At 39.8% G+C, this 144,179-nt stretch overlaps 1 protein-coding gene across 1 annotated transcript; it reads right to left on the bottom strand.

Annotated features, from left to right (window-relative positions):
• Positions 1-60,940: 60,940 nt before the first annotated feature.
• UBE3D (ubiquitin protein ligase E3D) lies at positions 60,941-142,206 on the bottom strand. The gene is made up of 10 exons (XM_033054454.1): positions 141,983-142,206; positions 141,444-141,646; positions 139,382-139,472; positions 134,856-135,084; positions 130,660-130,729; positions 127,507-127,576; positions 125,677-125,785; positions 120,481-120,650; positions 94,416-94,554; positions 60,941-61,897 (listed from the first exon to the last, which is right to left on the bottom strand). Exons 1-10 carry the CDS (start codon positions 142,204-142,206, stop codon positions 61,877-61,879), a joined length of 1,326 nt encoding a protein of 441 aa, XP_032910345.1. The 3' UTR covers positions 60,941-61,876.
• Positions 142,207-144,179: the final 1,973 nt, after the last annotated feature.

The raw sequence follows: 144,179 nt of genomic DNA, 5'->3' as shown, positions 1-144,179 counted from the left end.
TTCAATATTTTTATGTCCAGCCTACAAATACTTCCCTTGTATCACCTGAAGGGTGTTTTGATGCTTTTACTTGCATTTCTTGCCTGTTATGAGGGCATGCAGAAAAACAAAACAGCAAAATGGATGAGAAAAAGTTGACTGAATCTTCCTAAAACTCAAGACAGGCTTCAAACAAGAAGAGGGCAAGGTTTTCACTCTATTTTTATTTCAGCTGGAAACAGCTGCTCTCCCTTAATTGTGATTCTGATGAAAACAGACAAGCATGACCTGTTGAACACTATTGGCCCTATAGTATTTTCCAGGTTCTGCAATTATTAATATGTCAAACAATGGGATGTTTGTGCATGAAGAGGAGATGCAAAAAATAGTTCCCTACAGTAGGTGACTGCCTACAGGCTGATCTGATTTACTGAATTGAGAAAATGGCACTCCTCTAAACTTCTTCACAGTTAGAATATCTCCTATCCAGATAATCAAAAAAATGTCCTGCTCAACTCAAAGAATGCCCCCCAGGCACAGATATAAAAATAATGAAAAATAATGGATATTATCTACTAGCAAGCTGTCTTGGAGTTTGGAGTTGAGTTAGGGCTATCCCATCACTGAAGGTGTATGGTGTTTTCAGAGAGGCAACAGGGTGTTTTACATTCCTAACTGCATGGATGTGAGAAGATTGGAGACCTTCAGAGACTGTCTGAAATATTACATATCTCAGTGTTAAAAGGATGATGTGTATTGTCATTGCTCATCAGATTTTCTTGAAGAGAGCTAAGGTGAGCCATGCAGTAACTTTATGGTGTCAAATTTCCATCAGAAGTGGAAACATAAATTCTGGGTATAGTTAAGTGTTTACCAGTTGTTTTTCAAGTAAATGAAAATGCTGATATATATTTGGAAAATTTTCAAAGTAAAACTATTGATGAAAATAATCACTACAAAATAGATTTGGAAAGTAAAGACATATTTTTGTACCCAATGCAATGTGCCATTTTCCAATTCTTGATGCCCTCTGACATTGTGCAGCCTAAATCTATGTTGTCACCTCTGACCCAGATGTGTTCATCTAAACTTCCTTTTGGGAATGATACTTGGACCATGCAATGTGATCCTATATGTTGTATGTAAGAGAAAAATGTAATGTAAGAATCATCTGTATCAAAATACTTTTCTGATTTTTTAGATAGAATAAATATAATTATCGCCAAGAAAGTTAAACTAAATTAATTCCTCAGTGACAAATGACATATTTCTAATCTGAAATACTGCCCAATTCCTTTATTTATTCTCCCCACAGGTCTTCATCATCGTAAATCTCTTTTAAGCCAAACTGCTCCTTAGTTTTAGTACTAATAAATAGAAGTTCAGTAATTACATTCTCTATGGGATGATTCATATAAATCAAACATTTATAGATCCTACTCTTAATGCCCATATATATAAAAAGACCTTGCATATTTTACAGATGTGGGGTTATAGATGGGTGCATAGCTGTGATGGCAGAATTCACCATAAGACAGAGAACAGAAGTGTAATATTTCAGAGATCCAAGGGACCCATTAAATAATCTTGGCTTTTTTCTCAAACAGCTGTTGATAAGAAGTATTTAACTTCTTAATTAAAAATTTGCCACTGATTACAGCTGCAGCTTCCTACTCAGCATGATTGAAAGGGCAACTGATAATTATTTGAATGTGAGCACCACTGGCGTGGTCATTCAGGAACACAGAAGGGTGCAATGCCACTGCTGCTGACAGTGAAAGAGGTGAATGATTCTGAACTCCTTGGCAAATTCACCATTCCCTGCCTGAACAACTCAGGAAACTATTTCAAGTATGAACAGCACTATCCTCTTTTCTAAAAGAAGAAGCACAGCCCAAGATAATATTATTTTCTTGCTCAGTTTTATAAAAGATTACATATGGCAAAATCTTCTACTAGTTTATTGCCTATTGGAGCAAATGAGTACTCTTCAAACTCGGTCTCAGTGGTATGATTAGGAGAGGCCACTGGAAAAGAACTGATTGATGAGTAAGTACTGGGGAGAAATCAACATATCGCATGTATTTCACGTAAAATCACATCCGCATCCATGAAATCTGCCATATGCTGAGCTGGCTTTTATTAAAAAAAAAAACCCCTAACCAAATGAGAGAAGACTTTAAGTCCCAAACTGTCATTTTGGATATTATCAAAGATGGACAGAAGGTTCCTTTGGGGATAAGGGGAAACAGCTGAGATGCACAGAAACTTCTGTTATTTCTGTCAATTTTGAGAGGCTCTGTTTCTTTGAAGACAGAACAAGAGAAAAACACACCAGAAAACAACAACAACAACAACAACAAAACTAAAACAAACAAACAAACAAAAAACCAAAAAAGCAAAAAAAAATAAAAGCTAGAAAAATCAACAATAAAGAGAAAATTCATTTAATTTGTCTCCATGTTGAACAGTTTTTCTTATCAGAGAAAGACTTGCTCCTGGAGAAAGACAAGCCCAGGACTCAACCTGTGATCCCTCTTGAGTCCAGGCAAGCTCATGTCAGCTCCCTATCACACAAGAGGGTTTTATTTTTAGTGCCTGCCCTAAGTTGCAAGGTTCACTGCAGTTTTGTAAGACACCAAGGTGGTCAAAGACACCCTATGAAGCAGAAACCAAAAGCAGAGGAGATTTGGAGTTTGGAACACCCAAGGAATATGATAAACTCTCTTGAAGATTTTATCCCCAGCTGACAACTAGAACCACACCTTGCTCAGAGACATCCCTTAAACAGGTTTTCAGGAGGGAGTTCTCCCATGGGGTCACAAGCCCTGCCATGTGGGCTTCTCTCTCCGTAGGGCCACAGGTCCTGGCAGCACCCTGCTCCAGTGCAGGCTTCCCACAGGGTCACAGCCTCCTTCAGGCACCCACCTGCTCTGGTGTGGGTTCCTCCAGGGGCTGCAGGTGGATCTCTGCTCCAGCAGGGTCATCCACAGCTGTCTCACCCTGGTCTGCACCACAGGCTGCAGGGGAATCTCAGCTCTGGCACCTGGAACACTTCTTCTCATCCTTCTTCGCTGGCCTTGGTGTCTGCAGGGCTGTTCCTCTCACAGGTATTCATTCCTCTCTCCAGCTGCAGGGTGTGGGGCAGTTTTCTCTCCCTCCATTTCTTAAATACCTCACCCCAGAGGTACCACCACTGTCCCAGGTGGGCTCTGCCTTAACCAGTCTTGGAACCAGCTGGAATTGTCTCTGTCAGATACGGGGAAGCATCTGGCAGCTTCTCATAGCAGCCACCCCTGTAGCCCCCTTGTTACCAAACCCTGGCCACACAATCCCCATTTAGCACTTTGTTTATTAATTTCTGGCTTCTCATTCCTGTTTACCAGTCACAACTTTAGTTTCTAAGTTCAATAAAGATGAATTCTTTGAATTAATTCATTCTTATTTACTTGACTTTCACTGAAATTTATAAAACATTTTATGAGATAAGTAGAGTGGTTTTTAACAAGTTAGATAAGTGCTGGTCTCCATCCTGCCAATGACCCAAACGGAATATTCACAAAGAATATGTCCTAGAGAAACCTCCCTGCAGCTGGACAATTGCTTCTTACCAAAGAAACAGAAGACAAAAATCACACTTTTCCTTTTTTTTTTTCCAGGATCAATGGCTTTTATTTGTTCCTTGTGGGTGGCCATCTCCTTTCCTCCAGGACCTGACAAGGTATTTTTGGAAAGTAGAGGTCCCTTGGGACATAGGAAATTTACTGGGTAAAAGGAATGCTACAAAAGCTCAGTTGCTTTAAAAATCTTATTTTGCAGATAGGCTCACTAGACTTCAGTAAGGAGAGTAAATCATTAAGAGTAATTATAAGGCACCTCACACATTCTGAAATGGCAGATGTGAAGTATATTATTAAGTTGTAGAGCAGCATAATCAACCACATGGGAGCCCCCACAAAAACTCCAGCTTTCAAGAGGCAAGTAAAGGCACAGTCATAAGATGGACATGCATACAAAGTGGTCCCAAAAAATGTCTTTTGAGAAATGCCATTTGACCACTGAACGGCTATATTGCTTCTTACTATTCATTTTTATAGGTTGAAGCTATTACTGTAGTTATGGGAGTTTTATCTTAAAAAGGTGGTGATGAGTCACCTGGTCAATTTAGCACAAATGAGAATTCACTGGAGGCTTTCTGAATGGTAATGCCTTCCTAAACTCAGAGCTCAATTAAGCAACTGAAGACTGATTTCCTTAAGGAGAGCTTAGGCACAGGTGGAAGTAAGAAAAATGGTTTGGATAGGAAATTCCAGCCTGGAAATGGTGTTGCAGATCTAGAGTTTTAATCAGTTGGGAATAATACAACATTTTGTTGTTTTTCATTCAACAAAAATGAAGAAGTTTCATGTAAACTTCAGAGGCAATGCCTACCCAACAGGGCACAGGTTTGGGCAACCAGACTATCCACAAGTCTGGGCGTGCAGGGGGCTGCAGTAAGGTATTCAGGATTGTCTGAAAGTCCCACCAGGAAAACTCCTGCCCACTACCTGGTTATATTGTCATGCAGGGAGTCAGGAATTGAGGCACTCATCCTACCCAGTGTTGGTCCATTGCCCCAAGCCAGCCCACTGCCTCCCCTGCATAGACGAGTGGCCAGGAACACCCAGCAAGTTGTGCCAGGTTCCCCACCGTGCATGGCCACAGCTCTGCTGCGGTTTCAGCCATAGGACAGGCATCTTCCCACATGAGGCCAGAAAAAAGTGCTCCTGGGATTCCTTTCCCTCTTTTCAATCCTCTGGTGTTTCACCAGCAGCCAGCATAAGACAAAGCCAGTGCCATGCTGCATTGACTCTCCTTGCACCTGCAGCCACAGCCTCCCAGTGCTGCAGCATGGGTTTGCCAGCTCTCCTTGGAGCAGCCCTCTCTGAGCCCTCAATCCAGTCACTGGTGCCTTCCAACAACTCAGAGCAGGGGAGATCACACAAGAAGTTTCATGCCTTCCATGCTAACAAATGCAGAGGCATGGTTTTGGCAATCTTCAATAAAATCCTTCTTTAAAGATGTTTTGAATGATGGGGTTTTATCTTTTAAGTGGGCTGTGTTAAGGCTGTGGATGCCCATCTGAAATATTTTCGACACATTTTGAAAGAGATATTTATGCAATATTGTCTTACTAGTTTTTGGAAGCTTTATCAAACTTACTAGCTTTGAGGATTCCCATACAAAATTAATTGTATTTTCCTAATTTTCTTTGTTTGTGTTAGTTGGATGGAATCATACCATTTGTAAAATGTTCTCACTGCTGCTATTTCCAAGCAGGGCATAGAGAACTTATGGAAAAACTTGTTCTGGATGTGCAAGTAGAGAATTAGCAGTTGGTTTACCAGATTAGCAGAAAGGTACCTTTCAGCTGAGAGGCCAGCTTTTAAAAGGTGTCCTTGTTCTGCCAAAAAATAGGCTGGACATTACAAAAGAGACAAATCCCAAGACTGGAAAAGTAATTAGTACTTGACACATAACTTTCAGGAATAGCATATTTTGTGATGTCACTACCTCTGCATTTGGGTTGTTTTCTAAAAACATTCAGTATTCTTATCAAACATTATCACTCTTGGAAAATGCTAAAACATGGTCCCACAAGAGCTACAGAACATGTGCCTGGTTCCATTTTGAAGAAGACACCCTGGGCAGCCACACTATGAATCTGAGCCTGAGGGACAGCTTTGATGGCACTAACCTCAGGGAGAAGGAACTGCATTCCCACAGCATTCATTAGGTGTAATGGAAGTGGAAACATAGGTTAGAAAGAATGAAGAGACTAAAATAGCATATGAGAATAGGGGGGTTATTTTTACACTCCAGTGCACATGGAGTGCCCATTAATTTTAATAGGGGCTTTGCACTGCAATTATTAATAGGAGAACGTGCCCTGTTGTATTCTTTTATGGCACTCTGGCCATGCTCAGTGACATTGCAAAGGAAGGCTGAAGAACTGTCGACACAGGAGGAATGGAGAAAGCAAATGAAGCAGCTGCAGTAGATAACTTCCTATAATATAAATCAAGATTATTTAAGAAATAGGACTAGGGTTGAGGTCTGACAAGGCACCAACTCTAAGAAGAGGAGGGCAGGCAAAGGGATTGTCCTGCTGCAAGTTATTGTGGAGACCCCCATTTGCTTTTCTAGAAACAGCAGAGAAATACATCTGAAGAGATCATCCAGCTGTTAAAACACCTAAATGTTTCAGGCTGTCACCAACCTGAAAACTGCTGTGTTCATTTGTGCTTAAGGCTACCAGAAATACTTGGAGGGTCAATGGGTGCACCATTATCATGATGGATGCTGAGTGACACAAACCAGATCTCTATACAGGTCTGTTGGGATGGTCAGCAGAATGTAAGGGAAAATTCTGCCCTCCTCTTTCAAAGCTAGGAAATGGTCTCAGCTGACACATTGGGAATCTGTGTCACTCTGCCTTGCTACATGTCCTGTGTATTACTATTACAGCTAAATTTCTGGAATATCACAATGGCATCATCAGGGACTGTGAGTTAATAGAGCTACATACAAAAACCAACCCCAAAAAGCCAAAAATATTCATAGACTCCTAGAACGGTTTGGCCTGGAAGGGACCTTAATGACCTTTCCCTAGACCAGATTGCTCAGAGCCCCATCCAGCCTGGCCTTGAAACCTCCAGGGATGGACCATCCACAGCTTCTCTGGGCCACCTGTTCAGTGCCTCACCACCCTCACAGTAAAGAGTACAATAATGTATGAGTATAATATGGGTTTTGCATGCAGCAAACCTATAAATTCATAGGTAAGTATAGATAAGATGAGGTGAACACATCTGGCTGCGGTCATACCACACAGTTGCCTTTCCTACATGCTATGAAATGTCAACACTTACATAACATTAGAATCATGGCTTACTTTGTGGACCTATTTTTCATTAAATTAAATGCTTACAAGCATCAGTTTAATTTTCCTCCATTACAGACATTTTCCTTGGTATAACAAAGAGCTAAAGGAACATAAAAAGTAAATTATTTCGAAAATCCTGGCGCTTTTATGCCCATTAACATTGGCTTTTCTGATTCAGAGTAGAAGTTAAGATTTATTGAGTGACATCTGGTTAATTAAACGTCTATTTCCTATGGCGTGCTACAGGAATCATAAGGCAGAAAGTCAACATTGAGAGAGTAATTAAAGTGCACTTAAAGAGGAGAACTAACCTTGTAGTTCACTGTAATTAGAAACAAAATGGGAACAATATGTTTAGAGAATTACCTCCTTTATTAGGTTGCCATCAACAGAAACCTGTTTATATATTTGAATTCTCATTTTGCAAGCTTCCATTTTATTTCTACCCACGAGTGTAACTTAATATCCCAGCATGGATGTCTCTATCAGAAGTAGGCAGAGCTCAGTTCTCTTTTCAAGACATGCTGTCTCAAGGGCACTGAAGTTACTTTGGTGTGCAGCATCTCTCCTTAGGTTTTCATTTCATTTTCCTTCATTGCATCAGCTGCAATGAAATTTAGAAAGATTTAGAAGATTTAGAAATTACCAGTAGTATTGCAATCATTGGTAAATACCTTGTAGAAAGTGTAAAGATACCATATCACCAAAATAGACAGTGGTCCTTCCCTGGATTTCTATCAGGTTGTGCTTTCAAAGCCTCAGCTGCTTTTTGTGAACAGCAGATTTCCAAGAGAATGTGGCTGTGAGAGGGAAGGGAGCCTGGGGCAGTAGGGAAGAAATGTCAACCTGGTCAAGAAATTTTCTGTGTTGTGATAAAGTAATGGTACCTCTAAACTGAACGGACACAGGTGATCTGTGTGGCACGTTGTGCCTTGGCACCATTCAGTTTCAACAAATCCTGTTTCAAATCTTTTGTGTTTAGAATACTACTCTAAGTAAAGTTCAAAGTAAAAAGAAAATTAAGACATAAGTAAAAATCAGCTAAACCTAATATCCATGAAGTAGTCTCAAGGATTTTTGTTTTCATCAATGTAGATAAATTTATTTGAGCCTTCTGCCTAGACTACCTAGCACCATAAATCTCTTCAGCTTGTCAGGGTGGTTTCAAAACGAACTATTAAAATGTCTAGTATTATGACCTAAAGGAATGCAGAGCAGGATTTAGTAAACATTTATATAAACAAACTGCATTTTTATTCCAACGAATGAGAAAAATTCTCTCCTATTTATAAACCACACAAATGTAAGGGGTGAGGCAACACAAGGCAGAGCCTTATGTGTGAACATGGAGTATAGCAACCTGGAAAAGAGTGCTTGATCAGGGTTCTGTCAGAGATTGCTGGCAAGAGTTCCCATCTGATGTAACAGTCACAGGCACAAGGATGACTGCAGGGCTGAAATACCATCAATTTATGAGCTGTGAGCTGCATCTGGAAGATCAGAGATTAAGCAAATGAAAACTTCTCAACAGCCCAGCTCACTTAACTTTGGTACCTACCTGAACAATGAAAAAACCCTCAAGGTGAAGACTGACAAAGTGGAGGCACTTTACCACCACTGCCACCATGGCATGTGTTTGTTTACAAGAGCTCTGTTTTGCTTCAGAGCATCTAGGCCTTTATTTTAACCCTTTATCTAAAAATCTTGATGACAGTTCTTCCACTGCTCTCCCACTGGGTGTCCTGGGTCAACTTGTGTGGATGCCTCTGAACAAAAAGGTTTATTATGTGAACTAACACCATAAGATTAATTTTATATTACTAGCCTTAGCTCTGGTCTTGATTCTCACTGTGATATGTACCAGTTCCAGGTTTTCCATGGTCTGGCTTTCTCGATGGAAGTTTTGCTATATATGAAATATTCCTTATTTTTAAGAACTCTTATCTTGGAACGAAAAAAAAAAAAAAAAAGAAGAAGAAGAAAAAAAGATTAAAAAATGCAGCAATACAAAACCAAACTCAAACAAAAACCTAAAACCAAAACAAAAACAAAAATGAAAACCCACCACATACCACACAGTATTTTGCCCTAGAGCAGAAGGAATGCCATGAGTTTGCTTACACCTGACATCAGACTTTGGCCAGGTACATGGTCTCTTCCTCCATTCCCCAATTTAACATTGCAAAGCTCCTCTTTGGAGGCAATTGTCCTGGTTGTTCATCCTAAATCAAGCTCCACATCAGCCAACAGCACAAGCTTCGAAGAGCTCTTTTAAATAAATTAGTGTCACAATAACTTTCTTTGCAACTCGTTAGCATTCCCATTTCAGGTAGAAGATAATATATGCAACACATTAACACTCTCTACAGAACCTTTATGTTTCTTTTTAAACTGAACAGGCGTGAGAATACATCTAGTTTCTCCCCAACACTTGCAATCTAATAACTTACTTAGCACACTATTACCAAATTGTACATTACTTTTATATTGCCTTTTCTTGCAATTTTGTTTTCAAAATTGCCATTCTGTCCTTTTCTTTGCACTCTGTTAGGAATTTATTCAAATAAACACCCAGACTGATCTAAGCACCTGGATTTTTTTTTATTTTCTCTTTAGCAAGTATAGGGGAAAAAAAGTGCATGAAACCAATAAAGTTTATTCCCAGTGTTCCAAATATTTTCTGTGATGAATTTCACCACTTCATAGTCCATCACAAAACAAATAGCTTACAAGTTTCTTTGTCCTGATCTCCATCCTGTCTTAATGGTCCACTAGTACTGCTTCTTTACATCTCAAATTTTGCATCTTCCATGGAGTTATTTTGGTAATATACACAGGATATGGAAGACCTCATGAGGCTTATAGCAGCTCCTTCATATCTAATCTCTCTCAAAATATCATCAGCAGCACTATGTCTCTGTTCTTCTCCATATCAGACCACCATGAAGAAACCATGGAGGGAACAGCTTATCTATACACAGGTCTAAGAATGAGCTGTTGCCCTGAATATCATCTGGCTGATCATATATTGTATGTATTTGGGAAGGAACTCAAAGCCAAAGCAATAAAATTAAGTTATTAACTGCAATTTTACTCACTGCTAACCAAAACATCAGCGCCAGTGCTCACATCTGCCCTTTTGTGATTACATGACACAGTGAATTTGATCTGGAGCTCTTGGCTGATGTCTACCATGCACAGAGAGTTTCTCTCCACAGAGTGTAGTCCCAGTTTAAAGACTTGGATTGGGACAAAATCCATTGTATACTCAAGGGCATTTCACCATTTCTCTGAACTCCTGCATCTCATTTCTAGTCCCTGAAGTTCTCTGTGTGCTGCTTCTACCTATTCAATAGCTATGTTTGGAATCTTAAAGTTTTTTTTTTTCCGTGAGAAGTCTTTCCAGTGAATGAGGAGCCAAGTTGCACTGTGCTGGGTGACTTCCAGCTTGCAGTCACTCTTGCCTCCTCTGTTGTGGCTCTTCTTGGACAGCCAGCAGCACTTTGCCACGTGGGTACTGCTCAGTTTTTCTCTGCAGACAGCCGAGTGCAGCTTTATTAGACTCTGGAGTGAGCCCTTTGCCAGAAGATTGGTTCAGTCTGGTTTCTCAATCCACGCTGGGCAGGGAAACACGTTGCCACAGCTGTGATGTCAAATTTAAAGGAAAAAAAAAAAAAGAGGAAAATACTCATCTTAAAGCCAGATGTGCTTTGTCTGAGGCCCCAGAACCATTTCCTGGCTTTTAATTATGATCTAACATAAATGCATATACATTTTAGCTATAGGTGTGGGCCTGACCTTACCAAAGGCTAAGTTATGATTGCACACATCTGGTACTCCAAACCTGCCCCTCACCTACTGCATCCCACACATGTGATGCTGTAAATGCCAGCAGAGTATGGAAAAGTGCCTGTCCCAGGGCACATAGGGAGCATCTGGAGCAAGAGATAGGCTCAGTCCTCCCCAGAGGATAAGAGCTTCAGCTGCTTAGGTCTTTTGCAAAGGGCAGAAAGCACCTGCCACAATCATGTCTGCAAGTAACATGTGAATTCTAAGCAAACTCCCAAATCCCCTGATTTTGTCCCCTGATAATTTAGGTGCCTCTAGCTTTATTTTTATATTAATAAAGTTTTTTTATTAATAGAATTAAAACTAAACAAATATTTCCAATTTAACTCCACAGTGTTATTTTCATTCAATATTAGATGTTGAAACTGAAGATGAAGTTGGGGGTGATACGTTTTCTCTTCATGCTTTCCCTTTTCTGTCTCTATCACCTGTCATTTTCTAATCTCATTCTTTTTTTCTCACACTTTTTCTGGGCTTTTGAAAACTTTCTCAGGCTTGAGTATCAGTTTCAAGGGGGTTAAAATAGCAATTAATCACATTTTTAATTTTTCTCCTTCTTCCTGTGAGACTTTTTGAAAGAGAAAGAAATCTTGAAAAGTTAAGAAGTCAAAAAGAGAGTAAGGAAAAAAAAAAGAGAAAAGTCCCTCTGAATCTAATTCATTTTATTGCACTCAGTAGAAAAAATGTGCATGAAGATGGAAGTTGTGTAGGTTGAGATGGAGAGAAGTTAAAATAATATTGATTTCAAAAGATCTGGTGAAAATATCACTTGGAAACAAACAATAAAAACTAATCTAATAGTATTTGAAAAGTTGCTTTCCTCTTTCAACAACCTACCATTGCTCTATAAGAACAAGAACTACTATATCCCAGTAGAAGGCATAAGCAGAAAAAAAAATATAGATACTCTGAAGTCATCCTTGAATTGTTACTTTTATTTAGGGGTTTTGTAAAAAGACATTCCAAAGGGAACAAAAGAATCACAAAACATCTGTGAAAGAAAGAAAGAAAAGAGAAGAAAGGGAAGAAAGGGAAGGAAGAAAGGGAAGGAAGGGAAGGAAGAAAGGGAAGGAAGAAAGGGAAGGAAGAAAGGGAAGGAAGAAAGGGAAGGAAGAAAGGGAAGGAAGAAAGGGAAGGAAGAAAGGGAAGGAAGAAAGGGAAGGAAGAAAGGGAAGGAAGAAAGGGAAGGAAGAAAGGGAAGGAAGAAAGGGAAGGAAGAAAGGGAAGGAAGAAAGGGAAGGAAGAAAGGGAAGGAAGGGAAGGAAGGAAGGGAAGGAAGGAAGGGAAGGAAGGAAGGGAAGGAAGGGAGATTTCTGTGTACAGTCACCAAATCTCTATCTTGGAGCTGTTGTATTTCATATATCTCAAGGTTTACTTAGCTTCACACTTCACTTAAATTGTTAGATTTTAGAAGGGAGTCTACTTCTAAATGAACAATCTTGTATTCCAACCACCTGCTAAAGTGGTTTCCAGTTTACCAAAACACTCCAAATGAAAACTGTAGGTGTCTACACATAGTGAAGTGAGACTACTGCTATATTTGCATGTAACAGAACAGGAAAAAAGCCCAAGTACAAATCTAGGACATGAGGATCAGTAGCTGAAGCAGAATGGTATTTGTACTAGAAGGGAGGTACATCTTGAACAGGGTGCAAGTGCAGTAACCCCTGTGCCAGGACAGGAAACAACATTATATAAACAACATTATAGACCCTACAGCAATATTAGAATATTAGTTTAGTACAACTGACAGAGGCACAAGAAAGAAATTAATTGAATTTTGTTGATTTAAATCAATTTAGAGGAAAGAAACCATTACAATCTCATAAGTAAAGGTTATTCCAATTACAAATCCCAGTGTTTCATCTTTTTAGGAAGGGATTACATGAATCAAGAAGTATTATAGGAAAAATTACGATGGTGGGAGCATAACGAGTTAAATCTCATTAATGAGGAAGATAAGCAGACTGCATGATAAATTGTTACTCCAATATAAGAGAAAATGAGGAAGAAGCAAAGCAAATAAAACCAGGAGGAGCTTGGTGTGCTTTGTGTTTTAAATACTTACAAACTAAAAACCCACCTTCTATACTTCAAAAGTATTTTGTAACCTGTGAAACACTCTTATCCATATAATTTATCTGAAGGAGATGCATGCATGTATTCATTGCTCTTTGCCATAGTCACAGAGCTAGACTAAAGCCTTTCTTTTTGGCACCCTTTATATATAGATGGCATATGGTGATAGCATCTTGCGTTACTTATTTGCAATTCTGGGTACACAGGATTACACAGTCTAAATTCATGCCAGCAAAACTTCTACTGAATACTGCTGTGCTCATGAAAGCCTTCTGTGACTGCTCACCAGGACAGGAGAGCCCTCCAGGCTCAGGGGAACTCTTTCAGTTAACTTCAGCGGATGGCAAAGCCCAACAAAAATGATGCTATATTCACACCACTGTCAGTCAAGTGCAAAAGGAACCACCATAGCCCCAGCTTATAAATTACTGAGTCTCACTTGACCATAACACTCTCTCTCTCCTTCCCTCCCACTCATTGCATACAGAAGTATCTCCATAATTTATCTAAATCAAATTAAGTAAACCAGTAAAGCAATTGATTTATGTATTTTAAGAGCAGAAGGAATCTCCAGGATCATGTATTCAGGTCTTCATAATGAGGATGTGGAATGGATTCCAGTTACTGCTGGGTCACCATTATCAATGTCATATACCAGCACAAGTCTTCTAGAGGGACACACAGGCTTGGTCTGAGACTTCAGGCCATGGCACTCCAGAGCAGCTAAGGACACCATGTACCTCTGGTTGCCTAAAACCAGATGTTAAAATGTTAAATGTTAAAAAGAAGCATCTCATTTCCATTTGGGGTTTGTGCTGATTTGGCTCAAGGCACTCGCGAAAACTTCCAGTGCAAAAAGGATACCAAAGGGGTCCACTGAAAGGCACACCAAACCTCTTTCTGCCAGTGTACATAATTTCAGGCTATGATGAGGTGGCCTAAATGAAAACAAGCAAAGAACTGTGCATTTCCTGAAGACAAAAATGAATATCTGTCAGCCCTAAATTAGAGAGACGAATTAGTACAACCATTGTAATAGCTTGCATGAAGCCAAACTAACATTGGCTGCTATGTTTTAAGGGGAAAAAAATCATTTCTTCTTCTATTTTGTACACACCACTATTTGTTGAATATTAATATATTTAGATGTTAAATTCCTATTCCCCACACAAGGCATTATATAGTAATATATATGCAAAATATTAAAACAGAAAGAGATTTGCCTACACATCAGCATTTCAAACGCTCATTAACGCCAGGACAAACAAAACACTGTGTTCCAATCCTCTCTACATCATCTGTTATTTGGAAACACTAGGTATAATGAGGCAGAGCCTTAGTATTTGTTGGTGAAAAAAAAAGAAGTTCTTCGTCTTTCATTTCCAACAAACATGATACAATGCCTTTACAGAGGTTAGAAACCAGAAAGCCCCAGGTCTGGATTATGGAGGCACAGATCCACAGCACAGATGCCCCCAAGAAGGAGCTTTTTTCCCCATGTACTCACCAGCACCTATGGTGCCTCTGCCACTGCTCTTGGTCCATCTCCTTACTGTTTCCTCTTTGTTTCAAGCCAAGGGACTACAGAGCCTGTTTTTCATTAAGGACTAACCTGAACATATTGGTGTGGATGTTCCAGTGCCAGAAAAAATGTAATTTATTGCACAAGTCTTTTTCAATGCTACACAGTGAATTTATTAATCCACTGTGAGCAGTGCTAAGGCCAGTTGAGATCACCAGTCAGTGGCTGTATTTAGTGAGAGCGCAGCTTTGTGACATATGATGTTATTAGTGTTCTTAGATGTACCTGGGGAGCAGGCAGCAGAGGAAACAAGATGTGTTTCAAGGAGTAGAATTCTCCTCAGTAGCACGGACATTTTGTTTTCACACCTGTTCAGACACCATCTACTGTGATTGTGTAATGACAGGTGGGAAAAAACTAAAATGCAGTAACACAATGCATGCTGACATAATTTCAGGTTGCTGTCTGTGAGGAAGTTTCTGATGGGACAAGATGAAATTGGATGATAAAATATTCAGGAAGCCCTGATTCTAACCTAAACTATATATTTTGTGTGACCAGGCTTGTTGCCAAATCATCAATTCACTTCTGTCCTCATCTTTTCCAAAGTAATTCTCACAAGAGTTCTGTTATGACAAAGTACTCGGTTGGAAAGGTGTGACATTTTCCATTTATTTTTTGTTAGAATAAACTACATAGAGGGGGGAAAAAAAAGAGCTTAAAGCATCACCAAAAAAATGAGGTGCTATTTTTCTTAACAAAAAACGAACAATGCTGGAATACAAGTTTCCAACTTCAGCAGCAACCCACTAAAGAGAGCTGTTTGTGCAATGGTATTGCAAATCATGGCAAACTAGTTTTAAAATATTTAATTAAATTAACTTTTCTTGCTTTTCAGAGGTATTTAGATTATTTTATCTGAGGGGCTTTTTTTTAAACTGCTTCCTTCTATTGTAAGAATGACATTTTTAATACTACCCCTTGATATCAGAAAAAAAATCAGAACAGAATAATTAGCCCTATAAAAATTTAAGGTCAGTAGTAAATGCATTGAACAGTTTTACATTCTTTCTTGTCTTTCTCCACCAAGGTCTTGAGCAGCTTTCAAATCTTTTTGCAGTTTCCCTGTTTTTCCCCTTCTCATCTATTTGAGAGATGTAATCTGCTCTGAAATCTGAATGCTACCAGAAAGCTTTAGCAATATTTTTAGATATATGTGTGGCAGTGAGACATTTCAGCACACAAGATGCCAGGCAGATGTGTATAAAACTGAAATTTGAGGGTATGTAGCTATTGCTCTGATTTGTAACCTCTTTTCCATTCCTCAGTCCTGTAAATCTGCTAAACAAGATAGGTATACCTGTTAAAGAAGGTATAAGTCACCAGAAAAAATCACCTCCTTCTTCTCAGATGCTTGCCATTCTACAGGAGCCATCAGCAGATGCCATTTAACTCAAGAGAGAATCATTTTTAGCTTGCAGGAATGACAATATAGTAATACAGGCATAAAAAACAACCTCATAAACACCATACAAACTGGCAGTCTTTACTGACTAGTGTGCAGCTCCAGCAGTGGCCAAAGATGACTGTCCTATGGGTCAGAGAAGTGCCATGAGTGCAAAGGACAGTTGTCAACATGGACTGTAAAGAACAAATCCCCTGAACTCCCCATGAACCCATCTCATCCGTGGTGAGACTCTCTCCAGCCCCCAAAGCTACCTTGCAGCTCAAACCCAGCTTAGCAGCACTCACTGAAACAACTTTTCTTGCTGCTTTTCCCCCAGAACAAACCTTCTGAGTTCCATACTGCCCTCAGTAGCCTCCATAGGATTTTATTCCTCATATATCAGTGGCATCAGTCCTCCTCTCAAACCTGTGAAAAATCAAGGTGAGCCTCAAAGCAATGTGGGCTCACTTGTCCAAGGCAGGCAGCCAGTGTCACCACCAGGACCAGACTTTTGGAGATGGTAGCATGGGAAGTTGGTATCATTTGTAGTTGCCAGCAATTAAAGAATAGGGTATCACAACATTTAGGCAATGTGCCATCAAAAAGCAAGTTAAACACCTGTCCCTTCATATTCTAAAAAATTTCAAACATTTGTTGAAATAAGAAGTCTACTTTTCTCAAGGCATTATCTTTCCTCTGATGTCATTTCTGGCACACAAGGAGCAGTGAGTTTGGTGTGTGGCTGACACTTCTACTGCCTTCCTTGACCATGGCAGCAGGGATTTATCATCATGTCTCCTGGTGGCCAGAAAATGCTTAAACCTGATTGATGCTTTAAAAAAAATGTGGAAACGTATCTATTAGCACTGACCTTTCCCCAGGAAACCACTCAGCAAGGACAGTCCCACACTCCAGTTGATTTCTACCATAGTCTCCCTGGGTTAGGAGTGATTAAGGGAGTCCTTGTCCTCATTAGATCCTATTGCCAGGGAATAAATGAGGAAGGAGGGAGGCAGGTGGCTCATTGGTATTGCCAATGACAAGCACACGCCAAGAAAGTGAGGAAGTCTTTACAGTCACATGCACAGGTGACTCAGCTCACTCACCAAAGAATACTTATTGGCTAAATAGTTCCCAAATCGTTTTCTGTGCTGGAAAGGAGCTACAGGCAGAAGTCAGGGCAGCACAAGCTGGTTGTGCACATGCAGGTTCTGGAGATGTTCTCAGAAGAGGAAGTCATCTCTGGCAGTGCTCCTTGGGCAGCTTTCTTTAGAAAGGAATCTTTGCACTCTAAGGACCCTACTCACAGGACTCACAACAGCCAGAAACAGACTGTAGGTAGTTCAGGAAATAAAATACCAGCATCTGATCAGCAGAACAAGGCCACTGAAATTTTCACAGTGAATTAGTACAAATTCTTGATGGCAACAAGGCAACATTGTCAAATAGTAAGGAAAAGCATCACAGTTAACTTGTTTTTCCTTAACTCTGAAAGAGGAACAATACCATGTGAAGATTTTAACCGGTGCTTGTGCAAAAAATGGCTCTATCATGACACATCTTATTTCTCTGGAAATTTTTAATATCACTTATCAAAGTCCTGGGGCACAGCAATTACAGTAATTTCACGAATACAAGCCGCACCAATTTGACCAAAATTTTGGTGGAAACCCGGAAGTGCGGCCAATATTCCGGGGCAGCTAATACATTAACAAAATTCTAAAAGCTGCCAACACGGAAGTGAGAGCCCACGGCAGCCCCAAGCCAAGCTGGAGCCCGGCCGGCCCCGGCAGAGGTGGGAAAGCCTGGCAGAGGCGGGGCCAGCAGTGCGGGGGGCGGGCGGCTGAGCCTGAGCCAGCAGGGCTGGGCAGGGGGGCGGCAGAGCCTGGGCCAGCATGGCGGGGGAGTCGGCAGAAGCGAGGCTGGCAGTGCACGGGAGCCCGACTGCATAGGGGAAGATAGCAGAAGCAGGAAGCCCGGCGGCGCGGGGCTGCCCGGCGGCGGAGAAAAGCCCCCTAGAAGCAGGGCTGGCAGTGCACGGGAGCCACATTGCATAGGATAGGATAGTAGAAGCAGGAAGCCCGGCGGCACGGGGCTGCCCGGCGGCGGGGAAAAGCCCCGTAGAAGCAGGGCTGGCAGTGCACGGGAGCCCAGGGGAACCGGGGCTAGCAGCGTGGGGGAGCCCGGCGGTGCGGCGGCCAGCAGTGCCGGCCAGGGCGAGCCAACATGGCAGCGGCGGTGCAGACGGGAGCGGGGAGCCAGGGAGTCTGGCAGCGGTGGTGGCAGCAGCACCGCCCGCAGGGCAAGCAAACGCAGCAGTGGCAGTGCAGACGGGAGCAGGGAGCCTGGCGGCGGCGGCGGCAGCAACACCGCCCGGCCGGCCCAGCCAAGCCGTAGCGCCGAGCTGGGCCATCCACCCCTATCGGCAACCATGAGCGGGCCGAGCCTTCCTGGCCCCGCCCCGAGCCAGTAAAGCCCGCTATGCCGCGATCCTGTTACTAATTGGCCAATTTGTGAAAGCTGCGCACGGATTCTCGCTACGAACGAAAGTGCGGCTAATATTCGGGGTGTGGCTTATCTATTGACAAAGACAGCAACATTGTCGAGGCACCGGGGGTGCGGCTTATACTCCGTGCGGCTTGTATTGTGAAACTACTGTAATCATCCAGTGACTTTAATGAAGACACAGTTTTAGGTCAGAGACCTGATACAGCTTTAAATCTGAAAACCTCTTTGAATAGAGGAGGGCCCCTTATTCCAGCCATTTAAGGCCACATCCACAAAGACTTATAGCCTATAATTAGAATTTGTTGTCTAGGAACTGCAAACATAACAGATGGTCAAACAAAGGGCAAATCTGTGATCTGCTTGGGATAATGATGAACGTGAACTTGTGTATGTCAGGTTGCAGAATGAACGGAATACAACATGACAAAACAATTATGCTTTTCTCACATGGCAAGAACCAGACAATGAAGTTACTGCAGAGCTTGCAGTGGTGGAGTTGGCAGTATAGCTCATTTTAATAAACTGTATTACATTAGATGTTTAGTTTGTTTAGAACAAGTCAGGATTCCTTCAAGTGAGCTAATTCATGTCCTTTTAATGCCCAAGAATAGGCAGTAGAAAGCACTACTTACTTACACACATATATACATGCACACCTATGTATACATTTTTGCTTCATGGATGCAGCAGTCAGCAATAGCTGGGAAGCCACCTTTGTGTATAGAAGCTGTGCTTCCACTCCTCCTCATTGCTCAATATTCCAACCCGCTACTTTATCCAAGGCTCACCCCGCTCCCTAGTAACTGTAGCAGGGCAAGCCTGGGATTAATAGCATGAACTAGGGGTAAAAGATATAAAGAGGCTCTTTTCTCTCAGGGGTTTCTTTGGTTTATTTCCTTGGTTTTATTTCATGGCTTCCGGGGGGCAAAGAGAAAGTTTCCCAAGCACAGGGGTCTTTTCTATGTTCAGGAAAGAGGAGGAGAAACTTGGTTTCCTGCCAATAGGGTAGCAGAGGGGGTAAGGTCAGTCCATAGGTATTACAGGGTCCACAGGAATGAAGGGACATACCATTCTTAATACATCTTGGGTAGTGGATTACAACACCAACCTTCTGTCAAATGCTACTTCTATACAACTTCTTTAAGTATGTGAGCTGTGCTTTTAATACAAATATATTTAAATGCCACAACCCTTAGGATTTCATCTTTCTATCAGTTACTGTTTCCACTGCTCCATACACAGAAATTAATATTGTTCAGCACTATTGTTCTCTCATTACCACTAATATCAAATATTCTGACTATGTAAACGGCTTCTCGCTCTTACCAGTGCTTCTTAACATGTGACATATCAAATGTGTGTAATCTGACTAATACCATGCACTTCACATTCAAATTTAACCTTGTACATGCATTAAATTTGTTGACAGAGACCATGTCACTCATCACACAAGCTACTGAGTTTGGAGAAGCCATGAAATGGATGTAAAAGGGACCATGATGCACTAAATAGTTTGGCTAAGGTGGTAGAAATCCAGATCTCCCTATCCACCTGCATGAAACATTGAGAAACCCTCCAGTAGGAGGAGAGAAAGGTGTTAGCTCTAAAACAAAGGTGTCTTCTTGGGTGTGAGTAGGAGAAAGAATGGGAAATGGAGACAGAGTAACTACAATTTTCTGATAACTCACATAAATCTTGTCTGAAAAAACAGCTGGTTTTGATGCTTTTTCTCCTGGTATCTCATTTAGATATTAGGAGCAGAGACAAATCTTGACAGCAACACTGAAACTACTTGCTTTGATGCTTTGATTTCTCAGAGAAAAATTTGTGACATTGAATTTTAGAGGCAATTCCATAAAAAAAAAAAAAAAAGGAGGAGATACATTAATACAATGCATTTTAAAAGCCTCGTGTCATGTTGCATTTACTCTTGAAACATGACAGATGAGTTTCTGACAGCAGAAGATGATATGTACGCATTCATGTATTTCCTAAAAAAAATAAGTACCAAAAAAAAAAAAAAAAAAATCGCTCAAAGGGAGAAAAGCCTTGTAAAACACTTCAGCATCAAGAGAGAGGAAGGTATTCTGGGAGATAATCTTGTGACAGCAAACCAAAAAAATGCCATTGATCAGACTCAGTGACTTCTCTCAATCATGATAAATAAAATCTGGTTTAATAAAAAACAGGGCACAGAGGAATCCTCTTCGAGATTTGTCTGTTTGTTTGTTTTTTTGTTAGGCAATTACTTTTAAATTAGCTTTGAAATTTCTGATCCTCTAATACTTCTTGAGATTGCCTGTTTTCTTTGCCTATTTTTATATGTGTGATAACAACAAAGGCTGAGGGATCTGGGGCTTAGCACAGTAAGCTTAGACTGGAGATGCAAGATTCCTGCCCAAACAGCCTGAACTCTCCAGGACCTGGTGCCTTGGCCCAGCATGTGCCTGTGCAAGAGACACATGCTGCTAACAAGCCAGAAGACAGGGGCACATGAAAGTCTCATCCAAGGGACATCAGAGACCCCAAGAAAGCCCTGACCTCGCACCTGGCCAGCACAGCAGACAGGTCCTTGCATGGGAGGCAAGAGGAGGGAGTCATGCAGGAGGACACTGCTCCTCATCAGAGATTTGAGAGGTCATGAGAGCCTGCATCTGCCAAAAGGGCTTGGTAGGGCATCAGGGGTGCTGGTGGCTGGTGTGGATCCTCACACCTTGTTGGGAAGCCCTGTCATCCCCCAGAGCTCCAGCTGGATGGCACAGCAGGAGCAGAACTAATTACTGTTCTGGGAGAAACAAGATGGAAATGTCTGCACAACATAGTGCTTAACTTTCTTAATAGAGAGGCTATTGAAAAATATGTTTTTTTACCTCATTGAGAGTCCCAAATCAACATCTGAGTTTCAGCTCAGTTTTCCATTCAATTAGGGCTATTAAAGTGATCTGGACATTTGAGAAGTTAAAATGATTTACAGAATACATAAGCTTGAGCTCAGCAGATAAAAGAAGCTGGTTTTTCATTGTGAACCTTATGGATTTGATGCTAAAAAAGGCAGCATGTCCTACTCAAATACTCCCTGTTACAGTGCCAGATGGGAATCTGGCACTAGAAGCTGGAGCTGGCAATAGGCAGGAGTCCTGATTTGTGATGTGAAAGGCTAAATAATGCTCAGAAATAACTGTCAATCATTTATAGAGATGGAACCATTTTGGTAAAATGAAGTCTAAGTAGCCCATCTGAATAATTTATTGTTGCAGCATAATCTGCAGATTTCAGCTGTGATTACAATATAAGACTCTATTAAAGACTAAAAAGTACAGAGAGAATAAAGCTCAGAATAAATCAGGATTGTAAAGCCACTGTCAGCAAGAGGAGAGTAAATGTTCTCAGCTCTGTGTGCTGAAGGCATCACTTCGGAAGTTTCGGAGAATTTGTTGCATGAGTTCAGATGACAAGTTAGAAATCTCAGTAGCATTCTGGGGTTTTTTCCAGAAAGATGTTGAAGTTCCAAAAAGCATTTGAAGTTAATGCAAATTGTGGGCATCAACATTTCTGATAATTCAAGAGCTTATGAATAGAGTTTCCAATTTGGATTCCATAAAATTCAGTGCTTCGACAGTGCCATGAGAAAACTGGGCATTTTTGAGTAAAGTTCTGTCTATGTAGATTATTAGGTTTTTTGACACAGACACTTATACAGTAAGCCCTACTCTTCACTTCTGCCTCTAAATTCTATTACTAGTATTAAATTTTAGATAGATGAATAAATAAAGTACTGAAAATACTTCATAAATGGACCTTAAATCAGATAGTTGGACTTCACCCCTTTTCCTATAACAAGAGACTGTTGCATTTTCGCCTCAGTAACCACTCCAAGGGACAAGCCCTAACTTACCCTAAAATGCTTTTTATGACTTGGACAGCTGTATGTGACACACTGTTTTTATTCTTAGGGTTTTGAAGGCACGAGTGCTTTCAAGTCCAGCCCCAAAACAGCTTTGGAGATGGCAGCTGTCTCCTACCTCACACAATGGGGTCTCAGTCAATGACAGCAGCTTCTGGGCAGTTTATGATGAGCATAAATAAAGAAACCAGAGCTTGCTGCACAGCCTCTGAGAAGCACGGGAATGAAGGAAAAATGAAAAATGCAGTGGTCCAGATTAAAACCTGACGGATAGAAAGGCAGCAGTAATGTTTGCACAGATGTCTCCCAGTGGAACCTGTCTTCAGTCTCTCCCTGTTAAGGCTGTGATGAATGACACAGAAGGAGCAAAGACTGTGCTTTCAATTCAGCAAGGAGAGGATGTAAACTTACTTCAAAATTAAAGCAAAACCTAAAAATGCGCTTTTCTCAGCAAAAAGTGATAACTAGATTAAACCTCCCACTGAGAACAGGTCTAAGCAGAGGGAAGGAAGGTGTAAACAAAAGACTTCTTGCAATTATATTTGTGTCTTCTGGCCATTGTTGGATTCCCAAAGGCTTCTAAGATAGGAAAAAGAAAGAAACAGATCCTGATACAGAAGAAGGCAGCTGAAAGGTATTGCAGTCAAATTTGGACACCTAAGTTCAAACTGCTTCACTGGGTTTCTTCGTCAGCCATATTCCCTAAATGTATGAAGATATAGGCAAAATGAAAACAGCAACAACAAAAACTTAAAAAATACCTCTGTGCTGTAGAAACATACAAGTAAAAACAGTGCATACAGGTAAACAGCTGAATTTCAGAGTAATCCCCTACATTTTTTGGTAGTGGTCTTTTTCACCTTGTGTACTTTTAGACTTTTTTAAAAGGTCAATCCTAATGCTGGTTGTCCCATTCCCTCCACTCTCCATGGTAATATACCAAAGATTTCTATGCTGGCATCTGTGGCAGAAGCAGCACTTTTGTGTTTTCCAGTTTCTAAGGACAATAATGTGTTGCTGGGTTAGACCAACAGAGTCCCATCCAGTAGTGATCTCAGTGGTGACATTGAAAGAGGTTATTTATGGGATCACAGGAGCCTCAACACTTTCTCATACTTTACTTTTACTAGATTAACTGCATATTCCTGCCAGTTTCTGTTTATGTACTTGTTGGACATAGAAGTGTTTAATCCCTTTTTCGACCTGCTGTCATGTCCTCAGTCATGTCCAGTGGTGCCAAGCTCCAGAAGCTCACCACCTGTTTTCACAGCATTTGTTTTAAACCATTCTGCTTGTTTCAATCGGTGCCCCTTTTCAGGATATTTGATGACTGCTGATACCACAGGCAACATACCTGGGATCCCCACAGTTCTGGAAAGCCCACTGAAGTTCATTCCCCTTCATACTTCTTCCCTACCAAGGAGGTGACTTGTCAGGAGGCATGGTTGATTTAGAAATATTGTTTCCATTAATCAGATGTAATTTGTCAAAACTGGCAATGATTACACAGTAACGAGAGTCCTTGGAAAATGCAGTAGTCAGCAGTGTGAAATGGCATTTACCAACAGTAATTACTGCATTTCTATCCCTGTGCTTAGGTAAAGAAAATGGCTGTGACAACAGTTGGCAAACCAAGTCCCCATGATAAATTCCATTCCAGTAGCAACCCTGTGCTTATTTTGGTTAGTTCCCTCGCCCTTCACTGCACAACACAAGTAAAATCTGCTCTAGCGTGTGGCAGTTTGTAATTTATCTATCAAAGGTATTTATAGACCACTGCTCCCTGGAGAATTCATGCTCTAGACCCACTGATATGTTGGAAGAAAGGAAATAGAGCTTATTACAAGGGACTTCTTAAGCATTTTTCCTGGCAAAAGGCTTGATGAAGCTGTTTGTATAGACCTTTCTTCAAAAAGCTAACGGTTATTAAAGGAACTGTTGCTGTCTGAATGTAAAAATGGTGAAAAAAAGGAGATAGCCCAAGCTGTACAAAAACATCTGTTTGAAGAATGAATGTAAACAAAGTTCAGAAGTCAAGAATTTTTTTCTTGTAGTGAGAATATTATTTCAGTTCATTTATTTCAGGTAGTTCCATTCCTGCTCAAAGCACCAAGATTCTGAGCATCCAACTGAAATGAAAGGTCATCCTGGTCAACCAGAATCACGTTTTAATCAGGAACACTGATTGTATGGTGAGGTCTCCTTCCTGGTGAGACAACCATGGCATGGCAAAGGGTTATGGGGATTGAGGTCTAGTGAGGGACATGAGCTTTTAAGATTTTCCTCTTTGATATTGCCTGCCATCCCAACTTTCATCTCATCTGAAAGAGCTGGAAAAGAAACAAACCTGCCTAACCACACAGGAAAAACTCTGGGTTTAGACTTCTCATCTCCAGCCACAAGACAAACGAAGAAATTCGTGTCTCAGTGTCTTATGGTGTGATTTATGCCCTGCTCAACACCACCCTGAGTCCAAACTGACACTGGCACTTTGATGGGAGTCAAAGTTTAACCCAGACATGAGGTTTATGCTGTACATCAGCTCCATAAACACTTAGAAATACTGTGTGCAGGAAAGATGAGTGCAGGCTGTTGGCTGGACCATGGGGGACATGGCAGGTTTGAGCACTGTCTCAGCACGGCCTGCCAGCCCCACATCACTCCTCCTAGCACATCCAGCCCTCCCAAATATCACAGATGTTGCCAACAGCCTCGTTCCCTCTCCCCTCTCTCTCCAGAGGGCATTGTCAAGAAATCTTCCTGGCAGCATTTTAAAAACAGATGAGATCAAGCATGTATTTAAGAATAAATATATTTTAAACAACCAAGCCCTTAAAACCCATCTGTTGCTGCAGAACATAAATTCAAATACTACTCATACTCACTTTAACTCCGTGCTCATGAGAAAGAGAAAAAACAATGAAGTTATTTGCTGATTTCCTTGACAATATTCATATGGCATGGCCCTCCTTGGGACTAAAAATCTGGCTATTTTTTATGGCTTTGCAGCACAAAGCAGCTCATTTTAAGGCAGGTTCTCCTACAGCCACTGGGCAGAAAAAAGTGCAGGGTTTGAAGACAGGAGGTTGAGGGATATTAGGGGGTGATACCTAAACACCCTACAACTAACAGTGGGTGAAGAAGCAACAAAAATTGGAATGGGATGGAAAAAAGCAAACTTCCCACAGAGAGAATCTGGAGCTCCTTCAGTGAAAATAACATCCTTAAAATTAGGAGACCCTTTTCCAATGCCCAACAGTGGATTCATGTTATCCTTACTCAGCCTTGCTGGGAGAGACCAGCAGAGTCTTACCTCTCACAGATGAGAAGCGGGCAGTGGGCATGGCCAGCACAGGCACTCCATTAGAAGAACAGGAAAAGGGACTGGGAGGCACACAGCTGGCAGTTTGGCAATCCAAACTACTTCATTTCAGCAAAGGCTTTTTATCTGTCATCACCACGGGAGCCCGTGTTTTTTCCCTTTGTAAGGCAGCAGCCAGCCATCTGGGTAACCTTACCGTGGGTGAGAGGGGGTCTAGGAAGCTTCTCACAGCAAATCAGGCTGGCTTCTCTCTCCTTCACAGTCAGACAAGGAGGGAGGGCCTTGAGGGGGCTCCCAGGTTGGATGGACAGAAATCAGAGCTTTGCTTTTCCCTGCCCACCCCTTGGCTTCCCCCCTCCTGGGGATGCCAAAGGCAGCAGTGGCATTCTGATGCTGAAGGGCTGCCTGTTACCGATTTGATGTGATGCCAAGGCTTTCCAGCAGAGCACCAGTGAAAGAATTTTCAGCAATTTAACAGCCTGTACCTCAGCTAAGTATAAATGAATTGTCCTGGGCAGAAGTGGGGGGGGAAAAAGCATTATCTACCCCAAGCATCTGCCTTCAGCTGAAAATCTCAAAAGCCTGACACAATCAATGCTGTTAGATTTTCCTACAAAAAAAGCTTCAAGAATTCTTCTAATAGCACATAATGTCCTAAATATAGGGTTGCTACTGACTTTTCTAAAAAGAGACAACTATAACACAAGTGGTACTTGTATAAAAAAAATAAACTACATGTTCTAAAGAAATTTCCTCACCCAAGATATTTCTGTTTAGTTAATAGACAGAAAAACATGAATGGACGGTATGCTGGGCATTACTTTGGATCAAATCGATGGCTTCCTTTTCTTTCTTTCATGTGTTTTATAAGGGAAAAAAAAAAGTCCAAAAGGACAGCAGTAATCCTAAGACCAAAAAATATAAGTTACGAAAGCAAGTTAGAAAACTATGTTCATGAGTAGAGATTTAATAGAAGTGACCAAAATCATAAATGACTGAGATAACAGAAGCTTCTATTTTAGCTTTAGTGCAGAAGGCTGAATAAGGAGAATGGAATTGGAAGAAAAATAAACTCAAAGTAAACTTAAAAAAAATCACTTTACATCTCTCATAGCTGTCAGCAGGTTAAATGACCTACTGCTCAAAGCTGTGAGGTGATGACCTTGGGAATGCTCAGGAAGGGGACTGGACTAGAATGCGTTGTAAAATAAGGAAACTGCACCAAGTGAGATAGCTGCTATTTCCTGGTTCCCATGTGTTCTGCTTTTATAAATGTTTCTGCTTTAAATATCATCTACCCATGCTGGTAAATCTAACATTATGCACTGTGATTTTTCAAGCTTGTAAAAATATTAAGTATTTATTAGACCAAGAAAGTGATAAGTTTCTGTAAGAACCTGAGATTTAAGTAACTTGATGTTTAGGATCCAGCATATAACCCTCATCCTGCTGTTTTAGGTACATGACAGAACAAACACTGTTGATCTCTGAACACATAATAGGTGTAATCATGCTAATGACAGAAATCATAACCCAACACAGACGTGAGAAATAGACCTGTCATGTACATTCTACTACATTTGTGCTAAAAGGGAAGTTTTCTTTAAGATGAAAACACTGAATTGAGCTCTTATCTACCATCATTACAAGTCAGCCTGGAAAGATCATTGTGAATCAGCATCTCTTTGGTGCCCTGGTAACCACCCACAGGCTGTGGCAGGACTGCCTTTGGTTTGGTTTCCTGGAGAGTGGCTCTGCATGGCAGCTGTGAGGCACCAGAGGCAAGGCTGCTTGTATTTAGCACTTCCACTCCCTTGCCTGCCATATCAATTTAAGCATGGATTCAGACAGCTGCTCTGGCTCATGAATCCAACAAGGCATGCAGGAAAGCACGTTTGAAATCCTTCTGAAACAAGGTGTGAGTCACTGCTCCAGAGCCAATAAAATCAATGCCTTCCTGGGATTTTGGATCAAAGTAAAAGCTGGTGTGGTTGTGTTTTTTTCTCTCCACCTGCTGCATCATGATGCTCCCCATGCAGATTAGGCAAGTCACTCTCCCTTTTGAGCCATGTCCTGATGGTAAAGAAACTAAAGCAAGCATCCTTTGGCTGTGAGGGCTCTACGCACTAATGGATTAAAGCATGGCAAGGGTTTGATTACAGGCACCAACATGAGCCCCTCCTCCAAACACAAAGTGAGCAAACACCGGTAGTTGAAATCTGGCTGTTATGATGCAATTCTTCAAGTAGAATAATTTTAAATGTGGGTAGTTCATCAGATTTGCTAGTTGGTATCTCTTTTTGTTTTTGTTAGGGGTATCTTTTTGGGGCTTTTTGTGTGTTTTTTTCTTTTTCTTTGTTAGTTTGTTGGTGGGGGTTTTTGTTGTTGTTTTGTTTGGGTTATTGTTGTTGGGGTTTTTTTTGTGGTTTGCAGTTTTTCTGAGGGGATTTTTATATGTTCCATTATAGAGATGGTTCAATTGAATCTTGTTTCCTCTATCACACATTATTGCAATAGTAGATACATACAATACATATTGTGGACATTAGCAAACACAACCTAACTTTTAATTTTGCATTGGTTTCTTTCCCAAAAACCTTCAAAAACTTGAAATGCATTTAGTCAAAGTCATGACACTGACTGAGGATAAAGCAAGATTTTTAAAGCAAAATTTAATTAGCTGTCTCCTTAACACAAGACAGAACTTTACTTAGGTTTGGGGTAATTTTACATAGCTTTGTAACTACACATCCCAAAAAGTTTTCTCAACAAATGTCTGTTCACAGCCTTGATTTAATTTTGCAGATAATAAATGGTTGTGAAGTAGTTGTTCTGCTCTTCCTTTGATCCATTATTTGAAATGTCATTATTTACACGACTTTGATCACACATATGAGAGTAAATTTAGGACAAACAGCATTTAAAACAAAAAGACAAGTCCAAAGATAGCCCACTGTATTTTTTGAAAGAGTCGAGATATCATCTATTAGATTTTTCTGGTCTATGAAAAGTTCTCCAGACCCATTTACTGAAGGTGACTCAGTTTCTGCTGTGAATATCAAGGAGAGGGTAAGGTGATCAAGGTGCTGGCTCAGCACTTGCTCAGACTCTTTGAATGACTCCTCAGAGATGCCTTCATCTCTCCCCACGCTGTAATGCTGATGAGTTTACACTGCTGCTCTCTGCTCTCCTCGTTCTCTGGGAGCAATGTGTAAAGGAGGAAAAGCACTGGTCCATGGACACAGGGAGGATGGCAGGGCAGTGTCACCCTCACAAACTTATTCTACCAATTCTTTGTTTAAAGGGAGTTTTGCTGTAGAGGTATGCAGGGCTGTGGACTGCTCTTTTATGTGGCTCACTTGTATGTATCCCCTTCTCGAGTTTTATGAAAATCCTCCTTCTTTAAGAGCTGTCACTCCCCTATCTTATATAGGAAAATACTAGTCTAAGGAGTGACATGTGAGCAGTCCATGAAATTTCTCATTGTTTCAAGTGGTTTTTTATAATTTCTTAAGAAAGAATTACTGGTCCCTAATTACCAAGGCCATTGCTTTAGAGATCTTTTGTTTGGGTTTTCTTTTTCTATGAATAAGTGTTTGGCATTTCCCAGTCCTCTGGGGTGTAATATTAAATTCTGTACCAAATTGATAGAAAAACTCTTAGGGTTCAGATTAGCACAGTTTAGAAAATGGACAGAAAGTGTATGTCATGTACAATGGTTGGACAAACACATCTCTTCTTGATAACTTTAACTTCCAACAGTGAGTTAGTTCTCCTTTCCATAAGCAAAAAGACTGGCAAGCCTCTTTTTGGCATTTTCTGATGAAAATAGAAGGGAGGAAATGGCCTTGCTCCTGCGCTGTGTTCACATTACCTTTGGCTATCCCACTTGTCTCAGTGACTCCAACTAATCCCATCTTTGATTCAGCTTCCAATTTTCAGAAAAATCCTGTCCACTGAGGTAAAGAGGAGAGACTGTAGCAAACTCAACACAGCTGTTAAGAACTGCATGTTGCAGAACTGGAATGGATCCCTTTGGACATGCTCTTTGTTCCCCTCCCAAAGAGCCAGAGCATAGATTTGTTTCACAAACAACTCTTAGGTAAGGGAAAACAGTTCTCTTTCATTATTATCTGATTTTATTAAAACTTCTCCCCAAAGAGAAAGGGAGAAGGGCTGTTTGTCTTCAGAGTCATCCATGCCCTCAGTGCATTCAACATTTGCACTAAAATGGTGAAAAGAGTGAAAAGTGCATTACCTGTACCATTCATATTTTATTCATGCTTTAAATTACAAGTTTAAATGAGAAACATCAAATATAAATCTTGACAGATGCTTACTAATGTTTTCTTTATTCATCTGTATGAAAATGTAATAAACACTTCAGTCTGACAGCTTATTCCTTTTTTTTACCTGAAAAATTAACAGATCTCTTCCTGTTTGTTCACAGTAATAAAGAAATTATGTACATATACATAATTAGCTGCAATATAAAAATATGTTTAAATATAGAAACATATGGATACATGGAAGAAAATATTCCCAAATGTTCCTATTTCTGTATTTCAGTGGGTGTTTAGGTTATTCTAATAGAAATTACATTAGAATGAGAGCACATATATAGAATTTTGTTAATTCTAATGCAGTTACTTGACTTGTATAATGGTGCATAATTGTGTAATTCGGGTAAATACACTTAATACTTGCAATATGGAACTATCTGGGAAAATGCTTTTCAGAAATGCCAGCACCAAGTTGTGGTGGCATGTATGGGCTGGTTGAAATAAGGCAATCACAAAAGTTCCTCTCTGTCCCATTGCTCACAGGAATTCCCCTGTGCTCACTGCTCTGCACAGTCACCCTTGCCTTGCTGCCTTGCTTACATACATGTTAACATTTCTTTCATATCCACTGGCATCTTCACTGCTAATTATTTTTCTCTACTGGGAAGACATTGCTGGCACTTCTGATGTTATCTAACTATGCACCACTTCTTATCTAACCATGCACAGCAAGCCCTTCGTTTTTCCAAGGGTTTCCATTCATTTTCTGGGTGACCATCCAGCATGAGAAAAGTGACCAAAACCAGCAGTGACTGCTGACCTTGGTCTCAATTCAGTAAAGCACTGAAATTGCCCTTTCACTGCAAAGGCATCACACTGGGCACAGGTACACAGTGGGGGGCTGCAAGATGGAAGAGATGGCCATGGGCATCAGGCACAGACATTTCCAGGCAAAGGGAGCAGCAGCAGAGAGGAGCAAACCCTCATTCCCTGCCCCCCCTGCACTTCTTGGGGGATGAAAGATCAGGAGGGAAGCAGCAAAGCTGAGCATGAAAAACAGGGAAGGAAAGGTGCTGGTTTAATGTTTTTAATTTTGTTTGTCCCTACTCTAATCTATTTAATTGGCAATAAATTAAAAGTAATTTTCCCCTAGTCAAGTCCTATTTTCTGCCCCCATCCCACTGGAGGGGATGAGGTGAGCAGCTGGCTGGGTGTTTGGCTGTTAGCCATGGATAAACCTCAGTAAAAAGATTTTGTTTGGATGTTTGTGTTCTAAATCAGTCTGACCTAAGATAATTTCCATCATGCCCAAAATTTCAGAAACAAGACTCAAGCCCTACCTGAGCTCTGCTCTCCTCTTATTCCTGTTGCAATATTTCAACAATCAATTTAAATGCAACAGCCAAACAAAGCATTTGAGCAGAATTTAGGCATTAATGGCTAGAGAACTTCATTTTCAAGCTGAAATACTGGTTAAATTCTCTTTCTTCCAGCTCCTGGGAGGACTCCAGAAGTGTGCCACATTATTCTTACTTAGCTTGCTTTCTCAGAATACTAAACTGGCCTGTATTTCCAACTAATGCATGGTTCAACAGACCTTCTCTGGGTAACTCCAAAGAGAGGAGGAAGGTAGGCACCCACAGAAACAGCAGAAATGTACAGTGAGACATAATTAACCATTGAACAGCTTACAGGACCATTTGTTGGAGGATCTAACACTATCTTTTGTGAGTAAGAAATGTCACTGCTGCACTTCCAGGGACTGCTGCTGTTCTTGGAGGAAGGGGATCTGGGTTCCCAGATCTCCAGTTTGGGGCCCTCAGCTCTAAAAAAATCTAAGTTTTAGTGTGATACTGTGCTCTGCAATTAATTATGAATCTCGCTAAGGGAAAAAGAGGCTTTGCTATGTCATATCATTTTGAAGGGAATGTACAGTGTGACAGGCAGCGACCTCTTAAAGTGAACACAATCACCTTTGCTCTGAAACTCTTTAAATTGCAAGCATACAGGGAGAGATAGAATCTGTATTTTCTTATCTGCTTTTGCTGGGGACAGTTCTGCACCCACAGTTATTCCAATGTATTATATGAATTTGCTCAGTATTCTCCCAACTCAGAAGTCCCAGTGTCCTTTTAAAGTCTGCAGATATTCTTGGAAAGGATGTCATTACTCAATCTGACAAGTTTATCCAGCAAGCATGCACTGAGTACACTTTAATACAAACATTGTTAATTGAACTTTGTCAAATATCAGTCATCATTAGAAAGAAAGTAACTGCCATTTTAAATCAGCTTCATGCTTTAGTTATACGTTTCTAATATATCTTTAATTACAGTGATTAAAATCCTTTATAAATTATCAGCTCAGTTTTTGCCTTCATCTCCCTCTGCTTTAATTTATTGTTCCTAAAAAGAGGATAATTATCATTTGCAGCCAGCTGCTGCTTAAACACACTCAAGAAACAGAATTTGTTTCTGAAGCTCTTCCTCAGTTGTCTCTCCCTTTATACTTTTTGCACAAACACATTTCATGTGCTTTCTCTTTTTGGCCAACCGACAGACCAGTCCCTAGCTGGCCATCACAAGTTCCTGAGTATGGAAGGACTTTCAGTGGATGCCAGGAACATGCCCATGAGGATTCAGGTGGCCACCCATGGCCTAGCCTGCGTCTGTACAAGTGAGTCAAGGTCTGCCAAGGATGGCAGGTGCAGTGTGTCCCTGCTCCAGAATGTGTGAGAGCCTTGTACTCATCCAGTCAAGCAGAAGGGTCCCTGCAACTGCAAGAATTAAATGAAATGGCAACATGTCAGAGAGAGTAAGAAGGAGATGTTTACCTGTCTTTGTTTTTGGGGGTTATTTTGCCTGTCTTCTGGTCTGTTCTGTTGAAATACAACAGCCAGTAATAACATACACATGTATGTATGTGTGTGTGTGTGTGTGTGTGTGTGTGTGTGTGTGTGTGTTTCATCAGTTCTGTATTTAATCAAAAAGAAGAGGCTTAGGCCCAGGGTTCCAAAAGATGCAAAGCTTAACTGCAGGTAGCTCCTCTCCACAACTTTTGGTGACATGAGATTATTGTGCTCTCACATGGGCCAAGAGCTGACACAAACAAGCCTGAGCATGGTGACCCACAGATGACAGACATTGGCATGAGCCTTAGGTGGGCTGCGAACCAGCAGCTGCTGGGACAGCACAGCTGGAATAATCACAGAGGGGTAGAAGAATATCAGCATGGCCAGAGGGACTGGTGGCCAGTGCTGGCCCATGGCTGTAATGGCCCTCAGGGCTGGTGACAAGGGCAGCACTGTCAGATGGATGTCTGACACCATGTAGCTGAGCTGGCACCATTGTGGGCTGGAGACAGTGCCCAAAGCTCAGTGCTGGAACAGCTGGAAGGAGCAGCACAAAGTCATGGAATGCATGAGAGGGGCAGATCTCAGGTAAAGGGGGTACCTGAGTGTGTGAAAAGCTGATTTTCTCAGAGCCTGTCTCTAGATTGCTCTGCTAAATTAGGCTCAGCTTTGCACCATCACATCATCTGGTGATCCTTTTCCTCCCATTAGCATTAGGTAAATCATATCATAACGAATTGCAAATTTGGAATATTCATTAGAAAAAGACCCAGAAATATTTTATCCTTGTCCTAGTAACAAACCTAACAGAAAAAGCTAGTGGAAGATTCTTATTATGATTTTGAACTTATATCAGCACAAAGGAAACAAGAGAAAGGCATAACAGCTGTAGATAAAATCTTGTTTAGAAAAGCAGGGCAATGGTACAAGGAAAAGAGCCATCAGCCCCCTTCAGGGTAACAGGCAGTGCTTCTGATGAAGTTTTGTTGACACAAACAGGACTCCTGTGAGTGAACTAAGGAGAGTGGTAATGAATCAAGCTTAATGTAGCATTCTAAATTTCAGTGCTCTGTAAGAACTAGAGGTAGGTAACAGAGAGCAGGACTGTAGTACGTTTGACAGCTTTGGCAGAGGACAGGTAAAACAGCACTGTAAAATACTGCACTTTCAACAATGGATTAAAATCCCTGGTTGCTTTTGGGCAGAACACTTGCTGCCTGTGGTTTGCGGTTGACATTGGTCAGCAAACCCACGGACACTTGATTGAATTTATCCCTTTGTTAAATTCATAGGAAGTTTTTCGGATAACCTAGATGGCCTTTATTAGCAGAGTCTTAATGATTCATTTGTGTATCAAGGAGACAAGAGGAGGGTACAAGGCATGATTTTCTCACCAACATGCAAAGTAATCACACAAAAGAAAGCTGTGTTGACTCTTTCTCTTTGGTTTCTAATGCTCCCCCAGGCTTTTTCAAGTGGATAGCTGAAACAATAGGAGTAGAGCTAGCACTAAGGGAAATATTTAACTATTTCAAGATGGTTTTAAATCTCAGGCTCATACCTCTGAGATCAGTAGTGCTTATCAATGTGCTATCAGGTTACTCAGCAGTACAAAGAAGATCCAGAGCAGACACAGGCAGAAGGTCGTATTTCTATTGAATAACCTCCACAAACAGCAAGGGATTTATTCCAATTTTATGGAATCAGGAGCAGAGGCTGCAGAGGACAGCTGAAACCTGATTTTGTGTAAAGCTCCTCAGTACAAAGTTAGCCCATCCAACTTTTCTGGAACAAATCTGAGCCGACAGGGTGAGTTCATACCATGTCGACCCCCTGTAACATTTTGAGTCCAGTATTAGGAGCTCAGAGACAGACACGAGCCAAAGTCCAAGGAATTCTCTTCACAGTACCAGAAAGATTAATTCACTTCTGAATTCTGTTGACTCCAGGCGAGTTATACTAACACCAACCAAGGCTCAGTCAAAAGTTAAAGAAGTTTCTGGTATTTTAACGCTAAAAAAATAAGATTTCTGATGTGCACTATGCACTATGAGTGCTGCTGCAGCAGCAACTGCAAGGACTTCATAGCCTGGACAGAAATGTGAGCAGATAGTGTCCTCTGCATCCTCACACCGTGACTGCAGCTGGAAGCACTGAATTACACAGCTCAGGCTGGCATCTTGCACTGTGGTCCCTTTGCATGCTTGCTTGCGCATGCTGTTACATGTGGCACTGTGCTCAGGCAGGACAAAAAAGGAACATGTTGGAGTCACTCAGGCATAGAACATGACTTTCAATACTTAATTACAATGTTGTAGGTGAGCACCATTCTTGCTCTCAGTGGCCTTTCATGTACTTCTGCTTTTAGATTGGTAGTGTAAACCTTAAACCTTTTCATCACTGGATGATGCAAGTTTGCTCAAGGGATCTATTCCCTTAAACTTGTACACATTTAGGCAGAAATTCAGTTAGCACAGTGCCTCAGAATCTCTTGTTTCTCTATAATCCAAATTTGTTTATTTTAAGAGGAAAAAACCAAAGACATAGCTGTTGCATAACACCCATGCCAGTGTGATTTTCATCACCCCTGCAGATGATCTAAGCTGCACAGCAGCATTTTGCAGCGCTCTTTAACAGCAAACAAGTCAGTTCTTTAGGTTTTGCCTTACTTTTCTCATTACCTTCTTGCAGGAGGCTCTTTCCTGGCTCCAGGGAGAGCAGAGATCAATAACACAAATCTAATATTAGAAACATCTGCAGAAGAGCAGTGTTCCTGATCCACCTGTGTGACCCACGTCCCTCCCAGCAGCCGTGCCAGGATGTGACCCTAGACCACCCCCAGCCACACACCAGGGGATATGAGCACCCCAGCACCCACTCCCTGATTGCAATAACTGTGTCCCTTGCAAGTAATTGGAAGAAGGCAAGGTGTATAATAATGTTTACATGATTACTTCCAGCCAGTGGTATCTTAAGGGTAGATGAAACTTATTCTCAGAGTTGAGAATAATATTGTAGCAATGCCTAAGGAGCTACAGGAGTTTGAAAATAAGCTGGATATTACTTTTTCTTTAGTGATGGACTCATCTGGAAGACAGTCAGCAACTCTAGGAGACTGCAGTTTGAGCAGCACCATTATTAACACTCTCCTCCTACAGCACCTGGCCAGGTATGCTTAGAATTTCCACATCCACACAGATCTTCCAGAGGAGACTTGTGCTCCTGCCTACAGGCATTTTACTACTGCCAAGATCTAGAGAACTGCATTTTCAAGTAAGACCATTTGTTAATGAAATGCAAAAATAGCTGAAAATTTGCTTCTTTTAGCTCTTGTTTTCCAGTAGGAAAGACAGCATAGAGTTCTGTAATAGCTGTCTATTGCCATGAAAAAAAACAGTATCCAGATGTAGCAGGGTTATTTTTTAGTCTATCCAGTTTTCTGTAAGACATTATCTTCCATCAACACCCTTCTTAACTTTTTAGCAGCATGATATTCTCTTTCCAGCTTATTCAGCTCTCTTTCCAATGCTTAAATATGTTTTTAAAAATAACTCTTTCAGGAACCTCACAATAATATTTCAAGTCAGGTAATCAGAGTTTGACTTAAGGCAAAATGGGTAACAAAATTATATCCAGTATTGTACAGTAACCAAAAATAAATTGAGAAGAGAGTCCTCTTGTAGGCTGCAGCTCAGCACCAAATATTGCTGCTCCCAGAGGAGGCTGCAGGGAGGGAAAGCAAAACCTTTCCCTTGTCATACACCAATTTAATCCCAGAATGTTGGGGTTTTTCCACAGAGACCCCCTCAATACCTCGTACAGGAGGCTTCTGGGGAAGTGGTGACAGAAAGGATCTGACCTCAAGTGCCACTTTCAAGTTAAAATATATAAGTTACAGAAATAATTAGACCTGAGTTGCTTCTAAGAATAATACCTCCAATTAATGAAAACTTACTGACTGTAAAGAAATTTTCTAAAAAAACAGAAGCTAGGACTATCAGGGAGTCTGAAAGCAAGCTGTGTAATGACAGTAGGCAGTTCAGTGGAGAAAGGGAGGCCAGCTTCTCCTTTCCATACTCTTTTTAATTTGAAGTCAGGAATGACAGACAAGTTCAAAGGACTAAGGTGCAATTGAAACAATCTCAAGGAAGATTCTATAGCAAATAAACCTTCCATCCCATTATCAGCACCCAGCATGAGACTGGAAGAAAGAAGCTAAATAATATGTTTCAACCTTACATAAGGCAAGAGTAAAAACCTCTATGAGACTGAAACCTGCATCTCCCTTATATCCATCCACCTACACAAAGAATGGATATTTAATCTCAATTTACTGTATTTTTCCATCAGATACAGAGAGGGTAGGGCAAATATTGCTTTCTTTTCTTAAATCAGATATCACCCAGTAGCGTACAAAGAGCCTTGAAATATAGTGAAATGCATTTGATTTCCAAATCTCTATTACAGTAGCAATAAAATTACAGAAAGTAGAGGCAGAAGTGCCTGTATGCAAATAGATGCCTTGCAAAATTGGAAGTTTTAAAAATGTATTTGTAAAATGCAGAGCAATAAACCCATGCTCGCATTATCATCACCGCTCAGGCATTTAGAGATTTGCCAGACACATTCACCATGCCTGCATCCTGCTCCTTTTTCCCCAGTACAATCTCATTATAAGAACAGCAGGATAACCCTTCTGAAATGTTCACATAACAACACAGGCAAACAGGTTACTTTGGATTCTCAGGTTGTTTTTCTTAGTGTAAGTACTGTCCATCTTTGCTTTCTCGCCTGTATTTTTAAGAGCATGGATAAGAAGACAACATATACAATTGATCTCTTTCAGTTTTCAAAACTAAAATTGTAATCTAAGAAAGTCACAATAAAAACATATGTCAGTACTGGAGCACAGTACAGATGGAGGCTGAGGGATTCTTCCAGTCCAGGCAACACCTTTGGAGGAGGCTGCAGAGAAAACTGGGGAGAAAAAGCTGAGGAGAAAATGCTGAGGAGAAAGCTGTAAGAGGATGATGGCATTGTTAACAGCCCTTACCTCTGTTCCTACTTTACAAAGGCTGTGACCCTGCCAGGCTGAGGGAACTGGTGGATGCTGGCCCAGTCTTGAGGTGGGTTCTTGGATCTGGATGACCCACAAAGTGCTCCACAATTTATTGACCCTGAATATCTCGGAAGATGATTGCTAACTGACGCTTTGATACTGTCTTGTTGGGTTTCTGAGAGAATGGGGTGGGGGATGAGAGGCAGAGTAAGCTTTGTGCCTTGGCAGGGCTGGCAGGTGGGTGTAGGGGGAGAGCATCCCCTAATCCTGCCACAGAGCCAGGCAGTGTCCTTTTAACTGGACAGAGCACCTTTCTCAAAGGGTGGTCTGCCCACTAGGCTGCTCCTTTCTGGCCAGTGCACATGGGGACAGACACCTCTGCCAGCCAGCCAGCCAGACAGACTTGTTTAGGATATGTTTATGGACATAAACATGACCTCTGCTGCAGAATGGGGGCCACATTATTTTGCTTGGTGCTGTTGTTGCACCCTAGGAAAGGGATTCTCCCTCTGTCACCTTCTGAGTTGGGAGCCATGCCGGAGCACTCAGATGCTGTGAGCACCACGTTCCTGACATAGCAGCACGTTTCTAATGGATTCAGAAAGTTTCACAGGGGACAGACAGTGCTTTTGTTTTACAAACAGGATGCAGAGGCGTGGGCAAATGGCAGTCACACAGAAGACCCCAGTTCTCCTGATTTCTAATTTGCAGCTTTATCCAACTCACTGTCTTCAGGAAGCTGTTGCTTTTAGTCTGCACTGTGCCAGAGCCACCAAGCCTTAAGGTCTTGAATCCCCAGCAAAAAATAATCTGCAACCCAGAGATGCCCCAGAGCCTTAAGCCATACAAGCTGAGCTCCCAATTCACCTGCTGGGCAACCTGCCAGTAAATGGTCTGCAGCACTTCATCTTGCTGCAAGATAATATTCCTGTCAGCTTGGGATATTACTGAATTCTTAATGATATTAAAGAATTTATGTGATCAGCACTGTAATTTTAGAAATTTTTCTTTAAATTTCAGAAAAATCACTTCTGCTACAGAAAACTTCATCATAACTCCCACAGGAAGGGAAATGAAAATGAGGATTAGCCAGGAGATAGCATCTGCAGGTCATATCTGTGGACAAGGAAAGGAGAATTTAGAAGTAATTTGGTTGCTGAAGCTTGTCTCCATTTACATTTAAGTGGTTATTGCATCCTGCTTATGTGCTTATGTCCATTGTGTAAGTTCATTGACAACTTTTATGCTTTTTTAATCAGATACTTCTAGAACATTTTCTCTCTGTTCTCTGTCCTATAACTTAAGCTTCAGCACTGCACACCAGCTCAGGAGACCTATTTTCTGCTGACTAGATTTTTTTCAGGTCTTACTGCCACACCTTTTTTCCACCTCTTCAAGAAAATGGTCAGCTTTCTTTTCAAAGGATTCTGAAATCTTTCATGGGCATCCAAAAAAGAAGTAGTTTCTCTTTTCTAATTTTCCATGGACATCCAAAAAAGAAAGAGTTTCTCTCTTCTTTGCAGTACAAAAGCGTTAGAGGTTTTTTTTCAGTCTTCTACAGGTTGAAGGTCTCAAAACAAATATGAAGTTATTTTCCTTAACAGTCTTACAAGCTTAACATCAATGCTTTCTGTGTAACAGCTCTCCCTGGAACAGATTTATATAATCCCTGTACCTCAAAAAGATATCTTGCAATTACACCAAATCTTTTTGTGAGAAGCTCAGGAAGTTTTAGTACATTGCTGAGAAGTTAACACCTGTGATTTCCTACTGAGTTCTGAGATTTAAATCAATTAGCAGTAATTGGGACTGTTTACAGAGGCCTTCCAAGTGGAACAAGCATATGTTGGAATTTGAAACTAAATATTTAAGTCCCTGCACCAAGTGACTACCCTGCAAATTTTAAAAATATTTTGACTGAATGTGTTGGGTTTTTTTGTTGTTCTTAGCATAAACTATTTCTAGTCTTTTAAACAAAACTAAAATCGTAAGGTTTGGAGGGAAAAAAGTTCTTTTCATTTTATTTTTATGTTCTCCACTTGTCAACATGTAAATGATTGTGCTGCACTAAAATCACGTAACCTGAAAGAACATTAATTAATTAATTAATTGTAACAAAACTATGCATGGAGTAGTCTTGAACATTTTCTCCTGGGTATTAGTGTATGAACCTAGCACATCAAATTACATTCAGAAGTGCTGTGTGCAGTTTTCTTAAGGTACAAAAGGAGATCACTGACAGCAGTAGTTAATTGTGCAGAATTGTACAGTGCAGTTTTAAACAAACCTGCTGATTTTTCAGTATGGAGAAGGTGCTAAATCAGGAAGTTAACTGGGAGTTTGTGGTACTAATTCTCCTGAAGTGAATTCTCCAATTACTCCCAAGTTACTCACCACAACAAAAGAAGGAACAATACACTCCCAAGCTTTCCATGGTTTGGGAGCTTTCCAAACCTTCAATGAGAAAAGGTAGTGGATGGACTGGAGCCTGCAAATGTCTTTGAGTGGATTCACAAGTGGAATTCACTTCTGGAATCTGTCTTTACAGAGGAGGCCTAAAGCAGGTGCCAGCCTATTGCAGATGCCTCAGCACCTTCCCCCTCTATGGGACAAGGAGCTCTGGGAAGTTGTGACATGGAGAATCTGAGATGCACTAGTGATGCTGAGGAGCAGCTTCACCTCTGCACTGAAGAGAAGGCAAGACTGTGACTGCTGATGTAAAAATGACTATTGCATACTAGAACTGAAGCAGAAAGGATTAGTGTAAATGCTTATTTCTATACTGTTATGCTGTCAGGGAAATCCATAACAAACACAAGCATTATAGGAGCAAGCCAATTCAACAGAGAGATGTTTTAAAAAGTTGAAAGTCGATGTGAGACACAATTATATTTTATTCAGGTCAATAGGACACTTTCACTGAAGAGGACAATTATTGAATAGCAAACAAGAAGATGCAAAGCCATAATTACTCAGTAATGAACCAAGCCCGGAGCTGGCTTAGCCACTATAACCTGAGAACAACCTCATCAGCCATCTGCCAGTAACTTTTTAAAGCTAAATAAATGTTTACATGAAGAAAAGTGGGAGCAGGGGTGGGGGGAGGGTTGGGGTGTGTGTGGAAGTGCACAGCACACAACTTCTTTGTGGGTATACACCTCCATTTTCAAAGAGTGCTCTCTATCCCCACTGCTCCCTCTGCAAGTCTCCTTCCCAGGGGCTGGGGCATGGGGGCTGAGAAAGGCACTGATCCCCATAATGCCTTTGCAAAAGATGCAGGGGTGACCCTTGACAGGCTATAGCAGGGCCACCATCCAGGCCTTTCTCTTGCTGTTGCCACCCAAGACATTTTCCCATCTTCTTCTCACAGCTGGATGTTATGTGTCCTGTTTCTCCCCTCTTCCTCAGCCCTCTGTGTCCTTTGGCCATCCCAGCACCACCCTTGCCTCTCCACCCAGGACTTTGCACATCCTTGTGTTGAACCTCACAATGTTCCTGCCAGCCCATTTCTGCAGCCTGTCCAGATCCTTCCAAATGATGGCACCAACATCTGGTATATCACCCACTCCACCCAATTTTGTGTCATTGTCATCCCCCTGACCCACCTCGGCTGCAGGGGAAGCCAAAGCTGGGGTCCAGCCTGGAGTCCCACTCCCAGCCCTGCCATGGGGAGCAGCCAAGTTCTGTCTCTGTTACTTGGGCTCTCTCCAAGCAGCACCCCAAGTGCAGAGAAGGATGGAGGGGACTGTGCCCACCAGGGATCTGACAGCCACTATTTATTTTGCTTTGTGGAACTTGAGTTGTTTTAATCCTGCCTTGCCCTGTGCAGCATATGGATGAAGGCTGTTTGTGCAATTATCTTTCCATAACCTAATTCTGCAGAACGTGGTTCCCAGTCTTCATCTGTGTCACCTTTCCACAGCTCTGACATTGCAAAAAGGGACAGGCACTTAAATCCACTTTGAGAACCTTTGATCCAGAAAATATAGTAAAGCAAGTGACAATTACAGTAATTTCACGAATACAAGCCGCACCAATTTGACTAAGATTTTGCTCCTAAACCGGAAATGCGGCTAATAATCAGGAGCGGCTAATACAACCTCAGAAGTGCCTGCCAGAGTGCTGAGCCGAGCAGCTGCAAAGTCGGCATTTTGCGATTGTTACAAATCGCTACTCTGTTGCACCGCGGGTGGAGCCTGGCTCCGTGTAGGCAGAACGGGGGGCGGGGAGAGAGGCGGGAGAGCTCTCTTTCCTCCTCTGCCACAGCCCAGGGGACAGACGGGGGGGGGGCCCGGCGCCGCCATTGCCGCGGCCCGGGGAGGGTGGGGGGGACCCGGGCCGCCCCTACCGCGGCCCGGGGAGGAGAGGGGGGACCCGGGCCGCCCCTACCGCGGCCCGGGGAGGGGGGGGAAGCCGGCGCCGCCATTGCTGTGGCCCGGGGAGTGGGGGGGAAGCACGCGCCGCCATTGCTGCGGCTCGGGGAGCCGACGGGAGCCCCGCGCAGCCATTGCCGCGGCTCGGGGAGCCGACGGGGTGCTTTGTCCCCGCCCGCCGCCGCCGCGGCAGGAGCGGGGAAAACTCCGTCCCTGCCCGCCGCCGGCGCCACGGGCGCGGGAAAGCTCCGTCCCCGCCCGCCGCCGCTGCCGTAGGAGCGGGGGAAGCTCCGTCCCTGCCTGCCACCGCGGGGCAGCGCCGACCCGGGGTGACCGAGCCCAGGGGCAGCGGCGGCCGGCCCCGAGCTGCAGCACCGTGCTGGACCACCTGGCCCCGTCAGCGGCCCCTAGCGGGCCGAGCCTGCACAGCCTTAGCTCAGCCAGTAAACCCCGCCCTCCCGCCGTTCTGTTAATAATTGCACGCGGGTCCTCGCTGCGAACGACAGAGCGGCTTATATTCGTGTGCGGCTTATCTATGGACAAAAACCAAAATATTTGCCAACACCCAGAGATGCGGCTTATAGTCAGTGCGGCTTGTATTCGTGAATTTACTGTACTCTTACAGTCTTCCAGAAGTCTGTATTTCCTTTAATTGTAGTAGTTCCTTGTTCTCTCTTCTCACGCATTACTTTTGTAACTTATTTTCATCCTAGCTGATCTCATATCACTCTCCACAAGCTTTTCTGCATATAAGGCAGGTGATGAAAATTCCAAAATTTGTCACAGTCCAATTATTTCCCTATGTTTTCCATTTCAAGCCCAAAATGCCTCTAATTTGAGGAGCTGAGTCTATGATGATTATGGTGATGACAGACCAGAATAACTGATGCACTTTTTTGTCCTGACATCTCATTCAATTCTGATTTAAGAAAGGCATTCAAATTGTATTGAAATATATAGATATTCCAGCTTGTCTTTATATTAATATAGTAATACTGAAATGCTTTACAATAATTTCTAAGTCTTTATTTTCTATTGAACAACATGGGCCTCATATTAAACAGTTTCAAGTGTATTTGAGAGACGAAAGGTGACAGAACTGGTAATTACCTCATTTCTCATTAAAGATGACTTAGTACTCCAGGGACCTATATTAGAATAAATATTCTATCTCCTATTTATTAACCTTTGTTCTTGAAAATGGTGAACGAGTGCAGATAAAACTGTTGTTATTGTGACTGCCTCAGGAGCTGCCACTCAGTCTCTAATATGATTTGGAGTCACCTTACCAAGAACAAATTGAACTTGACTATATTATGCTCCAGACTATCTTTATTTCTGACAAGTCCTTTGAACCTAAATATACAGACAATATCACCTGATGTTCCACTATCTGAGTGGAATCTACTAACATTTGCATAGCTTTACACATGCTAAGATATCATATATAACATATAGCATATACAGCTTATATAGCATATACATATACATATACATATACATATATATATGGCATATATAAGATTTACAGCATATAAAAGATACATATGCTGTAGGGAATCAACTGCAGAAATACATGGAGTTCCTAAGGTACCTTGGATAATATTTATTTTGGAAGGTAAACTCTCTTTTGTTGAGGAACACAGGCTTTCCTACGCTGCATGACAACTGTCATCTGTCTTGTTTCCAACAGAAGCCAGAACATGTTGCTTCAAGAGAAAGTTCCTAAAATCCTTAATTTGGCTGCTACAGTGCAACTTATTTGCTCATATACAAGACATGTGTCCTGAAGCAGTTTGTACTGCTTCAGTAACTGATTATTTAAAATCTGGCTATTTCCCTTTAATACCAGCATTGATGAAGCACTATTATTTCAACTGCAAAATCTTTAAAGAAACAGAAGTAAACAAGGAGAAAATAAAATAAGCATTGGTTTAATAACAGACCAGGACTGTGCCTTGATGGACAACAGTCAGTTGTGGAGTATCTGAGTGTAACCATGTTATTTTGGGCAAGTTTGGAAGGACTAAGTTGAGTAAGTATAAGAAACAAGGTAGCTGAAATCAAGAGGACTAAGATTTAATGTGCTCAATTACCATTTCTAAAGCAAAGTAATTCAGCAGGGTTTATTACCCTTGTGCATATTAATATTTTCAGGCTCAGTGACTAGACAAGTTAGTCCTTTATATTTCTACCATATATTACTTTACATAAAACTTTATTTTTTTTTCCTACCAAAAGAGGTAACAAATTAGGTGTCCTGTAGGGATTTCAAAACCATCAAAAATATTTAGGACTGAATTCAGACATCCTGCTATGGATGCCTGTCATGGACACTGAAGTTATTTTAGTTACTGCCTGTCTAATACGCCATGACCATGGACACCAGACAGAGGGTGTTCTGAATCACTCAAGTTTCTAAATATTGCATGGAGGCAGGTATAGAATATGGTTCTCTAATGCTCAGCCTCTACCAAAACTAATGGATATGAAAAACAGCAAATTTTCACTGGCACTGAAAAATCTCCGGAGAAAAAAAAATCTGGCATTTATATAGCCTCTTTATTTTTTGCTATAAAGATCCCCAAGAATGATGACAACAATTTTTGATAAGATCTGGAAGACGTACTTAAAAATCAGCTACACTGATTGCTTTTTTACCTTTTAACTTCCCTGTCTGATGGTCACACTGACAAGTTTGACACTTTATTTAGTGGGGATTGGTATTAATGTCATCTTGGCTAGACATTTGACACCTACTTCACCTTATTATTTTCCTATGCATCTCCTCCAAGGGCTGATACATTTCCAATAACATTTGTTGCTAGTAGAAGCTACTGGAGCACAAAATGACAGATGAGAATATGAAGAGTTCTGGCTATCTGTTATCAAGCTCAGTACTCATGAGTGATGTGGGAAGCCAAGCCACAGGCAGGCAACCAGGACATTTGCTGAAGTCCCTCAAAATTATACATGTTATTGAGTTTGGAAGGGAGTGCTCAGCTGCCCTGGTTTACTTACCACTATCTGAAGATTAAACAGTGTGAATCAAAACACAATCAATCCTAAATTTCTCTGCTTGAGAGCCCTGGCCAGTTATTTAAGACTGCAGAATCTCAGTTTTACTGCATATGACAGGTGTGCAACTGAAATGTCCTCAGCATAATTTCAAGTGGAAAAAAAAACCAACACAGTGGAAAATACATGGTAAGAGAAGAAAGTTCATGTCTCACCTTTTATAGATGAACATTTCAACTATGGGCTAGAGAGTCTTATCAAGTTCAGGGTTACATTTTACAGTTCCCTGAGAAGTTGAGTGAACAGCTTTGATAGGTGAGGTCATAAATGGTGCAACTGGATCAGTCCAGTTGATACCCAAGGAACAAGGTCCTACTTTTCAGCACCTTTGTCTTCCTTTTTTCTCCCCTTCCAGGAGAAACTAAAGCAACAAAACCAAAGCTAATGTCTCCTGCTTTGTGAATTGCGGCAGTATGCTGTGTGGTCAGAAAGCCATCATAGCTGGCACAGAGAAGAGGGCAGAACTACGCAGCTGGCACTGAGTCTTTGGATGACACCACTAGGCAGAGTCTTGTCTTAGATATCCCATCCTGGTGAGGAGTCTATTCTTGACAGACTGATGGCCAAATCTCCTCAGGCAAAGGCAGGATCTGAATCTGTGCTTCCTGCAGCCCAAGTAAGTGCCTTGACCACTTGGGTCAGTATTTAAAACTGCAACTTTGATTTCTTCAATCCTCTTAAGAAGTAAGCCTAATGTTCACCACCACTTTTTTTTTTTTTTTTTTAAAAAAAAGCACCTAACTCTGGGAAAGGATTCCAAGTTGCTAAGACACAGGAGCCTGTCTCCTAAGCACCTCCTGCTCACCAGATTAGGTGGCTGCTTGCATTTTTCCCATCCCTCTGACCCCCAGGGATGTAGCCCAGTGTGGGCTTGATAATTCCACAGGGCTGCTCCACCAGCCCCACATGCCACAGCATTCCACTTTCATTTGTCAAACTTGCTTTCAGTGTGCCCTCAGCCTTAAAATGGTTGCTAGGGAATGCTGCTTTTTGCTTGGGAAAACAAAAAGAGGAATGTGGGAAAAAACTGGGTAAATACTTAGGTGCATGTGTTATTACATCTATGCCTTTGTTGCTTTGCTTTGGAGATGGCAGCAATAATCCCTTTGCTGTTTTACAATTTAGAAGTCAGAGTAAGATGCTAGCATAATTGCTGGCAAACTGTGTGTACCCACAGCAGACCAGGAGTTGCTCATGAATGAAGAAAGAAATGGAGAAAGATAAGCTCACTCTTATCATGGGTGTTCACTCTTTCAAAGAGGACTAAAAATACAGCATGACTCTAGTGCAGGGGTGACAAATTCCACTGAGATTCAGGTATGCTCACCAGCATGCGGCTAGCCCTCATTGTGGGAAGAGGTGACTCCACCTCTTCACCTCTAGGTAACCACATCCCCAGGTCCCTATTAGGGCTGTGGCAGAAGGAACAACTCGTTTTTAGCCAAGTACTTTAACTCCATCTGAGTTAAAGCAAAATCCAAGTGGGAACATTTATTTATAGCATCCAAAATAGACACAGCAGCAGTAGCAAGGGTTTTAAAGCATAATAAAGAAGGCTGTAATCAGACAACTTACAAGAGAAAATAAAAAAGGTCCTTTTTGCTCCATCTCCTTCTTATTTGCTGCAGGTAGCCTTCAGACATGTCAGAGACACTGTTCCCCTGCATGCCATGTGTCACAGGCTGCACTTTTTAGAGAAAAACCTTTCCTCCACACCACCATCTATAACTAATCTTCTTTACAGGGCTCTGAGCAAATTTATTTTTTCTTTAGAAACTTTCTGTCTTTCCATCTGAAACTTACTTCCTTTTAACTTACTCAGCAGATGATCTTGACACTTCTCCAGTTAAATTAAGAAGTCTCACTTCTCTGGAGATGCAAATGTCACTTTGTCAGAGCAGCTGTCATCCCCTGTACTTTACTAGCCAACAAGCACCTTCTTGACTGGGTGCCACTTTACCTGCTGAACCTTTCCTTCTTTGCTAGGGTGACTCAATTGCTTTTCATGCAAAAGTGTCTCCAGGCACTGAAGTTTGAATTTAAAATGAGCTAGAACATTCATAAATATCATTGGCACAAACAGCCAGCGCAACAAGTGAGCACAGTCATTATCATCTCTTGAATGAAATGGTAATGCTGGGCTTAAGGCAAATGAAGGAGACAGAGAGGAAAGCCTTTCTTCCAAACATGCCATGAAAATATCCCAAAGCATTGACAACAGAACAGCCTTTGGCACCTGCAACCGATATTTTCCTGGAAATGTCATATTTTCAATCTACATTGACTCTCTGTGGAACAAGAGGAAAATACAAATTGCAATCAAAGGGAAAAGCCCAAGCTTTTTGCATGTACATTTGAATAAGGGTCAGTTTTATTTCAAGAGTCAGTCTTGGGATGACCTGTTTCCTTTAAGGCATTCTCTATGTTTCTGGAGGGGATGACAATGAATGACAGCAGAGCTGACAGCTCTCTTAGCTGCAGAAATAGGACAGGCCAAAGCTGCTCTATCACCTCTGAATAATGAGCTGGATTTCAGTATGCAGCCCAGATTCTTGCAGGACAAACCATGATGTGACAGGTGGGTGGTAGATGAAGCAACACAACCTAGGGACTTCTTTTGTATCCAGGGCCTTTACTAACATACCTACTATAGATAGTGCAAAAAAGGCAGGACAAGTCCTGCATAAGAGCTGCAGGGTCAGGAGAAAGCAGATGTAGTTGCCCCAGTGTTTTCCCTGGCAGCACTCCAGTCTAATCTATAGTTGTTATTTCTCCCCCTTCCCTCTTGCAGCACAGCTATCAGGTCTGGAGTTAGTGGCTCTAAATGTGCAGGTAGAGATTTTGTCCCAGGTTCTGCTCCAGAATCCTTCCTTTGTCTCGTTGCAATCAAGCAAGACAAGAGAGGAGTCCTTGGGAGGAGCCAGGCTGTGTTCCTACAACTAGGCATGGATAGGGGCAAGCCCATTCACAAAGGCATTAAAGTGTGATCATCAAATGCAGTTATACCAGAGTCCAAGTCAAGGCTGGTGTTTGCCCACAGACAGGAAGCTCTCCTTGGGAATTAGTATTCAGTGCATTCAAACCAATGTGGTTTTACTCCTATTAAAACATGTACTTGAATTATAACAAGTAATCCAGACATGGGCTGCTGCTGGGCTTGGCTAAAACATTGGCAGTTGCTCTTTTTTGTTTCTTCTTGCTCATTTAGCTGTTGCAGAAATGGGCTTCTTCCAATTTCTTCCAGAGAAATGCTTAACTGAAGAAATTCCTTCTCTAACCTTCCCTTTTTTTTTTCGCCTGTGAAAAAAAAGTTGTCAATAAAGATTGAAGAGAAAGGATAAAAAAATTTAAAAGTAACAAAATACCAAACTATTTTGTTTCCATCCTGAGATGATAGATTTACTGCAAGCGAGGAAAAAAAGGAAAAAGGAAAAATCGCCAAGGGAATTAACATATTCCAATAGATACTTTGGCTACTAGTTATGTGGAAAAACAGGGAGGTTTCAGGGGAAAGGTCTTAAACCTCTTTTTGTTATGTATTTAATAGATGGCAAAAGTCAAGAAAGGATCAGAAAAAGGCCCCCTATTATGTGTAAGCACAGAGACAGAAACACAATAGACATGGGGACAATATTGTCTGCCATATTCCTAACTCAGATTCTTGTCAGTGCTGCAGGACAGTGAAAATCCTTGTAGGATTCTTTACATTCTTTCATGTAACATCTCTCAGCAGCTGTTCTCTCCCTGCATTAACACAATTCCCAACACATTAAATAATAATAAAGTTATTTCCATTGTTTAGCTTATAACTTAAATCCAAGAGATGCAGAAGAGTCTTCATTTGTGAAATGGTAAAAATAAATTTAATGGGGAGGCAGGAGGTGCTAATGGTTACCTTTCAACTATTCTCTTATTGGATGCACTATATATACTTCTCAAACTTACTTTCAGATGGAGAGTACTGGAATGTCTGCATCTCTGCAGAGAAAGAAGTGCAAAAAAAATTGCATGTCAGCCTGAGAAGAGCAGATATGGAAAATGTGCCATGGGACTAGAGTGACAAGAAATTCAGAAGCTGCAAGGCATTAATGAGGTGCATTGATTTAATTAGCCAGCGTAACATCATTTATCATGGCAGCCGCGAGAGACGTGCCCGTAACAGTGGCTGCCTGAAGGTCACACTCACATGTAACATTTCTCCTGCACCACACAAATGTCCAACTGTAAAAACCTGTTCTACCCAGGCTTGGAAAGAAGTCACTGAAAGACAGTTTTGAAAAGCTTCCACGTGAATAACAGAGTGATGCATGTTGTAATCAGGTCCAGTTGACGCCTTAATAGTGTGAAGTTTCTGGATTCCCAATGTTTATTGGACTGAAATGTGGGAAATAAGCAGTAAGGACTAATTTTGAGAGTGTTATCTGTTATAGAGTCAGAATCATCAAGTTTTGTGACATTTCATGGTTTTATATGAGCACATCCATGCCTGTCAGTCTTCTCTGCCTACTGTGTCTAGCCTGTTCATTATTCAGGAAAGAACTTAAATAATGATGAGTTTCTGAAAGAATTCTCAGTAGCAAAAAGCTTCATAAGGGCTCATTTATGGTCTCAGCTACATAGGGTAAGACTCAAGTACACTGATGAAGTGAAAAGAGTTCCTGGGGACACAAACTGGCATAAATGGATAAAGACTTATAAAAACAGGGCTTTGTTACCCTTGTAAAATCATGGCTCAGGACTGCTACTTCAGCTAAGCAGAAGTGGACTGTGGGAAAGAGAGTCAGCTGAATTAAAGGTAGAAAAATAAATTATATAACCCTTACAAATTAAATAACCTCACATCGTGGTGTACGGTGGTTGGTTGGATTATGTTTGTTATGATTTAAAACTATGTAACTGGTTAAAGAGGTCTGGTTTCTGCAATAAAGAGACTTTGCTGTGCACCTGCCTGGGGACTCTGTGTCACTTTGCTTCATACAAATGGGGGCTTAATTTGGCCCTAAATTAGAAACCATTTGTCAGCTGTGAGCTCAGATATCCAACAGCATTCAGCTCTGCCCCTCTGACGCTCAATCATTTTCCAATTGGAATTTCCTTACATTGGTAAGGAAATTCTTCTCTTTTTAAAATTAAGCTTTTCATGTAATTTTCATTTTCTGCGTTACAAATCCTTTCACAAACATTTACAAAGTGTTCTGCCAGTGTTTATATTTGTGTCTGTTTTTAAGCAATGCATGGTCTGTTAACCCTTCCTAAGCATGTGTTTCTTTAATCAAAACCCCATTATAAAAAGGCAGATTAGGATCCACCTTCCCACCAGAAAGAAACAGAAAGGCATCCCAGGAGCATATACTCGAAACTTTGCAGAGCAAAAGCCCTCCTGCATTTCGTGGGGTAGGAGAGTGTTCAGCACTGATTTCTACACAAGTCGCAATCTGTGGCTGCGGGGACTTGTTCTTGTACCTCTTTTGGATGCCTGAGTTGAACAAGGATGTTGGGAATTAGAACATCCTCACAACTTTGTTAGTTAGTCTACTTCTGCTGTATTTAAACTTTGCATTGGTTGCACAGGAGAGCCAGACAGGGATTTTTTTCTGTTGCAAAGATTAAGGGGTGTTATGTTGTTCTGGCTCTGTTGTGTGCAAAACATCCCCTGACATCTAGTTCTACTTCTTCTCCCTTCATCTCCTCCACCCCGTTACCTTTTAAAATTTCCTTCAGGGTAATTTAAAACATATTATTTTTAAATTTAGTGCAGTACTGAAGGACCATTTCTAGCACAAAATGGCCAAAGTAATTGCCCAGAGAAGCTGGTGTCACTTTCAGAGGTTAGAGGGCTATGTTCCTGCTGACAAAAGAGATACAGGTTGCACAGACATCAGAGTATTTGCATGGTGCATGAACAGCATGAAAGGAAATAATGCCTGGGGTTTAGTGAGAATGCAGGCAGTCATCAGGGCTCACTGGAAGAGTTCAGCTTTTAGCTTTCCACCTTGTTTCATGTAGTATTTGCTGTTGGACCCTGCCTTATTCTTCAGGTGCTATTTCTCTTGTGGGGTACCAAGCAGCAAGGCAACATCAGCAAACAAGTGAAATTTTGTCCAATACCATCTATTATGAGGGACAGGACATTTCTCTGCCTGCACCTCTGTTAAAGCTTCCTATATTACATACCCTTCCTAATGACCTGTAGGATGCTCTGCCCGACCAATATGATGAAACTCAGATTATACAAAAATAGCACATACTTGAGAAGTCACCTCTTTATGCTTCCGTTGGTGGCAACAAGGGCAGACAGTCATCCCTCCTAGGTCTTAGCAGCTGCCTGTAAAAGAAAGGACACTCCTGACTACTTGTCTGAGCATCTGAAGTGCAGTTTTTCCACTTTGGAAAAGGGGTCTCATAGAATACCTTGCAAAGACTGTCCCCACTTTTGCAAGGCAAATGTTAGATCTGAGTGTTAGACTGGAGTTACATCTAATCCATGCTCCTTTATATGAGGCAGGAAATTCCAAATCTGTAATCAAAGCAAACACACATACTGTGTAACTCTTTTAATTTTTGTTTTTCAAACAGATGGATTAGGACAAAACAAGCAGCACATGTTTTAAGAGAACTGGATATTACATTAATAAAAACTCTGCAATAAGCAGCACATGTTTTAAGAGAAGTGGATATTACATTCATAAAAACTCTGTTAGACTATAACTGTGCTGCTGCTGTTTAACAAAAAGCAGAATTCCCTTTTGCATGAACTATTGGCTCATTGGCTAACATAAACCTGCAGTCTGTTCGCTGGAGAATCCTACCTACTCTGCTGATGTCAATGAAAGAACAATTGTAACTACAGTAGACACCCTGGGATCTTGAAAAACATGGGAAGATATCAGCTGCTGTTAAACAGCATAGAAATAAACAGTAGTGAAACTAATAAATACATACAAACAGGTTTAAGGTGTCCTCTTTAGAAACACTATCTCATGAGTTAAAGACCTGAAAAATTAGCTTTTAACAGCTCTGTCATACAAGGAACCAATACAAGTACTTACCTATCTCCCCTGTGTAAGTGCTTCACTTCTTGTTCCTGGCTACATAAATCAAAGGCAGGGTAAACACATTAGGAGTTAAGAGGAGGAAATAATATGATCTCCTTGCAGACTCTGGGAGCAACAGCTTTCCACTTATGTGCCAAAATGCCACACAACTATTAGTCTGAAACAAGACATGCCTTCTTTCAGAAACAATCTGTAGCAAATCCGTATTTCATCTACTAAATCCTTAACTGCTTAGCCCAAAACTCATGGTCTTTCAACATGTTTCTCATAATATCTCTTTCAGGACTACACTGTGCTTTTCTCTCATTTTGTAGGCACAGATGAAAGACAGAGCTATAGACAGGTACAGATGCACAAAAAGGAACAAGGTGTCCAAATCCCAGAGCACCAGCCACAAAGCCCCAGGATATTCAGTTGCACCAGTCAAAAGCCACAGTGCCAAGAAATGAAAAAAAATCTCTATTCTGATATAATTTGATGAAGGGTGGACAGAGCCCATATAGATGCTCCTGATATGTAAAAACTACCTCAGAATAGTGGATATACCTGAAAGTGTGAGACAAATGGATAATACAGCATTGACCATGCTGTCCACATTTTGTGCTCACAAATCAGTTTTCTTTTGACAGGACTCATTTTTCACAGCAGTATCTTTGTCTCCAAGCCTTCGCCAAACAGTTATAATTTCATCAGTGCATTTGGGGATATATGTAACAAAATTGCCTTTTGCAGAAGTGAGATGGTACCAAAGCAATGTAATTCTGAAAAACAAAAACACAGAAGGAAGGAGAAAAGCTATCTTGAAAAACTAGTGAATGTGGCCCTCAATTTCCTAATAAAATGCCACAGTGCATTGTTGCTTTCCTATTATTCTCTTCATGAATTACACGAAAATAAAATTACCATAATTTTGCAATGTGTGCAACATAATTTCATTACAAAGAAAAGAAGCCAAATTTGTGCTTTATTATCAAGAAATTATGCCAGTATTAAGACTGCTCTAATGTGACCTTTGATCTTGAATTCTTATTGAAATCAGATGCACAAGGTACAGTTAGTGACATAGTGAGCCTGGTTGCTGAAGTTTTTTCAGAGGCTGTGTCTAAACACATGACAATCTCAGAATTCCTTAATGCTTTCCTCTAAATAATCAAAAACATTTTCATATACATCATCAAACACTTACACCCATGCTGAGATTATGTGACTAAAACTTCAAGGGAGAAAATACCAAATGCAAATGTGCAAGTGTCCCTTTGTCCATTACTGTATCATCTTTGATTAGAGGATCATGTTAAATTAATAATTAATAATAGCTTGGCTTGCCTTCTGCAGCTGTACGTATGGCATTCCTATGCACTTGTTTTGCCTGCATTAGGGTAATAAAGAATATGATATAATATATAAACCATATTACTAATTTGCTGCTCGTTCACCTGTCCTTCCCCTCCATAAAGCCAGGCCACTAGCCCTAGAAGGCTTCTGTTTGAACAAGGCTAACTTGACATGGGTTGCTACATGAAATGGGCTTAAGCAAAATAAACATTTCTAGCTGGGGATGGTAGACAGGGGAGTGCAGAACATCCTGAGGACAGACCAACCAGCATTTGGCTGAACAGTGTAGCCTGTATTTGAGAAAAAATGCTAGTGACAGGGCAAAAATTGTGTGGTGTATATTAAATGTTTTTAAACACAGTTTGCAGATTAAAAGGCTCCTTCCAGCTAGACTTTAATAAAACTTGTCAGTGACCTGCGAACACCTAACACCTGAAAACCTGGTCTCGGGATTGCTGTTGCACTTCCCACATGAGAAAAAACTTTTCAGTGGCTTCTTCCCTTATGGAGGGACCTCACACAGGAACTCTGGACCATGGCAAATCCAAACACCTCCTGCTGCTAGGCACGCTTCTGTCACTCACCACTTCTAACAGAGTTAAGAAGGTCATAAGTTTAAATGAAGCAAGCCACTGCTCTGTGCTCACCCCCACAAGATCAGGAAATCAGGCACTTTGCACCTCCTTTCTGCAGAGAGCAAGGCTGGGTCACACTTGAGAGGTGCTGCCGGTGTTACAGAAGGCACAAAGCTGCTCTGACATGGCAGTGCTGCCAAACTCCCACCACACAGAGCGACAGATCTGGAGAGTTAGCAGTTAAAAAAAGCTTACACAGGATGCAGTGCATTATTATTAGCCTGCGGTGTAAATAACGGCACATACGGAAAAGCCAAAGCACAGATCTGTCTAAGGTCTGTCAAACATCTCTTTGAAAGTTTTTACACTCAGGCAGGCAAAGTTTGAATTGCCTAGGCCCTGTCTATAGCCATGCTATAGACACAGCTATCAAAGTTGTAACATCAAGCATCCAAGCTCATTCCAGCAACACTTGCTATTAACAACACTAGAATATGACCTTTGTCTTGCTCCCACTGAATATGACCTTTGTCTTGCTCCCACTCCCATAACTTGGTCTGAGTTTATCATCAGGCTGTGTTTGGTACTCTCAGCAGAAGGATGGAGTGTTGCAATGTGTTTTCAAAGGAGTATGTTCTCATTAGAATCTCAATCTTTTTGTACCAAAATCTAAAATTAACAAACCACTCTGGAAGAAAATAAAATAAAACAAAACAACCCCGAATTGACCAGCCACCCAGAACTAAATAAGAATGAGATAATCTGCAATTTTTACCTAATAGCTCAAGTGTATAATGCTTCAACACCTCTCTACCACAACGAGGGGACTCCATTCACAAGAGCATTTGTCTTTCATGCATGATCAGGAACAAGTACTGCCCAGAGAGTGTCAATAACATCTGAAGGGCTGATTTCTGCTTAGTAGATCAGTCCTGGCACAGGGCTCAGGAGGACAGCATTAAGATCCTGACTCCTGCTGAGGTCTGAAATGAACTTCCAAGGTTCAGATGCTCAGCAGAAACCCAAAAGAGAAGTAAATGGCTTGAGGGGATAGTAGTTCTGCCTATAAGCTCATTTTATTAAACATTTTCACTAGTGACCATAGCACAGTGACATGATTCACTAGAAATGTTATAAGAACACTTGCTGATGTCACAGTCAGAAGCATCATAAATAAAGATGAGGATCAGAAAAACTAAGGAAAGGATCAACACACAAAGCATGAGATCACACACTTATGAAATAAATGGATTCTTCTGCCAAAGAATATTGGTATTCTTTAGGTCTCCACAGCTGGAAATGGAAGAGAAGAAGAGCTGGGGTAAGCCAGCCTCCAGCAGACTTGATAAAAAAGAGAAGCACTCACAAATACATGAAGTGAGGTATTCCCAAAAGAAGTAAGAAAGCATTAATGTCTCTTTGCTAACATGCACACCTCATGCACAATTTGTTCACTCCCACACAACAGAGATTAATTCAAGCGGGTAGAGACACAAAATTTGGTAGAATGCCAAGTTTATCTTTGGGAATGAAACCATTAATAAAATTAACATTGAGGAAATAGAATTGTTCCCTAAGCACAGAATAAAGTTTAAGAACCCAGGAAGAAATCTGCCTATATTAAAGAATGCTGTTGGCTAAACAACAAACAAGTGCACCACAGCTGGGGATACACTTACCTCAGAAATCAGAAGATTCCTATCAGAAGAATGAGATTCTGGGTCAGGTTTTCAGTTAGGATAGCAGGACAGAAAAAACCACAATCAAACCAACTGATTAGTTTTAGGGTGGATCAGGATATGAAAGTAGTTATAGGAGAGAGAACCACGTGGAAGAGTGTCATCTATAAGAGGAGATTGGGTTTAAGGGTTGGAAAAATCTCAAAGGTTCTGAATTCCAAGTCTTTCAAAAATGCTTTAAAATTATGTTCTATGGTCAAAATAAAAATTGTTAATGCTAATAATAATGGAACATCTGCCTAGTAGAGTAGGAGACAAAAATCCACTTTAAAATGGGAAATTATACACTAAAAACCAAATAGCCATATGAAGTCTTTCTTACTTACTAGTCTTCTGGTAACTGTAACAAAAAAATTGCAATTAGTTTCTACATAATATACTTTTGTGGAAATGCTGACTTTTGCTAAGCAAGTGTCAAAATTTAGAGCTGGAGGAAGGTATAGATTGTTAATGCATTCACTAATAAATCCACAGGTTACTAGAAATATTTGCAAAATAAATCAGCGTTACTGTATGACAAGATGTTCTTTTGCATTCATGTGATCATTGAAAAAAAACTAGCCTAGGAAACATGTTTTCATTTGCAAATTACGATGCCAATTCCAAACCCCCAGCTTACTGAGATGTTTCTTTATATGCCTGTTGCAATCTAAAAAGCACTTTTAAGGACAGAATAAATGTCTCTTTCAGGCAGGCTGTTAATATATTTTCCTCCTCAGCATCTCAGAGAGCCCTCTGCTGTGTGATGTCTCTGTGGGGCTCGCTCACGCCTTGTTTACCTGCACAGAGAACTGCCTGAGTGCCAGAGCTGTGCTTGCTGGATCGGAACAGACACTGCTCTTTGTGCTCCCGAGATAAGAGGTTGCAACAGTCAAGCTGGTTTTGTGCATCTCAACCACAAAATATGATCTTAATAATTACTGTGAATCAACTAAAACAGCAACTCGTATCTTCTTCCCAATAGCCATAAATTTAAAAGGCGCCTCTTGATTTACTGCATTTTCATCTTGCTTCACATGTTTGAGAATATTTATTCCAACAAACTCACAAAACCTCCTTTCAGCAACAAAGCACAAGCTGTAAATTGTCCCATACCTCGGTTTTCTTTCAAAGCTCAGACAAAGACTGCTCTTGCCCTTTTCATATTATGTCCACATAAATCAAAGCCCGGTAAAGGACAAGTCAAGTAATCTGAGCAAACAGCCTACAGTAACCATACAACTGGATTGTTGCATGTCATGCTTCCCATCAATCAGAGATAGAAACTAGAAACTTCTGAGGAGGTTGACAAAGAAGTTGAGAGTAGAGCTGTTGCATCATGGATATACTCAATAAGCCTGTTAACCTAGGACTTCATTATGCAGAGCTGATAGAGCACTGACTGAATTTCTTTCTTCCCTTTCTTGTTTTACAGTCAATGTCCTTTCTTGCAGGAACTACACTTGGGAGCTGTGCAGAGCCCTCTCATTATGATGGTTTCAGTGATGGAACTGAATCCATGTCTGTCCAGATATGTTCTCATGCTTTTCTCTATCTATGTGCCAACTCAGTTTTATATTCTGAAACAGGACTGACAGGGGAAGACAAGAGACTTCATCTCCCTCCTGTTACACTGAACATCGTTGGTTGATATAAATTGGCAACAACTCCATTAAAGTCAGGACAGCTGCATCAGCTTTATCATGTTTGATGGTCTGTCCTTCATCTGTGTAACTCAGCTGATGGCCACACAGGGACTTTTTTTCCCTGTTGAACTGCTGAGAAAATGACCTTGTTGCTGATAGGAAAGTCGTGAGTCTTATGACACAGTCAGAGATTTAGAAGTGAGGACACACACGTAGTAAAAGATAAGATGCTCAGCCCATTGGGGTTGTAATAATCTGGTGTCAGTAATGAAGGTGTAAAGTCTGTTTCACAAGCCCCTTGCTGGTGGTGCTGCCGCAAGTATGGTAGAGCCCATCTGCAGCTGTGCCAAACTACCTGCACTACAGAAAACTCAGTTATCACAAAAGAAGGTAAATAATTAAATGTTTGCAGTTTTGAGGAAGTGATTAAAAGTAAGATAGACTTAGAGATATTTATATTTTGAAATAAACAGTTTTCTACTTGTTACACTGACAAATTGATATATATATTTATATCATCATTGAATACAAAATGTAGAAGATCTATCACTAAGAACACAGAACTGGCCTGCACAATCCATGTGTAAGACAACTGGATGGGATGAAGCCTGTGGCAGTGAGACAATAGCAGCCAAACAAAGTGAACGCACAGAACTGTGAGACCTGGATGCAGCAATTGCTATCCACAGTAAGAAAAAGTCACGCTCAGGTATTAGAAGACACAGATGTTGCTACTTGAGCCACTTACATGCAGACCTGCAAAATTCCTGATACTCTGTGAGCATTCCCAACTGCTCCCTGGCATCTGCTACAAGGTAATTCAGCCTGCTCTTGAATGAATAAACTGAAGCTGTTTCCAAAAGACAAGAGTTGCTCAATGTCTCTACAATTTGTTCATCTGCAGATTTTTCAGTGCTTCTATAGTGATTCAACTGTAGTAAAACAACCCATGGAGGCAAACCAAAAGGAATGAGGTTGATGAGATAAAGCAGTACCTCAAACAAGTTACCTGTCATTTATAATGGAGTGTAGTCAGCTAGGAGAGGAAGAACAGGACACAAAGCCTAAAAACTGAAATCACAATGTGACGTTCTGGAGGAACAAAGATGAAGGCAGCAAAAACAAAAAGAAAATTACTGGAAAGCATTTGCATTTAAATCCAGATTGTTTGAGAGCAGAATCATCTGTTGTAAATTTTAATTAAAGTTGTTACTTTATATACAAAAGTTTATCTACACAGAAAAGTAACTTGCCCTCCAACTCACAGGTGTACGGCCAGTGCAGCTCTCTGATTAACCCATTAGTTACTCAGTTTATCCTACACTATTCTAGCAGGGATTTAAACAAAGCTAGAAAGTCACCCTAATTTTGGAATTAAAAAGAACCTCACCAGGACTTCACATCTGGTTGCCAATACTATTCCCAGTTAAATGGCCATCCTTTTTAAGAAGAAATAGCAAGCCCTACACAGATGTAATTGCCCTGTGGACCCACTAATGACAGCAAAGAATTATGGTTGTTTGTTGTTGCTAATGGCAAGTACAGTACTGGACTGACAGACAGACATGTTTTCTGCACCAGAGCAAAAGCCAGCTTTATAATGCAATAACATATCAGAACTAAAACTAACATTTTTGGTATCTTCTTGGTGCCATACAGTATTTGGTAACTGCATTAGGAAAGGATGCACATTTCAGTTAATGCAGGTTGGGATCATTGATTAATTATTACTTCAGGACTAACATTCGTGCTTGGCATTACAGAGAGCAAAAATTAGGGACAGCTTCTGCAGTGAGAAATGCAAACTTGAAAGAGACAAAAATGCTGGGAAGGGAGGAGCAAGTGATAAGAAGGACCAAAAGTTCTGTAAGGGCACAGCTTTCTAGGCCAGCCCCTATCTCAGTGCTTGCTTTTCTATCTTCATGGAGCTCCAAGTGTCTGCACACTTCAAAACTAAACAAATTTTCTGTTATGGTTGTATCCACACATGGTATTTAAGCTAGACTAAGATGTACCACTAACACTGGATGCAAAGTAAATAACACAGTAACTAATTGTACTTTGCAATTACACTACTTCTCAAATGCTGATGTTAATAAGCAAACAACAAAATAAAATACCATGCTATTCAACAGGAAGAGAAATGGAGGCAAGAGCAGTGGTAGGAAAAGGTCAAAGAAGAAGTTGTGAGGGGAACTCAACGACTTCCTGAACCTAAGTCCATTTTTTATAAGAGCCCATGGTTCACTGCAAAGGTAACAAAGGCCAAGTTTTGCTTTTACAAAGCAGAGAGATTTCAAGAAAGTGTCAAATGAAGCTGTCAAATCTGAAATCCATAACTGGCTTAGTAGGAAAGGTGACATAAGAAACTAGGAGGGGAGAAAAAAACCCAATGAAGTTGTCTTCAGAAGCAGGAGTCTGGAATAACATATTGCCTGGTACCTGGGAGAGCATATGATCATTTATTTTCTGAACATGGCCCAAAAAATCTACTTTCAAATGGAAAGACATCTGAGACAATTATATATTATCATATGTGGCCTGATATTTTCCAGTAATTCCAGTATTAAGATATCAGTAGAAATCTAAGAGCTAGAAGCAAGGAAAGGGGAAAATGCCACTAAATGTATCAAATTGCCCTACCACTGGTACAGACACAGACAGGCAACAGTGGCCATTGAGAACATGGGGAATGAAAATATCCCCAAATGGGAGGGCAGCCAGAACAGAGAGATTAATATCTTTATTTGGGATTTCACAACTTTACTTCCAATTGTGGTGGGTCAACCCTGGCCAGCAGGTAAGCACCCATCAGTAAGCATCAGTCCTTTACCAGCATGATGAGGCAGAGAGAACAGGAAGAAAAAAGCAAGAAAACCTGTGAGTTGAAAGACAGTTTAATAAATGAAGAAGGGAAAAAAAAGATCAAACGAAAATGGAACCAAGTGATGCAAAGGCAAACTCAGCACTTCCCACAGGCAGACCAATGCTCAGGTATTCTCCTGAGCAACCACAAACTTGGAATACATCGCTCTCCCTCTTCCTTCCTCTACCACCACTTTCACTGCTGTGTTTGATGCTGTATGGTACAAGACATCCCCTTCGGACAATTCAGATCAGCTGTCCCTGCTGTGTCCTCCCTCTAGCTTCTTGCCCCTCTTTACTGAGGAAAGTGGAGCAGAGTAGGAAATAAGAGAAAGTTCAGCTATAGTCAAAATATGATGTTGGAGTCACAAACCACAGCACCACAGTGGTTCTTATGATGAAAGTTGCTCCATACATGCAAAATAAGAACAGGGGTCATTCAAAGAGGCTGAAAAAGATTTTAAAGCTGGAATATTTTGGTGTGGTATGAATGATTTCCTTGTGCAAATTGTTCAGTCATACTCTGGGAAGCTGAAACTGTCACAGAAATTAGGCAAGAACAAATGGTAAACTAATTTAGAAAAATATTTTATTCATAAAATGACTCAGCTTTGGTGCATAGACAAAATACCTTGAGTTAGATAACTTAGTCCCTGAATACAAAAGTCAGAATAATTTTGTTCTTCCTTCAATACTGAAAAACTAAAATAACTGAAAAATTATGTCCAAAGTGGATGCTGTGAGGCCTCAGCTCCTTGTCTTTGGATGTGTAAAACCAAGGTGTCCAACACTTTGTAGGATCATTTCCTATGTTAGGATCATTTAATAAGTAAAGGGCATGTTAACTTTCCTTGAAATAATAATGATAATGATAATGATAATGATGATGATGATGATTATTATTATTATTATTATTCCAAATAACCATAAAATTTTGATTCCCCAAAAACCTTATCTTTTTTTTATCTACATATTGTGCAGGCATGTAGAATCACTCTCAAGCAGAGAGGTAAACCTTAATGCAGAAACAATTACATGACAACAATGTAATTTTTACAAAAAAAACGTATTTCATGTTTTAAAGTTGGACCTCTAACTTCACCAGAACAAAGAACTCACATTAGTATCCATGATATTTTAAAATATTTGCTACCAGTTGTGAACTTTCCTGAGGATATATACATTGCAATCAAACAAAGGTAGTACAAGACACATAGGGAATTTCATTTTGACAGTGAAGACATTGTAATAGTCATCCCAGCTGGGTGCCATAGGAATGACAGGAATGACATCTAAGAATGCACTGGATACAAAAGTCAACTCTGTCTTTGGTTTTGAAACACATTCAGATATGAAGAATACACCCACCCACCCACCCTATCCCATTTTCTTTTGTATTGCCAGGGGATTTTCTTCTAGAAGTTCCACCACTGGAAGTTGTCTGTACACATTTCTGCTGAAAATGAATCTAAGAATAGCTTTCAACACAGGTATCTTCATTCTTCACATCTTCAAAAAGGCAACCTACAAAAGGAAGCAAAAACAATACTGTCATTAGTTTCAACACTGCAAGTAAAACAAAGATGCTTCTTTGTATCCGTAGAAATTATATATTATAATAATCTCTTTACTTAATAACACACTAATGTAATGAGAAAACAGAGGCTGCATTTGTATTTTTCCACCTCTTCTCTACCTAACATGTCTCCCAAAAATTCCTAAACTTTCTTTTTTTTGCTCAAGCACTGCCTGTGTTGCAGAACTTTTTTCCCCCAGGATAACAAAGAATGTATATCTCATCTAAATTAAAAGGCTATTTGATAGTATTTTGAAACTAGCTTAGATTAAATCTTTGATACATTCCCTATCTTGTCTGAATATTAGTTTGTTTGAACAGTCCTGTCACTTTAAGTCAAGTCCTGATCCCAAAGTTATGATGAAAAGTCCAAAGTCATAAAGAAAAATGCCTTACATTTTGAAATAACCAGGAACCAAAATCTTATCTGAGGGGAGAAGACAAATGCTTCTAGAAAATGATGAGAAGATAGCAAATGATGTACCTCTTTAGTGCACTAAACTGTCTAACAGCTATTTAGAGAGAAGGTGATCTATCAAACACAAGAGACCTATAGGATTTCTGCTGTCCCAAACTCATTTGTTCTTGGTCACATGCATGCAGCAGCAGTTTCTCCTGTGTGGTTTTGCTTAGCCTTCTTCAGGATCTGCAGGATACTAATGCAGAAAGTTAAGTTAGCTGACTGGGAATGACACCTCCAGATTCTTATCTGCCAAGAAGATTGCTTCACATATTTTTTGCTGATTACAAAGACAGAAAAACAGATGTACCGATGTCTCCACAAAAACACAAGAAGAAAGAAAGAAAGAAAAATGACTACCAGGTTACACAACTGTCTTCTGAAAAGATAAAACCTGTTTCTCCTGTCCGATGAAAGACATGCAAGAAAAGAACTTCTGAGACAGATACTTCCTCATTGTTCTCTGCAAGAGTTTTCAACAGTCACTTAAGTCAAGATTAAAATTACCATCAATTACAACTTGGGATTTTCAGAGCTGACCCTCAATCACCACTCTACTTGATGCTGTGACTAAAAAACTCATGAAGCATGATCAACCAGAAGGTATTGAATGCAAACATAAAACTGCATAAAACTGAGTATTCAGAACAGAGGATTAAACAGTTAAAACATTCCTTTTGGATCCTGTGCCCAAAGCATATGTCTGCTATAAAGGATGAAAATAAATTTTAAAAAAAAGGCAGTTTTTAACATTTCTAGGATGGTTCTCAGAGAATCAGTCACACAAAGGATTCATGTCTAAATAACACATCTACAAGGCATAAATGGGACATGACAACAATTCTTGGTTAAGAATAGAAAAAAAATCATGCAAACTCACTTCCTGAACACTCTCACTCCAAGACTAACAACAATAACTCAGTAGAAAAATGCAGTCACTGCATGGAAGGGTTTGTACAGAGAACAAAACTGAGATCCCTGAAAGCTCCCACATTTCCAAATCATTCTTTTCTTCTTCCTGGAACTAAAATTCAGAAGCAAAAATTTGCATATCCTATATTAAGCATAAGGAAAAAATTCCTTGTAAGGATAGTGAGGCACTGGCACAGGTTGCCCAGAGAAGCTGTGGATGCTTCATCACTGGAAGTGTTCAAGGTCAGGATGGATGGAGCTTTGAGCAACCTCATCTAGTGGGAGGTGTCCCTGCCTGTGGTGGGAGGCTGGAACAAGATGATCTCTAAGGTCCTTTCCAGCCCAGGCCACACTATTCTATGATTCAATAATTAAAAGAACATAAATTTTGAGAAACATCTATAGGCAAACCTTGCCAGCAAACAGCTGGGTGGCCAGGGTGGGAGTTGGCCTGCTTTCCTGTGAAAATCTCATCACACTGACACATTCCCATAGAGTGGTTTTCATCAGTTCCATCAGTATTTTTCAGCAGTAAGCTGCTACCTCAAAATAATTTCTGTTAGCTCAACGAAGGAGAGTTGTAAAAGTCAGAGACTATTCATCGTGTAGGGAAATTTATCCTGCATGCCAAAGATTCCCACCCTCAAAGACAAAAATTGAAAGCAGAATCAATATGCTTGCTACCTTTATCACGATTTAACTGCTCAGATGAATAAAGACATATACATAATTATGAGCAAATGTAAAATCTTACCTCTGTGGAAGAGTCATAAGTTATACAGGCTAGGGATGAAGCCCTGGTACCAGTCAAATCAAAGACAAAACTCACATTGACTTTAACAGTGTGGGAGATCTGTCCTTGCATTGCAAGGAATAAATAAAAAAATCAAGAAAAGCAATAACCATCTCAATACACAAAACTCAAAATTTTAAGCAGATTTTTCTATTTGAGATTGCAGACTCCTTTGCTACACAGTTTTGAAGTGCCATTCGAGTGGATATATTTGTTTAATTTGACTGCTTGCTGTATTTTATAATGCATGAAATACACTTTTCTTCTCCTTTGAGAGAGTTATTTGCAACATAATGCTTCCCTAGACTAGGCTTTCCTACTGCCCAATAAACTGAAAAGCAACAAAAATAATAATTTATGGCTGTCTGTGTTTATATTTACTACCAATGTGAATGAAAAGAGCACATTAGATCATTCCTACAGCTGACATACCAGCAAAAAAAATGCAAATCAAACTGTTTAAAAAAACACCTGCAACCCATGAAAGTACTTCAGAACAAAATCAACTGAAACTAAACCACTTATGAAGTTTCACCTTATCCATCCAAAGTCCAATATGAAGCATATAAAATATTCCTTTATTACACTGTTAGTGTAGATGCAGTTGGATATCTAAACAGCAGTAAACAATATGTTCTACATAATAAATTAATTACTCTGTGTGGGAAAATGGGACTACATGGTTCTCCCCCAGTTTTTCCATCTGTTTCTATTAGACAGACAACTACTAGCTGCTTCCAGCTTCAGTAACAATGCTTTCAGCAAAGTCTGCACATCCAATATTTCCCTGCTATGAGTGCATTTTGAAAGAAAAATAATGTGCCAAGCAGTTATCTCATCTGCAATAGTTTATTACTAAATTCAGAATAAAAATCAGTTATCTAATCAGTTTTTTTTTACCTTACCTCCTGTCCCCTTCTTAAAGTGCTCAGGATAGCTCAGGATAGCCAGTATTAATCCACCCTTACAAACAATTTATCTACCCTACCATCCATGCTTCTATGACAGGAGACATTGTTTTTTTTCCTTTTCTCTCAATTATTTCTAAGATTTAATCTTACTCTGTCACAGAGTATCAAGTGCATCTCAGCCCTCTATCCCATTAGTTTCCACAGAGCCAGAAGCTGCCAAGACCTCTGGATAATGAACAAACATAAACTCCACATTTTGAAGCATTTTAAGAGATATCAATACAGAGGGAGCACCAGATCACCATAGTCATATGAGCAACAGATATATCTTACAAAATCACTCTTTCTATAAACAATAAAGCGGCATCAACTTTGTTAAAATCTCTTTTAATCAGGAAAGTTAAGAAATCCAGGTAGTGATATTCAATTTCAGAAGATGTACTCTCTTGGCTTTCTCAGGAAAATCATAGAATGGTTCAGGGTGGAAGAGATCACAAAGATTATCTAGTTCAAATCCCACTTGCCCTGGGCAACCTGATCAAGTGAAATATGTCCAAACACCAAGGAGTAAAAGGTGAAAGAAAACAGCTGCAACTTCTGAAAATATTTTTAAAACTATGGAGACCTAATGAATTTAGAGATAAAAGAGGGTGTTTCCAGATGGCTGAAGCTGGTGAAAAGAAATCTCTTCTACCAAGTGCTAACACTAGGTGAGCAGAGTTCACGACTGCTGTAGAAGCAGAAGCGTGATAGAAGCAGCTAAACAACATATTTTAAAGAAATGCAATTTGCAAATCAGCTAAGCAAGGAGAAAGCAGTTCAATCTTTGAATCAGCTGCAAGAACAGTAACAGGAGCCAGATCCTTACTTCCACAAAACAGTTGTAGTTCCCATGTTGTAACATAAGCTTTGAAACGTTATCTTCTTCTCTTTTAAGGTGTCCAGGTGAATGGTGCATAAAGATCCCTACGTATGTCTCTCAAAGCTGACAACGAAGGATTTTTAATACCTATGTCTCTCCTAAGAGCTAAACAAAAGTATGTAAAAGATACAGAATTTCTCTTCAGTTCTGGAGAGGGAATTGTAGTTCTGTTTATTCCTGCATAATTATAAAGGAAAATAGTGGGTTGAAAGTAGTTATGTATGCTTCAGTTTCAGCTGAAGAAATTAGATCTCTGAATGCTTCCTAAAATATGACTGCTGTGTTTTTTTCCACTGCACAACAAAGAATAAAACACCACCCAGATCAAACACAAAGCTTAAACATATAAAAGACATTTTACTGTTGTCTTCTTTGAACATTAGGCCAATTTTTAAAGACTTCCACGCACAGTTCATAATGTACATCGTGCTTTAGAAGAACACAACTTACATGGCTATCTTAAATCATATCTACTGCAACAGACAGTCTGTACATAGACAGATACCCACGCTTTAATCCTGCACATGTGCTAGTGTGAAATCAGGCGTGATGAAACGACTGCAGAGGAAACGTTGATTACACACCAGCAAGGCTACAGCCTACAATCAACATCAAATGCTGTATTTATTTCCACTCAAGGCTGACAGGTAATCAAGCAATGCCATGCTATCCATGTGCACAGGAAGAGAATAACCTTCCCAAAAAGACAAGGACAGCTGTGGGCAGACCTCTGCCCCTAGATCCAGCTGTGTGGATGATACTAATCTCACAGTGCCTCTCTGCTGCAAGTTACCATTCCTCTCTCCCCACAAAAGACCACTTCAGAGTTTCTCCTAGTGTCTGGTGAAATCAGAGTGACTAAATGGATGGGTTTATCCTAGAAACAAGAAAGGGAGGGCTCACACAAGCAATTCTGCTGGCAGATCACAGGGGAGAGACAAATCACTGGTGGAAATGAGAGTGAAAAGCTGAGAACAGTGGTTTTTTCCACATGTACAGCTGGATTTAAAAGATAACATACTGAAAGCCTCAGACCAGTCTAATTCACATCCAGATTTGTATTGCTACAAATGTACAACTAGTGCTAAATGTTATGGCTTAAGCCATAATAACTACAGCTAGTACAACTGCTTGTGTGGTTGCAATTCTATTGCAGTCAAGATGCCCTGTACATAGAATACACTTCTACCTTGGAAAAAGAATCAGAGAAAGTGATATAAACATGTTTGTGTGAATATAACTGAATCTACATATCCCTTATCCCCATATTTAATAATGCACTAATACCACTACCGGGACAATGTGCATAAACAGACAGAGAAGCCATAACCTGCCTGATACATTTCTCACTCCTGTAAAATAAAGACAGATCAATGAGTGGGAGGATTAAAGCATCTGCACCATGTCTAGGTCCCAGCTCTATAAATATTTGATTTCTGATAAACTCTGCAAGAAGTTTGTGTTGCCACAGGTGATGAAAAGGCAGAGCAGTCAAGGAATAAGGTCTTTCCCAGAGAGGAAACAGCGCTCCTTCCATTCCTGCACCACGACCAGAAGCAGTGACAACTTGTAACTGTTACCATTACCCTCTGGATTAGCAACTACAGGCAATGGCTGATTATAAATAGCCACATTAAATCTTAAGAGCTCACCTTCCTACCCACACCATACATTTTATATATTTGTTCTCACCTAACAATCTGGGATCAAGTCTGCTGATGCACAAATACTCTGTTCCAGAAATACATTTTGGCACCAGTGTGAATGAATGGACACAAAGCAGATGGCATTAGATGAGCAGAGACGTGAGAGAACATTAACTGCTATATTTACACTTGCTCCCACTGAATCCAGAGACCCATACAAAAGCAGATGTCTTTTCCAGACTTGAATGTTACCAAGCTGTTGCATATTACCCCTAGATCTCTGGAGTGGCTTTTGGGGAAAGCAAAGGCATTTTTAGAGGAAATTGGAGAGTAAAACAGCATGTTCACTACTAGAAGAATGAGAGGAGTCAGAGACACAATCATCATGGTTGGAAAAGACCTCTAAGATGATCAAAACCATCAATCATTGAGATGAGCCTATCTTGACAGTATAGGTTGAGGTAGATATATGACAATATATATATTGCCCCACAGGGCCTCCCAGTAGCCTGCAAACTCACTGGCTACACTCCAGCAGCAAAGGTGTGACCTCTGTTACGCTGGTTAGTTCTTTTTCTTCTGTACTGCAGGCTCTCATGATAATAGTTGAACCTTGGGTCACTTGGTGCCTGTTTCTCCGATGGTGTGGAGGTCATGTAAGCAGACTTGGTGCTCTAGTATCTCCTCCACAGCTCATCAATAGCAGCCACTTAACACAGCATGTCAACAATAATTGTCTCATGTTCTCTCACACAGGGAAAGTTTCCCAATATGCTTTAAATGTGAGAAGTCTGGTTTTGAGTATGCACCAGAACACAAAAAAGTGTTTTATTAAACTACCCTTCCTTTGCATTTTTGGTCTAAGAAAACTAAGGAAACATCACCTGTGCTCATAGCACCACAACTTCATACCACTAGGGTGGTAGGTCTTAAATATTTTACTATAGAAAAAAAAAGTGTTTCTAGAGGAATTTGAGTCTCTAGAAAAGGTCACTAAAACAATACTACAATACTACAGATTGACAGAACAGATACAGTTGCAGAAGCCAAGTTTAAAATATTTAATGAAGTAACAAAAATTTATAGGGTCAATCTAAAAGCATTCATGACTTATCACTATCATGCTCAAGTTGCAAAGGAGACAGAAACTAAAATACATTCAGAATACTCTCTCAGCCAAACACAGCAGCACTGTGCTGCACAGGACTAGGTCCTGAAGGCAATAATGAAGCCAGCAGAAGCACAGATTGTGGAACCATGCTACCCTGACAAACTAAAACGTTGCAAACTGGGTTGAAGAACAAAGGTATGTGGAATGGTGGCTTTGCAGTCTGATCCACTAATCCCTACAGGGCTCAGATTTGGGTATGGAGGAGGGGACATTCTTGAAGATCTCACCTCACTTACTCCATGGATGTCAAGGTCATTCTTTAGCAGATACATCTGCAGGGAATTCCACATCTCAATGAGTATGTGCTTCAAACAGCTTTAAGGTCTAACAGCAAATATAACTTTGTCCAGTGCTATGCTACCACAGAAGCAGAGGAAGAGAGGTGGCAATGAAAGCTGGGAAGAACCTGGCTTCAGCAGACCTATCAGCTGAAGAGTGAAATTCCCCAGAATCCTAGGAGAAGGCTGGGGAAAGGTAAGTCCTCTGCTGTACAACACGAAATGCACATCTGTGGACTTTCCAGTCTTCAAAGCAGGAACAAACTGATTAGAATGCCACTCTGATAAATCACTTCTTCTGTCCAAGCTGGAGAAAAAGTGAAATACAACCAAAACAACTGAGCAGAAAGAGAATTAGATTCCTTTCATTCAATTTCTAGTGGAATTAATTTCAACCAAAGCAAGCGTTTCCTCCTTTAAATATGATTTCTCAATCTGATAATGTACCTCCAGGATTTAAGAAATAAACTAATCTATAAATCAGCATGCATTCTTTCAACTGAATCCTTCCTAAAGCATTAATTTCTTATAATAATGAAGCTAGATGTGAAATGTGACAGAGATAAATGAGAAAAAGCAAGAGATTCCTCCAAAGTACCAGGTTGTGCATGTGTACTGCAAGCTATCACTTTGCAATTGTTAAACAGTTGCATGATGAAACTTGCTGAAGCTTTAGAGAGAAAACCACTGGCAGTTTCAAAACCAGTAGAAGATAAATCTCTGCATGTTTTTAGTTTATATGAAGACAAGCAATTCTTTAAAATTTTAGATCAAGTCGTTCTTCGTGTGAAAAAAGGAAAAGCTTTTTGGGTTTGTTTTCTTTCAGAATGAGATAGCTATTAATCTTTTTGTTTCTTTACATCTAGAAGTCCCAAAACTTTATGACTTTATTTTGTTTTCTGCCAAACCTTCCTCATTAGCCTGTGCTATTTTTATTTCCACAGCAGACATTACTTCTTGTGGTAGCCATCTTAAGACGGGCACAGAAATAGCAGCATTATTTACCTTTGCTAGTCTTACTTACACTTTCTTGAATGTAAACCATAATGGGGGGCATAACTGGGTACTAATGTTGCATTGCAATTATTATACAAAGCAAACTGAGCTAAATACCCCACGGAATTTAAGATTTTTTTTTAGTCAATACCAGATGAAGTTTGTTTTTTTACTGTAATAATCACCAGACTCCAAACTTAAAACTAATCATACGGTCAGAGCAACACACATATTTCTGCATCAGATGGTTTCAAATTGCTGCAGAAAAACATTTGTTTAAGCACATATATGCATGGGCAGTTGTAAAACACAGGTTAACCTAAAAATGAGGCACTGCAAGATGCTCTATCAATTAACTGCATGCTAGCTGTGTCCTAAAGCTAGAGACATGAAGAAATTAATGCCTGGCAGCCCAAACTGAAACATATGATGCAGTTTCTAAAAACTTAGTCTTGCTGAAAGGTGTGTAATGAGGCTGAATTGGAGGAGGGTGGGACTTCCACCTTTCCAAGCCCTGCATTCCAGTGGGCCATTCCACACTCACAGTCTGCTGTTACGCCAGGACTTGCTCCTACGTGATTCCCTGAAAGTCATGTCACTCCAAGCTTTTGCTCTCTTTTTGCAGTTCCCATGCCACAGATTCTTGGGAACCCGTTTCAACTGGTCAGAATCAATAATATTGCTGTATCTTCCCCAGAAAGGGGAAGAACTGACACACTGGTGCTGCTTTGGCATTCAGCAGCTGCATCTTTTATAGAATTTCAGCATTGAAGACGAGGATGAAAAAAGCCCTGAACAAGGCACTATGAATAGTCTGTTGTCTTATAAAACAAAGATCTAAACAGAGAAATATATGGATTTATTTTGTTGACCATGAAGCAATTGAATTGTACCTAATTCCAGAGAGAATAAATAGGGTCAGCTACGTGGCCACATAACCTCCCTTTAACAGTGAATCTCCTCTCTCAAAATTAAGCTGATAAAGTATGGTGCATGTCAGGTGTGTTTCACAGCACACTATGCACTTAAGTCTTTGATAGATGCTGGCTTACCCAGATGTGTGATGTTCTGGTCATTTGCATGGCTGTTGCTCTCAATTAGATGCTCTTAGGTGATACTCTCTGCAACAAGATTTATGAAGCATCCTATCTCACCCAAATACTTTCTTACTCTATTTCAATCCTATTATGTCTTAAAAAAAGGGAAGTGCTAACATAAGTGAAAGAGAAGAGCTGGTTTTAGGTCTCTACTACACAGTAACACAGCTGGATTTTAAGATGGCAACGTGTCCTTTCCTCTCCTTTTATACATGAAGTACTGTAGCACACTCTAAAACAGAAAGGTGACTTTCAAGTGCTGCATCATCCGAACCAGAAAAATGAATAATATAGTTTTCTACTGCCAGCTTAGTTTTTCAGCTCAAATGATCCCTTCACCATAAACTAACATTTTTCTGTTATTCCCTGTTATTGAATCATTCCCCACAGTAACTCAAATCGTCTTTCTCCTACTTTTAACCACTACTCCTAACAATTTTTTTCTCACTCCAATCAATCTTTCCCTTAAACCCACACAATACACCTTTCATCAAGATTTACCTCCAGCCTGTACTATGTCAGATATACTGCAGTAGAAGATAAAGTCTTGCTCACAGTTTCTCCAGGAAAAGCAAGATTACTACAAAAATAGTTATTTGTTTCCCAGCTGCAGCAGCAGGTAAAATCTAGAAGCCAGAATCCCCTTCAGGGCCTGGCTGGAGACGCCTTTCCTTGCTCATGTTTCTTATCTTTTTTCTCTCCTCAACTCCCTTGCCCTTCATAGGAGTAAAACAGCAGGCTAAGATTATTTCAGCTTTAGAAGAAACTTGGTGGAAAGCTAGAGGAACTGAACAGGAAACCTAAGAAGAAAGGAGAAGAAAGCAGTATATCTTGCTACAAACTGAAGTGTAGGCAAGCATTTGCACTAATAAAAGATGTAATTGGGTTGCATTAACAAGGCTATCACACAGGCATCAACCAAAGAAATTGAGTTTCCCTCACACTCTCCTGAACTCCCAGTGCAATAGCAATACAGTTATCTCCAGGATTCACCACTGGCAAGACGCCAGAGACATTAGATATTAATGTTGTAGGTCAATGTACCTTTGAATTTTAATTTAATGAAAATCAGTCTTTCTGTCCAAATTTAGGCCTCTGTTCAGAGTCTGTTTGAGGCCAATCATAAGACAACCTTCTCATGTCTCACACTGAAATGGCTTAAAAACCCCAAAACACAGGTAAAACTCACACGGGAAATTACAGAGCAGCACCAGAGATCACATGCTCTGCCTTCAAACAGATTGTTGGGAAAAGATTTATTAAAAACTGCTGTGGTAAGGTGCTTTACAAACACAGAGGTTACAAGGAAACAAGCCAATCACTTTGGTTAATACTCTACTTACTAATGGCCTGGAGAGTATAACTGCAGTTTAATTTTGCTTTTGTCTCTACAGTGTTACATTTTTTATCTAAAAAGAAAAGCTACCAAGCCCTGAAAGCCAAGCAGTGGTCTACCCTCTTCATATCCTGCAATGTTTATAGTTAGTTATGTCATAGAAACCAGTACACAGATGTGAACTGGGTTTATAAGAGTCTCCCTTAGCAAATGTACAGGAGCAGAGCACCACTGCAATGCCATGCTGAAAATTCTAGGATATCTTGTCACATACTCAGTGCTGCCACAGTGTCAGACATGGCCATCTCCTGTGTGTACACCCATTTCTCAACATACCAAACACAAATGCTACCTGACATATGATTTGAAATATCAGTAAGATGTGAGGAGAGGGCAGAGGGAGCATGACACAGAATGAATGCACTGGAGAACAGAAGAAATAAATTATATCTTTTACTGCGAGATATTTAGTTATATGCTCACATTTACACACAATCTTTATTTTTACATGCAGTCAAATCTACCATAACTCTAAAGAAAACAGTAGAGGGGATTAAAGGAGAATGTGGCACTGTTATGTAACACTTTGAAACTAGATAGGTTGAACATGTCTTCATTGGGTTATCTTTTGAAAACTTTATGGAAAAAAAAGCAAGTTTGAAAAATTAGCTGCTTAAATTCTCTCTTTGCTTCCTGGCAGTTAAAACTAGAATGAGAATAAATACCTCTCTGCATGAGGTATGAGGATTAATTTGTTTGTGTATATAAATGGGTATTTAAGTATCAACTACTATTTTATTTTTAACACCTGATTGGGACTACTGCATTTCTACCAGAGTCAGCTTTTGGCAAGAGATCAAGACTGAGTTAAAACAGGAGCAGGTGTTTAGACGATGATATGGCTGCAATAAAAGCACAAACCAAGAAGATGAAGGAAAAAAATATATAACACATTAACTTGTGTCCTGTGAAATAGAGAGACACACAGAAGAAAACATAAAACCACAATAACTAAGGGATATTTAGGAAAATGTCTTTTCCCACTATGATTCACTCCCAGGGGGACAGAGTCTGAGCAGGGCTGTCCTTTGGTCCCAGGTCATCCTGTTCCTGTAAATCTCATGACGCCTATTAAATGGCCAAGCATTCAGTAAACACTGCTTAATACTGGTTGGGTAATAAAACATTTTCAAAGCCTCTAAAGGGTGTAGGATTTTAAGGCCACTCTCAGTGAGATCTGAGCTCTTAAATTATAGCAGATATTTTTACAGTGTGGATTTCTGGTCCCTAAGATCCCTATACCATTACTAGGTCAAACTGATTTTTATTTCTAGGGATTGAGCACATTCTTTTGCCAGCTGCAATCAGAACAAAAGCTGAAACCATCCATGTTAAGGCTCAAACTCATGAAAACAGATGTTTTCTTGGTAAAAAGAATAGTTATTGACCTTGAAGCTACATAAGAAAATACAGTAATTTCCATTTTAAGAATATTTTTCCTTTAGCAATAAGATAATAGAAGACAAAAGCTTTCAAGTAGGTTTTTTTTTGAAAGCAGGCTGTGCTCAAACGTCAATCCTGTAAGTTAAACCTCTTTTCATCAAGATTTACTATTAATGTCATACAAAAATTAAAGTAAATAAAGCTAACATTTTTAAAAGCAAATATCTGTGGGATAGTAGGTGTTGAAATATGCTGAGGTTCATTATTACTTTGTTTATTGCCACATTCATGTAAGAGTAGGATGTGATGTACAAAATAAATAAAACTTAACTATGGATATACCATGGGCAGCATGAGCCCTCAGCTCTGCGAACTCTCAGCATGACTGAATCTCAAAAGTAAAAAACTTGACTGAATAGTAGTCTAGACTATATTGAAGTCCCTTATGTCTTTCATTATTGAAAAGCATGCCTGTAGAACAACTGAGAGAAGGAATGCAGTAATGTAATTTCTGCATGCTAGACGCTTATTTTCCTGGTATTATATGATTCTTGCATTTTAAGAAGGTTTAATGCAATTAACTTTGACTTCAGTACATTTAAATTGCATCCTTTCTAAGTCTTTCTTGTCAGTAGTCACCCATGAGAGAGAAGTCTATTAATTTAACAAATAAGTAAGAAAGATTCTAAAACAAGTGATGACAGAGAATTCTCTTTGAAAACAATACTGAAAAAAACCAATTTTGACCTGAGACAAATTCGCTCATCCTTTTGATTCTAATGATTTCCTCAACAACATGGTTATTCAGAAGTTGAACTTTGCCCTGGAACTTTGGTTTTGTACACACTTTGGAACACCTCTATTGTCATAGGGAGGCAATTATTCATGTGGTGAAGTGCTTATGGGAGTCAAATCTAGACTCATAAATAGCTTATGGATTCCTGCCTCTGACAGGTACCAGACAGTTTTAAATACTTACTCTCTATCGGGACAGATTTGGAAAATTTTGATGAATGTATCAATTAATGGCAATTGAAAGTTAATTTGCCTTCCAAAAAGAAGGGCTGTACAAGGAACCAGGGGGATCTTAAGGCAGAGCTTGATCCCCTGATGACCCATAATATTATCTGAAATAAAAGTACTGAGTTTAATAAAATACGAGAATTCCAAGCGGTCCCACGTATAAACCAGACCAATTATTAAAGTCTGTGAAGTAAAAACAGATCACAAAACATCTGATAGCATAAAATCCAGAGCAAAACCCTTTATGAACCAGTCTCTTTGTCAGATTCCTATCCCAGCATGTCAGAAGAGCATCAACAGTGGGAAATGTAAGTTAACACTCTCAAGCAGAGGTCAGACTGACCTCACTCATTGGCATCAGGACACAAACTTCCACAGCAGGGGCAGGATTGACCTTTTGCAACAACGACCTTTTGCACACTGTAGCACCACCAGAAGACTCTGAATCTCAGCACCCTGATACCATTCTTCTTAATTAACCATGACTAGTCAAAAACAGGAATAAACCCCAAATACAGGCATTTAATAATTCAAAGCCGAACACTCATTCCAAGCACAGCCTTTTTTCCCCACCAAATGAAATATCAAAGATTATACAAGGACCCCAGTAGCCTTCACTAATGTATTTCACCAGAGAAGTATGCATTTCTTTGGTGCTTGGGTAAGGAATAACCAAATGGTCTTGCAATCTTCCTCCCCACTGTGAGGCACACCTGCACAGTCACTGGATAATGCCAAAGAGGCAGAAGGAAGAGACAAGGTTACATGAACAAGAGGCTGGAGGAGATGGAAAGGTTCCTTAGATTGGCTAGGTTGCTACTGAATAGAAAACTACCACCCTCAATATCACAGCAATGGAAGCTGATGTACAGATCATTAAAATAGTCAAAATAAAGGTATAGGCAATATCGTGTGAAAAACACTGAATGAACATGGTATTAAGATGTCTGCAAATACACTTTGAAAGCAGTGTGTTCTATAGGCAGCTTTTCACCATATTCAGTTCTATAAAGAGAAGTCACATAAGGAGTACAGAAGGCAGTTTTCTATATCATATCATGTTCTGTTACTTCTTGAAGTTATTTTCATATATGATTTTATGGAAAATACAGGTAAATTATTCGATTTGTCTTCTCTGATGTCAAGGTGACTCTGCCTAGAAGCCCCAGACCTTTGCCCTCTCCAAAGATCTCCATTACTACTTCTAAATTGTGAGGAAGAGTTCACATCCTTAAAGATGTGAAATGTAACAAAAATTAAGCGAACAGGAAAACCTCAGCCATTTACACACATTTAAACATGAACACCAAACCAATCTCCCAAAAAAACTTTCAGAGACTGGATTTACAAAACGGAGTGCAGGTGCATCTATTGAACAGAGTACCCTCCCCTCTTTCATCACTCTTATTTACTTGTTTCATTTCTAATAAGAACATATCAGCTCTGAAACTGAGGGATGTGTATGCACCTACTACCACAACATATGCTTGCACTGTGACAGAACCAAAGGGGTTCAACAAGACAGAAATTCCTGTGAGCATTACCTATCTCCCTTCATTACCATTTTATGGAGCTCACAAACAGTTTCCCCCATACTGACTTTCTGCAGGCCCTCTTTTCTGTCCATCTTAGCTATTCTTTAATATAAATTTGAAATAATCTCCTTGGATTGTGCAGTATGCTTTTAATTTTTTCAGCCAAGTGCTATGCACAGCTTTTATCTGTAATAGTAACAGATTGCCAAGGACACACACAATGAGTCACGGAAAGAGTAAGGATTTCCTGGCTCTTAATCAATGCTCAGACAAGGCCTCTCATGTTTCCAATTTTCAGGAGCTGGCAGGTGGGGAGAAGACAAAAGAAAAAAAAAGATGGGAGGGAGACTTTTTAGGTAAGCAAAATAGACAAACAGAAAAAAAATCTGCAACAAGCTCTTCCTCTTCTCAGTTTCAGATTAACTGATGTAACAGTAATCACAGAATCTGCTGAAGAGCTTATATCTGGTTTTTAAAAACAACTGCAGTGGATAGAACAGAGGAAATATATCAATCAGCAGGAAAAAAGACACCAAAAAAATCTTAAAGCAGAAAGAAAAGAACAAGTTTGCTCAACAGTCTGGAAACAAAAAGAAAGGAACTTACTTGCTTTCAGGGCAGAGATTTGGATGCTTGCTCCCAAATAGGAGTGTAGGTAGCAGCATTAGCATATGCCCACTGCAGAACCATGAAAAAATCTGAGGGTTGTGAACACGGATGTAGGTGACATGAACCAGTTCTCACCTGAACACACTCCAGAAACACTGTGTGTTACACTGGTCTATTTAACTTAGGAAGATGATCCCCCCAAGATAAACTATAATTAGCAAGAGATGAAGAAGATTCAAGAGACAAATACAGATCATAGAGGTGATGTATCAGCACCCCAAAATAACTAATATCCATCCTAATAACGCCACCTACTCCAAAAAACTATGCAACTATTTACAAGACCCATTATGTCACAAAAGAACAAGGAAAATAATATTTCATCCCCATAAAAGTAGGCCACCCATCACATTCCAAAAAGGGATCCAAGCAAAAAAATAAACAGATTATGATACAAGTTGTATTCATTTATCACTGCAAAGCACAGCTCACATATGGGCTTTGACAGCACCCTGGATAACTGGCTGGTATGAGATCCATTTCAAAATGAAATAGATGGCAAAAAACTGGTGTCAGACAAACTGCACACATGTATGGGATACTTAGGGACTACTTGTCTCATTGGTAGGGATAATGCAATTATTTAGAGACTACTTTCCAACCAATATTTGCATTCCTGACCTAACTATCACTGAAGAGATCTAGTGCAACATCTGGTAGGTGCAGTCAACCCCACACCTCAGAAAATGAATGGCTCCTTTGGGTCCCTGCTCAGTCCAGCTAAAAAAACAGACTGCATCAACAACCATCACTGTGGACAGCAATCTATTTCAGCAGAGGGTGAGAACCAAGTGAGCCAGGAGGCAGCTCCTTCCAGATTCTCAGAGACACACAAGCAGTGAGTAACACAGCATTAGTGTGCACATTGCCCTAGGCTTTGCTGACAAAAACACACTGAAAGGCTGAGGTACTCAATGCCCTTTTTGCCTCAGTCTTTACTGATATCAGCCTGCAAGAATCCCAGGCCCCTGACACCAGTAGGGAAGTCTGCAAGAAGACTTATTCGTCATGAAGGAGGACCAGGTAACAGAACACTTCTAGAGGACATACATCTGCATCAGGAAAAGTGTTGTAGCAAGTTGAGGGAGGTCATCCTTCATCCCAAATCAGCACTGGTAAGGCCACATCTGGACTGTTGGGTGCAGGTCTGGGCTCCCCAGTACAAGAAAGATACGGACTTAATGAAGTGAGAAAAGGGCTAGGAACAGCTAAGGGACCTTGAGGATGATTAGAGATTGGAGTGTCTTTCATATGAAGAGAGGCTGTGAGCTGTGACTGTTCAGCCTGGACATGAGAAGGTCTAGGGGGATCACATCATTGTGTAAAAAATACCTGATGGGAGGGAATGAAGATGAGAGAGTCAGACTCCTCCCAGTAACGCCTGCTAACAGGACAAGGGGCAGTAAGCACAAATTCAAGAGCATGAAATTCTTTCTGAACTCTTTTTGACTCTAAAAGGGCAGAACACTGGCACAGGATGCCCAGGGAGGTTGTGGAGTATTCATCCTTGCAGATATTTAAAATCCAACTGGCATGGTCCTGAGTAACCTACTCCCGTTGACTGTGCTTTTTTGGACAAGATGATATCAAGACGTCACAGTCAACCTCAATGACTCTGTGACTCTGTAAATGTATTTCTGCTGCGTGCATTTTTAAGTGAACCAGCTAATTAACAAAGATTAGTAACTGAGGCATCCTTGAACACAAATGGTTCAAGTATTTTGTAAAACATGCAAACTGGACTTTGTCTACTCTGCTCTTTTAGGGGGGTTTAAACAGTGCAAATTTCACATTCCCTCTTAATTTTTCTTCCTAAGTTTCTTTTTATAAATCAACTTCCTTCATTCACTTGAAGATATTTTAGTTCAAAAAGGACAGAAAATACTTCTGAATTAAAACCTTATCTTGCAGTTTTGTTGAGTCCCCTTCTCCCCTCCTCCTTTGCAACCTCTTTTCTTTATATTACAATATAGTATGAATCTGTCCTTCAGCTCATGGATCTTATGTAGTCCATATTATTTTCTTCAAGCTTCTTTTCGTCCACTCGCTTTTTCTTTGTCTGTTTTCCAGCCACTGAATTCTCTCCAGTTTCAGATGAAAATAACAATTAGGTTTTATTATTATGAGACCTTTTCTTGTACTGATAAAAATCTTATTATGCAAAACAAAGCTAGAACAATTTCTTTAACAATGAGATTTTCATGTTCATTTTTAACTTCTTTATGGAAAACATTAACGACCTTCAAGAAGAATCAATTTTCCAGATTCTTTCTTCCAATTCTTTTTCTTATTTTTTTAATCCAATTTTACCAACAAGGATAAATATATATGAACAAAGTATACACTGGAGTCATATCTCCCTGGAGGCATTGTTTTGGATTACTGAGGTATAATTATTACAGCACATTGGTCTGCTCCAAGACTTCCAAAATACTGTTTAAAACATCTTCCTTAGGGCAAGGCCACTAAAAAACATGCTGTTGAACCATAATTGCCTGCATTATAAAAAAAAAATAGCATTTCCCAAAGTTCAATGAATGAAAAATAGCATAAATTAGTAGAAATGTAGAATAAGTTAGAAATGTTGCAAAGCTGAGGATCACAGCAAGACTTTAAGGTCTGAATGAAATAATCTGAAGTTCTTCAAAATGTTACCACTTTATAAGAAAACACTAAGAACTACAAAGATCTAAACCAGTTACTTTATATTCTGCATGAAAAACCCGTAATAAAACTGTAGTGAGTGAGTGGAATAAAAATGAAAAATTGGTTTCTCTCAAACTTTTAAAACAATCATTCTCCCGGACTTCCCACACTAAACACCCTGCTGCTTGACACACAATAGGAAACAGATTTTTTGTTCGCTTTGAACATCTGCCACACCATTTCACTCATTTTGCATCCTGAATTTAAGCATTTTATACAAAATTCTATTATACTGCATATACAACTAAAACAACTCTCAAAAGGGATTTTGATCCCCAAAACCCTAAATTTCCTTACTGAGTCAAATCAAATGAGCATGGTAGCTTGCATGTGTAAAGGTTACTTTTATAATGTGACTGATCCTCCCTACTTTTGCTTATTTAAAATAATTATTAGTCCCTTAGTTTGCTTTTAAAAATAGGGTTTCTAATGTTTAAATTTCAGGGATCTTTCCATAAACCTATTTATTTTTGCATTACAACATTTTTATGCAGTCATAGATACATGTCCACTGTTCATTACACAAAGTCCAACTAAAGGAAAAAAAAATGCTTTGCACTTTTTCCTATCTTCTATCTCTGGCTGAATCTTCTCTTCCCAACTATAAACACAAATAGAGTCTGTTTAAATACAGAAAGACTGAAAAAACAGAAGGAAAGAAAAGCACAGACCTTGAACACTAGGAGTAAAATTAAATTAGTTAACTGCTAGAAGCATGAAGCATTAATGAAATAGAAATAGAGAATTTTCCCCTTATGAGGAACATTTATTCGGTGTTAATTAAATTCTTCTATTCAAAAATCTATACTTACCCAAGTGTAAAAATATTACATCATATCAATAACTGCAGAGTGTAAGCAAGTACTACATTATAAGCATCTTTTCCCCATCTAGTGGAGTGAGGCCTTTAAATCATTTATACTGATTGAGAGTCTTCAAATGAAAGGACAAAAAAACCAACAGAGAACCCTCTGCACGAACCAGTGACCACCGCGATTAATTCGCTTGTCTAACAAATAGCTATTGGAGATTAGCTTCAAGCATTTGCTCGCAAAGTTCACATGCAATAGTGTTAATGAGGAACTTTCAGAGTCTGCAATAATTATTTCTGTACAATATATCCAAGCTGGCTGGTTTATTTCATTTGAAGGCCAGTTCTGCACCACTGAAGCCAAAGAGAGTTTTGATATTAACTTCAAAGGTTCAGGGCCTTGCCTACAATGTTGAGTTATCAACACAAGAGCTTCGGGTGCATTTCTGTAATACCACACAAACTAATTAAAGCAAAGCTGCTACCACTGAGGGACCCACCCACTAGAATTTTTAAGCTTACAAGATGAGAAAAAGGCTCCTAAGTCTTCAGCTGGACACCCTAAATGTTTCCTTACTTTGAAAAAACACTCAGTATTTGTTCATTTGAATGAGAACTTCAGGTACAGTAAATTCACGAATACAAGCCGCACGGAATATAAGCCGCACTGCTGGTGTGTTGGCAACATTGTTGCCTTTGTAATAGATAAGCCGCACCCAGGAATATTAGCCGCACTTTAGTTCGCAGCGAACTTTCACAAAATCGTCATTTAGTAACACAATCGCGGGATCGCTGGGCTTACTTGGCTTACTGCCGACCTCGGAAACATTGTTTCCAAGTGAAAAAAAGACACACCCTTTATTTACAAGCCGAAAAAAAGACAGGAACAATAGTGTGGTCATTTTGCGAGCATTCCCAATGGATCCGCGTTGCCTTTAACAGTCGCTCAGCCGCGCGGGCAGGCAGCTGAGCTCCGAGCGGAGCCACATCTCCGTCCTCCGTGCTGGCACAGGAGCGGCCGTTGTAGCCCTCGCGGCCCGCGGGGGGAGCGGCCCACCCGTTTTAGCCCTCGCGGCCCGCGGGGGAGCGGCCCCGTTTAGAGCCCTCGCGGCCCGCGGGGGGAGCGCCGCTCTGGCCCATCGCCAGCCCGCGGGGGGAGTGGCCCCGTTTTAGCCCCCGCGGCCCGCGGGGTGAGCGCACGCTCTGGCCCTCGCAGCCCCCGCAGGGCAGCGGCCCCGTTGTAGCCGTTGCGACTGCGGGGGGAGCGGCCGTTGTAGCCCTCTCCCTGCGGGCTGAGCAGCTCCCCCAGCCCTCTCCCTGCGAGCCGATTGCCCGCTTCATCCCTCTCCCTGCGGGGAGAGAGGGCTCCCCCAGCCCTCTCCCTGCGAGCCCAGCCAGTCCCGTAGCCGCACAAGACTGAAAACACTTTAAAAAGTACAGAGAAATATCACACACTTTTATCGAACTGCCGAGGTAACTCACCCCGATAACAACCCCCCGCCCCTCAGTAACGCCGCCATCCACAGGCAGGCAATAAGCTGTTCTCTGATTGGTTCATCGTCGGAACAACGGGAAACCATGGATTTCAGACTGTTTTGGCTCGGGACTGGACCAGCATGATACTAGGTAAGGGCAGACATCACATTTTTGTCCATAGATTAGCCGCACCGGACTATTGGCCGCATTTTCGGGTTTCCACCAAAATTTTAGTCTTCTTGCTGCGGCTTGTATTCGTGAAATTACTGTAATTCAAATTCCTGGTAATTTTATTGGAATGGTGAAAAACTGGACTGACAAGTCACTTCTGCATAAACAGAGTAGCATATCAGATTAAAATAACATCTTTACATGAAATTCTTTTTCTGTGACTTGCATTTTCTTCAAGATGATTATCGTGTAAAAAAATATTATGGGTTGTTTTGAGAATCATTTTGAAAGATTTGATCAGGCATTCAGCTGCTTTGTAAATTATCTGAATGTAGGTTGTGAAAGGAGTACAATCCAACAGTGACACTGCACTTTAAGAAGTATTATGTACTTTAACCAGTATCAGTATTGTTGTAAAAGAGTCCCACTTGACTTCTTCATTGTTTGTATTAGGAATGCATGCTCTGCCTTTGCAGGAAAGGCTTATATAAAATGATTAGCTACAAAGTGCCACCAGGGTTTTCTCCAGCTTCTGAGCTACACTTAAAAATACATAAATACTGTCTTACTTCTGACAGCTCCTTTAACTAAATTACAGGAGCACAATCATTTCCAGGTGGAATTGGAGCTCTGTTTCATCTAAATCTAGTGTTGTGGATACAGCCTTGTTGAATGCTAGAGTCCTCAGAAGATGATCTAATTACCAGGCAAATGGGAGAATGGTCTCTCCCCAAACTCCTCACACAGGAGTGGCATAAAAATGTAGGATAAGACTCAGTATGTCTTTCAAAATCAATCTTAGCATTGAGCCATATAGCTCAGACATGTAAAAGCTTACAAAACAGAATACACTAAGTTTACAGCCATTATTTAGTCACATTATACATCCTACCTTAAAATAGAAAAAGCAGTCACTTAATGGAATATATCCTGAGGACAATCATGCAGAATAGACATTTCTGATTAATTTAACTAGTCACTAGCTAGCGCTCCACAAAAATGCAGCTGAAAATGAATTTCCTTTCCTGTGCAAGCAGAGAAGGCAAACTGAAATATGAAGGTTTCTGTGTGTTCAGCAGACTTTTTTTAAATTTTTTTTTTATTAGGAAGTAAGGTTCATTCTACTTTGCTACAAAAAAAGGACATAAAGCCCTGTTGTTCCCCTCCCAGCCTCAGTTTTTCTGTCTTACCTGAAAAGATGCAAATAAAATTAGGTAACTGTATGCATTAAAAGTTAGTTTCTAAACAGGGAAAAGGTGCAAGAATTACAGAGCTGTCTACCCATAAATGGCATGGAAACAACAAACTCAAAGAGGTTAACAAACTGGGAAAAACAAGACCATGATAGAATTTAACTTCTGAAAATCTGGCAAATGGTGAATGAAACAGACTTTGCATGAAAACATGAAATAAAAAGTCAGCAGTAGGCTCTCTGGTGAGTTCAGAAAGAAATATGTTAGTTAGTCACACCCCCCATTACACAATAATAGCCTTTTTTAATTTGGTGGGACATATGAAAATAGAAAATGTGTCAAGGACTGGAGCATCAACAACAAGAAAGCCTTTTATTTAAAGCTGAGTTATGCAGGTATATATTTATTGATAAGAAGCAGAATGAGGGTCAGCAGTACCAGTCACAGAAATTGAGAACATCTGAACAGTACAATGTTCAGTCATTTTCAGAATGAAAATGCCAGGTATTGTGGAAGAAGTGGACTGAGTAGCCAAAATAGTCAGTATGATTAAAATAACATCTTCCATTGTACAAGTTTTCGGCAAGATCTTTTCCACGCCAAGGTGCTTAATACTTTTTTTTTCCTTCTATTTTCCATATAAAAACTCAAGCTCACTAAAAGCAACGGAACAAATACAGCTCCCTAATCTGGTTTCATCAATCCACAATGCCACAGCTCACAAAATAATAGAGACTGGGAACTAGTGCTTTAAAAATAGTCTCTTTCTCTATATACCATGCTTTGTAGTTCACATTAGCTATATATGGATAATTCTTTTTCTTTTTTTCCATAAGGCAGAATCACTTCCTATTTTACTTGTCAAGCTTCTGGGAGACAGATGAAGAAACTTTAACCAAAATGCCTGGCAAAAGTCCAAACAAAAATCACATTCTGCCCACCCAACATTCCCTGTTGTCTCACTCACTACGCCATCTTCAGGCTTCTGCAAGTTTTTCTACATATTGCTAAACAGTTTGCCACGTTTTCACCTCAAACGCTTAACAGTTTTTTATTGGATGCTGAACAGTCTCCTTATTTCAGTAGGTTGCGTTAATGCTTGTACACCGTTTTGCCTCTCTTTCTTCCCACAGGAGTATTCAAAATTTTATTTTAGGAGCTCTATAAAATGCATTGGCTGAGATACCTGCACACACTCCCATGTGTAAACCAGCTTCCTTTAATTCAAAGGTAGTGGAGCTATTACAAAGGAAATACTCACACAACCGATCTTTTTTACAGATGAAAGCAGCAAACAATTTAGAGATGACAATAATAATCTCTTCCTTTTTTTTTGCCAGTCCCAATTGTGTTGATGTATGTCAACAGCAACATCGCCAGCCTACTAAACCGGTGAGTTGGTCATGTTATCTCTTACACTTCCATCAGGTCTTTCCCCTGCCCCTGAACAGACAGTGAGGTGACCTGCTCCCCCATGTCACATTTCTGCCCATTCTAACTTTCCTAAAATCCAAACAGTTTTCTTCCTTAAGAAGCAGAAGCTTTAAAGCAGTACCATTTGTCATCAGAGCCACCACCCCTGGAACAGACCTGTGATTTAAGCACAAAGATTTAGAGCACAATACTGACATTGCAACAGAATGATGGAACTTCTGCTTCTGAGGGAAGGCAAATTGTGTGTTTATCACTGGAGGCATTACTGACTTCTTCACCAAAAGATCCATTCTGGACTCATTTTCAACTGAACAATAAAAAGAAGAGAACTTAACAGCCCTCTTCCTTTTTGTCCACCATGTACCTCATCACAGTCAAGCCATCGATTCAATTATTATGCCCTGGTTTACAGCCTTCTGTATATTTGTCCATTTGTCTCCTTGAAGACATTATTACTGTTTCCAACTCTTCAACTTGTAACACTCCCGAGTTGCTCTAAGTGCCTTGGCAAGCTGACCTGTCTGTTAACAAAATGCTAGAATTTACTGACAGCCCTCCCTCAGGATTCCTCAAAATCCTGTAATCTGTGATAACATCATATCTATTCCGGTGATAACATCATATCTATTCCAGCCTATAGCTGAAATCTAAGAGAGTTGTTTTCATCCATTTTAAAAGCATTTTTAAATCTACTAAGAATCATCCTTATATTTTATTTTTTTTTCTGCAGAGCTTTCTGGACTCCTCAAGTATCTTCAAAGCTTCTTTCCAGACTCTAAATGGAAATGAACAGCATTGCAGCTTTCCATAAAAACACACATTCACAAAACGCATGGCATAACAACATGGACTTCTAGGGAAAATCTCCATTACAGAATCATTGTTATCCAATGACTCAGTATTATTTTAAAGCAAAAGAGTTCTTTTGTAGCTGATAATGTGATTTCTGCACATTTTTAGCTACAATATTGACACTTGCACCTCACATAAATCAAGCTATCAATTGTAATCTAGGTAGAGCTAAAATTATCTTAGAGATGCCAAGGTTTTGGAGAGAAGCAGCCTTATACAAACCACATTGAACATGTATTCAGTTGTGCACAGGTCCTAAATATATCTTTTGAGCAGAGCTTGTTTCTTAATTAATAAATAGGGATGGATTTTCTAATAGTATATCAGACCTCCCACAAGACTTCCTTATATATATATATATTCAGGTACATAAAACATGGGTATTTGCCTTTTACACAGTGTGGGTGCCTATTGATAAAGACAAACTCTCAGTTTCTGTTTAACAGTATTATTGCCTACACAACTACTCAATCATTAGGACATAAAAACTACACTTTTAGATTTCAGAGTTACCTGGAAAAATCAGAAAGTTCACAATAGATGAAAACCAGGGGGAAAAAAAAGAGTTGCACCAATCAGGCATTTTCATTCCTAATTAGTTCTGTCTTCATCCTTTCAAGCAGTTTATTCACAGGCTATACCAGACCATATAAACCAGATCCCTGCAATTAATTGTACATTCATATCTAAATGGTAAATGACTGTATTGGTTTTGCATGGCAAGGTTTTGGTAGCAGGAGGGCTGCAGGGTGGCTTCTGTGAAAACTGCAGAACTTCCCCCATGTCTGACACAGCCAACGCCAGCTGGCTCCAGGATGCACCCACAGCTGGTCAAGGCTGAGCCCATCAGGGGTGGTGGTTGTGCCTCTGGGATAACAGACTTAAGAAGAAGGAAAAAAAGCCTGGTTAACAATCTGGGAGAGAGGAGTGAGCACATGTGGGAGGAACAGCTCTGCAGACTTTGAGGTCAGTGAATAAGGTAGAAGGGAGGTGCTCCAGGCAATGGAGCAGAGATTCCTCTGTAGCCTGTGGAGGGAACACTGTGCCAGACCACATGGATGCTTGAAGGATGCTGTGACCCTGTGGGAAGCCTGCATTGGAGCAGGCTCCTGGATGGACTTTGGATAGAGGAGCCCAGACTGGAGCAGGTTTACTGGCAGGACTTGTCACCCCATGGGGGACCCACACTGGAGTAGCCTGTTCCTGAAGGACTGCACGCCGTGGAAGGGACCCACACTGGAGGAGTGGAAATGTGTGAGAGTCCTCTGCCTGAGAAGGAAGGAGCAGCAGAGACAATGTGTGATGAACTGACCATAACCCCCATTCTCTCTATCTTTCCAGTGCTAGGACAAGTTGTCAAAAAAATTGAGAATACAGTCCAGCCTGAAAAGGGAGGACGTGGGGGTAAATATTTTCAAGATTTGGTTTTTACTTCTCATTATCCTACTCTGATTTGACTGTAGCAAATTCAACTCATTTTCCCAAGTCAAATATATTTTGCCTACGTGTATAAGTCAAACATGTTTAGCTGGTGAGTGATTTCCCCCCGTCCTTTCATTGACCCATGAATCGTTCATTGTAGTTTCTGTCCCCTGTCCAGCTGAGGAGGGGAGTGATAAAGCAGCTTTGGTAGGCAAGCCAGGGTCAAAGCCCCACAACGACATATTTGAGCATTTTTCTAGGAAAATTGCTTTGAATTGTATTACCAGATGCTTATGTAGCAGCAGCTTTTGCCATATTCTAGGCAAAGAGAATTGCAGCAGAAATGAGTTTTCTTCTAGAAGATCTTCCCTCTCAAGCAGCAGGAGACCATAGCTTCAGAAGAGGCACTTTCCTGCATACTACATATTCACTGCTTCTTACTTGGAGCTCATGGTTTTTTTGTAATTTAATCTACTTCTGTTTCTAAGTGGCCAGTTCACTCTCTCTGAGCTCCTCTTAACTGGAGAACTACCTTGGAAGAAAAGAACCATTTACCCATTCCAAGAAACTGATGACAAATTTTGAATCTCAGTTTAGGGCCACTGCTGTCAAGGTTATGATTTCCCACCACAGGCACTGAAACAATCACAAAATTTGTGCTTCCACAAGTAAGCCTGACTTGCATTTTTCCCATTCATTGCTTCAGTTTAGGTTTGCACATGATTGATTCATTCTGTTTCAGGCCAATATAAATGGGCAGCTCCTTCCCATTAGAGGAAATGTAGCCATGCCACATATTAGATAAGGGGAAATAATACCTTTCCATCAGAATATTCAAAGCAGCCACAGATATCACAAAACCATAGTCTAAAAATGTGAGCCTGTGCTGCAGATATGGATGAGTCATATAGGCACACATAAGGACAAATGAACACTGTTCAACAAGCTCCTGCATATACAGAGCTAAACAGTTTTCAGCCAGTAGACACTATGCTTTAATAAAGTGTATGCAGAATCACTATGAAACATTTTTGGTACAGATTCAACAAGGATGTAAAATACTAATTATAGTTCAATTAAAGAATTGTTCCCTCTGAGACTGAGGTTAACAACAGAAGAAAGGGATAGTCTCAGTGAGCAAGACATACACCTGAACACTCCAGAGACGCTTTTAAAAGATAGTTTACAGGTGAACACCAAGTAAGATAACCTGAGCAACATAATATAAGTCAACTTAATATGAAACAATTAAGTAGCAGAAAAAATAATTTCTTAATTAAATATAGAAATCTCTATAGTTCTGCAAAGAAGTATTCAGATTTGTCACTGAAACACTAACTCCTAAAATCATTTGCTCTCAGTAGCATTTGTTCATAATTTTATTTTTTAACTTGCTCATGCAGTTTAATAATTTTTTTCCTAATTATTCTGCAGTGTTTCAATATATTTATTACAGCTCTTATTAAATGTAGACAAGCATGAAAGAACTCCCAAATATGCACATTTTAAGTTCTTTTATTTGAAAGTCACCGAAATATTTATACGTATATTTTGCAGAACTACATCTGCTTTCATATAAAAGGTTTGTGTACTTCTTTCCTGTTTAAAATAAATAGTTGGAAATTAAACTTTAAAAACTTACACCTAGTAACCACAAATAAAACAGAAAAAAAAATGCATTCTGTGTCATGGTGGAAATCTATCTGAATTAGTCAAAATTACAAAAAGCACATCAGAGGCACTTTTATATTAGCCCGCAAAAATCAAAACATTTTTATTTTGGGTAAAATCTGAGTAGCCAAAGGAGGCTGGCACTAAATACTCCGTGTTTGTTCACTGTAGTTTACATTATGTAGAACTGGTCAGATAAGAAAAACAAACATGACTGTATTTAAACAGAGATTGCAACGTATTTACAGTGGCTACCTCATAATAATGTTAATGCAGAAGTTTCAGAGACATAGGCAGCTAAGAGCCTGAAAGAAATATTTTTGAAAATTTGTACAGTATCTAGGAACTCATCCTTTGTCTGTGAAATACTATAGAATATACATATTCAGACTTATAATTCATTTTGTGGGAGATCTTCACCAGGCAAGCAATAGCCAATGATTTTAAAAAATGTTTGAAGGGATAATAAGCCATTTTAACTGCATAAATTCACTTATTTACTTTTCCTTTCTAGCATAGCTTAATAAAATACACAATATTTTGAAAGCCATTTCTTCACTCATTGTATTTTCTTTTCTTGTATCTTTGTCCTGTCTTTGCTGCTGTTAGACAGTGCTCCAAAGGAGTGGAATCCAGCTTAAAAGAATATGTGTATCTTCTCTAGCTCCAAATGCCCAGAACAAATGGAAGAGCTGAAAAGATTTTTCCAAATTTTACTCAGCTGTTAGCTTCAAAAAGGACTGTCAGAAGACACAGGTGCATCTGTTATCTTCAGCTAACTTCTTGCAATAAAACGATTTTGAAATCGCTTTTCATATATATAGAGACACATAAAAAAACAAAAGTATCAATATTAAAAACCACCAAGTATCAAGGGACACTTTAGTTTGGACCAAGTATAGACCTGAGAGACAGCAGAAGTGTTATATTTTGTTTTCCCCTGACCCCTTTGATACTCATATACTAGAGGTATTAAACTATTAGGAATACTGTATTTATTCATTCTTATATTTTCTGAGCAAACTCATATTCTGTATTTCTAAACCCGTTGCCTTTAGCAAATTTCCTGCACTGTATTAAGAGACTAAATGACAGAGAACTTGACAGGCTGTTTTGTGAGAACAGTTCTGTTCTGGGTTTTCCTTCTTTTTTGAAAGCAAAATAACTGCAAATGAGTTTTTCCTTTAGAGACACCACTAGGGACTCTTACTGAAATGGTAGAGTGGAAGAGTGGACATTTTTTTTTTGTTTTTTCTTAAACGGAGGCTTCACTTCTCTTAACCAAAGCAGACATTGTGCTGAAAGCTACCAGGGGTACTGGGTGCAGCTCCAAAAACTATGAACAGCTATTTGGAACAAAATTTTGAAACAGCTCAGCAGTTTCTTAATCACAATCTTCCTTCAATTTCATGCAACTGCAAAAGTACAAATAAAACCATGATCTGTTTAACTCTGAAAACTGTTGTTTACAGTCTGTGGCCTTATGAATAGTGCTTTGATAGGTAAAGCAAAATGCCTGGTTTCCCACAAAAACGGCAGTGAGAGAAAATGTGCTCAACAGCCCCATACATCATCATAAGAATTCAATATCCAGGACATTTTCACTGTTCACTGTGCCTGAATGCAGAGAAAGATGAGATAAGGTTTAGAAAAAACACAGCAGAGATTACTTGTCACTTTAAAGCATCTCCCTGTGTTAACTGTTTTGTGCTGTAGGCTCTGAAATACCAACAGAGCTTCTGAGACTGTGCTGAGAAGTAGCAGCTGAGCAGTTCTGTGATAAAGTACATGATAACTCAAGTGGGTGCTAGCTACAAGTGTTTGCAAGTATTAAGAATAATACACAAAGTAAAGCCCAACCATTGCAAAAGCAAAGGGTTGACAGCTCAGGTGGGTGGACAGCCATGTAGATTGAGTGTGTAATAAGGTAACACAGCTTTCCATGCAGTGTAATGGAGCTGAAGACAAAGTAGCAAAACAATGCTCAGAGCAAAAGTAAACTAAAAAAATTAATCTTTTCTAGTAGCAAACTCCTCTCTCCCTTCTTACTGCTTTTCTCATTGCTCCAGGGTAAGTATCAAGTGCCTCAGTCAATCCTATTAACTTGATCTGAGACATCCTTAGTATGGGTGAGGGATTACAAGCCTGGGAAGGTGCTAGTCATGGCTTAAAAAACGTGTTCTCCAGCAAACCCAGGAGCTGCCATCAACCAGCAAGAAACAGTCTATCCACTTTTGTCCTTCAGAGTTTACAGGCTCAAGCTTCCCTATGATTTAACTCTCTCTAGTCCACCAAAAAGCCCCTGCAATTGTTCAGGTAAAATGAGAGATGAGCCAAAGACAACCTAGCATCTAGGCTCAACAGCTTGGGAAACTTATAAACTGGCTGTAGTGAGCATCTTAAACTCAGCAGAGCTATGTAGCACAGCCTGCTCCTGCTCTTCTTTCCCAGGCTCCTCTACCAACATAAATCACACAGAAAGATCTTTACAGGGTCAAAACAGAATTGAAAAGTGATTTCAAATATTATGTTACTAAGCAGTAGCACACCAATGGAAAGTAAAATGTAATTTATGTCTCAGCACTGATACAGAGTCTGCTAAGCTAGTCCCAGAGAGTACTTCTGGAGCACAAGGCAGAACAGAGTTTATTACAGATTATTAGCAACTAAGCAGATTTCCTTTGTGTGCTTTCTACAGCCTAAGCATCAAACAATGCAGATGCATACCAACTAAAATTTCGGTTTGTCAACACTGCAGTATTGTAATATAATTGGGAGAGAGGGTAAATACATTCTCAAAAAACACAGATGTGGAGATAATTTTTGGTTACCTAATTTAAAAAAAAAAAAAAGGATTTTAAAAGCTATCCTGACAGGGTATCAAGAATTAAATGGTAACTTTTATTACATTACATTAGAGCTGCCTGTTAGATAAATTTCCAAATACGGTATGAAAACATAAAGAAAAACACCAGCAGAAAGCAGTGGTCCATTTAACTCCTCATCACATGTCCAACAGTGGAAACACACATATATGAAAGGAAAAAACTCTGGCACTTTCTGGGGTCGTTTTATCCTTCTAATTCCTCCAGCATTCAGTTGTAAGAGCCTGGCCCCTGTTGAACAAGATTGCCACTGTTCCATTGAGTAGATAATAGGGAACTCTGCCATTATTTCCAGTTCAAATACAAGTTTTATTGTAATACAGAATTAAAATGTTTTAATTTTTTCTAGATAACTGCCACATTAAGGTCTACCACAAAATAAAGCGCAACTAGTTTTGTCATTTTGCCATTACTCCATTAAGATACATGAAATACCAGTTTTCAGTCAGTGCCCTTTTATTATTCCCTTTTTGGCTCACAATCTTCACTATTTTGCATGCAGTGTGATCTTATGCCCAGGCAGTAGCACAATTTAGTATCATTATTCAAGCTCTCTTCAGATCTTGCCAACTTTTTCCAAGAAAAATACAGAAAAACTAGGATATGTAATTCTAGTATTCGCTGAACATGAAGAAGCAAGCCAGAAAAAAACTCCCAAAACAACTATAAGGCTGGCAGACCAATATAAAGTATCAGGGAAAAGCTTGGGCAAACTTTGTTTCTGCTTCATGGATTCACTAACTGAGATCCAAACAAGGTTTATAAGGATAAAAATAAATAAAACAGTATTTTACTGGACAGTGTTTGCCCTCTAGGACAAACACTTGGTGATATTGACTGTCTGCCAAGGAGAGTGACAGTTGGAGTTAGAGAATTTTATCAAAAAGCTATTTTCCTTTCCTCCCACTTGCAAAAGAGAACATTATCTTAACAGAGCAGGTTTCTGAACTTGGGCTTTTCAAAAACTGCCAAGTGTGTTGCTGTGAAAGACAGGACACTGTCACTTCGCCAACTTTGGCACACAGGCAGGAAAAACATGATCTGTGCAGGCCAGTGCTCAGTAAATGAGGTTAGCAAAGCACTGCTTGCTTTCACCTGTTCCACAGAAATCTGCAGTTGAAAGACCATGGCCAGAGGGTCTCCAGGGAATGCATGGGGATGTCCCACCCTATGCTTCCAGGTCCAGTACCATGTACCTCTAGGGCAATGGTTTCTTCACAGAGACTGCTTCACAGCTAAAATTATCCAGGAGCAATCATGCACAACCGTGCAGAGTGAGCCAAGGAAAAAAAGAATAGTCTGATGTTTTGTGTACTCCGAGGTAAAAACACCAGTTGACAGACATCTATCACTTCCTACCTCTACCCCATACACAAATCAAAGGGAATCCCAAATACACAACGTGGGACTGAGTGTGCACAGAAACAACACAGGACATATAGCCTCAGCATACAGGAAGAGACTCCTATTTAACCTGTCATGGGTAGAGCAGGGAAGACTTTACCACAGATTACTGGTAATGTGAGAGACAAGGCGTACATCCTTTTAGATCCTCTTAGGATTAGGTAACCAAAATGTTCACTTCCGAATAGGAAACAAAGACTACTCAATTGCATGGATTACTACTGCTAGCCAATCCTTGAAATTTATAATTACTTCTATCTATTGGCATCCAGGAGATTCTTCAATTTTATGGACTCTGAATGTACAAGCCAGTAACAATTCTGACATTGGGTATTCAAACAACATTGAAGCTATCAGTGGCTGCTGCTGTACCCAAGTGATCACCATATACAGATTCCCTGTTTCCAAGCACACAAGATGCAAAGTGAGAAACAGTGCAGGTACCTATTTCCTAAAACAGGAATTTTCAGCAGCTGTACATCAGTGTAATTCTATTAAAGTAAATTACTTGATATTTTTTTACAACCTTTTTTTTTTTTTTTGCTTCAAAATCTACATAAAGACTATTTTTTTCAGTAAACATAACTCAGGAAGACTAATTAGACATGCCTTAAGTACAAACAGGAAATATGGACAAATAGAAGCCACCTGATTTTATGTTAGAAACTGTTAAGGACACTCAGTCCCACTAAGATGATGATTCTTTTATAGGTGCCAGAACAAACAGGGACTCAATACACTTCCTGCTCAACAGTTGGTTGCTTTAGATTTGCATCAATACTCAGGACAGACTATGTTACTACAGGGGAAGACAGAAGCATCATAAAAAGGCTGAGTTGCCATGCCATCATGAATTCAGTTGTCTCTACTGTGTAAAAATCATACTGTCCAACCACATTACAAAAGAAATAAAAATCACAATTTCACATGCCTGCAACTGTGCTTCATTTGGAAAATTTCTGTCTGCTGAGAACTTCAAAGTAACATTCTTCTGTATGTTTTCACCACCAGAAATCTTTATTTTTTTTGCTAAGGATTTTTTTTAAGCCCACAAGATTTTTTTTTAGAATTATTCTAACTACTACAGCCTAAGTTTGATGAAATTTCTTTAAATTTCATCACTTTAAACTATAATAAACTGTCTAAAAATCCAATGGTATTTTCCACCTCTGAAAGGGTTTATTGCCCTCAGGGATCTCTCTTTTTCCAAAAGTAACATTGTCATACTGTAACAGAAGCTGTTACTTACCTGAAAAGAGTTCATGCATCGAAGTGAAGGTGGCAGAGATGTGGTACTCAAACCCAGTATCAACAATAATTCCAAACATGTTTCTGATGGAAACTTTAAAGGATGAACTCCCATATCATTTTCCCATGCATCAGCAAGCCTGTAGAGTTAAAAAAATTTCCTCATTTTCTTAAAATGTATCTAAACCGTAAGTTCCAATTAAGCATTAAAACTGTGATAAAAACTGTGATAAAAAATTCCTTTCGTATTTTCCCTGTAAAAGTCACACATCAGTGTGTTTTCCTGAAAAACATGGTATATTTAGATAAAGTGCTTTCTTAACCATACCACCAATATCTATCAAAAAATAAATAATGTGAAAGGAAAACTCAGCATATTTTAGAAAAATTCACTCATGTTTTTAATTCAAAGTTTCTGAACAAAATTTCATCTGTCACTGGTAATTTCCATTATATAATGATTTTACACATAGAGTATTCATTGCAGTACATAATGCTTCCACTTTTAATTTTGTTTCTAGAAAGAAAGATTCCATTCAATTCTGAAAAGACAGGAAGTCGGACATGATTTTCAATACTGATGTCCATGATGCTCACTAGAAACTTACTAACAGTCTATACCAAGTAAAAAATCAATCCCAATTCACTTTATAGATTTTTTCTTTGAATGTATTACAAGATTTAAGATTTCTATGAGTTACTCATAAACACAACATTCTAGAAGCATATTCCTATAAACTCTTCCCACTATCACATGCTAAAGAACAAGATTAGTTCAACAAGATTTACTCAAAACACAAAGGTATTCTGCTCCCTATAGTTCAGGCTTATTTCTTCCATAACACACAAACTGACAGACTGATCAGTGATCCAGTTACTTTAATAACTTTGTCTGGGTAGGTTATATCAGATACTCGAGAGCAAGATGAATGCCATTTATTCTCAGCAGACCTAAGGGCATCACTTTGTAAGACAATGCTTGATACCCTTCTCAGTCCAAGGCTTCAAAATTTCAATAAATAATCTTAGCATTGACTTTCACTTTTAAATTTTTCCAGCTCTTCTGATTGAATCACTGTCTGTGAACATATCAGCTTATTTTAATGTACTTTCTGGAAATAGTTGCATTTTTTTTAGATACTTTGGACCTCAGCATTAAGCATGGTGAAAACTGAGCAAATAAGTATCTGTGTCATCCTGGATGGTTCTCAATCTCTCAAGTCTCCCAAATCCAATGATTCTCTATAAAGTTGTACTTCTTACATATAGGCTTGCATATACACTTTTTATACACAGCAGTTTCTCAGTTCTTCTAGAAGATGTCCTTCTTAGCATAATTTACATATCTTTCTTCAAAGAGTACATGTACTTTCTTACCTTCTTTTGTCTGAAATCAGCCACTCAAATTCCAAATCTTTGCTTTTGTCTTTTCTAATATACAGTAGTTTCACGAATACAAGCCGCACGGATTATAAGCCGCACCCCCGGTGCCTCGACAATGTTGCTGTCTTTGTCAATAGATAAGCCGCACCCCGAATATTAGCCGCACTTTCGTTCGTCGCGAGAATCCGTGCGCAGCTTTCACAAATTGGCCAATTAGTAACAGGATCGCGGCATAGCGGGCTTTACTGGCTCGGGGCGGGGCCAGGCAGGCTCGGCCCGCTCATGGTTGCCGACGGGGCCGGGTGGCCCAGCTCAGCACCACGGCTCGGCGGGGCTGGCCGGGTGGTGCTGCCGCCGCCGCCGGGCTCGCTGGCCCCCCTCTCCCGTCAGCACCGCCCCGCTGCCGCGTTCGCTCGCCCGGCTGGCAGGGCTGCCGCCGCCGGGCTCGCCGCTCGCCCCGCGCTGCGCCCGCCCCGCGCCCGCCCCGCGCCGCTTTTGCTCGCGCCGTTTTCGCTCGCGCCGCTTTCGCTCGCCCCGCGCCGCGCTCGCCCTGCGCCGCGTTCGCTCGCCCCGCCGGCAGGGCTGCTGCCGCCGCCGCCAGGCTCGCCGGCCGCCCCCTCCCGTCTGCACCGCCGCCGCGTTTCCTCGCCCTGACCGGCACTGCAGGCCCCCGCACCGCCGGGCTCCCCCACGCTGCTGGCCCCGATTCTGCTGGGCTTCCCCCGCTGCCAGGCAGCCCCACCCGCCGGCCTTCCTGCTTCTGCCATGCTCCCCTGCACTGCTAGCCCCAGTTCTCCCGGGCTCCCCCGCCCTGCTGGCCCGGGCTCTGCCGCCCTCCCTGCCCCGCCCTGCTGGCTCAGGCTCAGCCGCCCGCCCCCCACACTGCAGGCCCCGCCTCTGCCAGGCTTTCCCACCTGTGCCGGGGCCGGCCGGGCTCCAGCTTGGCTTGGGGCTGCCGCGGGCTCTCACTTCCGTATTGGCAGCTTTTAGAATTTTGTTAATAGATTAGCCGCCCCGGAATATTAGCCGCGCTTCCGGGTTTCCACCAAAATTTTGGTCAAATTGGTGCGGCTTGTATTCGTGAAATTACTGTATACATTTTTTTCTCCTTCCTAATTTATCTATGCACATATAAGACTCCAACTCTGCTTTGATAAATAGAAGCAAGACCTATAATGCACAGAATGTCAGAGGAGCTTTCACTTTCCTAAAAAAAAAGTGTTTTCTCTCTTTTTTCTTTTTGTCCCCACAATAAAACACAAGAGAATAATTTCACATCTACATTACCAATACATCATTTCTTTTCTCAAACCTCACCAGAATGAATCATTTTGACAAAAGGTTTAAGCTTTACGTGGTAAGAAGGAGAAGGAGGAAGACGGTCCCTGGTTCTTCTAATGACAGTGCATCATTTAACATTTCCAACATGTCTGAGATCATACCAAAGGGCAGATGCCAAAACCTCCCACACATTATCAGCCTTTAAAATATGCAGTATCTCACTGGACACTTATACTGTGTCACATGGATCTGGAAAAGTTGTAAAAGCTACTACAAAAAACCCCCAACTGCCCACTAGGACAGGAAGGTGAGATGTTCAGAAGGGGCTCTGGAGTATTTTCATTATTGGAAGGTACAAGCCTCCAGTTAAGTCACAAATACTGTCTGCGTTGAATGGAAACAGGATTCTTTTATAAGACTACAGACTACACAAGTGGCCAAGCCCAGAAAAGGCAGCCCTGACTGGTTCAGAGTTCCAGATTGGATGGGGCTCTGAGCAACCTGGTCTAGTGGAAGGTGTCCCCTCCCCACAGCAGGGGGATTGGAACTAGCTCATCCTTCCAACCCAAACCATTCTGTGATTCTATAAAAAGGAACACAGGAGGAACACTTAAAGCTAGATGATGAGCACCAAGTAATCAATAACCAAGGAGTCCTGTTAACTGCAATCTAGAATGGAGTTTTACATTGCCTTACCACTTGGTAACTTCATTTCCTCACATAATTAGAAACTTTCCTTTATATATGTTCCTTACTCGTTCTTTTCTCTACATTTCCTACAATCTGGTGATGCAGGAAAATTTAGGTGAAGTTAGAAAAATAGGAGCTCTCTTTTTCAGAAATCAGCAAGTCTAAACAAAGCACTGTGCAGGCACCAGCAAACAGCTAGAGAGTCTGGAGAATGAAGGTGGTATGCTAAGGTTGGAAGGTGTTTTCACAGATCAACATCCTTTTTTCAAAGAAACTTTTCAGATCTCCAAGCAATATTCAAAACATCACAACTTACATCAGTATCCTGATTCTACTCTTGTGTTTTGATATAAGGATTTTTTGGAGATACTTCCTAATTTTAAAGTCCAACTACTACAGCCCTGACACTGAACTAGGGATTTTTCTTTTGTGGCTGTTAATTTATCTGAGGGAAAGAAGGTTTGCATAAAGACATTTAGCCTAATTATATTGCAATTCTTGTTCATCAATTGCTCAGTTATTAGTATTTCCTGAAATTATTCCCATGTATCCCCTTATTACAAACAAAACATATATATCCCAGCATTTGCTGCTCCAGGAACACACATGTTAGGAATTAGTCATTGTGACTTGCCCTTTCACAGCATTTAATACAAATGGTTGTAGGAAATCGCTGCTTTATTAGATTATTTCTCTTTGTTCTTCTTTATCCCTGTTGCTTTTAGAAGCATTTTTCCTTAATCTTTATTGTGGAGGAAAGAGAAAAGCATCTATGCATAAAACAAAAGCAAAACAAACCACAAAGAATCCATTGTTTTTCACCTTAGTTTCATAGTCTTTCTATATAAGGGGAGTTATCTCACTTCCAGTACAGGAGAGGAGACTGCTTTCTGTTTATTGGAAGAGGTAGACTGGCTGATAATGCTCCTCGGGAGAGTGAGCAGCCACAGAGCACAACTCAGCTGATCAGCTCCCAGCACAGCTTGCTAAGCTAGTTGAAAGGAATAAGGGGGAGATAAGACATAAGCTTGAGGAAAATGAGATTGACAACAGAAATAATGCTGTTTTTTCTTCAGCAAATATTCAACTTCTCTATACCATAAAGAAGTCTTCAGATTCTGGACTTCACAGTCTGACACACACACAAAAAAAAGATCCTCAGCATCAAACAAAATTAATAAATTCTAAACAAACTCCCTAAGTCATTGAGGGGTGCAAGATTGCATCTACGTTGAACCAATTTTCCAGTATTTGAGGGAAGTGTGAGTCAGCTTTAGAAACCAGGATTTAAAAGAGTAAGACGTAGTAAGACATACTCAGGAAAACGGTCCAAACTCAGACCACGCTCTGAGGCAAGAAAAGGACATGCCAAAGTGATTTCTTTCACAGGCTGTAAAATCCACCTCTATAAATCACCATCATCATCCAGTTTTGTCTGTCAGTGATCCCACCAACAGGAAAACACAACTAATTCTAAGCATTTTGTCTGTCAGTCCATTCTTTCCACTTTCTTTTCTTTATCCCACTCTTCCCCAGAACTTGTATCCATCCTTTTAGCTTATTTCAACCAAATTTTCTCAAGAAAGATCTCAAATAAATTAGGTTTGGGCAAGTCTCATCTTTTCCTGATTTTCAGAAGAGTACTGAGAAGAAACAGCCAAAGGTTTCCCCAGTGTTAATCAAACTTGAGATGCAGCCTCTGCAGATCAGAGTAAAACCTCAAACTCAGAACTCCTTCTGTTCAATCTAAGAGATAATCTATTAGTCTCATCCATGAAAACACAATGAACAGACACAAGATTGAAAGATATAATTGCAACCTTCACATAACTTTCATTCTGAGAAGGTCAGAATCACATACAATGAATGCTAATACAAATTTAATATATTTCTGACATACAATTCAGAATTGAAGTACAGAAAGTGAAGAAGTAAAACTCTACTCAAGGGAGGTGATACTTGGCTAGATGCTGATGTGAAACAACTATGTGCTAAACTGCCAGAACAGAGCATTCCAAACAAGTAAGAAATAAAGATGACAAGCTGAGACTATCTTCCCCCTTGTCCTTTTCAATGCTTTCTCAAGGAACTGGTAATTCGAAGGAGAAATTTAGTACATGATAGGATTGTCACGTTCCCATAACCAGTCAAAGAAATATAGCTAGGAAAGTTCCCACTGTCTTATGTATAAAATGTTTTAAAAAATGAAGTGGTATTTTCAAATTTGTTTAATTTATAATAATGTGAAATCTGGGAAATTTTTGATTTCTTTCAAAAATAAAAAGAAATCAGCAAATGCTCTCTGAAATTCAAGCAATTAATTCTGAAAGCAGAGAGGAGCAAAACTTGAAAACAACTACTCAGATAGGATTAAAGATAAGACAGTCACTTCTCTAGCAGAAATAATTGGTCACAATGTTTTTAGATAATGCTTTACATTTGAATCACCATGCATCAGAGAATGGTATTTGTCCACTGTTCACTATGGAATTGATCCCAATGAATTGTCTATATAAGTTAGAATAACACTTCAAAACTGTGCTCTCAAAAGAAAGCTTTAAGACACCTAAATAATGAAGTACATTTATTTCATAATTTCTTGATATAAGAACTAGTAAACTAACACAGTCATCTGTCAGGTCATGGAACCCATCCACAACATCATACCTCTTCAGCGAAAAATGCAATATACATGGCCCATCAGTGAAGCAAAAGAAAAGTTTGTATTTCAAATCCCAGAAAAACTGACAAAGATTCTCACAAGATCTAGAAAAAACTGGACCAGACTTCCAATTAGATTGCATTTATTTCAAAGAAGCCTCTTTCATCAGTGCTAAAGACATTTATCAGCAATCACCCTTCACCGTGCCTGAGATTCACTTTTAAATGTAACTGAGCTGTCTCAGCAACAGACAAAGTCTGCTTTTGAAGAGGAACAGATAAGCCCTTTTTTCCTTTCCAGCACATCCCCATCATCACCTCTGATTTAGCAGGCTACTTCTATAAATACACTAACTGAGGGTAGTCTACACAGGTGAAAGCTGGAAAATGAAAAAGACCTTACTCAGTGCTCTGCCCAGTGTCGCTGAGGGAATGTACTAACTAGATTTGATTAGTTATGATCTAGGTAAATGTGCTCTGCATTTAGGGCTCCAAATGCTTTGAAACTCTTGAAGGAGATGTTAGTTGAAGCTTCAGTGCTTTGATGAATCAAGACTGTGCTGAAGAATCCAATATAAAAGCTGACAGAAGCTCAGCCCTGAATCTCAGAGTTCACTGAACGTTGTTAAAGCTGCCCTTTCCACAAGCTACAGCTCTGAGAGAAACGACAGATGACTTTACTGAACCAAAGGACAAACCTGCTAAATTAAATAACTATTTGTAAAAATTATTTCATCTAAAAACAATTCTTAATTATGGTTGATGATGTGTCTATATACTTAATGTACCAGGAGGCTAAGTTATTTATACTTTAAATTATCATTTCAGTGATCTAAAAATGACATAAATATCAATGCCTGCTCATTAGCTACTAAACTGTTACCAAAATTTAAGTAATATGGATGACTAAGAAGTGTGGTACTTTCACAGACTACAGCACAAACTTGCTTGTAGAATCACTGCTTCCATCCTGAAACAAACATCTGTGGTCATGTTCTACCATTCATTATTCATCCTGAGTAGCTGGCAGTGTCAAGTGTGGGTTTTGAGCAGATTTTCCCTGGGATCTTTACTAGTGGTATGGTATCCCAAACCATGAGGCATTAAATTTCTCATAAGAGACAAAAAATTGAAGAACACAAATTTATCACAGCAGTGTCCTTGCAAGGAAGTGAGCAAGAGAACAGAAAAATACTTAGGGAAGTAAGAAGGCCAAGAACATGCCTCTTTGTAATTTTTGCAATGGACTACAGTGGTCAACACAGAAGCTCCATCTTGAAGTTTTAAACATTTTCTTTTTCAGTGTATCACTATAGAGACAAAATTAATTTAACTGAATTTATTTCCACGTGGCCTTAAATACTATCACTTGCAAAGCATTCTCTACAAAATTACTGATATATAATCCATACACTAAAGTGCATCATATATATAACATATAGCACATACACCTTAATGTAGTACATATAATTATATTACTTATATACACAACAATCATCAACATTACTTAATTACATAATTATAAATTACTATAGTCACTGCATATAGAAGGACATGCTCATTAACAGTCTTTGAGCTTTTTTTCTGAGTAATGAATACTTTGATTGGAAAAAATATGCAATGTTAGCTAGAAATCTACTGCAAAAACAATTCACCAGGTTTAAAATACCCTATCCTGCAAAATGTAAGTCCTTCTTGAACTTTCAATGTGTCACCATTTGAAAAGGGCAAGTTATTTAATACTAATAAGAAAGCCTTATAATGAAAATTCAGATTTAACCTCACCAGAATACCAGTGTCATAATATTTTTCAGACAGGTTGACATAAGAGGTATCAACTGGTCTTGTAATTTCAAAGTGCCTTTTAATTAAAATTATGCTATTTGCTCTGATGAATGCTTTTATGATTTAAAATCCATACTCCACATGCAGTTTTCTCATTTCTAACTCCAATACATAGCATAGATTAACTAATTCATGCTAAAAGGTACATTAAAAGACAGTGGATTAAATAATTTTGTTTGCATTAAACAACTACATAGGAATCTCAATTAGATTAATTTTATCAATGCATTTGAAATTATTTTATAATTCCTTGACATGCTTTGATCATTGTAAGTTATTTAAGGGAAGTCAGAAAGAGAACTAAAGCTGCCTATTTCAAACTGTAAAGCAAAGCCCAAATTATTTTTCTTTTGCTTCACACCAACCAATATTTTTAGTAGACTCAACTGCCTTATATTAACTTAAATGTAACTACACTGGTTTTGGGATATTTATTAAGAAATGCTATTTGCAGAACAAAGCTTCTGAATAGTCCATAGAATTATATTATTTTTTTTTCAAAGGGTAAAGGGCAAAAGTAGAAAACCAAACAACTCTGTTAGTATATTATTCCAAGACAGACAAGGTTGTTTACAAGTAGATTATTCCTCTGAAGCACAGAAAGCTATCTCAACATACTGCAGCTTTTCGCATGGCAAAAAATCTTGACATTTTAATCCTGTCCAGCAGTAACTTTGCCTTGGAGTATGTAATTTCAAAGCAATGCCCACCATACTTCTCCAGACTAAAGTGATTTGGGTGTTCACCAACTGCTTTTCTACATTGCCTTCCCTCCTCCATCTGGCTGCTATGCAATTTCAAAAGCATTAATTTTAAGCTGCAAACTCTTATCACCCATAAAATATTTTCATTCCATTGCAAAACAGCACCAACTGTACAGTCTCTGTTGAAGACAAAACAGAATTTCAGCTACAAGAATCACTGAAATACAGTTTAAACATCACAGAAGGATTAGCAGGTGTTCATCTATTCTGAAACCTGTAAGTTGAAGATTCATAGGATCTAAAATGAATGCATGAAAACCTAAATCAAGTAACAATGTCTACAGTAGACTTATGTTCAATGGGACACCCAGATACGTGGGACCACAAACACTTGCAAATGTACTAAATTTAAAATTCTTGACAGTACTCAAACTATGTACAGATGGTCTGTGAGTACAACTAAGACATTATCATCTTTATTTAGTTTCAGCACCAGGTAAGCAGAAAAAGGCTCATCAAAGAATGAAGAGAAAAAGTGATTTTAATTTTGTGGGAACTGGCCTTGGATATAAAATCCCAAACCTGCCAGGTAAGTCCCAGTATATGCTCTACCAGCAAACCCACAGTCCATAAAGGTACAGCAGCAGCAGATCTATCCACAGAGCCTACCCATAAAAATTGTCTCTAAAGAGACATCCTTTCTTCATTCATCTACAAGACCAGCAGCTTACTATAAAAACTAAGCCTGTAAAAGCAGAAAATTGCTGCAAATTTTCATGAGTTACAGTGAAGTTCTTTTTAGAGCATCTGACTGATGGATACAAGACCATGGAGAAAAAGCTCCTGCTGGGCTTGTGATATCAAATATATCTAGACATAATAGGAAGAAAACATGTGAATTCTGTCACAAATAATATATTTTAAACTACTTTTAAAAAATTACTACATAATTTTTGCCTATCTGGGTGAAGAGTAGAATCCACATTAATTTAGTTTTCCTACAAAACCAAGAAAAACAGGAGTTTAGCTCTTGGTGAGCACTGCCTACAGTCTGCTGTGACTGCTCCTCAACATTCAACACTATGGAGAATGGCTGGTGCAGCTCCAAAGTACAATGCAATTGCTGACTTCTCAGTAGCACAGCAATGTAGTCCCAGTAAAAGGAGAGGCAAATTACTCTCATAAAAACTGCATGGCCAATGCTTTAGAATAAGCTTCTTCACCTTCACGGTTGTGTTAAGGCTTTAAGCTGCTTTTTTTTTTCATGTCTTACTGCATCCCAGGTGGAAAGAATTAAAGTAACATTTCTGGAAACAATAAAGATCAGATTCCTGCAGCCAGATCACTGCTGATAATTCACCATAGTGGAGGATGGCAATAGCAACAGTAGCACTATGACTCTACAGTGCAGTTTCCTTGAATATGCCTATACAACTCAGAATGAAGGGATAGTTTTGAATGCTTCTTAAAATACTTTTCTTCATCTTAAGCATCTCTTGATTCCTTCCTGGATACATCTTGCTCTAAATTAGAACAGATGACTGATAACTTCCCTAATGTATGACAATGTAGACTACTGTGCTTGGGATGGATGCAGAGGACACAGCAGTGTGCTACTGACCTATGCTAGCAGATCTATAACTGGTGCCATCTTACTTGCAAGGAATATCAAACATGAGCAGCAACACCCCCAAACTAAAAAGCCTCTCTTCCTGGTATGTATGAAACACGTACTTGAATTCTCAGGTTACATCTCTTTTTTTCTTTTTTTTTAAAACCGTTCAACACTTTAGATATGTATATATGGGTATATAAAAGCCACTTGCAATGCGTGTATGCCTCTTCTAAGAGCACTCATTTCCTGAAGGGCACAAGTGTGTAGTAGGGCTGTAGAAAAACAAAGGATTGTGTAAAAGCTCCTTCAGGGCACCTGCTGACATCAATACACTTACTCTGGTAAATGCAAAGTAATTCCAGCCAGCTTACCCTCAAAAGCTTCATTCAATATTAGGGAAGCCTGCTCATGGGACTAGTGATGTCTGCTGGACTGGCTGCCTTCCTCAGCAGACTCTTCCTGCAGCTGTCACTGTCAAGCCATAGTTTTTCTCATCAAGGGCATTAACAATGCATTCCTCTATATGAACACTTGCTTTTCAGATATTGTGGGAAAAGTATAATCCAGAAGGCTTATCTCCAAAATTGTCCAAATAAAGCAAATGTGCTTAAAAGTCAGGGCAGGAGAAGAAGGGTGGAGATAACTGGCAAGACAGACAGAAAATAAAGAATCACAGAATAATTTAGATTGGGAAAGACCTCTAAGATCATACAGTACAGCTGTTAACCTAACACTACCAAGTCCAAGTACTGTCACAAACACTTCATTTGCCTCTTTTCATTTGCCCAGAGGAAAAAAAGTATTTACCTCGGTGTATTTTTTCCATAAACCAACTTCAAGAACTTAGAGGATGTTATCAAGGGACTCTAGTGATGGGTCATAAAAGTAGAGTACCTTCTCCTCACTGTCTGCACACTAGCCAGCATCTCCTGCATGCAGCTGAGCTTCCCACCTGAAAGCTGAGACAATAGGCTGTCTCTCACCACCTCCAGGCATCATGAAACTAGGAAGAAGGACCAGAGACAACTTAAAATATCTCTGCAGTCTCCTAGGCTACACTTCCACCAAACTCTCACACAGGAATGACTTTACAGACTCTTTACTCTCTCCTTCCCCTCTGAAGGTTGGAAATTTCAATCACAAAAGAGGAGATTCAGGAGTAAGACATAAACGTCTTTTCCAAAAATATTGGCATGTCTAAACTTTTAAATGCCAAGATGTTATCAATAACACCTGACCCTCCTGAAAGTGCTTTTATATCTCTCCATGGAACTATAATCCTTATTTTAAAATAATCAAAATGAGGTGTTATATTAGTGAACATAAAAACGTGGTGTCAGGTATCCTATCACAAATACAAGGGCCCTTCACTTCACAGAAAGTTTCCCTGTGCACAAATGCTATGTCCAGTATCCGAGAATTACTTTTCACCATATAAAATGTGAAAGGTTAATAAAGAGGCAATAAAAAATCCAAAACCATCATTCTAAACAGTGGCAAGGCAGATCAAATACAAGAATTACATTTTTGAACTAGTTCAGTACAAAAGGTTCCAAAAATCTCATGAGCAGTATGCCTAGACCCACCGAGGGTCAAATGCTTAAGAAAAAGAAGACCTATGTAATTTGAAATGGCATTTAATTCACTTCAGTTCATCCCACCACTTCTCAGGTGAGCAAATTATTCTAAGAGCAAGGAGATAAAAAAAATAAAGCTGGAGACCGTAAAGATAATTTAGCTTTCAAAGAGAAGTAGAATTCTCATAATGAAAACAAGGGCAGTGAACCAAGCTCCAGTGATTCCTTAGCAAGGAATTTTATTAGTATATCTATTTCAAAATAAATTAGCATACAATGTCCAACATTAAAAAAATGTACTTACTATTCTTGATCTCTTTTAATAATTCTATGCATCACAAATGCAATGTCAAGAATTATTTTGAGTTATTTAAGCTCCTAGTTTAATCTGTGATTGACTTGTTTTCCAGTTTCATTTGCTTTAAGTCCTCCTTCATTCACTGAGACATTACAGAAGTCAGTCCAAAAAGTACCTGGTTTGCTTGCCCAAAACAGCTATCAGATGATTTCCAGATGGGTAACTCTGATTGACATACCTACAGAGCAGCAACAACTATGTCTTGTGTGCCCAACTGCAATACTCATTATTAACAAAACCTCAAATCCAACAGATGCTGCAGAAAAAGCAAAAGAAGACCTCCACAACAGCAAGATAATTCAAGAGATGGACAATAATGGTTTGGTGTTTCACCAGATTTAAAAACTTACTAGCTATGCATCCTTAAAAGCAGAACTCTGTATCCCAACTAAATCATTCTAATTGAGCAAGGTGAATACAAGGACATTTCAAGACAATGTTCCTATCATTGTCATTATCTGGGGCATAGGAGAGACTACATATTCCTCTTGGATCTACACAGTGTAAAAATACTTGCAGATACTGCTTAAAGACCAGTACCTGTAGCTTAATCATTAATCTAGAACACCTGTGTGTCTGCATTCTGTCATACAATGCTCAGTGTCACAGCTTGTAAAAACAGCAATACCATCACCAGCCACAATCAGGCTTTCATTTTTTCTTCAAGGTTTGCTGGGACTGTGCAGCTCAGTTACCTGTAGACTGCCCTGTACGGACTGTCAGTGAATCTAAATACTTTCACAGCAAACACTGAAAACTGAAATAGCAGAAATTTCCCCAAAGGAAGGCCAAATGGAATACTGTACATATTTATCAATCTATGACCCTTACAAAAGGAGAATGTCTAGTTTCTTGAGAGAGACAAAGAATGTACTTAAGTTTCTGGAAGACATGTTGCTCAGGTTTACAAAAGGAGTGAAAATGTCTAAAGCAACTCTGTTGCTTTGAAAACGTGGAACTTCAAACTTTCTGCCAACTGCACAGTGGCCTCATGCAAAATATCCTTCCTAAAAATATTAGGTCAAATTTTTATAGTTTAATTAAATGGTCTAATGTTACATCAGACTTTTAATTTCTAAGCCTGTTGAAACAGCTTCATTTCCCAATTACTCAACAAAAACAAGAGGGAGTTGAACATAAAATATCTCATGAAATATATTCCACTTAATTTTCCTTCTAGAGTTTCTCAGGAGAAGGAAGTAGAGGGATGCTAAACTGAGGCCCCAACAGTGGCACACCTGAGTAAAAATTACCTCTTAGAGAAAGAACAGAGATTTAGGTGCTGAAGAGTAAGACTAAGAAATCAGATTAATTGTACAGGAGAATTAATCCTCCTGTTAGGGAATGATGTCTATCTTCTGTCTTCTGCTTTTTCTTCAGTATTGCAAATAGTTTTCTTCTAGCAATGCTAAAGATTTCCACTGCTGGCCCCTAGTATAGTGAAATGGTCTTAAAATTCAAAAGCTGCTGTCACTCCAATTTACATTTTATATTTTTTAATAGTAATCATGGCTTTGCAGTAAAGAAATTCAGAGGGAAGATTCCTCATACTTTTCTCTATGATTTCAATTCCATGTTTATCAAATTCTTTTCATTTTTAAAGTGCTGTCTGAAGAGCAGCTTTGCTCTGCATGGCTAAACATAGGAAAGTTTTTGTCTTCAATAAGGGCTTAGATATATAATCCCAAATCTCAGTGGGCCTTGTTAAAGCAACATCATAAATTTTTTACACTTCCTTATGAGTTGTGAAAAAAATTCTTCATATCAGTCTGAACTTATACTGACTAATGTGGCCTTAGGGACTGTTGAAACTCATGCATCTAGTCATTAGAAATGGATTGATAAACACAATTACGATAAATCAGCATAGGTTTATTAAGTAAGATTTAAAAAAATAAATTGTAGTTACAGGTGAAAAAAAGAAGACATTCAGAGCCAATGCTTAAATGCTGTAAAGCTGGTGTAACCTGCTATTTCTGTGCACTGTGAGCACACAGGAAGGTATTTACATTACTCAGTTTTTGTACTCAGTGACCTGATGGATGAGCAGGGGTGAGATAGCTGATGAAGCTACTGGTCTCAGCAGTACCCTTGACCCTGCCTGGACACCTGAACTGCTCATCACTCATTTCCTAAACTGCCATGGTTCAATGGGCAGTGTCTTTAAGCAATCCAAAATTGGCAACAATTTACTTTCAACCATATGCTCTAAACTGCAGCAGCTGAGGACTTGACTGTCAATTGGCTCAGCTGTCTGTGCTGCAAAAGCAAGGCAAGTAGTTGGTGCAGTAACCTTACCTAAGAGCATGACTGAAAAGCAGGGTTGGCTTCTGCAAGACAACCTGAGTTTCCCACCCAGGCCTTGCAGGGAGAGTGGCAGAGAGGCAGCAGCAAACCCACCTAGCCACGTGGTATCCCCTTGCCTTCTTACTTATGGTCACACCACAGTCCCCAGGAAAGGCTCTAACCACAAACTGGGAATTAAACACTTTGTAGAAAATATAGCCCTAATATGAGCTCACTGCCACTGTCACACCAGCCAGCAGCCTCAACACTGGTCACTGGTACCAGAGGGATGGTGTCTTTGATACCCTGTCCTAGAAGTATTGAAACAGGTGTGCATTCAGGGCTGTGGAATAGCCACAAACAGTAACACTGGTTTTGTCAGCACAACAAACCCAGGCAAGCAGCAGAGAAAAATTATTTAAGAAAAAAAATTCAAATTAAATCAAAGTTGAATGAACCAATGGTCTGCATGATGAGATGGCACTGCTGTTACCCTGTACATAAAGCTCTAAGTTCCCTAGCCACAGTATAAAGCACTTGCCTGGGTGTTCTCATGCAGGTTATTTCTACCAGCTGTGCCACATGAAGATTTATACACGCTCCATAAACTTTAATTCCCTTTTTAAGTCCTATTATACCAAGCAGGGGGGCATTTCTGAAGTTGCAATGGATTTTCAGGACAATATAAAGATGTAAATGTTTTCTGGCCTCTGATGTTTAAACCTTTGGGTAAAATTAAATCTCTTCCACAGCACTGTTGATATTCCATATAGAAATATTCACAAATACCAGGCACTCCAGAACATTATGTCTGAATCCAAAGGGAGAAGTTATTCTGCTGTACAAAAAAAATGCTGTACTCACTCTTCACAAAAATCTCTCAGCCTGATGCTTTGAAGTTGTTTCTTTCCTGATGTACTGACTTCAGAAGAGAAGGAAATTCAGTATTTCAAGATGCAATTACCAGCAGCAAAGCAAGGAACATCACAAATAATAGAAGTGGTTGATCCTGCATTTGCTGACAGCAAAATTTATTCTTTCTATTCATTCAATCTAAACCATTGCCAAACAAAAGCCTAATTCTAAAGTTAGAATTTCATACATGTCGTATTTTTCCTTTCACACCGAAAGCACAATTTTAATAGAAGAGTTTATTTTTATCATCATTTTCCCTCTCCACAAAAAACTATATCTCTTGCAAAAATTGTACAGAAGCTCCCTCTATGCAGGTAGCACAAAATGGAAGCATCAGATGTGGCTAGAAGTCAAATTTAACAAGCAATTAAATCCTAAATAAATAAAACCAGCAGTCAGGAGCACAGCTTCCTCTCCTAAAAATAAAATTTGAGTTAAGTCCAAATCCTAAACCAGTACAGATTTTTTTACATATTTTACTACATCCCACAGCTCATTTTGGAAACTCACAGTAGACCAACTGCATATCTGGAAAGTCTCAACTTTCCACTTGCCCCTTTTCCATGTCCTCTGCCAGTATGTGTCCTCACGTCTGTCAGTGTTCCTCGGCATGGGGAAATACTCTTCCATAAATAACCCCTCCACCCTTCCCAAAACTCTTCGTAGTTTTAACACCTCCTCTCCTCAGAGCAATTTCCCAAGTTTTCCCTTGCAACTACTCTGAAGCTTTCCCCTTTCTGCTACAGCAGAGATTTAACAGTGTCTGTTTAATCCTGGCTGACGCTGATGGAGCCTTTGGCAGCTCTTAGGCAGAGCTGTCCAGAGTCCTGCTGTCCGGTTGCAGACAGGAGACACAGCAGGAGGAATCACACAAGGCCACACAACAACCTTGTGAGAGCACTGTGGGGGCTGCACCATACACATGTACCTTGACATGGTCAGATTAGTGAATGCAGATTGTTTTGGCTTCTCAGTTCTATGAGCTTTCTTAAAATTTTATGGGTCAAGGAAAAGGGAAAGCTAGTCTCAGCTCAGAAGTACAAGTTACAGGATAAGGGAGGCACGCAGCCTGGCAGCCCAGTACTGGACATGAGGAAGAGAAGAAAAAAAAATAAAAAGGGAATTTAGTTTGAAGACTTAAATCTACATTCAAACCAAGTCAATGCTGACGCAGGAATGATGTCACAGACTAAAACAGATTTTTGATAGAAGGAAGTGAAGTAGGCACAGAAAAACTCTGTGACAAACACCAGCTCAATGAGAAGCCTTTGAGTAGGTGACCTTGTTCAAACAGGAGATACAACAGCTGAAAACAAGACAGCTATAAACTTTTTGCACAGAAAGTTAATTAGACTGGACTTCAGATGGAGGAGAACACACCATAAGTAAAGAAATAAAACCACACTTGATAACTCACAAATGGCTGAAAAACAGTCCAATCAAGACTGTAGTACCAGTGTGGCTCTCTATGCTAATATGTTCTGAGACTGAAAGGATTACTGGCTCCATACATTTCAGGGGCACCTATGTGTGGGAAGGGGCAGGTCCTTGCTTTTCATGAGGCAATGCCCCACACACTTCACACACCTCCAGGCCTGTATCCCAGCCCTGCAGAGGCTGCCAGCCCCTGGCACACTAGAGGCAATGCTCCACACTCATCTCTGGAGCCCCATTCTAGCCCACAGTGGCCAGATGACCAGAAGTCCCACCTGGAGGAGGAGCCCAGGAAAGTCAAAGGGTATCTAAGCCAGGACATACAGTGAGCACATCTTGACCCCACCTCTTCCTGGAATTACTATCAGCTGAACACCGCTGGAACCAGGAGTGGTAGCTATACTTGTTCTTTTCTGGACCTTTCCATCTTTCTTCTACTAATTCCTTTTTCTCATAGTTTAGAGTAACTTAAAATTGGATGGGATTGGAGTTTGCTAAGTTAATGTTTTGAGAAGTTGTTTTTATGTTGATTGAATGCTGCTCTAAACTTTTGTTGAAGTCCTCTGATTTTCCAAAGTTCCACTAAAAATTTTTTTGCAATAAAAAAAAATTTTATTGTCTTGACCTCTTCAGAATATCTTTGCAGTATTCTTCCCATGCATCTAAAATACCATAAGACCTTTTAAGAGTCTTGTCAAGCAAGTTTTTGGGGCCATACAGATGTCACTCCAAACTGCTTACAGAGAGTAAAAGAGAAGAAGGTGAATTTTAAAGTCTTTGGCAGGTGAGTGACAGAGGTGGAAAACTAAATTAAGACATTTAAAGCTAAAATATTCACCTCCCTGCAAGAACAGCTATTGGGCTATTACTCTCATGGCCATACACAGTGGGAAAATTGGCATGATCAATCCAACATCTCACTTCTGAGCAGATCTAATAGTCCAGTCTTGGAAATTACTTGGCTGAAGCTCTAAAATTCTGCAGAATTTTACTCCCTGGTACAACCGTTCCCAGCTTTCCAGTCAGATCTCCTCTATGTCTTCCTCAAGCATTCATGCCCACATGGACTGAGAACTGAAAGAAGGACAGATCCCAGAAGGTCCTGACCAGTGGCACAGGGTCTAGTTGGAGGCCTGTCACTAGTGATGTCCCCCAACGTTCAGTAGTGGGCCCAGTATTGTTTAACTTATTCCTCCATGACTTGGATGGAGGAGCAGAGGTCTCCTCAGCAAGTTTGCTGATGACGCAAAGCTGGAGGAGTGGCTGATACCGCAGAGGACTCTGCAGCCCTTCAGAATGACCTTGACAGGGTGGAGAGAGGGGCAGAGAGGAACCTTCTGAAATTCAACAAAGGCAAGTGCAGGGTCCTGCACCTGGGGAAGAGTCCTAAGAGTCCTGCACCTGACTCTACTACAGGCTGGGCACCGACTTGCTGGGAGACAGACCTGGGGTTCCTAGTGGACAACAAGCTGTCCATGAGCCAGCATGTGGCCAGTGGTATCCTGGGGTGCATCAGGAAGAGCATTGCCCATAGGTCAAGGGAGGTGATCCTGCCCTTCCACTCAGCTTTGTTGAGGTCACATCTGGAGTCCAATTCTGAGCTTCTCAGTACAAGAAAGACATGGAGCTCGTGGAGCAGGTCCAGTGGAGGACAACAAAATTGATGAGGTGACTGCAGCATCTCTCTTACGAGGAAAGGCAGAGGGAGCTGGGCCTGGTCAGCCTGGAGAAGAGACAACTGAGAGGAGACCTCATCAGCTTCTAACAGTATCTAAAGAGAGGGTGTCAGAGGTTGGAGCCAGGCCCTTCTCAGTGGTGCTGAGCAATAGGGCAAGAAGCAAAGGGTAGAAACTGATGCACAGGAACTTTCGACTAAATATGAAGAAGAATTTTTTTATGGCACAGGTGACTGAGTATTGGAACACATTGCCCAGACAAGTTGTGGAGACTCCCTCACTGGAGATGAATTCAAGAACCATCTGGATTCAATTCTGTGCCATATGCTCTAGGATGACCCTGCTTGAGCAAGGAGGTTGGACCAGATGGTCCCACGGTGATGCCTTCCAAACTTACCCACTCTGTGAGTCTGTGATAGGTATCACTTATTATGCTTATTAATTACACAAATAATTTAATTTAATGCTTAAGGCCAGTACTCAGAGAAGCCAGTATAAGAATTGCTTGTTCTGTTTTGATGCTACAGCACTCAAAATAGGCAGCCAGCAGCAATATCCTATTGTTGCGGCACACACAACAATGGAAGTACCCTGACCAATTTCATAAAATAAGTCTTTATTCGTTGGTCTCAAGTCAGACACTCCCAATTTGCTTTAGCCTTACCAATTTAAAAATATTTCAAATAAAACTGGCAGGTTAAATCATTAAGTATTGTTAGTTTACATAGCTTGTCATGGACAAATACAATAAAACCAACAAATGCTAACTCATTTAAAAGAGGCCAAGATCCTAAAATCCAATAAATAAATCAAGTTTTGAGGTTTAAATAGTACATATCAGCCATCTGTCCAATAAGGTTTTATAAGATTTGCTTTTTCACTCTTGGCTCATTATTTGATTCCTGCCTGCTCAAATAGATCCCGTCATTTTAAAGGCATTACAGGAGTTGAGTACTTACAGTTCCCAAGCGAACCCAACAGTCTTTATAAGTCCATGAGAAACAAACTGCAAGCATCCAAGTGGAAATGTTTGATGTATGATTATAAAATTTCCCTCAGTGGATCAGCACCATCATATTTAGGCTACCTGGCTTTAAAAAAAGCAGTGTTACAAGGAAAGCAAAATGAGAGACATAGTAGGACTTGAGCAGATGTGGCATTGATTTCCTTCCAGCAAGTAAGTCTAGCCCCTAACTGTAATCAGCAAGGACACTGCAGGCTGTAGTTTAGGATCTCCATTCCCATTTAGCTGGTGGGAATTCTGAATTGTAGTTTGCTAATCCCCACCTGAAATCTAGCACAACATCATTTCATTGGAGGTCAAAAGAGTACTACACATCAGTAGTGAACTTCTCGAATTTGTCACTTGATTGTGGAGGCAGACAGCACCGAAGGCCAAAAAGGATTGATTCAAACAGATGATCAAAAGAAGAATGAACACACAGTAAAGGAAATAGGCAGGGCTGTATCCTCTGACACCCTTAATACAACTACAGAGCTGAGTACTACAAGAAAGTGCTCACATATTACTCTGAAGAACATTTCTGGATGTTGGAGGGATGATTCAGAACTATATGCTAAAGTACTCTGACCCAGCATGACATTTCTTACATTCCCATCATCCTATAAGTGTTATTAACTACCTGGCAATGCAGTTGCTTCTGACAACACATTTTAAATCAGTTTTAGATATCCATGCTCCTTTAAATTTACAATTTTTTGTCACCCAACTTGACATTTCTCTTATTATCAATCCTAAGATTCCTCAAAGGCCTGAACTACAGCAAGAAGAGCCAAAGACACATGAAAACTACCAAAATTATGTTTACCTGAATTGCAGTGTCTCACAAATAAATATGAAGAATATGGGGAAAAGTATAAGCTTGAAATTTATTTTTTGTTTTACCATATTATAGAATCACAAATCCTGATTCAAAAGCATATTTCTGATCAGAGATCTTAAAGGGATATTTATCTATTTTTATTTTAAAAAAATTAGACCATAAGAAGTAGTTAGGCATTAGCCCTTACAGTCCATTTCATATTTTTACATTCTGTAGATAGTATTTAACACTTTTAATGCAGAGAACAAAAGCAATACTCTGTAAGACAAGTAGTAATACAACATCATCTTGCACAACACACAAGAAAGGCAGGCTATCAGTCAGATTATCAACAAATGGATAAGTGATTTGGGATTGCAAATTCCATTTTAAAAACCAGTCAGAATTCTTCCTCCCCTGACTTCAATGCAAAATTTCAAAAGATGGACAAAAAAAATAATAAGCAAAAAAGCTCATCTGGAATGATAAAATGAGCAAAAATTTTTGAGCAAAAATATGAGCATTTATTCAGTAGACAAAAAGTTTGTTCCAACAGTTTACTTCAATTAGTACTTCTAAGATAATTTTAAATAGCAAAGACTACATACCAAAAATACAACAGCTCTGAAGAGCAGAAAGATAGATCTGTTTAGGAGCAAGAACTAAGTTCCTAAGTAACTACCATAAAAGGCTGCTGCACGTGGCAGGTACAGTTACAAGAAACAAGAAAGCCAGGATATTTCTCCTAAAAGTTATACTTAAAAGTTGCATACACTTTTTCCCAGAGGTGGAAAAAGGTGTTACCAGTACTGAAGAGCAGAATCCTGCCTAAGTATTCAAATTTCATGAGGCTTATAACTTCCACATGTCTATCAAACTCTGAGAAACATTCTTTTCCTTCCTGTCCCAAAACCCTGATTGGCATCAGAATGTATCTTTTAAAAACTTTTGCCTGACTGCTCAGTCATCTCTTCTAAGGCAACTCATCCCACCCATGGTGTCAATTTTCTTAACTCAATACCATGAAACAATTCAAGAAGAGAAAAAAAAATCTGAAACAAACCAAATCCTTCAAGTTCCATTTACAATCACATCCACTCTTTTAATCATTCCAGACAGAAAACAGTTTACAGAGAGCACAAATCAGAGAAACTGGTCACTCCTCAGTCAATCAATTATTGATCTGTGCAGTCCCATGTGTTTTCTACATGCAAGAGTCACTTAAAAACTACGAAAATCTCAGACATTAAAAAAATCAGTGAAATATGACACAGTTTCATGCTTCTATGAGAAGTGAATTGCTCTAGAGTTTATATACAGAATGAAAGCCATTCTTGGGAGAAATAAACAACATTCTGGAATACATCAATAACAGCTTCATAAACAGCTAACATACATGGACTGTAATAAAAGCACTAGCACCCAAACCTTCCAGGTTTTCAGCCACAAACTCAATTTCCAGTTTATTCTTGTCCCTCTAAAGCTAATAAAATGAACAATTTCTGGAAGTAATTTTTCATCTCCCAAATTACAAGCAGCAAATTTGTACATAGGGAAAGGTTTCTGCAAAAGCTGTAAACCGTTCTGAGAGACTCTAGATGCACATGAGATACAAAAAGCTATCAACGACCTTTTGACAAAGCTTTGCCTAGCACTCTAAAGGGAAAAGTGCAATTTTCCTCACACTGTACCTTCACATATATTTTCTGAGATCAAGTTATGGTCAAATTGCCATGTAACCACATTTTCAATTTTCTTCATACATTTTTACAACAATCTCACTTCAGCAGCATTTACTATTATCATTCCCAGCAGCTAAGGCTGTTTGCATAAGGTGTTATTTGCCAAGAACCTGCTACTTGAAAGGAAGCCCTCTTCCATCTGCACAGCAGATTTGTAGGTGGAGAAAAGTAGCCTTGCTGAGAGAAAAGTGGAGGGAACCAACATAATCACATGCACACGATCCATAAAGGACAAAGCAGAAAATGCATGAGGTATCCTTCACTAATGGAACTCAAACACATTTGTAAGATACTTTTTTCATCCAGTTTCAACTAATTCGCTGTAGAAGAATTGTCATAAAGCTCCACCAAGGGCTAAAAGCCTAACTGCACACAGACTTACCCAGAACTTGTATTATAACATGTAACACACACCTAAGTGTTTCTTGCCCTGTTTCACTGCTGAAGGAGTAAGATACAAATCACTACAACTCTTAAAGGCTACCCTCAGGAAGATCAGAGAAATATAAGGAGAAATGACAAGAACTACTACAAATAGCAAGTCTGGATATACCTAACCCTATTTTAACATCCCAGTGCCTCAAGAGTTACTGAATGTCCTCAAGCAAAGCAGCCTAATATACAGAGGACCCAGAGCACAACTGTTAAGAACTCCTTGCCAAAATAAAGGTATATGGAGAGAGGCTCCTCATGACATGTTCACAGTTTGTTCCTATCCCAAATGTCAGTCACTCTCCCAGAGACTGGAAGAAGAGACAGGCTTCTTCCTTCCACAGGCAACATGGAGCTGGGAAGGGCCATCAACAGTACCCATGTCAGGAACAAAAATGGCCATGACTAAGAAAGAAAAAAATTCTGAACAAAATTAGGATGTAATTTGATAAAGGACACCTGCACAAAAACAAAGAGGAAGGCTGCTAATTAGACTGCAATCTACCTGGAAGGGAGCTGATGGTCAACACAGATCAACAAATTTGACATGAAATCAGCATATTGCTGATGCCACACAATGGGTAATTACCTTCACAGCAACTCTCAGCCTAACTCAGACTGCAGTTTTGTTACAAAAGGCTTCAGGATCAGCCAACCCCTAAACAGCGATCACTCCAAATGGGTAATTACCACTCAGCAGCCAGTAATGAACCACGGCCATTTATCCTACTTGAATGTCTGTTTCCTTTGCATTGTTAACATTTAGAGCAATACTGAATGTAAGGTACAGTGATAGATACGCCAATGATTTACTGGAGGAAAGAGAGTTCTGTTGCTCACTGAAGCAGTGTTGTTCACAGGACATAATTCCTAGTTTAAGGGGAAAAACATTTCTGTATCCAAGGAAGAGAAATAAGCATTAAGTTAATTACAAAGAATTGAAAAACTGAGTTCTGAATAAAGGAGGGATGAAATGAGTTTTCCAGTGAGACAATAAATTTCTTCTGACACCCCAGAAGTCTTAAAACGAAGATCACATTCAAAAGCTACTACATTCCCCTCAAGAAAAATATTCAAGTGCATCTCCAGAAAAGGGTGCCTGAATGTGAATTATTAGGCAATATCAGTCAGACTCTCTTTAGCAGAAGTGTTTGCCAAGGGAGAATATCACAAAGTCCAAGACCTCAACTACTAAATCGGAACCATGTATTTATCTCACAATAAGTAGATTTATGCTTGTCTACATAGACTAAGTACAGATTTTGTTTCATTTCTTCACCTGTACTTTACAAATATATGATTACATTATTATATTTAGATATAAAAAACAATACTTTAACTTCTAATTAACCTTAATCTGTTTCAACCTATGGCCCAGCTAACCAGCACAGACTCTGCAGTGTCCACCAAGTAAAAAAGGTGCTTCCCTTCCCATCACACAGATCAGGTTCTGGCCCTGCCAGAATTGGACAGAACCCAAGTGTACCCAGGGACTCACAGCAACTGAAGAGGCCCTCTGACATAAAACAGAATGCTAGAGTGCACACTTATCCCTTGCAGCTACTGGGGTCTGCCAGGGTCTAGGCCACATGGAGACCTCCTGTTGATCTCTTTATACTCTGGATGTGTCCTTGCTTATTCCCCTCTCATGGGAAGCAGACTATGCGCTCTGAAACGTTTCCATTATTCCAAAGGCAGGTGTATGTGCAGAAGCAAGTAAGGTGTTACAATTTTTATGGGAATGTGGGCATCTAACATTGCACTAATCAAGAAATCAGACACTTTGTTCAGAATTCTTGAAACAATATTTGAGTTCTAAATGCAAACACATCACATTAAATAAGTCATACTGGTCTTGATATTTTTGCTTATGCTGTGTTTACATTCATGTTCAATATAGAAAGACTCTAGTCTGCATAGATTCAGGTGGCACTTGAGGCCAGCTGATAAATGAGTTAGTGAAAATAGATTGAAGTGCCAATGTCCTTTTTACTGCTCTTTCCTAGAAATATAAAAATGGAAAAACAATACTAAACCAACAGCTTGGTTTCTGGAGCTTAAAAAGAATCCTCCATTCCTTCTCTTCCGTTATTTCACTTGTCCAGGAACTGGATAGAGAAAAGACCAATTACTGTCAGAGAAGAATTAAAACCTCAGTTTTTCCTTATGGTCACTGCAAAATCCCAAAGATAAATACAAAATAGTGGGAAAAAAACCAAAAAACCAAACAGTTGAAAAAAGTGATTTTTAACAAGTCTGCCTGTGGAAATAGAAAGAACTAAATATAATCTCAAAATAATCTTAAAATACTGCTGCTGAGAACTCCATTCAAGAAAAACATATGTGAATGCCAAGAAAATTACTAAATAGATGACTTTTTCTCATTGATAAAGAAATGAAACTTAAAAAGCAAAACTCTAAGTTACACTTCTGTAAGACTTAAGAGTAGTAAGTGAAATATCTTTCATTTTAGACAGATTATTGCAAAACGTCTCCCTCTCAGAATAAGGAATTTAAACGGTAATACTTTAGGATGTATTTTGGATCCCTAAATAATATTTAGATCATAAAGGTTTTCCAAAGTCCTCTTCTGAAGCTATTACATCAATAAAGATATATTTTTTTCTCTTACATGACTAACATTAACAATGTAGCATAACTTTTTCTCTAAATATTAAAATCTTGCATTCTCTCCATTCGTCAGTTTATTTCAGCTATTCAATATTGTATCTGTTTGAAATATAAAAAAGTACACTTGGCCACATCCAGGATACACACACTATAATGAATCACACATGCTTGTGAGGTGTATGTTTCTCCTACAAAAATATTAAATGCATGTAGACATTTGCTTGTCTGTGTGACAAAACGTTTCTGTTGTACTTTTATGAGGTCTTGCGCTATAAATTGTGTATTGACTGAGTCTGGAGTGAATGTCTTCATCCACACTTATTTAAATTTTTCAACTAGTTTCCAAAGTTTAAAGAAAAAACAACAACAAACTACTATTTAAGTGTGACTTACACAAAATCAATGTTTTCTTTTCTATCATTGCCCAAAGAAAGCAGTAAATTATGCTTAAATCATACATCATCACCTGCAAATACTGGAGCCACTGTTTAATCAACATGCTCTCTGCTCTCCAACAGATAAAGGCTTTACATTGTTAGGCAGTGTATGTTTTTCCTATGTCAAACTCAAAGTTTGCTAAAATCAAATGTTTTATGAGGGCTCCAGTACACTCAGACATATCAAAGAAACCTTTTTATGACCTTCCTCACCTCTTTGCTTTTACCTTCTCTCAGGGCCCTGTTTCTTTTTGAAATAACATTATGACTAGATTGAAAGCGAATTCAATTTAAATACTAATACCTAAGTTAGAGACATGTGCTCTTAGAAAAAACAAAACTCTTTGGTCTTTTTTTAAATATTACAATGTAAAAATCTTACTAATGAATTCTCTCTGGCTATAACAGAAACCAAATACTACTCCTCTGGCATTTTGCTTAAAAAAATATTTTAAGAAATATGCAAATTCAAATAGGTTTATATCTGAGATTAACAGACTGTCCAAAGAATATGAAAGAAATACGAATACAAAGCAAATGAATACCAGAATCTGAGTTTAAAAAATTTGTACTTACTCCTTATTTCTGCATTGAATGCATGGCTGGTAAAGGACTTTGACAGCATTCCAGGTTCCCACTGGTCCAGAGCTAGGTGTGAGGATATCTCCAAACAGTGTAAAATCACTCTGGGAGGAGGAACTTCCTAAAGACTCTACCAGTAATGTGTCAGAATTTAAAAGCCATATCTATAAATGAAAAATAATTTAGTTTACTGTAGATTACATACACTTCCCTTTACTTTACTCTGACCCTAAATCAGCTCTAACAAAGTATTAACAGATACAAATTGATATTTTATTTTTCAGCACAGTCTGCACAGCTTCTAGTGAAGGAAAAAAGGGTAATACAACACCAGTTTATAAGCCACTCTTAAGATCATTACTCTGAAGCTGCCTCTTCTTGTGATTGTAGCACATTCCCTTTGGTAGGAACAAAAGAAACAGTCCCAAGCAATCTCTTCCAGTACCAAATGTATTATTTCTCCAATTTCATAATTTCGAGGTATTAGTCAAGCACATGGTATTCAGCAACTGAGGGCTAAAGACACGGAACTGAAGTGCCACAAATTGAGGATTTTTAGAAGCAGCATGGTAGTTATGACTTTACGGAGCTAATACATGCAAGGAAAAAGACAACAATTAACATGGTCTAAAAGGCATGCTGGAATTTACAAACAGCTGCAGCAGACCTTCACTTGAAAAATAAATATCAAATTTCATAATGGGATTGGCATTCTTCAGCACTACTTGCTCACAGAAATTTGAGAGATATTTACTGGGGAGAGTTTTGAGAAATCTGAACTTTTTGCATTCCATTATGGATCTTATTTAATCTTTGTGTGATTTGGTATCAGTGTTCTGACTTGGATCCAGGGCTTTCCTGCTAAATACCATACAAATAAGTCAGGCTTTTTCTTAATTCACAGCCTGCAGTAGTGAAGTGATCCAAGTTAACAATGGAAATCAATTTTTACAAATCTGGTGCCTGTATGGAATTTTTATATATGAAATATTTATCATAGAAAACGGGATTTATACAGTGTTGCTCACTAGAGAGCAATCTTCTGCTTCTCATGATCTAATCAGCTTCAAGGAAAACAAGTTACATGATGTTAGGTAGCAGACACATGATATCCCCTGTGGAGGGAGAAAGCAGTCATTAACAGGACACATAGTATATGTTGTAATTGAATGTGACAGTCACAATTTATCAGAGCCCAAGGCTCAGAACATTACAGTGGAAGCTTCATAAAGAAGGAATGAGATCTATTGGTAAAGATATCCTGGGAGGGGATAGAGGGAGGAGAATCATTTTAGCATATGCACATGAATGATGACCAGCAACCACACTTGGCTTTGCAAGTGGCTGTTCATCAGTTTTGCTCTGATAACTCACTGTACACATTTATAGCCTAAACTGCAAAATATACCTCATTAGCTGGGACCATTACACAAGGTGCTTAAAGCCAAGTGCTGAAAGAGGTGTTGGAAGAAAATAGTGCAGAAACACAGACCACTGCCAACACAAACTGAACAGAGTTTCTTCCTTTTGAAATTTCTAACAATTCTGTGTGGAAGAAGCTTCCTGGGTTGCTTTTCAGGAGGGGAATATCCTTCAAACTAGATAAGGGAACAAGTAGCAATAGCTGTCTGCTCCTTTCAGAATCCTTCTGCAATCTGCTGCAGAGAAAGCAACCAAAGCATTTCATTTGCAGCACAGTCCATCTGAAAAACACTTCTTTCTACACAAGTGCTACATTTGGCACCTCACAATCATGTTCTAGAACTTGTATGAACATCTTCGCTCAACAGCAACACAACACATCTGTATTAACAATTTAGCACAAAATACGGAGAAAGCAAATGAATCCCTGGGGGTGGAAGGATTCCTGGCTATGAGCAAAGTCAACTTCTGAACTACATTTACTTCTTTAGGTAGTATTTTCGTTCTTTTCTTCATGTATGAGTAATTTTTTGATCTTGTTTTCAATCTGAATGAAAAATTGCTCACCCGGACTCAGTATGTTGACTCTAAGAATTTTATACGTATATTTCTGGCTAACACAATTTCATATTTTGAGCTGTGCTTTCGGATATGTTACTCACAATGTGCAACCTTTCCTTTCTTTCTACCTCTTGGTACAGCAGAGCTTGCACAACCAAATTCCTCCCACCTTAACTTCAGTAAGAAAAGAATCTTTACAGAAAAATATATACACAAAGTATATATTCATTCACAATGTCATTGATTACTTTTTCTGAAATGACAGAATCAGAAAAAAGAAGTATTTGGGACATTGTTGGTCTTCTTTTCATTGTTTTCTTATTGTTTAAAATAATTTTGTCAAGGGATTTAAAAGTTCTTTAGAGAAAAGCTGCAACAATCTACCCCAGTTATACTTCACGGGACTTGAACCAAACAGCTGAAACATCACAATTTAGACTCTGTGATCTGTTTCCCTATATCTCACCCTGAGTTTCCAGCATCAGCTTGTGGACAATTAGGCATCAATTTGAATTTAACATGGGTAAAAAACCACCAAATCTTTCACTTTTCCGTGCTAGTTCTTTCTTAGTTATTCCAAACATTACCATTACTTTCATCAAACTAACACAAACATCTTTCATTACAGCTGTTTTGTTCTTGCACTCAGAGTGTTCAGGTAAAGATGTGGTTTCCATGTATTTCACTCTAAGAGAGCTGGGTAGCTAAGTCTCAGCAAGGTTCTCATTATCTCACTTCTTAACCAGTGCAACATCCACTCCATCTCCAATCTTAACAAACGCAAATTGGTTCTGTTCATGTGCTTCAAGACAGGGACAATAATCAGACTGACAGGTCTCTCCCCTTTTGTTACCTATTAATTTTCTTGGGATATCTTCCCACTCCCTCTCCACTCACTCCTGAAATACAAACTGCCTTACTTCCAAAACACTTTACAGCCTAATTCCACTCCAAAAAACATCTTTCCTTCAATACTGAAAGACTGGAGATAGTATTCAAAGAGTCCAAACCACTGCATACCTTTTGTTTTTCACAGATGTAATCTTTTTATGAGATTGATCCCATTCATGAGATGAATTTCCTGTATCTATCCAGAAAACTACTTATTTACTGCTTTCAAAGCCACACTTTCTTACAGTGCAGAAAAAAACAGATTGAGATACCGCTATGCTGACCAATAATATGCCATTTTTCTTGTGTTCTCCTATCTCACCGTCTGTTTGCAATCCTTTTCTTAATCTCAACTTGTAAATCATGCAACTACAAGGCAAGGAATCCTTCAACACTGGAGTAAAAAGAGAAGGCAAGTGATTCACAGATGTGAGGAGGGCAGAGATATAGTTAGGACAAATAAGGACACCTGTATGCACCACTTTTTTCCCCCCTGAAACAAAGAAACTTTTTTTATTGACATCCTTTAAAATTAAAAAAAAAAACCCCAACATAAGTAGTATATAGCTTAAACAACAGAGTATGTGTAAGTTAAAAAATGGAAACTCATATTATGATATGTGCAAATGACATAATTGGTAATGTTAAGTGATACATACAGACGAAATGAGGAAAATAAGTACACATATTATTTGTGGTTTAAAAAAAAATTAAAAAGACTTGTCAGAAACCTTAACCCTAAATATCACAAACAGTTCTAAGCTGTGTGTGTTCAGTAGGTAAGCACAAACACTGTGAACTAGAATCTTTGGCTCATTATCAAAACAAACAAGTGGGACAGCTGATTCACAATGCATCAGTGATGAGACTACTTGTGTAACTTGGCTGTGTGCTCACAGCCTTAAGTACCCACATTTTACTGTTTAGCTGCTGACAATCACTAATACAAACAGAGCTTACATTATACTTGTGTCCACAAGGCCTCTGAGTCCTAACCCAGGACTCCAGAACAGCTGTTGATGTGTATATCAACACAGGTTCTGTAGCCAGAATATCGCCCCGGATAAGAGTAAGGACTTTCTGATATTAAATACTAAAAACACCTGCAAAAAAACTAACAACTAACCAATATAAATAAAGAGATGCCAATCAGAAGCCAGTCTCTGTCTAATTCAGACTTTTCCTCTAAGCAATGCATGGGCAAAAATGCAGCTCAGAGCTAAGAGTAATGGCAATCTACTAAATAAAGTGTTTTTTCTTTTTAAAGGTAACAGAAAAAAACAGTTTATTACAGTTTGTTGTATCAAAGTTACTAGACTTAAGCACCAGAATTTAATGTAATTTAGCAACAGATAAGCTACAAGGGAAAAATCACAATGATTTTTAATGACTCCTCAATTAGACAATATATAATTATGGGTCTGCTTATGAAACCTTCCTTTCATCATCACAGAAGAGAGATTTCTCAGTGGTTGTACAAATGTTGTCTTGCCACTAAAATTTATTTAAAAGCAACACATATACACTTTCCTTAGCATTTGGATGTTCCAAAATCATAGAACTTGGACAATGTATATATAAAACAGTTTATGTAACTACATTGTCTCAAGAAAGTGCATTTATAAGTTTATCCAGGGCAGGTATTTCTAATCATGTATTTCTTTGCGTCTATGAATTATTTCTACAAACTGCAAAAATACAAATTCTTTACCCGTATGTAGCTCAGAAATAAAAGGTTATAGTAAGTGTACAGTATTAACACTTATCTATCTTAAAAGTTTGAAGAATCTAGCTGTCACCACCTAAATATCAAGTTTAACCAAGTTTAACAGCATTAGAACATAAAGTATAATAGGCAATTTTATTTTTGTTCATACTTCACTTCGCAACGCAATGTACTGACTACATTAATAGTCCCTGCTGACTTGAGACAATGCTTGTGAAAGATGCTATACAATTTGATTCACTTCTGGTGATTAAAGAAAAGAAGCACTGGAGCAAGAAGGTGAAATATATATTAAAAAATTAAAACTTAAGCTTTCCATATTTTTTGGATACAAAATAGTGTTATTTCTGTGCTATTTATGGTGCGTCTGTAGTGCTTTCATTACTGTATCAATAAAATTTCTATGTGCACATCTAATTAGATTTAAAATTCAGGGGTATTCTTACTTGAACAGAGGTACCTCAGAACCACTTCAAGAATTTGAATTTGTTAATTTTTTAAACATAAAATAATGCACAGCATAAACAATATGTTTTAGGAACTGGGATGCATGAGGTAATTTTCTCCAGCAAGAAGACTTAAAAACTTACCAGAATATAGGTTTTTCCATTATCTCCTTTTATGATGAATCTAAATGTGCTTCTAGCAGAGGATAATTCCAAAAGACATTGAGCAACTATGCTCTGTACAAACTGAGACCTGTTTAAGAATTAACCACACATCATATGTTTTCGTAACAACTACACAGTAATTCATATCTATGCACTACAGGTAAATGAATAACTCATACTTCAATTCCACTACATCCTACAATCACATTTTACTGAAAGATTTGGCTTCGTTATCTTCCCCTCACTCAAAACTAGAGAACTTTTTATTTCCTGCAATAAGAATTTTTTTAGATCAGGCTTCTAAATTGCTTCACATCCTTTATTTTGGCTGACACCAATTGTCAAATCCTGAATAGAAATTTTTCCCCATTATATTTTACACATATGAACACAAAGTTCAGAATTATGTATGTATTTCAAATACAATTCCCAAAAAGAAAGAACTGTCATTAAACCACTGTACATGATACCAGGTAGCTAGATCAAATTCTGATTCATCTTAGTCTTACATTCATACTGAATTACTTGAAAATTCAAAAGTCTCACTTCCATTTAAACATTTCAAGATTTACTTAATTCAACTTTATATGACATAAACCTTTTTTCCATAATTAGTCACCAGACATTGTGCAAACTTAAACAGTTCAAAATAAAAAAGCATTTTATTTTGGCTTATCACCTGAATAATGAGACACTGTGAGAAATTATACACAATCTCCTGCATCATATAGAAAGATGAACAAACAAAACTGCATGTGAGGGAATTCAGGCCACTTTGCCTTCACAATGCTTAATTCTGTGATAATTACAGTAATTTCACGATTATAAGTCACACCTGATTATAAGCCGCATGTCTAGGTGTTGGCAACTGTCTTGGGTTACAGTACAGAGTGTGATAAAAGGTATCTATTCTATCACCATCTGTTGAGGTTGGGGGCAGTGATCCTTCTCCGTGGGAGATATTCTGCTAATGGGCCATCCATATAAACCAGGCGGGGCATTGTTCTTTATCTTTTCACAACCCATCCTTCCTCCAGAGAGTCATTTTCTGCTAATGGCCCATTGAGTCCCACTGTGTGACTGATAAAATTACTTCATTCCATTGGAAGTTGCTCCAGCCATGGGGAAGAGCCCAACATTTCTTACCAAGATAAAAACAGAGGTTTTGGGACACTAAGGGAGCCCCTTTCTCCACTGGACTCCCAAGGAAAACTGGATTTCTCCACATTATCACTGGACCTCTGGAGGGAAACTGCACCTTCTGCAGTTTCAACTGAATCACATCTGTCACTGCAGGAGGATGCAGCCACCATGGAATGGGACTGCTACCAACACCCTGCCTGACGGGGTGTCAGGTTGTACTCTGACTTTGTCAGGGTTTGGAGTTTGTTTCTTTGAAGTATTGTATTTCTATTTTAATTTCCCTAGTAAAGAACTGTTATTCCTAATTCCCATATCTTTGCCTGAAAGCCCCTTGATTTCAAAATTATAATAATTTGGAGGGAGGGGGTTTACATTCCCCATTTCAAAGAGAAGATCCTGCCTTTCTCAGCAGACACCTGTCCTCCAAACTAAAACAGCAACTTTTTGTTCTTTGTCCATATATAAACCACACCTAATTATAAGCTACACTTCCGGGTTTGGACCAAAATTTTAGTCAAAATGGTGAGGCTTATAATCGTGAAATTACTGTACATAAAATTGCACTCTGTTATTATATGTAATTATTCAAGAAACTACAACATTTGAGCATTTCTAGCATCCTTTCTAAAACATATATTTGAGCAAATGATCTGATTATTTTGTTACCTTGGTGTTGGACTGAAACTTCCATCAGTTGGTTGAATAATCACCTCAGTGACATAATATTTAATGGTATCTAAAATGACAAAAACATTTTTCAACTATGGTAGAATAACCAACTTATTAAGACGTCTTGGGTTACAATACAGGATGTGATAAAAGGTATCTATTCTATCACCATCTGTTGAGGTTGGCGGCAGTGATCCTTATCTCTGTGGGAGATATTCTGCTAATGGGCCATCCATTGAAACCAAGTGGGGTATTGTTCTTTACCTTTTCACAACCCATCCTCCCTCCATTTTCTACTAATGGCACAAATTACTTCATCCCATTGGAAGTTGCTCCAGCCAGGGGGAAGAGCCTAACATTTCTTACCAAGATAAAAACAGAGGTTTTGGGACACTAAGGGAGCCCCTTTCTCCACTGGACTCCAGAGGAAAACTGGATTTCTCCACATCACCGCTGGACCTCCAGAGGGAAACTGCACCTTCTGCAGGAGCACTGCTTCAACTGAATCACATCTGTCACTGCAGGAGGATGCAGCCACCATTTAATGGGACTGCTACCAACACCCTGCCTGACGGGGTGTCAGGTTGTACTCTGACTTTGTCAGGGTTTGGAGTTTGTTTCTTTGTAGTACTGTATTTCTATTTTAATTTCCCTAGAAAAGAACTGTTATTCCTAATTCCCATATCTTTGCCTGAGAGCCCTTTGATTTCAAATTTATAATAATTTGGAGGGAGGGGGTTTACATTCTCCATTTCAAAGAGAGGCTCCCGCCTTTCTTAGCAGACACCTGTCCTCCAAAGTAGGACATAAGATTAGACTGTAAGTCACCATATCATTATACTAATTAAATATTTGTTCAGTAGTGAATTAAGAGGTGCAGCAGACAATCATATTTTGCTTGGGTATGTAGGAGTAGAAGCAACCATAACAAAAAACCTACACTACCTGAAGAAAACTGCTCCAAGCTAATTACAAGATCAGCAATTTCTCATTCATATTGATCTTTGTTTAATTCTGGGAACAATCATCTTGAAACCAAGCGAGCAAGAGTTCAAGCCAAACCTTAAAGATGAATTGAAAGAACTTTCCTAAAGCACTGAGATCAGCATAGCTTACATAAGTATTTTAGTACCCTCTGCTGCTTAGTAATGCTGCAGTGAATCACTAGAGACAGTTTTAATAACAGCTCACACAGGGGAATAATTTTCTTCTTTGCTCAAAGAGCAGAATGGAACATCTTTCCTAAAATCACACTCACTCAATGTTACCACTGCATACATTCTGAGTTTCAATGTAGCTGTTCACTAAAAACTCCACTAAGACAGCTTTTAACAATATATGGAAGTGTTTGAGGACATAATTTGATCTCCATCATTGAAATCAGTTGAAACATCATCATATTGAAGATCTGGGTCTATGCTGCAAATACAGCCTAACCAGAGGACCAGAAAAACAGGTTAAGCCTCAGCATGTGAACAACTGTAAGATTCATTTTCTCCAGAAGTTTTAAGGATGGAAGGGTTTTATCTGATCTCTGTCCACACATACCATTAAAACTGGATTAAAGCAAACATTTCAGGAATACACTTAATCTGTTTCTAACCCTCCAAAGGCTTGGTAATCCCACCCCTTCACCAGGTAAACACTACACTTTCTAAATTATCTTCACTGCTAGGAAATTACATTTTACCTCTAAATTTAATTATGTCTGCTCCTTGCTATGTGAGTTCTTGGAGACAAGAAGAAAAGACAGTTCAGTCTCTCGAGTTCCTCAGCCATTACCCTGAGTAAGGAATTGGTGCTACTGCCACAAGGGTATTGGGAACTCAGGAGATATTTGCTTGAAGAGAGATAGAAGGTGTGATTTCCCAAGAAAAAAATCATACAAGTATATGCAGATAGAGTTGGAGGGAGGAATAGCCCATGGAGGAATCTCAGAGCTGAATCTGGTCTCCACATCTACATCGCTCTAATCTTGCTCTATCTGCAAGACACTGATACCTGCTCATGAGGAAGCACCAAAGCATGACAAGTCTCTTCACAGAGATGGGTCTGCCTACACTTAACACCATACATCTCTTTTGTTCTCTGAACTCTACTGAAATTTCCTGCACCACTGAAGAAACATGGTCAAAACAAATGATATCCTAACTTCAGTCACGTGCAGAGTCCATACCAAATCCCTGCACATCTATAGTGTTTGCCTTTCCCCATTCCCACTGAACTATTACTCATGACCTTGTTATTCACGCTCTTTTCCCAGCACTCCTTTCCTAAAGTCACATCTTGCTCTGTGGGCTTTCCAACATTGTACCTTAAACTTGGTTTCATTAAAGCTTGTATTGTTCAGATTCCTGTACAGGAGAATCAGAACATCCTGTAAGAGAAGACACAAAAGACCTTCTGTCTTGTCTCACCTTATGGCTTTTCTTAAACAGGTTTTGCATTTTCTGAGTAGTTTTTATATTCACCAGATTTCTGATCTGAGGCAGGCTCACAGCAACTGATGCAGTGGAAGAGAGGAAGAATGAAAGAATGAATCCTGCTAATAAAGTCTTATCATTGCTTCTCTTCCAGGAATACTTGGATTTTAAAAACAACCAGACACTCATCTTTGCACCGCTTCAGGTAAACCATGTTGATCCAATATAATTACAGCCTTTAAACCAATAATCCCATCAGCTCATCATCGGGTGAGGATGAGACATAACCTGCTTCTTTTAAAAGGCTTCCTTCCCACAAAACCAAGTTGATTGTTAGCCATCTTCAGCTTCTAGTTGTGTTGATCAAGTTCTGAATCTACCTTTCACTTATTCTGTAGAACTGACAGAGAAACAAGCAACCTGTAACTTCTCAAGTTTTCATTTTTCCTGGGATTCCTAGTAAACTGGAATCACACACTGAGTCTTCCAAAGGCTTGGTATTAGCCAAATGTGCCACAGAAACAAGGATAATGAAAATTTCTGCTGAAAGTCACTTTCAAGGTCTAACACTGGAAGCACCAACCTCATCTGTTCCAGAAGGGAATGAGACAAACACATAGGAATCATCACTGCACCGTATTGATAAACTTCTTGTCTACAGTGTTTTTAAACACGGAAGTTCAATGGCTGACACAGTCAAGTCTAGTTTTGTTTCAACATCTCATACCTGATGAAACTGTTTCTCCCAGAATTGCCTTGCAGCGCTTACAAATGACTCTGGTATTTTCTTTTGACTTCTGTAAGAAAAAAAAATATTGTTAAAATGTCACTCAGATATTCTGAAAAAGGAATGCATATGTGTAACATAATTTAGAGAGCAGATAGGAAACTTTTTACTTGTTTCTGTCCTGTTTATGTTTACATGCACACATATTTGCCTTCACAACTCAGCTTTCTACACTTCAACTTGCTTGCAAGTTAGTTTCATACTAATTTTAAAATCAGGCAATATATCCACATGGCACAATCTGTAATGGCTAACAGGAGAATCTTGTAATATTGAGTGACTAGATGATAAAATGATAAGCTAAATTCGATTGGGCTAAGGGTGAAATAATGCACCTGAAATGAAGTACTCCATAACATATACATAAAATAGCATGCTGCAATGTGACTACCATTACACAGTAACAAATTCTAGCCACTGTGGACAGTTTTATAGGAGTTGAATACCAGTTCAATGTTCAGCAGAGAACAGAATATGTCTGCAGATTATTTTGAGTTACTAGGAAACAGCTGAAGTACACAACATAGCACAATATTCCAGAAAGGTGAGTGGATTCTGTTCATGAACAACACTTTTCCTCTCTATTCAAACAAATAAAGAAAAGGTATTGACAAAGAATAACTGTCACAAGTGCAAAACAGTTTCCATATGTGGCATGAAAACACATATAACAGGAAAACATATGGAAGACATATGGAAAACTGAGAGGTATCATTGAGATACCTAAAATCACAAATATTTGGGAAAAGCTGAAAACCCAAACATATGCCCTCATAGCTCATGCTATGAAATTCCAACCCTGTTTGAATGAAAAAAAAAAAAAAAAGAGGAAGGTATTTGCCACACAATGCACAATATAACTTGGTACCCACTATAGGAAAGCATTTAAAAGTATACAAATTCAAAAAGTCTTCATAAATTCAGAGGAAGTAATGCCATCAAGGGCTTATTAAAAATAAAAAATGTGGATAACAGTATCTAGTTCATGGAGTCTCTACACTCTCCAAAACATCACTGAATATTTGCCTTTGCTTCATGCATCTATTATTGCCATTTGAAAAAGATCTCATTTCTAGATGAAATCTACACTATTAGACTCCTACTAATTACATTGTTAATATTTAAATTCAATACATCAAACAAGTAAGTACAATTCTTACTTTAATCCAAAGTCTAAGCTTCAGAACTGGTTCTGTGCGGGCTTATTAACCTGGGTGTTAGAGCTCTGGTCTGAAAGCAGGACATATATATAACCTTAATGATGGTCTAAAACAGAATCAAACTAAAAGCCTGAGAGCTGACTATGTTTGAAGTACAGTCCCCTTGTTATGGAGATCAGGAAAATCATCTGGTTCATATATATGCAATTATCCTCTTTCCCAATTCCTACCTTGCTACTCCTCTCAAACATATGCAGTGAAATTACTTGCTCAGTGTGAAAAGCAAGGATAAAAAGACAAGGTTTTGCATAAGCCCGTGTTTGAGACTGGTACAAATACTGCAGAGTACAAGTACAGAATACACAGTACTTCCTTGAAAGCTACAACTTGAGTATTTTTTTCTGACTACTGTTATAGGTACTGGCTGAGAACTGTGCCTAAAAAACATCACTAACTCATTGTACTATGCTTCAGTGGAAAAAGGGATAGTTTTAGCTCAACTAATTAAATCAATTTATCTATTTGACAACTTGCAGCTGCTGGCAATCTGCAGATGCAGGTGGATCACAAGCCTAATAGTTTCTGTTTCTATTCCTAAGGATTCCTGATATGGTGTCATGAAAAATATTTTTCCCAAGAGATACTATTAAGATGCTGCAAGACCATGTGACATTTAAGAACTAAGGTACACTGGAAGACTAATAGATGTGAAAAATATGTTTGCAATGGACGGATGTTGTCTTGGTCCCACTGGAGTCTGGAAAAGATTGTTTAAGCATCTCTGGTACATTCCTGCTACTATTTTGGTCATAGGCAAACACTTTCCAAAGAACTGCAATGCAATTAAAAAGGAACTTTCATACTGGGGCAGTCTGCAACAATATTCTCTAAAATGAGAACATTTATGCCAATAGTAATCTGCCTTGCCTGTAACTTTCTATTACTCATATTATGGAAGAATTTTCTGCTTCAGTATGAGGGGGATTTTTCCTTATTAGTCTAGCTTCTGCTGGATCTAACAGTTGTGCTCATTTGCTTGGCAACCGAGTGATGCTGGAAATAAAAAGACACAGAAATGAGAATTCATTGCAAGTGTGAAAGATGAAGAAAAAGGGATTGGACACAAACAAGGAACAAATTCTTAACTTCAATGCAAGTATAAGGAAGCAAACATGAAAATTCATCACACTAAACTATTGTATGCTTCTGACATAAAACAGCCTCCTTCCTCATCCAAAAGTTCTGCTGTTATCCTGGTTCGACCCACATTTCAATAAAATCATTGTTCCACAAACTTTTATTACTGCCTTCTAATCTATTTATTTCTGCCTTCAAATCAATCCTTTTCTCACAAATATTCTCTTGGATGAAGAAGTGTGCAATATGAACTTCATGCGCCTTTGCCTTTTCCTGTATTTATTCCTGGTGTTTTAAGATCTCTTTTAAGACTACTGAAATGTGAGAATTCATTTTGGCAACCTCTGGCAGAAAGCAATGTCCTCTTGGAAATTTGGTATCATCTCCTCCACCTCCTTCTTAAGGAAACAGAAGAAATAACTCCATTGTCACAGTGTTAAGCCAAATTAATCTGCTTCTGCCATGCTGATACCCTTACAGCATATCAGTCCTTATCTTCCTCTCTGCATATCCTGTTTTTCAAAGAACAATGGAACAAGAAACCCAAGGGACCACAGCTGCAAGCCTTGCAGATAGGGACCACAGGACAGAACTGCTCCCCGTGCAAAGGGGTCTCTTGGAGCATTGCACCAGCAACCACTGAAGTGCAAGAATCCTGGTAACTCTCACTAGGGATAACACATACTACTATAAGCAGTAGGGAGATTATCAGGGTGTCTGGTTCTCAAGAGATTAAATGTTTCATGTTGGAAATCTCTACAGAATAAGCCTTCAATTGTTACAGACACAAATCGCCAAGGCAGCAATGAAGACAGTTTAGTATTTGGTACTGGGAGAAAATACAGCATGTGTAAGCCCAATCTTCATCAGTACAAATGCAAACAAGCAACACATAAACAGAAAAGGCTTTATGGAAATGTGAGTGAACTGAGTTCCTGTATGATCAAGATCATTGCTTGAACTTTTATATAACTGCAAGATGTCCAAAAGTAAAGCTCTGAACTGTCTTTCTTCATGGGTTTTATCCCACCACTGAAACATAAGCACCCCTAAAAATGTTTTTTTTTACCCTGGGCAACAACAAATTTTGATGTTTCTAAGCCAAATGACAGCCTTCTTCCTACAGACTTAGCTGATGAATCTATCGTACTCTGGAACACCTCAGAAATACCAATATGAAGAGCTATGATATGGGGTGGCAGGTTCCTTTCACTAGACAGAGCAGTCAAACAAACTCAATCTCCTTCCTATGCTTTAAAACCTAAGACAGTCACATCTAAACACAAAGCACACATTCTAATATTTCCAAGTCTTTCTAAAACTAAAAAAAAAAAGGAGACAAAACCCCTACATTTCTCTTTCATCAGTTATAATTATGCCTCAAGTCATAGTGTAAGAAAAAAATAGTTACTTCAATTTTCACCTCATTCTTTGCTCCACAACCCTTTAACAAACACCTAACCCATCATAGTTATTATCTTACTAAATTCTGATGTCCTTCACTCATGATAATTTTGACAGAAAATATCTGGGTTTAGAGCTACATATTAAAGTAGCTTCTGTAGTAGTACCATAGAACAACACAGTACTTTTTAGTACTAAGTTCTACTCGCATGTTGAGGTCAATATCAAGACTGTGGTGTGAGCTTTAGAAAATGTAAAAACATAGCCTGGAATATTTTCTGGCTTCTGCACAGCTGAATGTCAAGAACTCCCTATGACCTTCAAAACAGTTCTGTAATACATACAAATTAAATAAACTAGTAAAAAAAAAAAAGTGCTTTACAATGAAAAGTCCAAATAACTTCACCTAAGACCTAATTAAAGGATATACTTTACCAAGTTAGAGCCACTCTGTGAAACATGTCCAGCTTCTGAGCAGCACGTGGAAGATTCAGGCACATGTGATTCATTTCCCGAATTCAACAGGAAAAAAGTGTCTCCAATAAAACAGTCACCATGCTGGGGATGCAAAGTGCTTCTGGCAAAGGGGTCAGGGTGACAACACCACTCTTCAACTAAATCACTCCAGTTTTCACTCGGTAGAGGAAGAACTCTGACAAATTTCCTTAAAGGGAAGAAGAGACAAACATTTCAGTATATATAATTTCAGTATATTATAATTCATTTCCAAGACACTTAAAGAGAGTTTAGGCTTCCTACAAATAGTAGAGGAAATATGGCATTTTCTCAAAAGGAAGTGCTTGACTCTCTTTCCAGCCAAAGGTACTTTCTTTGCGTGAATTCTGAGAAAGCAGTGGCTGAGTTTCCTGCCAAGTCTGTGATGAAGCATTTCCCAAGGGTGAATCTCCAAGAATTATAAGGCAGAATTTGACATAATCCTCTCTTGAAATGAATCACATGGCAAAAATAAAACAGCTCTATCCAGTCATGAAAAATATGGCAATGAGCACTTGCAATTACATTTATTACTTCTTGTAAAGTTCCCTTGCAGCAAATGTTGATATAAAACCAACAGACTCATGCCACAGCAAGATTCAGCATGTTCTTTGTTTCAGATACTAGACTTGAAAAAGCTAAAACCTGAAAAAAGACCACAGTACATCTTCAATAAAAGATGTACAAATAAACAAAACATCAAGCAAAGGATAATTCAATCTCAATTTAGATTCAGATACTCAGATCCAACTTTCAGAAGTCATATACAAAAAAGGCAAATCCCATTCTCCTGAGTAGCTGTATGGACCAAGATACTGCTTCTGGAAATACTACTTTGTTTTCATTATCAGTTCTTTTGGGTTTGCATTTTCTGCTCCCTGCCTAGTTTCCTTGAATGCTTTCCTTTCATTACCCTATTTCTTCAGCTGTTGCCTGAAACCTTCACCAGAATTTCTTGCTTCTATTCTTTACTTAAAACTTGCAAATACAACTTTGCTTATGGTGCTATTTTGCAAATAAAAACACAGCTGCTAAGCCAATAGTTAGGAATCCTTCCTTTCCTGCAGTTCCCAAACTAACATTTTCTGAAGATGTCAGTTGTTCCCACTGTAGCTTCTTGGTCCTTTTGAATTGTTCGGCAGGTGAAAGAAAAATGTTTTTTTTAAAAATCCTTTTTTTCTAGATAGACAATACATTTTAAACTCTGCTTGCTCCACCTGCAGATGAAAGTTGGAATAACTCATCCTCTGATGCACCTCTACCAAAATTAAGTAAGATTACCTCTCAACACTACCCATGACTGTCTTCACTATATAAAGTGGTCTTTATATACCACTTGAGATACTACTCAATTCTGCCAAAGTGACAGCTTAGTTCAGCTGTTGGCCTAATAATGGATACTTCATCAGCCTTCACAATTAGTTACAGGGCCTGGACTCACACTGCAAAAAAAATGTCTTCCTGTATTGCTTTTTACACAAAAGTAACAAAAAGCTGGTATTTCTCAGCAATGTTCTTACAAGGGGAAAAAAAAGACAGAGATTACCTTAAGCTGCAGACTCATGCTGTCCTGCTTCACTACATCAACCTTTCTTTACTCTCACAGGAGGTAAAATGGACTTTAGAGTTTTAAACACATAATTTTTCAGTTCCATCAGAGAAAAACAACTGCATTTCTTTAACTGCAGTCTCCCTTATTTACCTATTAAAAAATCTTAAGAGAGCACAGCTTGACACTTAACAGTCAGGCTTAACACCACTTACGTAGGAAAAGTGTAATTTGATTTCCCCTGCTATGAGTTTTTCAGTGGAATATTTGTGCATTACCAATTATTATCACCAAATCATAGAACATCCTGAGTTGGAAAGAACCCACAAGCATCATTGCATCCAACTCTGGACACTGCAGAGGACTACCTGAAGGTTCATACCACGCCCAGATGTTTCTTGAACTCTAGCAGGCTTGGTGCTGTGACCACTTCCCTGTATTGCATTTGCATGGCAAGGTTTAAGTAGTGTGGGGTAGATGCATAGATTATGTGAGCAGCTGCCAGAAGCTTCCCCCATGTCCGACAGAACCAACGCCAGCCATCTCCAAGGCAGACCCACCATAGGCCAAGGATAAGGCCATCAGCAGTGGTACTGCCTCTCTGAAAAGGTATTTAATAAAGCAGGAAAAAACATCTTGCAGTCAGAAGAGTGAGAAAATCTGAGAGCAACTGCTCTGCAGACACTAAGGACACTAAAGAATGGTAAGAAGGCACTCCAGGCACTGGAGCAGTTTTCCCTGCAGCCCATGAGGAAGATAAATGTGAAGCAGGCTGTCCTGCTGCAGCCCATGAAGGTCCACAGTGGAGCAGGAGTAGATGGATGCCCTCCATGAAGGACACCACACCAGAGCAGACAATGCTGAAAAGAGGCTGTGGCCTCATGGAAAGTCTGGCAGAATCTGTGGACTCATGGAGAAAGAGAGAAGTCCACACTGGAACAGGTTTGCTGGCAGGACTCGTGACCCCTTTTGTTATATTTTGTCCCTCCTGTCCAGCTGATGAGAGGACAAATAGAAAAGCTTTGATGGGTACCTGGCATCCACACACCACAAGCCCTTAAGAATTTCGTCACGAAAGAAATAAAGTCTTAAAGAATTATTTTATATATGAGGTACGCTTAGCTCAACTGGAGGAAGAGAAAGAAAAAAAAGAAAGTATCCCTAATTCTTTGCAGCTCTTGCACAATGGAAGAAAAAAAATACCTAATAGTTTCCTCTAATGTGCATAATGTGAGGGAAATGGAAAAGAATGAAAGAGCATAAGCCTAACCTCTGAAGAGCTATCAGATTTATGGAAGGAAGGAGACTGAGACAGAGGATTTTAGAAAATGTATAGAGTCAATTTTTGTGCACCAAGGAAGGATTACTTACATTTAAGCCATTCCTACTACATTTCTTAATCTAACCTTTAAAAGGAGGGTTTCCTATGCAGTCTCTAACAGAAAAAAATAAGCTTTAGAATAGGTTTGGGGTGGTTTGTTGGTTTGGATTTTTTTTTTATTGTAACGTAGATTCCTTCTTGCTTCAACTGAAGATTACTGCCACCTTCTTTTCAGCAACTTCCTAGATACTGGAAGAATCTCATGTCTTCTCCACAACCTTATCTAAACTAAATCCCATTTATTGCAATTTCTTCTTAACAGTATGATTTTCTAGATCTTGTTTTTTTCTTATTACAGACCCTTTCCTAGTAATTCAGACTTTCATATGCTCTCTTTCACGCAGTTCTGCAATTTCCCTTCAATCCTTCCAGCTCTGCTGTCACTGTCATACTTAACTCCTCCTGGAGAGAGAAACACATGAATTCTGTAGCTAGAAGTTCTGACTATGCTAGTCTCTTCCTTTTGGAAATGCTGGAACAGAATGTGTTGGATACACTGGCAGCTCCACCCTTCTACTCTCGTCTTAGGTTTTTTACTGGCAACTTTCAAGGGGCTCAGAGGCTCCCTGAAAGGAAAAATGCCAAGTGAAAAGACATGGACATGCTTTCTTTTCCCTTTCTCAAAAATTCTGCTTGTGTCACATTACATGATGCAGAATCAAAAGATTTAAACTACATGCATATGAATTAGATGTGCTGAATTTCAGGAAAATTCCCACTCAGAAATGCAAATATAAAAGTGCAAGTGTTTTGAAAGCAAATGCCAGTGACTAGAAATCAGAAGTTCCATTCCTTTACAAATGCATCAAAATAAAGAGTTATTACTAGATTTTCTGATGAGACATTTCAGAAGAGAAAGAAATCCTCATTCAGGTAAATTCAGCTAGTCATAAATCCATACCTAAGACAAGAAAGTAACAGAAATTTAGAGAATGAAAATTATTTGTATTATTGTTTCAAGTTTAAGAGCCACACAGATCATAAAAGGCTGTAAGTGCACATCTAACAATTCTCATATATTCAGCTGAAGCTGTCAAAATTGTTCATCAGAAGAGCTAGACAATGCAGCACCTTTTTATTAAAATTCCCATTCACTCTGCAGACTTTGCAGGGAAGAGAGATAAGGCCGAGTCACACAAATAAGACAGTTCCTGTGTTTCCCAAATTCAGCATGCCTGAACAATGTGGAGGCAGGCTTTGCTTAAAAGATAAAAGTAAGCTGTGGTCAATATTCCCAGTCTGAGCAGCCACTCTATAATTACAGAACGATTACTGAAGGAAATTTGTAAGAGACTGAAAAGAAGTGAAAAGGATACCTGAAGTATAGAGGAAGAAAGAAATCAAGGAGTAAATGAATAAACAGCTAAAAACTGCTTCAGGTAATTTTGCTTTTTGTCATCTGCAGTGCTTCAAATGTGTTCTTGTCTATCAGTTTCAAAAGAAATACCTTTTAGCTGTCACTAAGCACACAAAAAACCATGAATACCAATCTCTATGGCATTTATTGCTATAAATATGAGACACTGCAGTACTCACCGGTCTTTCACTACGATGTCACCACAGGACTGACAGTAAAAGATGTAATTCTTGCTGGGTTTCAGGCTTCCCCTCAAGGTAGAAACCACATCTATAGATGGAAGGAAATATATTAATCTTCAAAATTGGGTAAAATTTTCAGTCACTTGTACGAAAAAATCTTGCCAAATACCTCAAACCAAAAAGGATAAATCTAACAGACAAAGAAAAAGGTTGACATTTTAAACACAACCTTAATTTTTTTAGAAGCAAGTATTTAGATTTAGGAAAAACTTGCCATCTCTACCTCATGCTCCATATTACTGAATAGGAACTGTATAATTATTTGCAAGGTGCAATTTTCCCCTTCTTCAGAAGGGGAATTGATGTATAGATATAATTGCAGAGATTATAAAAATAAAAATTCAAAGCCACTCCTTTGTAATGGTATTTCTGATAATCAGTGTATCTGCAACATGAGGGGACACACCAATATGTAACACAAATAGTCAGGTTGAGGAGCAGGGGCAGGCACTAGTTTTACATTTTCAGGCAGGTAAGAAACCAACCATTGTGGAACCACTCCAGGAAAAGATAGTGAGCAACGGCCTCTGCAGGCCAGGAGAGCAAAAATGGTCTCACAAAAGGCAGCTCAAACAACTTCTCCAAAGTGAAAAAAGAAGTTGTAAAACTCTCCCCAAATTATCTGATAACATTAAGTGGAAGAAAAGTAAAACTGTAAGCCTAGCTCTACATATGAATATGCTTTGCATCACCCACTTTCTCATATTTAAGAATTAAAGTTTACTCTCAGCACTGACATTCAATATCTGAAATTCAGGATTCAACTACTAGAGAAAAGTACTATTAAAGGGTCCAGAATTTCAACTATTTGGCATAATAATATAAAATATCAAAGGATAAAAAAGACTATCCAATATATATTATATATCAATTACCACCTGGTTCACATACCTATTTTTCACTAACATGACTTATCAAGGTTGATTTTTAAAACTTCATCATTGGTCTTTTGAAACATGTCTCATAAACAGGACACATTAAATAGTTTTAGTATAATTAAGTTGTCAAAGCCCATGCATAATTACATATTAATGTACAGATGCCATCTCAGAATACCAACAGAGTATTCCAATGTGTTTCTGATGCTGCATTGCTGTATATTACATATTTTGTAATCCTTTTTAAAAGCTCAGAATGGCGATTTTGTGTTATTTAATATACCTTTCTGTGTCACATCATATAAAATGAATCTAAACATATTGAGCTTGGATGCCAGGATGAAAGAAAGCAACAGCTATACTACCATGCTTTCTATTTATTGCAAACACATCCTGGACCTGAATTTGCATCACAGAAATAAAGAATGCAACTTTGCAGATGTTACCTGCATTATTAACCTCTGAAACTCCAGCTGTAAGAATAATGAGTCCCAACACAAATTCATAATCCTTTATGATTAAGTGATCAGTGATGGACAAGCATAGTCTGATTGCCTGGATGAATCTATACCATTGCTGATAGGATGGAGAGTAACGGGTACAAATTGAAAAAAAGGAAATTTAGGTGAGACATTAGGAAGAAATCCTTTACTGTGAGAGAGGTGAGACATTGGCACAGGCTGCCCAGAAGGCTGAGGCTGCCCCAACCCTGGCCGCGCTCGAAGCCAGGCTGGGAAATCCTTGACCACCCAGGTCTAGTGCGACTGTCCCTGGAAATGGCAGTGGGGACTTCTGACTTTAAAGTGCATTCTAACTCCTTAGCACTTTACGATTCCATTATTTTCAGCTACCAAACACGGAACAGAAGAAAAATAAAGTAATTTAATAAAGTAATTTTTAAGTACTATGGGGAAACACCGGGCGGGTGGGGGGACAGGAATCGTGAGCAGATCCCAAACACACCGCGTTTCCCTCCCACAACGCCATTTCGGCACTCTCAATTTCTAAAGCTCAAAATTCCAGAAGTGTTTGCTCCACAGCACCGACACTCCACAGCCGCTGCCCCACAAACCCCACCCAGGCCGCCCCGCCCCGCCCCGCCCCGCCCCCCCCGCCCTCACCGGCGGCGGGCGGCGCGCCGCGCAGGCGCACGCGCAGGTGCAGCCCGTCCCCGCGCAGGCGCCGGAGCCCGCGGCACGAGGACGGCGCCAGCCTGACCCCTGCCGGCAGCGCCGCCGCATCGCAGCTCCCGCCGCTCCTCACTTCCAGGGAATCCGCGCACACCGAAACCTCCACCGGCGCGCTGGGGAGCTCCGCCGCCGCGCTGCGGAGGAAAAGCAACGGGTATGCCTCGGGAAGGAGCTGTCGGGGCGCGCTGCTGCTTTATACAGGCCGGCCCGCAGCTCCCCCGCAGCCCCAGTCGCGCCCAGGGATCCACGCGGTGAACGAGGAGCAGCCGAGAGAAACAATCCACTGTTCTCAGGAAAAATTTATTTGCACGATAGCCCGGGCTGTGCCGAGCCGAACAGGCAGGGGTAGATACCCGCGCACAACCCGGTTCCCCCTCTAAAGGCTAAGGACGCCGAAAGCCAGACCCGCCGCGCCCCCCGGCTGCCCCGCACGGCCCGAGCGGCGGCGGGCGGCAGCGGCCCCGCACTACCGGATAACCAGCAGCGCGCTCTGCGTCCCCCGCCTGATCTCCATCAGGAACGCTCCCGCCATGCCGGCGCGGAGCACCCCGGGCACCGCGCAGGAAGCGGCCGCTCTCCGCCGGCGCAGGCGCGGAGACGCCGCCCGCCCGTCCGCCACAGCGCCGCCTGCGCGGCATCGGGCAGTCATGGAATCACAGACACTGGAACAGACCTTTGACATCATCGAGACCATCCCGGCACTGCCGCTGTAACCTCTAAACCACATCACCCAGCGCTACATTCAGCGCCTCTTGGACACCTCCAGGAATGGCGACTCCACCACCTCCCAGAAAATCTATTCCAGACCTTGACCACCCTAACGGTGAAAAATATTTTTGTAATGTCTAATCTGAATGTCTCCTGTCTCAGTTTAGGCCCATTCCGCTAATCCTGACACAGTAGGCATGGCAGAAGTGACGTCCCCCGGGCAGTTGTAGAGAGCAGTGAGACTGAACAACCCCACTCCCTCACCGTTCCCTGAAAGACATGGCTGCTGCTGGCGGTGGAGTCAGGCCTGGGGGCTCAGGGATGAGTCCTGTCGGGTCCCGAGCCCCAAGGTCAAGGTCTGCACAACCGGCTGGTCTCAGGGCTTTTCTTATGCCCAGTCCCCTCTGCCAACATCAGCTGTCACCTGCTTTCTGCACAGCACCGCCGGGAGGAGCCTGGGTCCCTTCTCTCGGGCCTTCCCCACAGGAGCTGGGGTGTGTGCTCTGGATTCATAGCCAAACGAGATTGATAATAAATTTCTGTTTTAGCTATTGCTGAATGGTGTTTGCACACTGTTAAGGCCTCCTCAGTGTCTCACTCCGCAGCACCCAGCAAGTAGGCTGGAGGTAGGGAAGAGCCTGGGGCAGGGGAGAGGTCGTACAGCCGACTTGAATCTACCAAGATGATGTTCCGTGGCACATAACATCGGTATGTGGCAGTACACACAGAGTGGCAGTAAAAACTCAGAGCATTGTCTTTCCAAAGTCACCATTGCTCAGATACTGACTGAACATCAGCAGTGTTCTTGTGGAAGGTGGTGAGTGATGGTATGTTTTGGGGGATTTTTTGCTCCTCTTTCCCTCATCTACTAAAACATCATTGTCTTAACCCACAGTTTTTCATGCTTTTGCTCTTCTGTTTCTACCCCTGAGCTATCTAACTGGCTGGGGTCACCCCATCATGACTGTGAAATTCAGTCTGAGCAGAGGTTTCTGCTGAGACAGGGGCAGGCTCCCCAGCACTGGGGACTGTGTCCTCTAGCAGGTCATGCATCACTTCTTATCCCCTGCCTTGTGAAAAAAAAAAACCCTCTCCAGCCTTTCTTGCAGCTTTACAAGTCTGCCTGAATTCCTCCTGATCCATGTGCACCTAGCTCTTGAATGCTGTCACAGGGAACTCATAGCAAACAGGCTCTTGACACAGGCAGCTGTTGCTCTGGGGTGAGGTTTCTCCTGCCTCTCATGAGATCTTTTATCAAGAGACTGTAAGTCCACCCTGACACACCTGTGTAACTTTCCCTTACCATAGAAGCACTTTCACCACTGCACACTTCATCCAGGATGCTGCCCTCACAGTATGTAAGAAGTCGATGTTCAGTATTCAAGGACACCAAGGAAAGAAACTTTCACTTTGTAAAACAGGAGTCTTCCCACAATGTTTATGAAGTCACAAGACCTTCTGTGGTTGCAGAGAGTTGTTTGAAAGCATGATCTGCAAAGCTTCAAACAAACAGTCAAATTTGCACAGGTTACATTTATAGCAATTTATTATCAAAGACATGATTATAGTGAAGTAATCTTAGTCCTTGGAGTTATCAAAACCAAGTAGGAGAGTCCCAAAGAAGAAAAGGAGTAAGGTTAGATTTTGTGGGGAAAAAAACACAGCAGACAATAGTCAACAGTTTCAACTGAGTTATTTTGTTGTTTTTTACAAAACATGAATTTATTGAAGTATTCTAAGGTGGGACTGTACTGTCTACATGCTATTCTGAGTGTGATGGTGTGAGGTTTTGTTTTGTGGGGTTGTTTGTTTCCTTAATTTTAAAGAAGAATAATTAGTCCACATGGTGGGTTTCATTTCCAATTAATTCACAAACAAATTTGTGGGCTAAATTGTTGTGGACAAGTAGGTCATACGTCAAACACAAACCCCATGTAATTATAGGAGAATTGACTCCTA

The sequence above is a fragment of the Catharus ustulatus genome, chromosome 3 (genome assembly GCF_009819885.2).
Source record: "Catharus ustulatus isolate bCatUst1 chromosome 3, bCatUst1.pri.v2, whole genome shotgun sequence".
NCBI classification, from domain to species: Eukaryota; Metazoa; Chordata; class Aves; order Passeriformes; family Turdidae; genus Catharus; species Catharus ustulatus.
The sequence above is the reverse complement of the archived record's forward strand: the minus strand, read 5'-3'. Positions and strand labels throughout refer to the sequence as shown.

What these genes read in the sequence shown, in the direction of transcription:
- UBE3D (XM_033054454.1), bottom strand. Translation starts at nt 142,206, where the DNA reads ATGGTCTCGATGATGTCAAAGGTCTGTTCCAGTGTCTGTGATTCCATG. An exon ending in GACATCGTAGTGAAAGACCG is followed by an intron (nt 135,085 to 139,381) that starts GTGAGTACTGCA and finishes CTTCCCTTTAAG; the next exon opens with GAAATTTGTCAGAGTTCTTC. An exon ending in ATTCAATGCAGAAATAAGGA is followed by an intron (nt 94,555 to 120,480) that starts GTAAGTACAAAT and finishes TTAACTCTACAG; the next exon opens with GCTTGCTGATGCATGGGAAA.